The sequence below is a fragment of the Saccopteryx leptura genome, chromosome 5 (assembly GCF_036850995.1).
Source record: "Saccopteryx leptura isolate mSacLep1 chromosome 5, mSacLep1_pri_phased_curated, whole genome shotgun sequence".
Lineage (NCBI taxonomy): Eukaryota > Metazoa > Chordata > Mammalia > Chiroptera > Emballonuridae > Saccopteryx > Saccopteryx leptura.
The window spans coordinates 3,837,431-3,977,569 of record NC_089507.1 but is presented as its reverse complement, the minus strand read 5'-3'; the positions used below and the strand labels follow the sequence as shown (position 1 = coordinate 3,977,569).

At 58.9% G+C, this 140,139-nt stretch overlaps 2 protein-coding genes across 3 annotated transcripts; one reads left to right on the top strand and one right to left on the bottom strand.

Annotated features, from left to right (window-relative positions):
* Window positions 1–768: 768 nt before the first annotated feature.
* On the top strand, window positions 769–23,519 carry WFS1 (wolframin ER transmembrane glycoprotein). The gene is made up of 8 exons (XM_066384959.1): window positions 769–934; window positions 6,196–6,428; window positions 11,076–11,158; window positions 11,632–11,776; window positions 14,374–14,544; window positions 15,329–15,409; window positions 16,498–16,643; window positions 20,945–23,519. Exons 2-8 carry the CDS (start codon window positions 6,197–6,199, stop codon window positions 22,748–22,750), a joined length of 2,664 nt encoding a protein of 887 aa, XP_066241056.1. The 5' UTR covers window positions 769–934; window position 6,196; the 3' UTR covers window positions 22,751–23,519.
* Window positions 23,520–31,900: 8,381 nt separating this feature from the next.
* PPP2R2C (protein phosphatase 2 regulatory subunit Bgamma) lies at window positions 31,901–133,815 on the bottom strand. Of its 2 annotated transcripts, none has more exons than XM_066385542.1 (9): window positions 133,527–133,815; window positions 69,485–69,582; window positions 67,251–67,416; window positions 64,372–64,484; window positions 61,365–61,542; window positions 50,948–51,112; window positions 44,664–44,833; window positions 42,571–42,662; window positions 31,901–34,350 (listed from the first exon to the last, which is right to left on the bottom strand). In XM_066385542.1, exons 1-9 carry the CDS (start codon window positions 133,594–133,596, stop codon window positions 34,059–34,061), a joined length of 1,344 nt encoding a protein of 447 aa, XP_066241639.1. In that variant the 5' UTR covers window positions 133,597–133,815; the 3' UTR covers window positions 31,901–34,058. The 2 variants fall into 2 exon arrangements, with proteins under 2 accessions (XP_066241639.1, XP_066241640.1); XM_066385543.1 differs by lacking the exon at window positions 133,527–133,815 and adding an exon at window positions 133,450–133,522.
* Between the last annotated feature and the right edge of the window lie 6,324 nt (window positions 133,816–140,139).

Here is a 140,139-nt window from a genome sequence, read left to right as displayed (position 1 = left end):
CCATGGGCCAGAGCCTCACAGCCTCACAGTCCCAAGGGCCTCACGAATAGACCTTTGCCCTCATCTCCCAACCACACCTCTCAGACGCTGGACCGGACCAAAGATGACGGTTTGCAAACTCCCATGCTTTGCGTCACTCCCTGGGCTAAGGGTTATTCTTAAATGCATCCCACAATTACCTTGTGAGCAGCGTGCTACGTGCGTTTGATTTTGTGCGTTCAAAGCAACACTTGGCTACATGTACACATTTTAAATGGGCCACATTTTTCTGTCCCTGCAGCTCTCTCTGTCTCTAGCGGGGCTGGAATTAAGGCATCTGGCACATAGTAGGCGCTTAACCTGTTAAGATTGCAACAGCAAGCATAACGAATCTGAAGTTGGGGCCAGAGCGGTGGGTGAAAGGTGACACTAGTTTTGTCCAAGTGTCCAACCAACCACCTGTTACTGACGAGAGGCCAGAGGTCTCACTCATCAAGAGACGAGCCCCCTTGCGGGCGGGGCCGGGGCGGGGCGGGGCCGGGGCGGGGCGGGGCCGAGGCCCGAGTCCGCTCGGAAACTTCCGTTGTTGGACGCGTCCCCCGGAGCCCTCCTGCCAGGTTGCGCGGGGGACTAGTCGGGGGCAGCCAGGCCAGGCGCACCGTGATTGGTGAAGGTGCGCAGTGATTGGCAGGCGCGCCGGCCGCTCAGTGGGCCGAGCCAGCGTCGCATCCTCCCAGCCGCGTCAGGAGTGGAGCGAGGTCTGTGGCCCCGCCTTCGTCCCCGCCCCTCTCCGCGCACTGGGCTGCACTCACCAGCTCCCTTTGCAGTTGACGCCGCCCGCTTGTCCCGGCCACTTTCCTTCGGCCCCGCGAGTCCAGCTCTTCCCGAGTAACTTTGCGGTGAGCCCGGAAGCTCGAGGGCGTCGCGGCGCCGCGTGAGGCCCACTCGCGGGCCGGTGAGTACTTCGGGGCAGGGCATGGCGGCACGAGGGGCTGGATACTAACTCTGGAGCCCCCTGAGGCGCCGCCCGTCTCGGGCCTCAGTTTCCCCATTGAGCAGATGGGCGGCCGGTTCCAGCGTTCCCCCTTTCCCCTGCAAGTTCCCCAGAAATTGAAGGGCGGAATCCCGTCCGCTCCGCGACGCCACGGCGACCCCTACCCGGGTGGGGTCTCTCAAGGGGGGTGATCGCCCCCTGGGACCCCAGCGCCCCGGGAATTAAGGGGGCACCGCGCGCTCCGAGCGCTTCACACCCGCGAACCTCGCCGTGAAACTCCCTTGTGGGGGGAAAACAGGCCCGAAAGGCAGGTGGCCGGTGGCGCCGGGTCCCAGTGCGTGGCAAGGGGCGCCCAGCCCCCGCCGCACTGGTCCCGAGTTGCCCCGTCATGGCCCTTCCCCCGCAGCCGTCGTTGGGACTCAGGGCTGCCCTCAGTGCCTGCCTGCCAGGCCGCTGGAAGGCGCCTGGGCCCCCAAGTTGGGACTGGAGTAGGGGTGGGGGTACCGTGGAAACCGAGCCAGTACCACCGCCCCCACACACACCCCTGCCCCAGGGGGGACCAGCCTAAAAAGTGCTTGCAGCGCAGCTAGAATCTGTATGACACTTACTGTCCCTGGGACTCCTCCTGGGGAAGAGAGGGGGACAGTGGCAGCCCCTAGGCTCTGGCTGAGAGGAGCCAGGCACTCCGGAATGTTCATTTCTGTTTTGACAGATGGAAACTTTCTGAGGAATCTGACCCAGCCCTTGAGGGCTGGATGGAGCCATGTCCTTGTCTTATTTTTGGTTGTTGGTGTTAAGAAACTTTAAGGAGCTGACACTTGTATAATACTTAACCCCCCCCACGTTATCTTAGAGGTAGGAATGATAGGTCCATTCCACATGAAGCTGAGGCTGGCTGGGGTCTGGTGACCTGCCCGGGGCAAGCGCAGCCCGCTTCTTCGCACCTGGACAGTGACCCCTGGAGTTCGGCCCCGTGTAAAGGGCTTTCCTTTCTGCCGCGACCCATCCCCTCACGGAGCGCGGTGGGCACCCTCGGGGGCGGCTGCCCGAGCTCGCTGCAGCCCGGGTAAGGGAGCTGTCCCAGAAGCCACAGAGACCAGTGTGGCCCTCCTGTAATTCTCATGGGAGCCCCCAGGCGTCCGACCAGGGACGACCATAGCAGTCCCTTCGTCCTTCCCTTCCCTCAGCAGGCGGACCTTTGACTAGATACAGGAAAGGCTGTTGGGAGACCACCCACCTCACCTACCTTCTCAGGATGAAGAGCGTGTGGAGAGGCTCCCCATTCAGGTCTCCTCTGCCCTCCCAGGCCAGAGCTGGACACTCCTTCATAACTGGTCACAGAGGGGGACAGCTCAGCCCTGGCCCCCTGAAACACCTATGCAGCAGAGCAGAGACCAAGCCCTGGTCCATGATGGTGGTGCTATGAAGAATCGTAACAGAGATGGAACTTGGCTTTATATGGCTCCCTCGCCTCTCCCGAGACCTCACCTCAGAAAGTGCCACCACCACCGTGGTCCTTAGCCACAAACCTGCCACCCTCTGCTGCCCCACCCCTCACAGTCACTTGGTGACGCTCCTGTCTCTCCAGGCCCCAGAGCTTTGTTCAGATGCCTGCGCCATGCCAGGCCTTGCCACCTCTTCCTGGACAGCTGCCCGGCGGCCCCTTTCCTGGTCCCCATCAGGTCCCCACACAGCCCCAGTGGTCCTTTCATTGCCACTTCCTTACTCAGCACCGCCCTGCACTCCCTTCTGGCCCGAAGCCTGGTACTCACTCAGGCCCTCGGGACCGGCCCCTGCCACCCACTCAGCCTCTTCTCTCGTCCTTGTGGCCCTCCCCAGAGGTCACTTCTCAGCTGCCCACCCCTTTCTGGGTAGGCTGCTGGCTCACCGTCCCTCCTGCTGGCTCACTGTCCATCCTCTGCCTTTTCTCCTGGGCAGCCCCTGCTGGAATGCCTCCCACCTCCCCCCTCTCTCCCTCCTTTCCTTCCTCCCTCCCTCCAGCCTGACCTGGCCTGTGCCTGCTGTCCTGAAGGCGGGGACCAGCCTCTCTTCTGGGGTGCCTGCCCTGCCCCGTGAGCCCCCCTGTGAGGCCCCCTCTGGGCCTCCGCCCCACACTCCCACTCTGCAGTTGTCTCTAGGTGTCCTCCCGTCCAGACGGAGCTCTCGAAGGCCAGCCCCACAGCAGTCTCTGCGCAGGGGGCCCGAGAAGGGCCCGGCACAGGGTTGGGCAGGCGCACTCCAGGTGCCAGGTGTGCGGTGGGGGCTCGGCCGCTGGGAGACGCTGTGGCTGTCCCTGACCACTGCCCTGGACATTCCCAACTTGACTCCCTCTTTGTTCCTATGGACTTGGCACTTGGGTAGAGCCGGAATGTTCCTTGGTTTGGCCCTTAACACTCTGGCAAAAATAGGCCCCTGGGAGCCTCCAAGGGCCTGTGCCCTTGTCTTAAGGAGCAGCCTGTGCCAGGGGCTGGGCCGGAGCAGACATCCCAGGCCCTGAGAACCCCTGGGCCCCCTCCCTCAAGGTCCCTGTGACAGGTGTTTTAAAATAACATTCGTAATACAAAAACTAGGGAAATACATTTAGAAAAAGAATAAAGTAAAACCACCTGCCATCCCTTCACCCAGAGATGGTATTACCATTTTGGAGACGTTTTCTTCCCTCTTTTTCTGCATATAAACTTGGTTTCATCCTAAATTGACTTCAGCTAATATCTTGTGTTGCTTTAAATCCCACTTTACAGAGTTATACACACATTTTCCTCATCTTTAAAGGTCTCCTGCGAGGTCGTGGTTAACGCTGCACAGTGTAGCACCATGTGGAGGGCGTGGCACTCATCACCGCCCTCTGGAGGGTGCTGGGAGGACCAGTCCTGATGGACAGCAGGCAAGAAGGCTCTGCAAGGGCGCAGGCGTGGTCAGCCGCTGCGTGTGCATGTGGAGGAACACCCGGTCTGGGAGCCAGTGGACCAGGGAGAGAAGGTGTAGTGGGGGCCAGGTTGCAGAGGCCAGTGGGGACCAGGTCTTGACGGGACCCTTTTCCCAGAAATTCACAGAGGCTTTGTGGATCGGAGTTCCCATTCCCACACTGTGAGCTCTGCGACCTCGAGCAGGAATCTCGCCTTCCGGGATCCACGTTGGCTCCTCTGTGGAATGGGCGAGGGTTGAAGGAGAATCCGTTCTCCATCTGTAACACCCGGATGTTACTACCTAGGCCATGGGAGGAACCCCGAGAAAATCTTTAGGGAGCGCTGGGAACAGAGCACATTCCAGATGACGTGTTTGTCATCATTATTAAAAACAGAAATGCCCCGACATGTCAGCCTTTATTCAGGAGAGCTGCTCTCTGCCACTCCAGGAAGATGGCACTTGATTCTGGGGCAGCAGGAGCCACTGGAGATGGCCAGGGAGGACGTGGCCCCCATGGTTCATGTCCTGCCCTTATCGCTGTCTCAGCCGTGACCCGCCTGCGCTCGGCTGTGTGTGCCAAGTCCCCAGTGGCCCCCACCCACAGCCGGCAGCGTGCTCACTGTGCTCTGCACAGGCCACCGAAGGACTGTCTTGCAGAAGTTGCCTCTGGTTCCTGGAAGCCTGGAGTTTGGAACAGCCCTGAGCACTGCTTTGATCTCCAGGCCGGTTTGCATGCTGGACTGTGCTCTCACTTTGGCTCCCGGGGAAGTGTTAACGTAAGGGCTCAGTCGCTCTGAGGGAGGTGTGTCCAGATGGAAACACATAACATTCTCTGGTGGACACGGATCCGATCTTTGTTGGACCCCTGTGTAGCTGGGGTGAGGTGAACACGGTCTGTAGTGCCACAGAAACATGTCGGGCACCTACTCCATCAGGCTCAATGCGGGGAGCCAGGTGTTTGATGTCCAGGACCCTCACCCCTCTTGTGCACCTCACGGTCTGGCCTACTTTATCCTCACAGTGTCCCCAAGCATTGGGCTGTGGTCCCCGTTTACAGTTGAGGGGACTGAGGTGCAGAGAGGGCCGAGGCTTCTGGGGACAGGGCCAAGGTCAGGGAGCCCTGGCAGGGCAGGGCAGGGGCCCGATGTCCTCGTTGCCAGCCTCTGCCCAATCTGCACGTGGTAATCTCATCTCAGTGAGGAGGGTGGACAGGCCTTGAGTCGGGGAGGGGCGCGGCACCCGCGGCAGTCTGAGGAAAAGCCTCACGGGGTCCCCACGCCGCGTGCACGTGGTGCCAGCAGTCTCCGTGGGTTGTCCCCCGGAGCCCAGCCAGGGCCCCCGCTTGGCCCTCACTGCAGGGCCCGTGCCTCAGCCCCTCGACGAGCCAGCAGGGTTTGTGTCTGTGCTGCGGATGGCCCTCCGGGACCGCGGAAGCCCTCCCCTCGCCGTGGGCGCTCTGGTGCTTTCCAGTCGTCGGTTCTCGGACGCAACTCTGCTGTCCTCGTGTGCCTCTCGCAGCCGTTGAGGTCTGAGATTTCTGTCCTGTGGCTCCAGCCTGGAAAGCCGGGAGAGCTGCCTAAGTCCTGGTCCACCCTGCCGTCCTCTTCCCCTCAGCTCCTTCCGGGGCACCGAGGGCCAGTCCTCCGGGCCTCTCTCCGGCCCCTGGTGGCTGCGGGTCACTCCCGCGTTCCCTGGGTCACAGTTGCATCACTCCAGTCTCTGCCTCCGTCCTCCCTTCACGGGGTCCCCTCTCTGTCTCTGTTTCCCTCCTCTCCTTGCAAGGACACCAGCCACTGGGTCAGGGCTCACCCATACCCAGGATGCTCTCATCTGAAGATCATTCGTTACACCTGCAGAGACCCTCTTTGCCCAAATCAGGTCACCTTCACGATTTGGGGTGGGCACAGGTGGAGGCCGCCGTTAACCCAGCACAGCCAGGCCCTGCCCGGCACCCCGTGCGGAGCAGCTTGTTGACTCCTCGCTGCATCCAGTCATCGTTCCCGCTGCTCAGACGATGACAACGCGGCCGCGTGCCCCGTGCCCCTTGAGGGTGTCAGGGCCTGAGCTCCTGATGGCTGGGCCCGCTGGGCCGACGGCCTTGAGTGCGCTTCCTCCCTCGATTTCCTCGTCTGTAAGATGGGGATGGGCCTGTGGGGGCTGCTGTGAGGCCGGATGAGGTCCACCCTCATCCAGGATGCTGGGCAGCCCACCCTCTCTGCCTCTGCCGTCCCCTCCTACGAAAAACCAGAGGCCTGAGCCTGCCCAGCCCCACTGGCCCCGCTGTGCGTCTGACTCGCAGCTTTTCTCGCTGGCAGGATGGACTCGAGCGCCCCTCCTGGGAGCCCCTCCGGCTCACAGCCTCCGCCAGCCCCACAGTCCCAGGCCCGCTCGCGGCTCAATGGCACTTCCTCGGTGAAACAGGAGAAGAGTGGGGTGCCCCAAGCTCCTGGACCCCAAGTTGGACCTGGACCAGATGGGGGAGACGCAGCGGCCTCAGCAGTGCCCCAGGCCCCTTGCCCCAGGAGCCGAGAAAGAGTGGATGGAACAGGTAAGGGGACGGGGCCTGAGCGGCTGGACTGTCCTCAGCCCAGGCCAGGGCCGTTCCGTGGACGCAGGGTGAGCACCGAGCCCTCGCACAGGGTCAGGCTCCCCTCGCAGCCCCTCCCCAGGGGCTTCCCCACAGCTCAGGGCCCCGCCACTCCGTGAGTCCCGTCCGCCCTCCCCTGCGCACGTGCTCTGCTGTGACGTTCGCAGACTCGGGCCGCAGCAGACGTCAGACGTCAGGTGGCCTTGTTGCACTTGTAGTCAGAGGACTGCAGCTCCCCGCAGGCGCCACTCGGGCATGTGGGCAAGCACTCTGCTCGGTTCGGGAGCCCTGTGTGGGCACTCCCTCAGGGCCAGCGGCCACCCTGGCAGGTGCCAGGCCCAGGCCCAGGTCTCCGCTCCCTCTGACCACTGCCCGCCCAGGCTGGGCTGCCCAGGACTGTTTCCTCCACACAGACACACACACACACACACACACTGCATTCTTGGGCCTCTGGGGCTTCTGCACCCCCATGCCTTCCCAGAAGGTGCCTCCGGGCAGAAGTGCGTCCCCCGTGTGGTGCTCAGGTGGGACGGGACAGCTGGTCATGGTGCTGGCTGCCTTGCTGTCACTGGGTGGGGCGGGGTTTGGGGTTCAGTCCATCCTCTGTCCACCTGCTCTTCACTGAGCACAGCCCTGTGCTGGCCCCGAGTGGCCATGGGTGGCACCGGTGAGTCAGACCTGGCCCAAAGCGTTCAGAGCAGTGGTTCTCAACCTTTCTAATGCCGCGACCCCGCAATACAGTTCCTCATGTTGCGGTGACCCCAAACCAAAAAATAATTTTGGTGGCTACTTCATAACTGTAATTTTGCTACAGTTATGAATCGGAATGTAAATACCTGATATGCATTATGTATTTTCCAATGGCTTTAGGCGACCCTGCCGGGGTCACGACCCACAGGTTGAGAACCGCTGGTTCAGAGGCTCATGGGGAACAGGGAAGCATGGGCTGTGGAGCCCTGAGGTGGCCCTGGACCTGGGGCTGGGGGTGGAAGGCCTGCTGTCCCGGGGGAAAAAGACGCCTGAGCAGGCGTTAGCCTGGGGCGAGGGCACAGTGTGGCGAGCCCCAGGGGGAGAAACGGCCTCACCTGCGGTGGGGCTGGGTAGGGAGAGCCCCAGACCTCCTGGGTGATGCAGGGACGGGGACAGAGGCTCGGGGTGGTGCTGTGTGTCCGGCCTGAGACTGTCACACCAGGAGGGACAGGGACTCCTCCACCCGTCGAGGCCTCACTGTAAGTGTCAGGGATGCTGGCCGCAGTGGAGCCCCGGCCCCCGGTTGTGATGTTTGAGGGAAACAGCTGGTGTCAGCATTTCTCTTTCTGATCGTTTACCCAGTGCCTTTCGGCACATGGTCAGTCTATTCTCACAGCTGCCAACCCTGTGACGAAGGGACCCTGAGCTCCAGGGCAGCTGGGCGGGTCAGCACGAGCCTGTGCCCGGCTCTGCAGTGCTGCTCCGAGCGCCCCGTGGGTGGAGAAAGCCCCGTTCCTCCTCCTCCCGGGTTACCGCCCCCCCCCCCCAGCACAGAGACTGTCCCACACCCTCCCTGGGCCACACGGGAGCCTCTGCCATGCTGTCACCACCTCCACCTGCTGAAACCCAGCCTGACTCTCAAGGCTCTACCACCTCTTCTACTTTCTGACCTTGACCCGCAAGGAGGAATGCACATGCCACTGTCACCTGCACGTGTGCCCGTGTGCACCCTCGGTCACGGGGCTGGAATCTCCACAGCTCTCCTTGTCCTGTGTGTTGCAGTCTGACAGTCTCCACTCTGTTCCTTGTATTTGGGAGTAAGTGCTGCCTCCGACGGTTGATTTTGGCCTTAGTGGGTGGAGACCTGCTCTTTGTAGAACTCTCTGGGATTTGGTGCCAGATTAGTTCTCCTTGACCTTTTCCTAACTGAACTCCCAGAGCGCATGTCTGCACCTGGACTGTTTATGAGTGTTGTGGCCTGAGGGGTCCAGGAATGCCCAGAGACTGGCTAAAGGCTGCTGGTGCCTTTGAGGTCGTCCCCCAGCCTGTTTCTGCATCTGTGAAGTGGGTGCAGTCGTGCTGGCCACGAGGCGTCCAACGGGGACTGCACCAGGGCTAGGACCTTGTGGGGGTTTTGTTTGTTTTTTGTTTCTTTATTCATTTCAAAGAAGAGAGAAAGAGAGAGAGAAAGAAGGTGGGGAGGAGCAAGAAGCATCAACTCCCATATATGCCTTGACCAGGCAAGCCCAGGGTTTCAAACTGGCGACCTCAGCATTCCAGGTCAAGGCTTTATCCACTGCACCACCACAGGTCAGGCAGACCTTGTGCTTTGAGCGAACATTCCAAGGCCCTGGTTCATGCGGAATCGTGCTGAGTCCCCGCCCCTCGTCCCTGCAGGTCCTTCATGGTGACGCAGAGATGGGCTGTGCCTTGAGCTGCTTCATGAATGTCACCAAGCGTGGTCCTGGCCCCTGGTTCCTTCACTGAGGTCCCATTCAGACCTCTTTGGGGCTTCCCCTTGCACCCACTGAGTTTTATGACCCCTACTAAGCTCCCCTTTGGGACTGGCCGTGACATCAATTCAGGCCTGTGTGTGTGTGTGTGTGTGTGTGTGAGAGAGAGAGAGAGAGAGAGAGAGAGGGAGAGAGAGAGATTTCTTCTCTCCTCCGAAGGAGACTTATGCCACAAACTGTGTGTGTGTGAATAAATGTGTAGGGGGGGGATGCTTTATCTCCCCCCACCACCACCACAGGGTGGGACCCTGTGACGCCTGACTCTGGTCCCAGTTGAGATGAGGCTACGTTCCCCCCAGGTGGTCTGTGTGAGCTGAGGAAGCCCCAGGCCCGCACTGCCACCTGGCCACCCTCACGTCTCTCAGCCTCTGTGTTGTTGTTTTCCCCTAGAGAGGCCACTGCCCAAGGCGTTCGCCCCAGCTCAGCAAGGCCCCCACGATGAGCACCTGCTGTGGGTGCTGCTCTCCTCGGGACAGTGACCCCTCACAGCAGCAAGGAGTGGAGCCCTGCTAGTTTCCCCATCTAGAGAGAGGAAACTGAGGCAGAGGCTTGTCCAAGTGACCAGCTGCTGAGTGGAGGGCAGCCCGTCTCCTGCCCCACAGCAGCCCCTCCCGCGAAGCCTTGGAGGCCCCCAGGCTCTGGGTGCAGCAGCCGAGGCTCCCTGTTCGGCTTACGAAGGCCTAGCACCAGACTTAGGCTCTTCTGATCTTGTCTCCTTCAAAGATCTCCACGTTCCCCGCTCTTACCTCCAGTAGCCTGTGCCCGGAATCTCAGTCCCACACAGATTCGCCGGCCGCAGGGTATGGAGACCAGATCTGGACCTGGTTTCAAGCTGGCTGATGCAAACCAGCCCTGGAGAGGGAGTCAAGAATGTAGTTTCAGATAAGAAGAGTCAGGAAACAGATGTGGTTTCTGTTTGGTTCTCCCGGAGAGGAGGGGAAGGAGGGAGAGGAGGGGAGAAGGGCAGAGGGGAGGGGAGGGAGGAACAAGCCCTGGGCAGGGTGGCAGCCTTGGGGTCCCAGCCCCCCACGACTGGGCCTGCTGTCACTTTCTTAGTTGCTCCGCGTTGTCCCTGGTCACTGATGTGGACTCAGCGAGCCCCACCCTGCAGGCCTTGCACAGGTCAGAGATCATTGGTCTGAGAGTGGCTTTTCAGGTCAATTTTTATTAACTCATCTGTCCATCTAGCACAGGTGTAGGGAACATCAGCTAAGTACCGACAGGTCACGAGAGTAAATATTAACGACACTCCATGCTGAGCACCATATAGTCATTACCTTCATTGACTCACTTCTCCAACATTTTTCAGAGGAGAGAAGCAAGGGGAATGGGTTAAGGAATGACCCTGGGCCCCCAGCTGGTGACGGATGAAGTCGGGATTTGAACGCAGACCTAGTCTGTGCTTGCCGTGGGACCAGCTGCCAGGGACAGCCGTGACCGCAGAGGGAGCGCAGTGTGTGCCCATGCCCACGCCTCAGGCCACTTTCTCCGGGAGCCCTGTGTCCGGAGGCAGAGCGCCCCGTGCACGAGCCAGCAGAGATGGCTGGGGTTTGAGCCCGGGCTCGACCGCTGGTCCCCACTTTCTCCGGGAGCCCTGTGTCTGGAGGCAGAGCCCTGTGCACGAGCCAGCAGAGGTGGCTGGGGTTTGAGCCCGGGCTCAACTGCTGGCCCCCACAGTCTCTGGGGAGCCCTGTGTTTGGAGGCAGAGCCCTGTGCACAAGCCAGCAGAGATGGCTGGGGTTTGAGCCCGGGCTCGACCGCTGGCCCCCAGAGTCTCTGGCCAGGCTCTGGTGACGGGGAGGAGGCTCAGTCCTGCGCCCAGCTGCTCTGGTGCAGGGACATGGTGGCACTCAGGCCAGTGTCCCGGCTCTTTCCATGCGGGCCACCAGAGAGACTGAGCTGCTGCTGAGAGCTGCCCCCTCCCCACATGCTGGGGTGTCTGCTTCCCATGCTCCACGCTGGGAAGGCAGAGCTCGTGGGGTGTTCTCTCTGTCTTCTCTGCACGCCTGACCTGGATCAGCACGTGAGGTGCTGCTCCGGGTCTGAAGCCCATCCCTGCTGTCCTGTCCAGTCCTCTGACAAGCGACAGCGACCAGCTTTGTGACATCTTTTTCCTGTGTTAAAGGACCCGTGACGGGAGATGTGGAAACGCCCTTTGAAGAAGTCCTGGAGAAGGCCAAGGCTGGGGACCCCAGGGCACAGACAGAGGTGAGAGCGGTGGTGTCTGGTGGGTGGGCCTGGAGGAGGGCTCCGTGGCCCAGGGAGTCTGGTGCCTGAGGTTGGTGCCAGCGTGACGGCACCTCCGTGAGCCGAGCCCCTTCGTGGTGTTTCCTTTTTGCCCAGTCACCTTTCCTGCCTCCCCGCTCCTGGTCCTGCTCACACCTGGTCTTGGGCACCACCTCTTTCAAGATGCCCTGCCTGGCCTTGGTGCCCACCCGCATTCGCACTGGCTCTGTGGAGGGGCTGCCACACCCTCCTGTCTGAGGAGCGTGTGCCCCGAGGGTGCAACAGGCCTAGCCTGGTGTGGACACTAGTGGGACCCCATTCCTGCCACCTTTCTTCCTGGCCTGGAACTCGGAGAAGAAGAGGGTCCCGGAAGCCCGGCTGCGGGGATCAGGTCGGGGCCCCGCTTTGTGTGGAGGCCGCTGCGGAGCGCGGTTTGAACAGTGTCTTGCTCGCAGGTGGGGAAGCACTACCTGCAGCTGGCTGGCGCCGCAGACGAGGAGCTCAACAACTGCACGGCTGTGGACTGGCTGGTGCTGGCCGCCAAGCAGGGCCGGCGCGAGGCCGTCAAGCTCCTGCGCCGGTGCCTGGCGGACAGAAAAGGTGGGCGCAGGGCGGGGCGGGGCGGCGCCTGGCGGACAGAAAAGGTGGGCGCAGGGCGGGGCGGGGCGGCGCCTGGCGGACAGAAAAGGTGGGCGCAGGGCGGGGCGGGGCGGTGCCTGGCAGACAGAAAAGGTGGGCGCAGGGCGGGGCGGGGCGGTGCCTGGCGGACAGAAAAGGTGGGCGCAGGGCGGGGCGGTGCCTGGCGGACAGAAAAGGTGGGCGCAGGGCGGGGCGGGGCGGCGCCTGGCGGACAGAAAAGGTGGGCGCAGGGCGGGGCGGGGCGGCGCCTGGCGGACAGAAAAGGTGGGCGCAGGGCGGGGCGGGGCGGCGCCTGGCGGACAGAAAAGGTGGGCGCAGGGCGGGGCGGGGCGGCGCCTGGCGGACAGAAAAGGTGGGCGCAGGGCGGGGCGGGGCGGCGCCTGGCGGACAGAAAAGGTGGGCGCAGGGCGGGGCGGGGCGGTGCCTGGCGGACAGAAAAGGTGGGCGCAGGGCGGGGTGGTGCCTGGCAGACAGAAAAGGTGGCGCAGGGCGGGGCGGGGCAGCGCTGTGGATGTGTGCCGGCAGCTAAGTCACAGCTGAAGTAACACCAGGGCGGGTCTCGCTGAGAAGCACGTGTAGCTTCCATCCCGGCAGTGGCTCTGCCATTTAGACAGTGTTTTTGGAGCACAGGTGACGTGTACGTGTGACAGAGGATGCATTTTCACGTGTTAGCGTGTGTTGGCATCTACAAGTCGATCCCTGCGGGTTTCCGTCCAGACTGGGGCACAGACCCCACAGCCGGTGCGGTCAGCCGGAGAACGTGACAGCAAAGGCCTCCTCAGTCACGCTCGCTATCAGGACGGGGTCGGGCAGCGAGGTGTAGCCCAGCCGCGCGTGCTCACTGTCACGTCACCCTACCAGGGAGACAGCTGGGCCCTGTGTCAGGGACAGGCCCCTTCCTGAGCGTTCAGCACTCAGAGCAAGATAAGAGTCCATGTTATAACTGGTCTTTTTAGTGGCTTTCTTTTCCAATTATAGAAGTGTTTTATGCTTACCATAGAAACGTGGACTAGCCTGACCAGGCGGTGGTGCAGTGAATAGTGTTGGACTGGGATGCAGAGGACCCAGGTTAGAGACCCTGAGGTCGCCAGCTTGAGCGCGGACTCATCTGGTTTGAGCAAAGCTCACCAGCTTGGACCCAAGGTCACTGGCTCCAGCAAGGGGTCACTCAGTCCGCTGAAAGCCCACGGTCAAGGCACATATGAGAAAGCAATCAATGAACAACTAAGGTGTCACAACGAAAAACTGATGATTGATGCTTCTCATCTTTCTCCATTCCTGTCTGTCCCTATCTATCCCTCTCTCTGACTCTCTCTCTGTCTCTAAAAAAAAAAAAAAAAAGAAACTTGACTAGAGAGAAAACGTGAAGACACAAATCCCCCTAATTCTGAAGCCAGAGAGAGGTGCTCTGCAGTATTTGCACTGTTTCCTTTTGGTTTTGCATCATGTGTTTCCAGAGTTACATTTATTGTGTAGAATCTGTTCTCTTTGGAGATCAGACTGACGCCTTGGAACACATGGAGTTGGGGGTGTTCTGTTAGCCAGTTTCGCACCAACCTAGCATCCCGTTTCTGGAGCAGGCCAGAGCGGGTCCATGCGGCCCACCCGCTTCATCAGAGCCACAGTTCCCAGGGGCCGGGAGGGGCCACGTCAGGATGAGGACTGGAGGGAGTGAGGGGAGCAAGTCTGGAGGACAGCATGACGCACACAGCACCTGCCCACGTGGTCGCCCGGGGCCGCCCGCTGACGGGCCAGGCCGAGCCTCTGGCCTGCAGAGTGGGCACAGGCAGGGACTTAGGCCCAGTGTCTTTTCCAAAGGTGCTGGAAAGCCTCTCACATGGGTGCCTTCCCAGCCCCCTCAGGCAGAGCTGCCCAGGGCTTGGGGCAGCACTGAGGGTCCTGGGCGGCGGGACGAGGCCCCTGACCCGGGGCTCGGGGCAGCACTGGGGGCCCCGGGCGGCGGGACGAGGCCCTGACCCGGGGCTCGGGGCAGCACTGAGGGTCCCGGGCGGTGGGACGAGGACCCTGACCCGGGGCAGCACTGAGGGTCCCGGGCGGCGGGACGAGGCCCCTGACTCAGGGCTCGGGCCTCAGGGCTCGGGGCAGCACTGAGGGCCCCGGGCGGCGGGACGAGGCCCCTGACTCAGGGCTCGGGCCTCAGGGCTCGGGGCAGCACTGGGGGCCCCAGGCGGCGGGACGAGGCCCCTGACCCGGGGCTCGGGGCAGCACTGGGGGCCCCGGGCGGCGGGACGAGGACCCTGACCCGGGGCTCAGGGCAGCACTGAGGGTCCCGGGCGGTGGGACGAGGACCCTGACCCGGGGCAGCACTGAGGGTCCCGGGCGGCGGGACGAGGCCCCTGACTCAGGGCTCGGGCCTCAGGGCTCGGGGCAGCACTGGGGGCCCCGGGCGGTGGGACGAGGACCCTGACCCGGGGCAGCACTGAGGGTCCCGGGCGGCGGGACGAGGCCCCTGACTCAGGGCTCGGGCATCAGGGCTCGGGGCAGCACTGAGGGCCCCGGGCGGCAGGACGAGGACCCTGACACCCCCTGTCCCTCAGGCATCACCTCTGAGAACGAGCAGGAGGTGAAGCAGCTGTCCTCCGAGACCGACCTGGAGCGAGCCGTGCGCAAGGCAGCCCTGGTCATGTACTGGAAGCTCAACCCCAGGAAGAAGAAGCAGGTGGCCGTGTCCGAGCTGCTGGAGAACGTCGGCCAAGTCAACGAGCACGGTGCGCGGCCTCCCCGGGGGTGTCCTGGGCCATTCCGCCGGAACCCTGGGGGAGCCCTGCGGGGGATCTGGGGGCCTACCTCAGGGCCCCCAGGGACCTGCTGGTGGGGATATCATGGGTCTCCTAAGTCCCAGGGAGGGTCCTTCTGGGATATCCCTCTGTTCTTGGGGACCCCTTCCTGGAGCGTGGGTGGCACCCAAGAGGCATGCTTGATGTGACACAGGGAACCACCTGTGGAGCCCAGCCCCCCCGCTGGGTCAGAGCCTCTCCTCCTGTCACTGCCCACTGCCAGCTCCTGCCTGACCAGCCCTGGCAAGGACTACAGCAGGTGGCGCGGGGGAAGGACAGTGAATGTGCGCCCACGGAGCGTGGCCGGTGGGCGATGTTGATGAAGGGCAGGAGGCTTCCGTCCTGGCTGTGCTCACTCACTGAGCAGACTCGAGTGGAGTCCTCCTCCACTCGGGCTGGGCTCACGGGAAGGGCCTGGGCCCTGCCCTGGAGAGCTCATGTGTCCGGGGGAAATCACAGCAAGGACAAGGCCAGCAAAGGTGTCTGGGGACAAGACATGCTGGCCAGAGATCTGCTGGGTGCAGTGTGGCGACTCTGTCCACAAGGGGATGGCTGTGCCCAGCAGAGGCACTGAGTCAGCCCGGTAGGGGGGCCGAGAGTTGGCTGCCCAGATCCTATAGCCCCCAGAGCTCAGAGCCCCCAGGAGCACATGGCCAGTTTGTGGTGGAGGGTGAGCTGCAGAGCCTTGATGTTCGATCCGCTCTGTCCCCTGCAGATGGAGGGGCGCAGCCAGGCCCCGTCCCCAAGTCTCTGCAGAAGCAGAGGCGGGTGCTGGAGCGCCTGGTCAGCAGTGAATGTGAGTACAGCCGCCAGTCCTTCCGCGACAGCTCCCCGGCCGCGGTGCCGTCCCCTGTGCCCCACGTCCCCTGTGCCCCACGTCCCCTGTGCCCCACGTCCGCTGCGTCCTGTGGGGTTCAGGCTTCGGCCCCCTGGGGTCTCGAGGCATGATGAGCGTCAGTTCTCCGCACGGGGACCTGGGCCCCGCCCACTGGGAGTGCACACCTTAGCGGGAAGAAGACACGAGCAGAGAGCGGCCACATGACAGTCCCCGTGGGCTGTGGGCTATCCGGCCCTCCGAGCACGTCAGCCGGGGTGAGGCAGCAGCCAGCACATGAAGGGCAGAGTGTGAGGCTCCAGGTGGAGGGGACCGGGGGCCCCCAGGGGGCTGTGGATGGAAAGGAGTGTGGTGGGGAAGGGGATGGAGGGTTGGGGGCTCAGGACCCGGGCGCCTCTGGGACAGCCAATTAGAAACCACCGTCCGATCCTCCGTGAGCCACACCATGCGGTGCAGCTGCTCACGATGGCGATGGCTGTGTCTTCCCTCTCCGCCCTCCTGGCCCCCTCTGCTGGCCAGAGGAGTGCTCCACGTGGACACGGCTCTCAGCGAGCGTCCAGTCTCAGTGGGCGTGACTGCTGGACGGCAAGCCCAGGTGGGCACATGCCGTCTGTTCCCCCAGCCGAGCGCTCCCCAGTGTTCGGGAGAGTGTCTGGGGCGCGGGGCGCCTCAGTGGGTGTGGCCGAATGGCGGGTCGGGGGTGTCTGGGCAGTCGGCAGCTGTCACCAGCGCTGTGAGATGCTGGAGCTGAGGGAGAGCAGGTGGCAGAGAGTGCTGCGCTGGTGTGTGATCTGGGCTCATGGGCAGCAAGCAGACCCTGGGCACGAAGAGCCAAGGAGGAGGGATGGCACGTCGCCAGTGTGCAGGGGCGGGGCGGGGTGGGGCCGGCACCCAGCAGCCCATCTGCCTCTCCTCCTCAGTGGCCGGTCCTCACCCACCCGCCAGGTCAGAGCCCCACCTCAGCTTGGCCCCGGCCACTGTCCCTGCCTTGCCCGTGCACATGGGTGACACCATGGGTGGACCCCATGCTGTTCTCTCTTGCACTGTAGCCAAGAACTACATAGCGCTGGACGACTTCGTGGAGATCACCAAGAAGTACGCCAAGGGCATCATCCCCGCCAACCTGTTCCTGCAGGACGATGACGATGACGAGCTGGCCGGCAAGAGCCCCGAGGACCTGCCCCTGCGCCTGAAGGTGAGCGGGGAGGGCCCTGGAGGGCACCCGCCTGTGTCTTTCTCCAGGGGGCAGGGGCCGCATGCCGCAGTCCGACTGTGATTTAGACTTTGTCATTTTGAGAGATTGTTCGTTTACAGTGCAGCATGGAGGTTAGTTCCCAAAAATGCCTTCTCCCCAAACAAAGTGCCAGTTCTCAGGAGACCAGGAGGGCCCTGAGGGACGCCGGTGTGCCCAGCTCTGCGAGGGCTCGGGGAGAGAGGCTTGCTGGGGGGCTGGCACGGTGCCCGTGGGCCAGTCTGGAGAAAGGGAGCCCACCCTCGCCACCGCGGTTGACCCGACAAAGAAGGAGTGGGGAGCCCCCGTGCGCGGGAAGCCAGGAGTGTTGGCAGGCCCCTGGGGTGACAGCTTTTGTTTCCTTGGCGTTGTGGTTGAGGCTTGAGTCACAGACATACCCGGGGCTACACTGCCCTCACAGACTTACCCACAGCTCAGTTCACGGGCCGCGCTCCCGGGGCCCACGCCCCACTTTGCAGACGCCAGGTTTCCAGGAGTCTGCTGCCCAACCCAGAGGGTCCGTCAGCACAGGGGCCTCCGGGCAGACGAGTCGTCACAAAGCCCAGCGTAGTTCTCCAGAGTCCCTGCTTCTGCACATCTCCGCTGACCAGACTCATGTGGTAGAGGGGCTGAAGGAGTCTGGGTCAGGGCAGGTGACCGCCCAGCCCAGAAGGTGGGCATGGGGGGACAGGCAGCCAGCTGAAGTCCCCCGTGCTGGACACAGCTCAGCGTGAGCACAGCTGGGAGCCCAGAGGTGGCACTCGGGCCGGGCCGCCCTCCAGGTGGGAGGCAGATGCAGAGACAAGTGGTCAGGGTGCTGTGCGGCCCCGAGCAGCAGGCCTGGCAGCCACGCGCATGGCCCAGGGGCTGAGTGTAGTCCTCCCAGGACAGGTGGCACGTCCAAGGGGACGGTCCTGAGGTGCGGGGCCGGACGGTCGAGGAACGTGACCAAGGGAGGTCGTGATGTCTGTGGAGGTCGTGATGTCTGTGGGAGGTCGTGACGTCTGTGGGAGGTTGCGATGTCTGTGGAAGGTCGAGATGTCTGTGGGAGGTCCACGCAGAAGCAGGGATCTGGGTGTCCTCGTTCACATTGTCCCAGGATGAGCGCTTGCAATGCCTGACTTCAAAAGTGACCTGGCCGGGACAGTAAATCATGTCACCCTTCTGGTGGGCACTGAGCTCAGTGCTGTGAAATGTCTGAAAGTCTGTTTGGGAAAGAGAAATGTGAAGCGTTCCGACAAGAAATAAGTGAGGCTCTATTTATTGAAACTGTCAGGGCACTTGATTCCTTCACGAGTTTTCTCATTAAAAGTCTTTTGCAAAAGAGAGACCGTGAATCATAGCGGGCGCCTCCTGAAACCGAAAGCTGTTCCAGCTTTTAATAGCCTTTCAGGGAACAGGAGGGGACGCGTGTCTGGGGTCTTCTGCCCCCGAGTGAGCGATGACAGGCGCCTGTGTGAGCTAAAGTGACTCCCACAGAATGTTCCAGACTCCAGGCACTTCTCTTCTCCAGCCTGTCATGACAGATGAGACCCACTTGAAAATAAATGTAGTCATGTTTTAAAATCTGCACTGTTTTTACATTAAAATATTGCAATCCGGTTTGGAGTAACCTGCCTGGGCCTGGTGAGTTCAGGCGGGCTCTGCAGAGGGCCAGCTGCCCGGCTCTCACGGTCCGCGGCGCGGCTTCTGGGCTTCTCGTGGGGGGGGCTGGCTGCTGGTCTCAGGCCTGGCCGGAGCTCTCTCTGAGGCCCTTTTACAGAACTTGACTTCCTACTTTATTTTTAAAAAGTTCTTTCCTGGTCAAAGGAGAGCTTGTTTCCGATTGTTTGGGCTTTCTCTTTGGGAATGTCTCTCGTCTCACGGTTCGGTGGGGCTGCCAGGAATCGGGCGTGCTGGCAGGTCCCAGAGGCAGAGCCGGGTCCCCGCAGGGGAGAGCTCCCTGTCACAGCTGCCTGGGCACCGCAGTGTGCAGGCAGGGCCCGGCTACCATGGCGCCATCTGTTCCAGAAGTTTCATTGTCTTTTAAAAGTTCTCACAACCATGGGATCATGTGGCTTCATGGGCAAAACAAAAATAAAACACGCATGAATGGCTCTGCCGTGGCGATAGGATTTCAGATTAGCGGGAGGTACCAGCTACCTGGGGCCCCCATGCCGCCGGCTCAGTGCCGCCGGGGGGTTGGTCACAGAGGGTGATGGTGGGCAGCCGTCGTGCAGCCCCTCTGCCGGGGTCAGTGAGCGGCCACGGCCGACGCACACGGGCTCCTTCTGGAGCTGTTGGCTTTAGCCGCCGGCCGGGCTCTGGCATGAAGGGGCCCCCGGCCCCCCCAGAGGAGGCCTGCAGCGGGATTATGTTCACTGGTTTGTTTGCTCTCTGGCCAAGTCTGGAATCCCCACCGAGGCTTACTGCACGGTGCCCGGGGGCCTCAGAGCCGTCCCCCAGGTGGGCGTCTGCACCAGCTGCTGCCGCGGTTGCTGGCCTGGGGCGGGGCCGCCGTCTGCTGGGTCCATTGTTTGTTCACTGTGCTGCTTGTTATACAGCAGCGTGGGAGCGGGCTGTCACAGACACACGGAGGCGTTCAGCTCTTTGCGCACACGTGTGTGTAAGGAGTCCAGCTCTGTGCACACATGTATGTGAGTTCAGCTATTCCTTCACATTGTATGTGTAAGGAGTTCAGCTTCATGCACACGTGTGTGTAAGTTCAGCTCTTCGTGCACACGTGTAAGGAGTTCAGCTCTTTGTGCACGTGTGTGTAAGGAGTCCAGCTTCGTGCATACATGTGTGTAAGGAGTTCAGCTCTGTGCACACATGTAAGGAGTTCAGCTCTTTGTGCACGTGTGTGTAAGGAGTCCAGCTTCGTGCATACGTGTGTGTAAGGAGTTCAGCTCTGTGCACACGTGTGTGTATCCATCCACACTGTCTCCTTCGGGAGCCCACCCTCCGATCTGCGGCGAACTCACACCTGGTTGTTTCCAGGTGTCCTGGTCATCTTGAGATAATAGCCAACTCTCTTGGGCAGATGACAGCCACACCCTAGTGTTGTCACTCAGTCATGCTCAGCCAGGACCCCTCTGCCACCCTTCAGTGGAGCGGGCAGAGGATCCTGAGGGCTGCGTGGAGGTGGTGCAACCTCCCTCACCTGGGCAGTGATGGGGACCCATCAGGGGGCCCCTTCAGATGGGAGGTGGGCACGCGCCAGGCTTCGTCGCCCCTCCAGAGACCCTCGGACCTGGGCCCTCCTCCCCACGCACTGTGAGGATGGGCACCGTCCACGACTTTCTTGCCTCACCCCTCCAGTCTGTCTCCCATCTCCCCCGAGCTCTGGGAATTCTGCACAGGAAACCGGGGAGGTGTGGGGGTCCATCCTGGACGGCAGAACCGCCCCCACCTCTGTCCCGAGGCTGCTTCCCGACTCACCTCCCCCCGGCACTTCATCACCTTTTGCTGTGGTCACAGCCAGGGTCACCTCTGCCCTCTGCACTGGGTGCAGGCTGGGGACAGGACCGAGGCAGGGACGGGGCTGCACTTGAACGTGGTTGTGAGGGTTGTTCTGGTCTGTGTGGTGGGGTGTATAGGGGTGATGGGGGCAGGAGCTGGCTCTCAGCGTCTCCTGTCACCAGCACACATGTCTCACCTGGCCCCATTATAGTTGAACCCTCCCCACTCAGTAAAGGTGGCCACACCCCCACTCTGCACATTCACACAGAGCTCTTTTCTGGGGTCCCTGCTCCCCCAGCCACTCCTGGGACCATTCAGAGCCCAGTGTCGGTTCTGAGGACCAGTTCCTGTCCCCGTGAGTGGATGGGGAGCCGAGGTGGAAGAGCTGAAGTCCTTGCCGCTGGGGGGGGGGGGGCGGCCCAGGGCACTGCCGTCTGTACAGCACGGGCCCCCGGGGAGGGAAGGTTCCTCCAGGCCCCTGAGGTCTCACAGGGAGACCCGCACAGGTGAGTCTGGAAACCTGAGCAGAAGGTCAGGCTCAGGCATGGGGCGGGAGGGGAGTAGGGGGTGGCTCCAGGCGCCCCAGGGAGGGGCTGGGCCCGCAGGATTGGGTGGAGGGACCATGGAGCCCGGGAGGACACTCCCACATGGAGAGGGCATTGCAGGGGAAGGACCTTCTCTGACCCGGGCCCGCCGTGGGAAAGCAGCAGGGGTGGGTCGTTCACTGTGCCCAGAGCTGGGGTGGTGACTCCCAGGGAGTAATGAGGTGACAGCAAACGGGCTCCCGTCCTGGCCCCAACACCATCTTCACCCCCTTCCCGCAGATGGTCAAGTACCCGCTGCACGCCATCATAGAGATCAAGGAATACCTGATCGAGATGGCCTCCCGGGCGGGCATGCACTGGCTGTCCACCATCGTCCCCACCCACCACATCAACGCCCTCATCTTCTTCTTCATCATCAGCAACCTGACCGTCGAGTTCTTTGCCTTCTGCGTCCCCCTGGTGGTCTTCTACCTGTCCTTCGTCTCCATGGTGATCTGCACCCTCAAGGTGTTCCAGGACAGCAAGGCCTGGGAGAGCTTCCGCGCCCTCACCAGCCTGCTGCTGCGCTTCGAGCCCGACCTGGACGTGGAGCAGGCCGAGGGCAACTTCGGCTGGAACCACCTGGAGCCCTACGCCTACTTCCTGCTCTCCGTCGTCTTCGTCATCTTCTCCTTCCCCCTCGCCAGCAAGGACTGCATCCCCTGCTCGGAGCTGGCCCTGGTGGCCGTCTTCTTCACCGTCACCAGCTACCTGAGCCTGAGCACCTCGGCCGAGCCCTACACACGCAGGGCCCTGGTGACCGAGGTGGCCGCCGGCCTGCTCTCCCTGCTGCCCGCCCTGCCCTTCGACTGGCACTACCTGAAGCTCCTGGGCCAGACCTTCGTCACCGTGCCCGTGGGCCACTTCGTCGTGCTGAACGTCAGCGTGCCCTGCCTGCTCTACATCTACCTACTCTTCCTCTTCTTCCGCATGGCCCAGCTGCGCCACTTCAAGGGCACCTACTGCTACCTGGTCCCCTACCTGGTCTGCTTCATGTGGTGCGAGCTGTCCGTGGTCATCCTGCTCGAGTCCACCGGCCTGGGGCTGGTCCGCGCGTCCATCGGCTACTTCCTCTTCCTCTTCGCTCTCCCGATCCTGGTGGCCGGCCTGGCGCTCATGGGCGTGGTGCAGTTCGCCCGCTGGTTTGTGTCCCTGGAGCTCACCAAGATCGCGGTCACCGTGGTGGCCTGCAGCGTCCCCCTGCTGTTCCGCTGGTGGACCAAGGCCAACTTCTCGGTGGTGGAGATGGTCAAGTCCCTGACGCGCAGCTCCATCGTGAAGCTCATCCTGGTGTGGATCACGGCCATCGTGCTGTTCTGCTGGTTCTACGTGTACCGCTCGGAGGGCATGAAGGTGTACAACTCCACCCTGACCTGGCAGCAGTACGGCTTCCTGTGCGGGCCGCGGGCCTGGAAGGAGACCAACATGGCACGCACCCAGATCCTGTGCAGCCACCTGGAGGGCCACCGGGTCACGTGGACGGGCCGCTTCAAGTACGTGAGGGTGACGGACATCGACAACAGCGCCGAGTCGGCCATCAACATGCTCCCCTTCTTCATCGGCGACTGGATGCGCTGCCTGTACGGCGAGGCCTACCCGGCCTGCAGCCCCGGCCCCGCCTCCACGGCCGAGGAGGAGCTCTGCCGCCTCAAGCTGCTGGCCAAGCACCCCTGCCACATCAAGAAGTTCGACCGCTACAAGTTCGAGATCACGGTGGGCATGCCCTTCGGCGCCAACGGCCCCCGCGGCCCGGAGGAGGACGACGTCACCAAGGACATCGTGCTGCGGGCCAGCGGCGAGTTCAGGGGCGTGCTGCTCAGCCTGCGCCAGGGCAGCCTCATCGAGTTCAGCACCGTCCTGGAGGGCCGCCTGGGCAGCAAGTGGCCCGTCTTCGAGCTCAAGGCCATCAGCTGCCTCAACTGCATGGCCCAGCTGTCGCCTGCCCGGCGGCACGTGAAGATCGAGCAGGACTGGCGCAGCTCCGTGCACGGCGCCCTCAAGTTCGCCTTCGACTTCTTCTTCTCCCCCTTCCTGTCAGCCGTGTGAGGGCGCGGGCGCGGCCCGGCAGGGGAGGGCGGGGAGGGCGCCTCCCTGTCAGGACCCTCCTCCCGGGGTCCCCCCAGCCAGACGCGCAACACTAATGCTGAGCATGTGTGCATGTGTGCGCTCGCGTGTGCACCTGCAGGGACCTCTGCCTGTGCGGTCTGGGCCCCTCCGGGCATGGCTGACTGCATTAGCTCTGTCACCTGGAATGCCCAGTGTCACTGGAAATTGCATGCATGCACCATCTTGACCCACGGTCCCGACCTCTCAGAGTCAAGCTGGTGTGCCCGGCTGGGCAGGATCCCCGTCCCACATAGCACTGGCTGTGACATTCTCCCTCCCCACCCCTCCGAGCGCCCGGCCCCTCACGCACGTCTGTGTTGGATTTGGTGTTTGATTGTGCTGTGTAAACTCAGCCTAACCTCTTATTTATTTGGTTGCTGCTAAGCCGTGATGGCCGCTTGCTGGTCCTGCGGACTCTGTCTGCAGGATGCCTGAGCTGTCACATGGCCAGGGCCCCGCCTGACTCCTTCCAGACCGGAGGCCAGGAGAGGCGGCTCTCCTGGGCACAGCACGTCCATGCTGAGCTCTGAGTCCACAGCTCGCCTCTCGCTTCTCCTGTCCAGTGGGCAGCGGGTGACTCTGTGAGTCTCACGGGAACGAGAACCCGGGGCGCCCCTTCCGGCCCTTAGGAAAGCTTGCCCACGTTCCCTAACGGAGCTGAAAGGCGAGGCCCTGAAGCAGCTAAAATAAAGCCTGTGATGAAATCTACTGTCCTCTCCTTTCCCTTGTTTAAAGAAGTCCTTTGTGAGACCTGAAGACCAGCAGGGTCCACGCGTGCGCTGAACTCAGTGCAGGTGCAGTTTGCGTGACAAAGCACAGAACTGACATTCTCAGTAGTTGACGAGCCGCCTGCCACTGAGCGGCCCTGGCACCACCTCCAGGCCAGGGCCCCTGCGTCCCTGGCCGCAACCGCTCGGCTGTCCACTCAGCGTCTGAAGTGCATGTGGTCATGGTTATTTGTGAAACTCAAATCACGGGTGAAATAGCGCACACATTATTCGTGGTTTGGTAGCTGCCACCCACCCGGCAGCATGTTTGTGAAACCCTGTGCTGTGTTCAGTGCTGGTCAGCGTTCGCTCGTCCTGGTCAGCCTGCAGCCCTGCATGCCGAGGGTCAAAGGTCAGCCCATCCCCCTCTCCAATCCGGAAGATTTGAGGCCACGAAAGCCATCACAGTTCAGCTTTGCCCCCAGACTGGCAGTTTCTGAGCAAACACAGGGGACATCCAACCCTAACCCTGCATGAAGGAGGTACCATGGCAACCCTGCACCACAGAACCAGGGGAGAGAAAAACGGACTCCAATAGGAGCCACAGAGTCAGGACGGGACCGAGCTGCCTGTCTCCTGTCCCCTGGGCCACCACTCTGTACTTGGCAGGCATCCCAGCAGAGCTGCCTGCTCGGAGCAGGGGGTGGCTAGTCACTTGGGGATTGCCCCGATTAGGCTTTGGACCCTCACAAAACCTGGCATGACCAGGAGCCGTTCAGACTGGCCCCATCTGAAATGGGAAGTCTGAGCTCAATCATTGGTTTTCAAACAGCCTTTTTAAAAAAAACTCTAAAAGGTACAGGACTCCAGTCTAAAGTAAAAACAGTTCTCTTCAAGGTCAGGTGTAACACACGTGGCGGAGGAGAACAGAGTCCCGCGGCCCAGTCTGAATCCCCCTCGGCGTTCAGCTGGGTGACCTGGGGCCGGTCACGCCGGAGAACAGAGTCCTGCCCCAGTCTGAATCCCCCCTCGGCGTTCAGCTGGGTGACCTGGGGCCGGTCAGGGGCGGCAGGACCTGCCGCGCTGGTTCTTGTTAGGCTTAAGTGAGTTAATTTTCCTGCAGGGTGGTTAGAAAAGATAAATGCTCACTGAACACTTGTGAATTTTTTTAAAGAAGGGAGTGAAATATTCATGGAACTTCAGAACCAGACGAATTGTCCCTTCTGGCTTTGTAAAAACATACACTTTGTGAACATAGCCGTGTTTAGATTGGAGCCGATCAGAGGCTTAACCGAGGCGGAGGGCCTGGTGCCTGACGCTGCTCTGTCAGCAATGCCCCCCCACACACACACACACGTGCACCCCGGGAGGCACAGGCCTGCCTTTGTCCCTGCGTCCCGGGTTTAATTCCTCAGGGCTACACATCCAGAAAAGCTTGGCCAATACCTGTGACTTACCTTCTAAAACATCCTTTATTTAACTTAGCTAGTGAGCCTTGAGTGCACTGGCTGCGCCCTTGAACAAATACACTGCACTGTGAGGCTGAGCAGACGCAGTCACTCCCTAGTGAGAGTCCAGCCCAGGCCCCGCCCTCAGGAGAAGCAGCCAGGCCAGCCGCGAGAGGCCCAGGTCAGCCAGGAAGAGCCGTGGGAGCCCCGAGGGAGAGCCCAGCGTGGAAGACGTGTCGGGGCCTCTGGGAGCACGTGGAGTGTGCCCACTTTGAGAGCAAGGGGAGGAGCTGGATTTGGCGAGGCCGGCCGGAGCCTATCCAGCGCGGTCGGCATCACTGGGAGGTCTCAGGCACGGCCCAGGCGGCTGCTGGTTCCAGAGGCCAGAGCTAGAGGCCCGAGGCCAGGGTGGAAGTGAGCCCCTATCCCACACGCAGCTGGAGCCCCCTCGGCTCTGAAGGAGGGCCCGGGTACGGTCCAGAGGAGCTCTGTGAGGAAGCGGCTGGGGTACATTGTGGCTCAGTTTGGAGAAGAGACGGCGAAAGGCTGTCCCCCCCTCTCAGCAGACCTGGTCCTCTGGCTCTGGAGACCGGACCACTTCCAGGGAACCAACCATAAACTTCAGAACGCCCTGTGCCCTGGGGTCCCAAGGCGCCTTGTGCTCACTGTCCCCCTTTCCTGTTGATAAACGGGGTGCTGCCTGTGGCCCAGGCCCTGGTGCTGGGGGCTTGGAGGCATTGGCAGAGCCCAGACTATGGGACCAAAGGCTGCTGCTTTGGAATCAGACCCACCCTCTGCGAAGGGGAGGGACCTAGGTCTCTGAGCCCCGCTGTGCGTCCGCTCTTTACGTGAGGTCATTGGTCCTTACAGCTAGCTCCCGTCCCTGTCTCCCTTTACCCCCCGGCAACACTTTCCACGGGGATTCTTAGAGGTCCTATGACTTGCCCCAGTCACATGGCAGAACCGTGACACAGAGAGGGTGGGAACCCAAGCCTGCTCCTACAGGGCCACAAAGAAACCAGCATTTTCCTGGGCCTTAAATTCCCACTTCAGAGCACTGTCCATGGAGCAGGCCCCCAGACCAGCCGGGAAAGAACCATGCTGGCTGCAGGGTCACCAACAGCCAACAGCACGTCCGGGTGCCTCTCAGACTGGGCCGTCACCACCCCTGCCCCGGCTGTGGGAGCCCAGGGAGGGTCCACGGTGCGGTGGGGGCTCACAGGCCTTCCATGACGCAGTAGCATCGTTGGAGCTGCTCCCGAACACCCAGCTGGCTATTGCCATGGGGAGGGTTTGAGGCTAGACAGCAGTGCAGCTCGGGGAGACCCCCACCACGTCCAGCACCCAGGGGGGCTTCTCTCATGAAGTCTGCACCACCCCAGGGTGGTGACAAATGCTGTCGGAAAAACCACCCAGCCTCCTGTGCACATGCTTCTACAGACCAACTATTCGATGTTCATATATTCAAATGTCTGCTCCATCCCTCAGTTGCATTCCTCTATCCTGATCCCACATCCTGTAAATGCACAATCAAGTGGCAAATTTCTGCGGTTGCCTATTTCAAAATCGCCCACAGCCAGGATCTTGTCTTTCTCGCATCTGCCATCTGGTGACAGCCCTTTAACCATCCCAACTTCCGATCAGCACGCTTGGGTGTTGGAGTTAAATAAACTCCCTGTCGGCCTGTTATCGCCGAAAGCTTGTTCCTCTGACAAAGGCACGCCCAGAAGTGGGATCCTTAACCAAAGCCCCTCGCCTCCACACAGCCTCCCGAGGGGCCGTGGCCCCAGTGTGGGGTCCCACCAGGCAGAGTAACTGGCACCCACCGGTCCTGAGAGCCGCCCAGAGGTTTGCAGTTTGGGTTAAAGCCAGCTCCTGTCCTAGGAACCTGCTACTCCCGGGCAGTGTCTTAGATGCCCCTGTGGCCCCACCCGGGACCTGCCAACAGGGACCTTCACCCCAGCTGCCCCTCCCCCGAGCTTCCACTCCTCTCGGACCGGCCTGCTTGTTTTCACCAGCACTAGGCTGTTGGTCTTTGTCATAAGCACGTAGTCTATGGGGGAATCACCCTTAGGCGCTCATGCCCGAACCAGAAACAGACCAGATTACGCCCTAACATGTGTTGAGTGGGCACAGACCTCTCCCGTCACTGGAACTGCTGGGGGTGGGGGGCAAGTTGCAGAAACGACCCCGCCGACTGGCAGAAAAGTCCTATCAGAAGGGCAGAAACAAGGGCTTCCTGGGGCTGTTGGGCATCGCCCCGTGTATCTGTGTGACAGAGACAACTCTGCTCCACAAGTCCCTCGTATGGCGGGAGCCCTGAGCTGCAGCTGGACCTCTGGCCACCCAAGGGACCCCCTCCCCAGCCTCCCTGCCGGATGCCCAGTTTCCTCAGAAACTGCACAGTTACAGGGTCTCCGTCGCACGGGCCTCACACAGCCTCTCCTCCCGGCTCCTGCCAGTCAGGGCAGAGTGCTGGCCAGGCCGCGCTTGGACCACTCACTGACCCCATGGTGAGCAGGGCGGGGCCCTTAGACTGACACATCCACCCAGCCTGCCTACAGGCATGGCTGTAGGAAACCCAGATTCCGGCCAGCAGTGCCGGGGGCCTGGGGCAGTATGAGGACCCCAGACCGCCCTGGCTGGTGGCAGTGGTCTTGGTCAGCCTGCTGGCTCTGGCTCCAGCCACCACCACCACCCTGCCAGCTTCTCCCATCTCCTGCAGACTGCCCTCCTCAGAGAGGCCTCTTCATCCTCAGCGTGGACACAGACTGTCCCGGCTTCCCCAGCGACCGTGGGACCACGCGGCAGGGTGCCGCCAGACCTCACTGAACCTTCAGTGAGGTTAAAGGGAACAGCAGCGACGTCATTAACGGGCTGGGGGGAGCGGGGGGCGGCTTCGTGCTGACCCCTTATGCAAAGGTTTTCTTGTTTCACCCCACAGCCCCACGAGGTGGGTTCTGTCTGTCTCCACACATGATAGCTGAGAAGACGGAGGCCCAGCCAGGGGAGGTCGTGTCCTCCAGATGCACAGCTCCCATCCAAGCCGGGATCTGCGTCGGGGCCGCTGGGCTGCAGCGTCCCTGCTGAGACACCCAGCCTCAGTGCCGCTCACATAGCAGGCACTCAGGAAACACTTGTGGGGTGAATACTGAGTGACGCGCTGATTTGCAGAGCTCAATGCTGCTCTTTCCAAGGCAAAGTTAGCTCTCGTTTGGCACATTCATAAGTGACACAGTCACCTGCACCTCTGGCGGGCTTCACCAAGGTGTCACGTGCGCAACTCACTTCTCCAAACATCCACACACGTCTGTCGTGCGTGGTCGACACCTTTGGCGTAATTTGAATAATGGGTTCCGTTCCATTTTCGTTTTCACTTTGGCAGATGCTCCAGCCCCTCCCTGCAAGTCATCCTGTCACCTGACTGAGTGGGCCCCAGTCTAACAGTATCCAGGTGGAGATAATGGGGCTTTGTTTTTCAAAAAAAGGACAGAGCTGTTTGAAATGAATCACTCACAATTAAGGCAATTATTTTGAGCTCTAAAAGCTTCTGGGTTGCTAGGAAACCACCCCAGGGACGCTGGTGAGCCTTTGTTCAAGTTTTCATCAGGTGGTTGAGCTCCTGCAGGCCCTGGCCCAGTGGGGGGGGGAGGACGGGGTGGGGGCAGGCTCTAGGTCAGCAGTGCGAGGGGGGGGGGGGCACAGACTTAGTTCCAGGACCAGCAGGAGCGGTGGCCACAGATATCCATCAGAACTCACCCCAGGGACCTGAGGGATTCAGGTGGCACAGTCCAGGACCCCCTTTGCGGCCACGCTGCCTGGGGTCTGATCCTGCCCAGGACCCACAGGTTTGCAGCCTTGGCCAAGCCACCCCCCTCTTTGTGCCTCAGTTTCCTTATCTGTAAAACGAGGGAGATCACACCCTCTTTTAGGGTGCCTACGCAGAGGAACGGGGTGATGCACACGGGCCTCTCAGCACAGTGCCAGGCGCGGGCACAGCGTGTCCGCAGTTACCACCCTGACATGGAGTGTGGAGGGAAGGAATGCCCTGGCTCGCTGGGCCAGTGACCAAATGGCCCCCAGGCCAGGCCGAGGCTCCCGGAGGGAGCCCAGCGGGTGTGAGGACCTCAGAGCTCTCCGGGCTAGGACAGACGGGATGACAATGACATCTCACCTGAGCGGACGACAGTCTGTATCTGGGAGAGGCCCGGGGAGGAGGGGAGCGGAGTGGGAGCACTGCTTCCTGCGGCCCCTCGCACACCCCCTCTGTGCACCCCCGCAAACACCCCCTCTATGCACCCCCGCAAACACCCCCTCTATGCACCCCCGCAAACACCCCCTCTGTGCACCCCCGCAAACACCCCGTCTATGCACCCCCGCAAACACCCCGTCTATGCACCCCCGCAAACACCCCGTCTATGCACCCCCGCAAACACCCCCTCTATGCACCCCCGCAAACACCCCCTCTGTGCACCCCCGCAAACACCCCCTCTATGCACCCCCGCAAACACCCCCTCTATGCACCCCCGCAGCTCCGAGCCCAGGGCCGTCCACGTGCACAGACCCAGGCGGAACCAGCCTGGCCGCCCACACGTCCCTGGCCTTCTAGGAACCCCCGGCACCCTACGGTGCCACCATCTGGCTGCAAACCCCTTCATATTGCCGGGAGCTCCCTAGCCGGGTCCCAGCCTGCCACCCTCAAGATTACGGGCGTCCCCAAACTACGGCCCGCCCGCAGGCTGCAAGTGGCCCCCTGAGGCCATTTATCCGGCCCCCCCCCCCGCCGCACTTCCGGAAGGGGCACCTCTTTCATTGGTGGTCAGTGAGAGGAGCACTGTATGTGGTGGCCCTCCAACGGTCTGAGGGACAGTGAACTGGCCCCCAGTGTAAAAAGTTTGGGGACCCCCGCAGGACAGCGTGGAGTCCAATCCCACTTCTGCTGCCCACTCAGGCATGGGGGGGTAGCTTAGGGAAGCACGCGCACCCATCTGCGGGTCCTCAGCTGTGAGCGCTGCGGGGACCCGTGGAACGGGGCGGCCGGGGACTCAGAACAACAGCGCCAGAGTGTGCTTCATCTCAGCGAACACAACACACTGACTCAGTCTGTGGGTCAGCAGCCCGGCGGGGGTCTCCCGGGGCCGGAATCAAGGTGTGGGCAGGGCTGGTTCTTTTCTAACCCCTGAGGAGGCCAGGCCCCTGACCCCTCCCTCCACTTTCAAGTCCAGCGATGGCCGGCGGGGTCCTCATGTCTCACCTCCCTGGCCCTTTTCCCACTGGGGCAGCTCCCTCTGAGCACGGCCAGCAGGAGCGTCCCGCTCTCAGGGACGCATGTGGCAGGCGGGTCCCACCTGGACACCTCAGGCTACTCTCCCCAGCTCAAGGTCCATGACCTGAGTCACCCCCCGGAAGGGACAGCATGAAGCCGAAGTGAGATGACACAGGCCACGCCCCCCGCACGGGGAACCATGGGTCCAGTCAAGTATTTTTTATCTCATTATTCATCCCAGCTGAGGAGTGGCCTTACCTCTATCTTGCAGGTGCAGTTCAGAGAGGTTAGCCACATGTCCAAGATCACACAGCCAGGAAGTGGCTCTTCTCCAACTTGATGCTCTGTCCCGAGGGCTGTGTGGCTGATGGAGAACTTAGCTGGTGAAAGTCCGGCTCGCACACCCACCAGAACGGCCCCTGCCTTCCTCCTGCTGGGCCTGGCGTGTAAAACACCCCCTTGAACGTGGAGAGGCTAAGAGACTAGGCCGAGGCTCCCGGAGGAGGGGGTGGGTGGGGGACATGCAGGGAAACTCACGGGTGCACACTGCTTCCCCACACGCCCTCCTGCTTGTCTCAGCCATCAGAGTAGGCGGGGCGGGCCTCTGGCTTGCAGAACTAATCCGGATTCCCCGTGGCCTCTGTCCTCTCGGCTCCCTTTCCCTGGGACACTGAGACTGGTGTGTGATAGTCCTTCTAGGGGAGGTCTGGGTTAGGGGTCAGCCGGCCCACGCTCAAAACCCCGCACCAACACGTGCTAGCTGTGTTGTCTCTAGCTAATTCCTTAACCTCTCTGACCCTGGGTCTCCTCATCTGTACCGTATTGGACGTGAGGGGGTCTAAAACGCTCGTGGGAGCATGGGAGAATATTTGGAAATCATAATGGTTTATGCTCATCAGCTTCAACACAAACCACCTATGTTGAGGGCTACGTGCCAGGCACTGTGCTCTGTAGGCCTGAGCCCACGCAATCTCATTGCTCCCAAAACGATGAGGTCGGTATCATTTTTCGCTCCGTTTCCTCGGTGACCAAGTCAGAGGTCATAAAGATTAAAAAGCTGCATTAGGAGCCGGAGGCAGCAAAGCCTCGAGGTGAAGCAGGTTTCCGGCACCCGTGAGTACCCCCATCCGCCCGATCGCCCCCAGACGGGACCCAGCGCCCCACTCGGGGCGGGCCTCATGAAAAACAAACACTGTGCTGAGCCTCCTTTTCGATGTCACCTTTGTTATTTTATTGGAAAAAGCTGGTATTCACATATTTATAATTTTATTCAACAAGTTGGGTAATTTGTGAGACACCAAAGGAAACAAATGCACCTATGAGTAACAGAGTTCAAAAGGGTCAGGTCTGCCTGCCCCCCCCCCACCACCACCACAGGCTCCACGCCACCACCAGCGGAGACCTCGCTCGGGGACAACCGAAATAAAAGAGACACCCCAACCACGTCACAACCACTACGGGAACGCCTGCCCAGTCCAAGAAGAGCAGTCTGAACAGAGCCAGGAAGCCACGTCCGCGACCCTGTTCCCAAGGGTCCTCCCGCGGTCTCCGGCGCCGCCCCCCGCCCCCCTCCACCGCCTGTTCTCAACACACATTTTGTGATTTCACGGTTTACTTCAGACATTCTCTCCCAGGGATCCAAAGATAGGCTTTTCTTATAAAAAAAAAATCATTTTCTTTTTTCTTTCTTCTTTTTGGTGTGGTGTCCAAAGTTTAAAAGAGAAGGGAGGAACCAGGCACTGTAGTAAGACCCCCTTTTGAAGACGCCGTTAAGCTCTGTACTCGGTGGATCAGAGAGTGTTCAACCTGTGACCTGACAAGACACCCCCAGCTGCCGATGCGAGCTTCCTCTCTGCATCTGACTCACAAGAGGGGACACGGATTGTGCCAGGTATCCCAGGAACTGCGTAAGCATAAGGCCCTCAGAGCTGGATTTTGGCTTCAACAAGATTTCTATACAGTTGTACCACATTCTTGAACCTCTTTACAAAAAAAAACAACCCAAAAAACCAGAGAGGAGGGAGGAAGCAATCCGATCCTGTGACTGTTAACCTTAAAACTAGGATATATACATATAATACTGTCCAGGTGACCTGGATTTTACAGTGATATAGAAAAACATTCTTCATTCATGTTGATTTGAAGGAAAGAAAAAAAGAAAAATCAATGGACCCATTTCCTTGCGTAGACATCATATGGCTGGAAGTGAGTGCACATGCGTTTTGTGCTTTGACACACACAAAGGTATACCGTCACTGAGAAAAATCTCAGCTGGGTCTGTTTCCTGGGTCAGGTTACAGCTTGTGTAAAAAAAAAAAAAAAGGTTGGGTTGGGGGCGGGGCTGTGCAGGCTGCTTTGGGAATCAAAAACTCACAGCCCACTGTGGTCCCGCTGCCCTTCCTGGGTGGTCGGCAGGAGCCGGCCTTGACCTCTGTGGCCCTGGGGGGAGGTGTCCCGAGACTGTGTGGTCATTAAAGAAAAGGTCCTACAGTGTCATGACATGCAGTTCTCTTTTGGAGGCGGTCCAGTGCATCTGAAAAGGTGGCGGGGTGGGTGCGGCATGGGGGGAGGGGGACGGCGTGGAGGGCTCAGCTGCCCAAGCCGCCCCACAGCGCCAGGAACCACCGGGGTCTTCTCCACTCTCCAGCCTGCACCTTGGTTCTCCCAGGACCTCTGCTGTCGTCCCCCTCTGCTCTGTTCTGCTTCGCAGACAGAGGAAGAGAACCTTCCAGGCTAGACTGTGGTTTAGGAGAGCGCCCGTGCGAATACCTGGACGGGGTTCCTGACACCACCCCTTGATTGGTGCTCGCCTAGGACAGGCGGTAGATCCTGCCAGGGCCTCGGTTTCTTCAAGTGTACAAGGGGGTGTGTGATAAATTGTTCATCTTTTCATCGGGCACAGAGCCAGACACCCAGTGAGCAGTTTGGTGTGTGTGGATGGTCGGGTCATGATGAGGACCCGGGAAGGTCATGGACAGAGCCAGGGTCAGTTCCCACGGGGTGCCCAATGACTGCTGCAGAAGAAAGGGTATATAGTGATTAAATGAATGCTCCAGAAGGACCCAGGGCCATGCCTGGTCCACAGCCGACGCTGCAGCAAAGGCTGGTTAAATCAGGTGAGAATAACAGGCACGCGGGTGGGAAGATTTCACTCCCCACCCCCTCCCCTCGGAGCCCTAACAGACCTGGGATTCTGAAAGACACGGAAAGAACCTAAAAGACAGCTGGCACCCCCAAAGTCTCCGCAGGAGCTCACGATCCCAAACGCAAACGTGAGCCCCTCCACTCCGAGTCCGACTCCGGACGTGGGAACCACCCCCTTTCTGACCAGAGGACCCCTGGCTGGCTTGCCTGAGCCTCACGCTCTGTCCCCGGAGCCTCGATGGGGGCAGGGGTGTGTGTGTGGGGGGAGGGGCACCGATGCGCGTGAGAGTCACAGCCCCCATCGGCTCCCGCTTCCTCAGAAAACAACCGTCGGAGAAATGAACCCGGGGATGTAAAAACCCTAACAAACGCGGTCACACCGCGCGCGGGTCAAGTGCCGGCAGCAAAGAACCCTGAACTCCAAGGCCGATCATCACGTCCGCGTTACGATCCGAGGCTGTGAATCCTTTGTTTTCCTCCTTCTGAACAACTGCCCAGCAAAGGCGGGCTGGCCTCGGGAAGCCTGGGGAGGGACTGGGCCGAAGTGACCAGCTCTCCCGCCATGCCACTTCCTCTCCTGGAGGGGCTGTCGGACTGGACCAGACCGGACTGGACCGACCGGCGTGCGGGACACAGCCGCGGGAGGCGGCCCCCCGCAGGAGGCGGCTCCGCGCATGCGCCCTCTAGTGCATCTCGGAGTTGACCTTGTCCTGGAAGATGTAGAGGTTGTTGGTGGCGGCGATGGCGATGATGTTCTCGGCCGGGTGCCAGGCCGTGTGCAGGATCTTCTTGGTGAAGTCCAAGCTGTCCACGCTGATGTCGTCGCGCCGGCGTTTGCCGCCCACGCACACGCGCCGCGGCTTGAGCACCGCCCGGGGCTTGCTGCTCTCCCTGGAGGCCTCCAGGGTCACGTCCCGCTTGGTGTTGCGGTCGAACATGCGGAAGAAGTTGTTGTAGGCCCCGGTCATGATGACGCTGTCAGAGGAGGAGAGGGGTCAGGCGTGAGCGAAGGAAACCGGCCGCCCCTTCCCTGGACGTAAACCCTGGGGACCCTGCAAGCCATCGCTCCCTGCAAAGGCAGGAGAGGCGGGCCAGGCCTGTCTCGGTGACACCTGCCCTTGGGGTTCAGCTGCCATTGCCACACAGACGTCAAGGCCAGGAGCTAAGACCCCGTTGGTGCTCTGCCTCAAACACCATAAAGACATTCTCCCAGACTTCCCCCTGGGGTCGGGGAGCGAGAGCCGTAGGTGCAGGAGACCCGGCCACAACAGAGGGCAGCAAAGGGAGGAAGGCAGGAGATGCCGGCTATGAACTCCTACTGTGTCAGCCAGCCCCGCCCTTTCCGGCAGGACCCTGGGCCCACTGTGCTCCGAGCCCCTGAGGGAACAGATGAATGCTCTCTGCACACCACTAGTGAGCAGATGCAGACCTGCCTGCCCTTCCCGGCAGGACCCTGGGCCCACTGTGCTCCGAGCCCCTGAGGGAACAGATGAATGCTCTCTGCACCCCACTAGTGACCAGATGCAGACCTGCGGCAGGACCCTGGGCCCACTGTGCTCCGAGCCCCTCAGGGAACAGATGAATGCTCCCTGCACACCACCAGTGAGCAGATGCAGACCTGCTGCCCTGCCACGGAGAAGTCTCTGTCTGTCACCGCTGTTTGTCACTGTGAAACCAAGGGGACGTTCCTCTCTCCTTTCTCACCAACCTGTCAACCCCTCCGTGTGCTGGTCCTTCCCAGGAAGAACTTCCCCTCGGCCTGGGGCCTGGCACACTGGAGTCTAGCATCCCCTTTTTGGTTCCCAACCACGAGTGGCTTTGGGGCTCCGCTGCCCAGCCGGGCGGTGCCTGGAGACAGCCATGCGCTGACAAGGCTGGGCCCGGCCAGAGCCCACCACCCGCCATGTCCGTGTTTGTGGTCACTCCCCCCAGGCTGGGCTCGGCCAGAGCCCACTACCCGCCATGTCCGTGTTTGTGGTCACTCCCCCCAGGCTGGGCTCGGCCAGAGCCCACCACCCGCCGAGTCAGTGTTTGTGGTCACTCCCCCTGACACCCAAACTGTTTTCTCTGAGCTCATGTTCAGAGCTCGGTGGGTGGGCGTTTGGGGGCAATGGGGCTAAAACCCCTCCGCAAACTGGCCCTTCTGTGTGTGTTCTGGGGTTTCCGGGGGGACCCAGACGGGGCTCACCTGGGCAGCCATCCCTCTGAGCAAGGACAGACCCCGTGGTGAGTGGAGGGCCTCTCTGAAGCTATCTGGGGAGCGATGGGGGTGGCCCACGCCTGGGGAGGTGGCCAAACAGTTCTGCCTTTTTAAAAGACCTGTCATCCCCAGAGATGAAGGGAGGGTGGGTGGAGAATTCTTATGTATTTTCTGGCTCTATTCTTTTCTGTTCTAAACTTCTGCCTCTAAAACCTTAATTCGTGTGAATAGAAGGGTTTGGCATTGAGACAATTAAATGACGTGTGTGGAGGCACAAGGAGGCAGGTGGGAGTGTGTGTGGGCGTGAGGAGCCCACCCTGGCTGCTCAGGTGTGGGGAGAGCGCCCGCCACCTCCCACCAGACTCAAGAAGCCCCTCTTCTCTCTGTAGGAGTCAGCTCACCCTGGAGAAGGCTGGGCTGGCTCTAATGTCCCCTCAGCCAGGACCCAGGAGACCTCACTGCACTGTGACGACCCCCCTTCCCCCCGCAGTGTGGTAGCAGGCAGTCGCTGAGCCTGAAAAAGCCCCACAACCAGACAAGGTCTGGCGACTTAGTCATTGTAAGAGGCATGAGGGCCAGCAGCCGCCCTTCAGCGTCCAGGTGCCTGGCCATATTAGCCAACAGGAGGCCACCCAGTGTGTGAGCCTCGGCCAGGTCATCACCGGGAGTGCCCTCGACCTTAACTGGGGGCTCAGAACAGAGACCAGGGTAGAAGGAGGAAATGGAAGGAAAGCCCAACCCAGAGCTGTTCTCCTAGAAGACAGACACGCCCGGCAATGGGCCCCACTGAGAGCCCACTCGAGACCTGGGGACGTCGGTCCTGCCGGCTTCCGTGGCCCAGCCTTTATAAGGGCCACGCTAGGGGACACAGCTGGGGGCCAGGTGAAGTCGGCATTGCAGCCAAGGCTGGGGGAGCAAGAGAGGCTACTCTGCCCCCAGTCCCAGAGTGGCCCAAGGCCGGGGAGCCGGGGGGGGGGGGGACGGGACAGTTGAGTTAATCCTGGCAGTAACGAGTGGACACTCAGGGGCGACTGTGGCCTGTCCATTGACACAGTGATCCCTATGCAGCCATATCTCCCTGGAGGTGACAACTTCCCCAGGGGTAAGAGAATAGTGTGCGAAGGGTGTGGAGCAGGTGGTGTAGGGTGTGTGTGTGTGAGTGTGTGACACTGAGCGAGAGAGAGAGAGAGAGAGAGAGCAGGAGCATGAACTCCGACCTCCCGATGCAGGGCAGCAGCCCCGTCAGGCCTGTGGTCCTGACAGGCGTCCGCGGTGCCAGGCCCTGTGTCGGGCTGGGTGACAGGGTGCTCCCCCCACACCTGCCAGGACCCCGCCCGCCGGAAATTAAACCCAGGCGGTCGGTGCTGACGAGCAGATGTCTGCAGGCCAAGCTTTCTCAGAGGTGCTTCCTGCCCCTCCCTCCTGCCCCTCCCTCCTGACCGCCGCTGTGCCGGCCTTGGGACACTGGGGTGACACAGCAAGGGCAAGTGGTCTCTGCTTTACTCAGGGGGAGTCGGGACGCCCACCCCTCTCTCACCCGACCTCCCTGCAACCTCCACCTCTCTGGGCTGCACAAGGAGGCAGTCCGCCCCAGAGCCTGCGGAGCCGAGGGGTCACCCGGAGGCCTCAGACCCACCAGGAGAGCCCAAAGGCCCCCACAGCAGCCCTGCCCGGAGTGGACTCCGGGGCCAGGTGCAGCTGTAGTTCTCAAACCGGTCCCTGGGCTGGGGTCGGGGCCAGAGTGTCTGCCGTGGAGCTCAGACAGAGGTCAGGAGCGGGGCGGGGCTGCCCCAGATACCAGACTCGCTGCACACAAGACGGAAGCCTTTCTCTCCGCCCGAGTTACTGGGCCTAAGAGGCAAAGGCACGGCCCAGGCTCGGGCAGGGTGGGCAGGCGCTGGGCTCCGACCAGCCCGCCTGGGTCCAGTTCTCAGCTCTGCCCCTAACTTGCTTCTTAACCCCCCAGGCAGGCTTTCCCGTCTATAAACAGCGGAGGCCGAGGGCCCCGGCCCCCGGTGAGTGGACGCAGGAAGGCACTTGGAGCAATGCTGGGCTCTATAGAACCCCCTCCTAAATGCCAACAGGTACTTCTAATCACTGCGGCCTGAAGCCGGTGCTTCCTGAAGCGTCCCGGGGTGGGACGCTGCCTGCCCCAGGCGCTGGGGGCCCAGCGCACCCCTCCTCCATAAAGCCAGCCCTCCTGTGTTCTTCGGGGAGCAGGTCACTGAAACGCAGTGGGTGCTTCCACGCGGGACCCACTCTTCTCCTGACATTAAGGGGAAGGGAGAGTCAGATCATTCAATCCTGGTTCCATTAAGGCAGGGGTCTTAAACTCGCGGCCCGCAGACTAATCCACGAAGTTCAAAATATTTTAGATAAAATTAAGTAAGCCTAGGAGCCTACTTGTATTTTTCATTTCTCTAGCATCCTAGCTAGATATTAGCTTAGTTAACAGCAGTTGTGATGCGAACTACAGTTTCTGGTCGTTTTGTGACACTGAGTAAACTGCATGTACGATTGTGCTTGTTGTACTGATTTTTTTTTGTTTTCAACTGCAGTGAGAAAAGTGTTGCGTAACAGTTGCCTTTTGTAGACCTAGTGCGGCCCGCAGAACGGCTGTGATCTTGCTCTGCGGCCCACATGCTGAGTTGAGATTGAGACCCCTGCATTAAGGGACAGACCCAGCTGTCTCTCCAGGGAAGAAGGAGCCTCCGCCCCACCTGCAGGGAAATGGGTCTCTAGCTGGGAACACCAGGCCGCTGCACGTGCAAACCACGGCAGGCCAGGACAGACTGGCCCATTGCTCACATTCTTACATGTTTTCTCACATTCCAGAAGGTTCTCTCAGCAGGGCCAAGGGCAGCCCCGCGCTGGCCTGCATCTTGGCAAGTCGTGTCCCCTCTGCTGGCCTCGTTTTCCTCCTCTGCCTGTGGGGTCGTGACTCTGGCTGCTCTTGCTCCCCACCCCCAGACCTCCTCTTTCCATTGGGGGAGGCTCCTACCCCCACCCCCGTGGTTTTGGAGGGTCTGTCTGTCAATCACAGCGCTGCACCCGCCCCTGCTGGCCTCCTCTGCCTGTGGGGTGGTGACTCTGGCTGCTCTTGCTCCCCACCCCCAGACCTCCTCTTTCCACTGGGGGAGGCTCCTGCCCCCACCCCGGTGGTTCTGGAGGGTCTGTCAATCACAGCGCTGCACCCGCCCCTGCTGGCCTCCTCTGCCTGTGGGGTGGTGACTCTGGCTGCTCTTGCTCCCCACCCCCAGACCTCCTCTTTCCATTGGGGGAGGCTCCTACCCCCACCCCCGTGGTTTTGGAGGGTCTGTCTGTCAATCACAGCGCTGCACCCGCCCCTGCTGGCCTCCTCTGCCTGTGGGGTCGTGACTCTGGCTGCTCTTGCTCCCCACCCCCAGACCTCCTCTTTCCACTGGGGGAGGCTCCTGCCCCCACCCCGGTGGTTCTGGAGGGTCTGTCAATCACAGCGCTGCACCCGCCCCCTGCTGGCCATCTGTGGCACGTTATAATTATGTCCATGCTGAGTGGCTCAGAAAGTGACCATGTGACCCAAGCAAAGCCAATCTGATATTTCCATGAGAATTTTCTGTAGGCCCTGCAGGGGTTGGGAAGACAAGGAAAGGGGGGCTATGTGGGGGTCATCAACCCCAGCAGCAAGGGGGAGATGCCTACAGTAGGAGGGGAGGAGGCTAGGGTGTAAGGAGGACAGACACAGAGGAGACGGCCTCAGAGATACAGCAAGCAGCTGGGGTAGCCTTGCCCGGCGCTGCCCAGGACAAGCTGAGGCTCGTCTGACTGCTGAAGTCAGAAGATGCTTTGCTGACACAAATCCCTTCCTCCCAGAGCAGTACAGGGAGAGGAGGTGGCGTGTGAGGTGGTGCTTGGAGGCTCAGTGGGTAACCAGGAGGCTACAAGATAGACAACAGACCCGTGTGTACAAATCACTGGCCCATCCTCTGCCGTGGCCTTGCCAGGGGCTTCCCACACGAGGTCTCAGCCTCAAAGCAGTCCTGGGAGGTCACGGTTTATTAAAACCACATTCTAGGCCCTGGCCCATTGGCTCAGTGGTAGAGCATCAGCCTGGCGTGTGGAAGTCCCGGGTTCGATTCCCGGCCAGGGCACACAGGAGAAGTGCCCATCTGCTTCTCTACCCTTCCCCCTCTCCTTTCTCTCTCTCTCTCTCTTCCCCTCCCGCAGCCAAGGCTCCATTGGAGCAAAGTTGCCCTGGGCACTGAGGATGGCTCCATGGCCTCTGCCTCAGGCACTAGAATGGCTCTGGTTGCAACAGAGCAATGCCCCAGATGGGCAGAGCATTGCCTCCTGCGGGCATGCTGGGTGGATCCCGGTCGGGGCATATGCAGGAGTCTGTCTCTCTGCCTCCCTGCTTCTCACTTCAGAAAAATACAAAAACAAAAATAAAAGAACCACATTCCAGGTGACGAGACTCAGGAGGTTCAGGGGCTCCCACATGGTTGGAGAATGGTGGAGTCTGACTCAAACCTTTCCTCTACACCTGGCTGCCCACCTGAGTCTTGCGGAGGTGGGTCAGGGGCCGCTATGAGGGTTAGCAGACATCCGGCAGCTCTGTGAGGCCCTCTGTACACTGGGGAACTAAGCATCCCTTTAGCACGAGGACAGCACACACTGAGCCCCTGGGTTTCGGGTTTGCTTGGTCTGCAAGGGTGGGGCCCTGGAGGACATCGTTTACGTCCCCTTAGCCTCTGAGCTCCTGGCAGGCAGGGACCAGGGCGTATTTATTTCAAGATCCCCGCCCACAGGGCACGCCGGGCTCGGAGGAGAGCTCGGGATCAAGTTAAGGAGGTGGCACAAGCCTGTGCCTTCCAGAATGCCAGCAGCTTTGGGGGACACACCCGAGGCCCCGAGTGAGGCTGAGCCACATGCCCATCTCCGGGGCACCCCAACCAGTCGGGAGGCCAACAGGGGCAAGGAGAGAATGTGATGGAGGCCGAGACACGAAGGGAAGACCCAGGACCCAGGAGGCTCAGGGGCAAGTTGGAGAGGGTCCTGAAGCCTTCCTGGAGGAGGTGACAGCAGGAGCGAGCCAGGCGTGGGCAGGGTTCCAGGGCAGGAGCAGAGTGGGTTATGGAGGGGACACAGTAGTGGGGGTGGCGGGGACCACCAGGCTGGGGATGGCTGGAGTGTGTAAAGTGCACAGCGGGAGCGGTGAGTGTGTGAGGCGCACGACAGGAACTGGTGAGTGTGTGAGGCGCACAGCAGGAGGTGGTGAGTGTGTGAGGCGCACGGCAGGAGGTGGTGAGTGTGTGAGGCGCACGGCAGGAGGTGGTGAGTGTACAAGGCACACGGCAGGAGGTGGTGAGTGTGTGAGGCGCACGGCAGGAGGTGGTGAGTGTACAAGGTGCACGGCAGGAGGTGGTGAGTGTGTGAGGCGCACGGCAGGAGGTGGTGAGTGTACAAAGCGCATGGCAGGAGGTGGTGAGTGTGTAAAGTGCACAGCAGGAAGTGAGCACCAGTCAGCAAGGAGGAGCTGGGCGGCTGCTGCCACAGGGAGCCAGGCATCACCTGTTCACGTGCGCCCCCTTGTGGCAATAAGAAGGGCAGGCAGTTGTCACCCCTGTGGGGCCCCCAACACACCCATGCAAACACACTGAGTTGGATTTACCTTTCGCCAGCATTAAGAATAGAACCCCCACCCCACGACCCACTGGCAGTGTTTTTAGGGAACCCCCTATGTATTAGGGCCGAATGCTCAGGGTAGCTGAGGAGCCGTCCTCTCTGGGGTCAGCCTGGGTGCAGGTGCCGCAGTGAGTGCCATGGGGCCCCTCAGCCCATTCTCAGGCTGGCGTCTCCAGCCTGGCTTCCTAAGCGTCCTTAGTGGACCCCTGTGGCCACCAGGCTGGTCCTTCTGACAGAGCACAGCCCTGCTCGGGGACCCCCGTGGGCCCCAGGATGCCAGCAGCAGCTGGGCTGTCGGAGTCCCCCCCTCCTGAACACACAGCTTTACTCCACTTGGGCCCCTCTGCTCCCCGGTGTCCTCCTCGTCCTCATCCATGGCTTCCAGGCCTCTCTCCCCAGAGGCCTACCCTTACCGTCCCAGCGCGCCTGTGGCCAAAGCCACCGAGGGTCACAGCACAGCAGCCCCCACACGACCACAGTACTTCTGGCCCTGCTCAGACTTGGGGAGAGCCCAGCCTGCTCCCGGCCACCCGTGCATGCCCGATGGGGTCCACGTGGCGGGACACACGCCCTGGACGGCACATGGGTGAAGGCTGCCGGCTCTCACTGCACCCCTTCCTTCCCACTACACTGGGCAGGACTGCAGGGAAGGGACACCAGACGGGCTCTGATTGTGCAAATGTGGTGGGTGACATGGTCACACCGGCCAGTGTGGCTCTTATCCCTGCCCTGTCAGGTCCCCTGGGCCCCTGTGCTGGCCTCCCCTGTCTGCGCCCACCTGGGCTGAGAGCCAGGTGATGTGGAAACTGGAACTCACCAGACTCAGGGTCACATCCCAGGTGGTGGGGCCGTGAGAGGACCTGGGGACCCTGCCCGCCCAGAAGGCGCAGGAGCTGGGACATGCTCCCCCAGCCCCCGCAGGCCCCGAGTGGGGGCGCCACTAGGAAGAGGCAGCTGCAGCACCAATGGCGAGGGGAGGGGTGGGAAGATTTTAGTGACGAAAGCCCTCCGTCCCACAGCACCGGGGACACCTCTCACCCTGACTACCTGGGGGTGGGGCCACGTGGTTAGGGACCTGAAATGGACTCAATGTGTTCGCCCCACCACTCAGGAGAACATGAGCTCATAACAGGTGTGCTTAAGGGGCGCCCCCTCAGAAGGTGGCATTTTGTTTTCTGCCCTCGGACTGAGAGCTCAGAGTTTGTGTCCCCTACAAGAAAGGCTGGCCTCTTTCCAATGCCCTGAGTCACCGAGGCTTCTTAACAGAGGATCCCCATGACTCACTGGCCCAGGTCCCCGGGGGCCCCGCTGGGCCCAGGGGCTGAGGTTACCTGTCGCTCCCGTTCCAGGCGCATTCAAACTTGTCGAAGATGCAGTCGTTCTCGTACAGGGAACAGAGCTTGCTCCGCAGGTAGTCGTGCACCTGGCGCGAGAAGGGGGCCAGGTGAGCCGGAAGGGCACCCGACAGTCCTGGCCTCCTCCGTGGGGGAAGATCTCACTGGGCAGTGAGGGACTGTGCCCTCTGGGTCTGGGGGCACTCCTGAGTCAGCCCTGCTCATCAGGAAGGGCCCACATCCTGGCACTTGGCCAACCCCTGAGCTGTGACCAGAGGGGAGATGGTCACAGTGACAAAGGGGAACAAATCCCGGCTCTACTATAGAAGTGCATTCCTCGTGGGCTGTTCTGGGGACCAACTGTAGGACACTGCTTGGTATGGGTCATCCCTCTGAGGATACTGGTCATGTGAGCACGGTGGTGACCATCACAGAGGAAAGGGAAAGGTGAACCGCCCCGCTCCGAACACCGTCCCCAGCTCACTGCTCTCCCTGCATCTGCCGACACCCCAGCCCCCACCCTGTCCGTCTCCTCAGGCAGCCAGAGAGCTCCCTTTAAAACTAAGCTGGGTCATTCACATCTCTGCTCAAAACCCTCTGTTGCCCACAAGTTCCCCTGGGCTCTGCCCCATCACCTCTCTGACCTCAGGCTCTTCTTCGCTCCCCTTTGCTCACGCTGTTCCAGCCAGCTCCTCAACAATCCTTAACCACTGTGTCCCTGCCTCAGGGCCTTTGCACTTGCTGTTCCCTCCTCCAGGAGCACTCCCCACCCACCCCCCATCCCAGACTGCTCATGCCCTTACTTCTCTTAGTCTTTAGCACCCAGTAAAACACACATGGCTAACAGAGAAGTTGTCACAAGGAGCTGTGATGGTCCTTCCATGAATCCATCCAAGAAAGGAGTAGAAACTGAGAGAAGGGATAATGGACTAGAACCATACCAGATGTCCTGTGGGCACAAGGCTTCTAAGAGCACCCCGTCCTCTCCTCTCAACTCTGTGTCCCTTCCCAGTGGGGCACCTTCTGCCCCCCAGGACACTCCCCCCCCCACCAGGACTTGCCAGGGAGGGAAGACAGGGGAGGGAGGTGCTGGGCTCCAATGTGGGCTCTGAATCTGCCACTGCCCAGCTCTGAGGCAGCTCCCAGATATCCTAACCCCTCAGAACCTCAGGTTCCCCGTCTGCAACCCCTTCCCAGGGACACGAAGGAATAGAGGTGACAGATGTCGAGTGTGTGGAACCCCATGTGCACCTTGGTGATACCAAGAGGGTTTGGCTGGGGCTTCTCAGGGTAGGGTTTTATCCTATTCACATCTGCATAACCAAGTCCTACTCATCCTACAAGATCCAGCACAAATGTCGCCTCCTCCAGGAAGCCTCCGTGATCTCCCCAGCTAAAGACATAACTGGAAACAGCTTTCAAGCTTAGAGCAGTCTGCCTCATATTTCTTTCAAGTCCCCGTGTTATTTTCACATCCCCTGAATTTTGTTTTCTACTCTGACATGTCTGGGTGAACCATAACAGAGAAATAATAAGTAATAAAGACTCTCCGGGAAGGTGTCCCACGCCTCATCCTCCAGCCTGGCTGAAAAGGCCTGTGCCGGGACTCTGAACTGTCACATGCTCCCATTTCACCCCTGCATGCAGCCGAGGACACACGCTCCCTGCAGAGGGCACAGCCTGCCGGCTCAACAGCAGGACAGCAGACACTGGCTCTCTCGGGGAGGAGTGCCATCGTCTGCACCCTAATCGTCTGCACCCTCAAACGGGGCACAGGCTGACGCTCCCCTTTGTTGCCCTGGGCTCCCGACAGGGGGCCAGCCACAGCCCTGCCTCCCGGCGGGGGCCAGCAGCACAGGACACACAGCTCCCTGCAGGGCGAGGCTGAGCGGCCCTCCGGCCCTCGGTCTAGCTACATCTGCTCCACTTCCCGAGTCTCAGTGTCTTTGTCTATGAAAGGGACGTACATAACATACAAAAACCCCGCCGGGAGCCGGAAAGCCCCACCGTGGAGCTCTCAGCACAGGGAGGGACGGCCGAGGGTCTCCCACTGGCAGAGGGGCTCCAAGGTCGTCCACCCCGCAGCCCACCTGGTAGGTTTCGATGGGCCTGGCCTCCATGTTCAGATCCCAGACCTTGACCGTGAGATAGTCCCGGGTGAGCATGTACCGGCCGCTGTGGCTGAACTTCACGTCGGACACGGAGGAGATGATTTCCGAGAAGAAGGAGCGGTTACTGGGGTCCTCCGGCTCCTCAAAGACTGCAGGGACACACACACAAAAAGACGGGTCACCCGCTGCTCCTGCCCACGACTCGGTTTCCACCCAGTGTGCATGCTGTATGGCCTTTCAGTCACTCAGCACACCTGTGACCAGACACCTGGCAGGCATCAGCCCAGCCCCGATCCGGCAAAGAAGGAAGAACCAGCGATGTTTACTGAGCATTGACTGAGCCAGAATCTGGGCAGAGCCCTCACTCTGCATTACTACAGGTAATCCCCAATAATTTTTTTTAAAAAGTGTTTTTCTTCCCATTTTACAGCCCAGGAAACGGAGGCATGGGTAGCTAGAAAACCTTGCCCGAGGTCTCAGAGCTGGAGTCAGATTTTGAACAGAGCTGCGGGGATCGCTGCGCTCTACTGCCTCCTAGTGGTGATACGGAACACCAGCCCAGTGAGGTGTCCGACATCCTTCCGTGTGCCGGACCACATTCTGGACAAGGCTGGGCACGGCCTGGGGCTCTGTGTGGTTGCCGGGGGGTTGTAGCAAAATCAAATCTCAATGCTCCAGCTGGAGCTAAAGTCCCATTTGTTACCCTCCACCTCCCTTCTATTATTTCAGCCCAGCTGCTCTGCACAGGAAGTTGCTTACCTGGCCCCTGAAGATGACAGCATTCTGTCCCTACTGGATGATCCCAGTCTGGGACACAGAGGACAGCAGCCTCTCCCCACTGCTTCCCATGCAGCAGGACAAACTCTTCTAAAGTTCATGTCCACTGCTGGCTGTCCCACCAGTTTGCTCACCAGCGCCCTCACTGGCCAGTCAGATAGCACAGTGGTGAGGCTGGAGCAGGGGAGGAACCAGGGTCCCTGCTGGCCAGGCACTGGCTCCTTAGGAGCTGGCCATGGACGGGCCCAGGATCAGGGTGCGGGCCAGTAGCACTGACCAGCTAGCCCAGAAGGGCTTACACATTCGACCACCTGTCCTGCTGTCCTCATGGAAACCAGCGGAGTGGCTCTCCGCCTGCTGGGCTGTCTGAGCCTCGAGGCTGCATCAGGGAGCAGAGAGCTGACCACCCCTCCCCGGAGGAGAGCTGACCACATCTCCCCGGAGGAGAGCTGACCACCCCTCCCCGGAGGAGAGCTGACCACCCCTCCCCGGAGGCTCACAGGAGTCTCTCCCTCCCTCCTGTCCCCACCCCGCCAGTGACAAGGTCCTGTGTCCCACTTCTCAGGACTTCCCCAGCCCTGTAACCCGCATCTGGGTTCCCGTTCTCCCTGCTGTCCCGAGTAGGTGCTATTCCCACCGTTCCCGCCTTGCTCAGAAATGCAACTCTGCCTACCTCCCCACTGCAGGCAGCTGGGAACACTTCACGCTGATCAGATGCTCTCTTGTAACCCTTCCTTCCTTCCCTCCCTCCGTCCCTCCCTCCCTCCCTCCCTTCCTTCCTCCCTCCCTTCCTCCCTCCCTTCCTCCCTTCCTTCCTTCCTTCCTCCCTCCCTTCCTTCCTTTCTTCCTCCCTCCCTCCCTCCCTCCCTCCTTCCTCCCTCCCTCCCTTCCTTCCCTCCCTCCCTCCCTCCCTCCCTCCGTCACCCAGTCTACATGCAGTGCCCTGCAACAGAGCCTCTGTGGGAGATGACATGTGAGCAGAGGTCTGAGTGAAGTGAGGGAGAGGAACGGCACGTGCAAAGGCCCTGAGACAAAGACGAGCTGAAGGCCCTGTAGACGGAGAAAGGAGTGAGCAAGGCCCTGTAAGCCCAGTGACTCCTCACTCAGCAGCAGGAGGGACCCTGTTAAAACCCAGCCAGGCCACTCCTGCCCACACACCCCTCTGGCTCCCTTCCCTTCCGGGTCAACCCAAAGTTCTTGTGGTCAACGCACCCTCTCCATGCACCCCTCCTCGAGCCACATGCCTCTCTGACCTCACCACCCGCCTCTCCCCGCTTTGCTCCTGCCACACAGGGCCCCAGGGTCCAGCCACAGAGCCTTTGCACTGGCCGTCCCCTCTGCGGGGAGACTTCACCCTGGCTCTGCCCCCAGATATCTGGAGCCTCCCCTGCAGAGGACGGATGGCTGGGTCTGGTCTTTCTAACCCCGATCCATGAGCAGGGGTGAGTCCTATGAGTACCCCACTGAGCCCCTGTAAAGGAACCTGCCTCACCCACACTCCCCACCAGTCCTTAGTTCTCGAGGCCTCTGTGAAGATGAAGTGGGAAAGAGCACAGGTTGATAGGCATGAGGCTGTCAAAGCTCCTATCCTGGTTCTACATAGCTGTGTGACCTTAGGGAAATGTCTTAACCTCTCTGTGCCTCCATGTGGTAAAAACAGTGGCCCCTCGAGATGTCCACATCTTAATCCCTGGGACCTGGCACATGGCGTCTCTGCCCGTGTGACTGAGGACCCTGAGCGGTGGGCGGCTGTCCGGTTCTCTGACGGCCCTGGGAGGTTCTCCGGAGAGGGGAACAGGGCGGCCGCGGCCGAGGGGCAGCGGGAGAAGAGGTGGGGGCAGAAGCCGAGGCGGGAGCGCTGGACTCTGATGATGGGGACGGACAGCAGGCGGAGCTGATGCTGTCCAGAAGGAGCACAGCCCCGCCGACACCTGGACCTTAGACCTTGGAGCTCCGGAGTTGTGACTGGATGCATCTATGTTATTTCAAGCCACCACGTGTGTGGCGATTTGTAACAGTGGCCACGGGAGACGAACACGCTCGGTCTCCCATCTGTAAAATGAGTCACAGGATCCTTCTGTCACCGGGCAGCTCTGAGATGGACGCTCACAGGATCTGGTGAGGTGGACGCTCACCACGGGTCCTGGTGTGCACAAGCACTCAACGAACATCAGCTGCGGTTACTCCTGCCCCCAGCACAGGGGCCGCACGGAGCGGGGTCCTGCAGGGGTGGGGGGTGCGGCGGTCATCACCTCCTATTCTAAGACGCCCCTGGGCTCTCGCACGGCCCTCCCTTTTGGCAGACTCGGTGCTGTTAAAAGCAGAAATAACTGTCTATTTTGAGGACTCATGTACAGTCGTTTCCATGGTGACGCTGTCATCATGACTAGCAGACAAAAGACCTCGATTTCTTACAGCTTTGGAGAAAGACAGGAAGCCATGGGCCGGGCAGCAGCAGCCGGGGCACCCCAGCTCTGCCCTTGAAGGAGGCCTGGGGAGGCCGCTGTTCTTCTCTGAGCCCCGGTCTCCTCATCCATCCGGCGGCAGGCACGCGCGCCCACGTGTGACCCGGGACGCAGGGCACATACACCGCTGTCTCGCCTACTGGGAAAGGGGTGCTGTGAGCATCCGCTTCGGGGTCCCTCTCAGCCTGTCCCCGTCCCCGAGTGCTGAGCAGGGAGTCAGGCGCGGGGGGGGGGGGGTAGATGGACAGAAGCGAGACATCAAGGAAGAGTTGTAACCGCCTCATCTCTCTAAACAAACCGAGCTCAAATAACAACCGTGCGGGTCCCGATTATTCAGAACGCCACGGCCACCTGCTGCAGGGCCGCGGCTGCCTGCCGAATTCCTCACGAGAGCCAAGGACGGACCTGGACCCGGCACAATGGACAGGGGCGCCCTGCTCCGCACGGACGGACGGACGGACGGACGGACGCTGCCGGGCGGGGAAAGGGGGAGCGCCGCCCTGTCGCTGGCGTTTAAAGGGGCCGTTTCGGCACAGGGTATCGAGTTTGAGAAGGAAAAAAAAAATCGAGAAAACTTTAAAAGACAAAATTCACTCCCCCAGACAGCCCGGATTCGCCAACAATAAAAGGTGTGCTCCTGAGTTTTACCGAGACTTCAAGGTATTGCACTCGCTGTTTCAGGAAAGAGAGAGAAAAAGAGGCCCGGCGCGTTTAACAAGAAGTACGCTAATCTTTTTTTTTTTTTTTAATTTAGACAGTTAACTTTAACAGGGGGGCATTTGGACCTTGAGAACATGATACGGAGTGAAATAAGTGAATCAGGGAAAGCTAAGAACTGGATGATTTCACACATAGGTGGGACAGAGAACCGAGACTTATGGAGTAGATGAATCTGAATCAACTTGGGCTAAGAGAATGTGGGGAAAAGACAAGGACCAAGTTCACCGGTGAACATTTATGCACAAACTTCTCAGCAAGAGCCCCGGTGCCGGAATCACCAGGCACAGCAAAAGCCCACGGTGGCCAGAAGCCACAATGTCCCTCCCCTCATACCCTGGCCCTGCTCAAGCCTTCTGGAACCTCATGGTGCCCCATGAGTCCAACACGGCCCTAAGGTTAACGTTCCCGGCAGCCCGGGGCTGGGGGTGGGGGTGGGGTGGGAATACTGTGGAGCTGAGCTAGCTAAAACGAGGTGACGGTTCTTGCTCTTGACTCTGGGCTGGTGCACACGCAGCCCGTACACCGCCAGGCCTGTCACAGTCGCGTGCCGGAAATCTAGGCAGGTGCACCTGACTGGAAAACAAACAGGTGACACTGCCCTGGTGGGCGGTTGCTCTGCTTGTCCAGGCCCCCTGGGGAACCGGGGGACGAAGTTACAAAGGCCCCGGGGGCTGAGACTCCCACCTCCAGGCTGCGGCAGAGCATCACTCAAACACCGCGGGTCCACAGCAGCGCCCTCCCCGCACACACGTGGCCCCTGACTCGGGGCTCAGACCCGCAGCTGAAGAACACACTGCCCAGACACGTGCGGAGAAGAAAGCAGCAAGGACCTCCAGAGCCCGCGACTCGGGGGCGGCCTCCTCGGCGTTTCTTTCTGACGTTTTCCCCGTTCCCATATTTTTAGTCACGTTGTCATTGCTGTGCTGTGAACTTTTTAGATGTAATCACTTTCCAGGTATTTAAAACAAACCTTCCAAATCAATACCCGAAACGACTGAACAATATTCCATTATCCAGACGTCGTTGTTGTTTGCTCTGGCGCACAGTCAGGATGTATCTGAACTTTGGTCCCTAGAAACATGATGTCTCCATCCTTCCTCCCACGGGCCTCCCAGAGGGTCAGGGTTAGACCCGGGAGCAGAGAGAGACCCAGACGCCTCTCTTCCCCAACCTTCTTCCGTGCCAGTCCAACCCAGAATTAAACACGCCCAAACCCCAGGGCCCCTGGGGCCTGCACTGCAGGGGTGGTCGGGGGAACGCCCGTGGAGGGCCATCTGTGTCCTCATCACAGGACCTGCGCAGATGCGATGGCACAGGGCAAAGGGGGAGCCACGTTGACAGTCAGCTGACCGTGACACAGCGGGTTTTCCTGGGTTGTCCAGGAGCCCCCGTGTCATCACAAGGGTCCTTAGAAGCAGAATGGGCGGCAGGAGAGTCCATGGGTGTCATGCAGTGTAAGAAAGTCCTGACCAGCCATGCCTGGCTTTGAAGATGGGGAAGGGGCTCTGAGCCAAGAAATGCAGGCGACTCCCTACGAGCTGGACACAGGTGAGGACAGGGCTTCATTCTCCCCAGAATTTCCGGAAGAGAGCCAGCCCTGCCGGCACCTTGCTTGATGTCTGGTGAGACCACGTCGGAATTCCGGACGGCGGAACTGTAGGAGAATAAACCCGCGGCGTTTTAAGCCACTGAGTGTGTGGTCGCCGGTCACCGGTCACAGCAGTGCTGGCATGCTGACACAGCCCTGGGTTGTGGGTGTGGGGCTGGCCATGTGCACACTCACACTTCCCGTCCGTCCACACAGAGGTAACTCCCACGCCGGGTCTCCAGCCCGACCTCGCCCCCGACTCCGGGTCTCCGCCTGCCTTTCGACACCCCTCCTTGGAGCCCAAGACAAAGGATCTCGTGCTTACTGTGTCCAAAACAAGCCTGTCCGTCCCTGTCCCCTCTCCCCTCTGCCTGCCTGTCCCAGAAGAGCACCCCACCTTTATTCACCGCACAACACAAAGCAAACCGTGGAGTCACCTTGGTCCACATCCCACTTGGCAAAGCCACCGGCTCAGCCTTCAAAGAACACCCAGAATGGGACCTGTCTCCCCAGTTCTGCGTCCCACCACCCTGGGGTCCACCGTGCCTCCTCCAGTGAACCCCTGCAGGGCCTCCTCCCCCACCCCTGCTCCACGCTGACCCCTCTGCATCCCTTTCAAACCCGGTGACGACCACACACCCTTGCTCTCTCCCCCTCCCCCCCCGCACCAGCCTCTCCCCCCATTTAGGACGAAGCCGGGCGCGGCCACTTACGTTTGGAGTGCTTGTCGCACAGGGCGGCCGCCCGCATGTCGCAGAGGCGCAGGGAGCCCTTGCTGCTGCTGTAGACGAACAGGTTGCAGTGGTGCGGGTGGAACTCGGACGCGGTGATCACCTCCGTGAGGTCCTCCATGTTGGCCGGCTTGATGTCCACGATGTCTGGCCCGGTTAAGGAAGGACGCCCTGGCTGCTCTGCCTGCCTGAGCTCGGAGGCCCTCGGGGGTCCCCAGCCCCTCTCCCTGACATGCCCGTCTACCCTGTGTCTAAGCTGCCTCTCCAGTCCCCAGACCTCTGGACAACCCCCCCCCCTAGAGCCCCCAAGCTGCAGACCTGTGTGCCCAACTGCCCATTGGCCTCCTCTTCCAGGACTCGTCCACTGGCCCCAAAAGGCTGGACTTGCCACCTCCCTCCTGACCTGTGCCCCCCCCCCCAGCCAGTGCCCCTCAGCTGCCCAGCCCACATGGCAGGGCCACGCCCGGCCCGCCCACCTCCCCTCTCGGCAGCCAAGCAGAAGGCGAGCAGCGCTGATGGAGCGCGCCTACTGCGCACTGGGCCCTGCTGGCGGGCAGCGTCCGTTCCCCGTCGCTCTGAGCCGTGTCTGGGCTGCGAGTGCGGGCACCTGCTGTCACCCCGCCCGCCCCACCCAGCACCCACTCCCCTCCTCTGCCCACAGGCGAGACTCTGCTACGGGGAGAACATCCTCTCTGGTTGGCAGCTGTGATGTTTGCCTCCCATCCTCCCACTCACAACCGGCAGAGGGGTGAGGGACCCAGGCCCGGGGACACTGGGAAGGCTGGGGTGCCACTCGTCCTCTGCCGAGCGTGGTGGGTGGGGTAGGGTGGAGAGGCTTCCTTCCATCTGATGCCAGGACAGGGGAACCCCGGAGCCGGCGGGCGGGGTCGAGACCACTGACGATGAAGTGCAGAGCAAGGTGTGGCCACCCCCTCCCTCTGAATCCTGGGTCAGGCTGCACCTGAAGCCGTGCCCCCTGGGCTGTTCAATCACGGGAGCCCTTAAATCCATTTCCAGCTTAGGGTCGAGAATTTTGCCGCTTGCAAAAGGAAGCATATCTGACTGACGCCGTGGAGGGCCAGAGAGGGTACGTGACTTGTGCAGGGGGACCTGTCCACCCCTGGATGGCTACAACAGCCGATCAGAACCTCCCGGTGTCACCTCTTCACCTGCCTTTCTGGCTTCGGATCCGACCAGTCGATTGGCCGTACAGGCACTCTTCCTTCTGACAGGGACGCCCCTGGTCTCTGGCTTTCCCGCCCCCGCCTGGGGCTCCGCACAGCGGGCTGGGCACAGCCTGTCCCCTCTGAATGAAGCGCCCCCTCCTCCCCTCTGCGGGTGCCCACGGGCCCAGCAGTCAGGGTCTGGAGTCCGAATCCCAGCTGAGCCCGCCCCTGGCTGTGTGATCACGGGTGAGCTCCCTGGTTCTCCCTGCCTCAGTTTCCTCATCTAACCTCGGCTTTGCTGTGAAGTTGAGAGGAGGCCCGGCCCTGGTGATGTCAGCTGCCGTTGTTACCACACTGACACATCCTCTCCTGTCAGCCCCTTCTCCTCGGAACCCCAGCGGCTCTCTTTCCCAAGAGAAAGAGGCGTTTTCTGTCAACTTCTGCCAACACGGGAGTTGATAAAACATCAGAGAAGATGCTGAATCAGTGCGACCGCGGGCGCCGAGGAGGGTCCCTCTGCTCGCGCTCTGTGATCTGGCCTGCTAGGAGCACACCACTGACCGGAAACTTAGAACCCCATAACAACACAAAGGGAGGCCCAGGGCCCACATCACCGGCGCCTGAAATGGTTTCCCCGGAAACGGCGGTTTTCTGGTACCGTACGGAACAGAGGAGACATCACGGGAACATGAGACTGAAGGGTGAGTAAGAAAAAGAGCCAGTGCTAACTCTGTGATGCTGTTGCCACTGACAGCCCGGGCCCAAGGCTCCTGGGGCCCACACATCGGGGACCCTCTCTTGCTGTCTCAGAATAAACTCTGGATACAGTGGGTGCCAGGGAAAAACAGACGTGGAACACACGGCCTGCGGTTCCCCGTGACCCTGGCGGAGGGAGGTCAAACCACAGCCCCGGTCAGTGTGTGTCTCTGACTCCCAGGGTCCAGGGCCACGCCCGGTCCCCCTGGCACAGCACGGCATCCTTCAGGGCGTGGCCCCACCTAACCGGTCCATGTCACCTGGTCCCTGGACGGCCTCTCCAAGACCTCTCTGGCTCAGCTCACCAAGGATCTGCCCGGGCCGGTTGCCTAGCTCCTCCCTGGGGCCTCGGGGGGTGAAAGGAATTAGTTATTGAGTGGGGGCTGTCCCTGTTGAGTCCCCTTAGTCATATCACAAAGCAGGGGCCCTGAAGACAGACTCCTGACAGGGGAGGCAGGTGCGGAAGAAACCTCTGCACGTAGCCCGACAACTACGCCCCAAACGGACACCGCACACACTCGTCCTGGACTCACACCCGGGTGGCCGCATGCTTCTGAGCAGTGAGACACTTGGTCCAGCAGTGACCACGAGCAGTGGCTTTGACTTTGGCAGTGACCACTGCTGGGTTGGAAGCCAGGGGCTTTGGCCTGGGCCTCTGGTCTTAGCTTTCTCTGGAATGGTCAGTGCTACATGCAGAAGTCACTTCCATTCTGCAAGCCCCAGTTTTTGCCCAGTTGCAAAATGAGGGGGTCGGGCATGACCCCGCAGTGCCCTTTCATTTCGAGGACTAGCCCCCTGGTGGTCTCTCCTCATTTCACCACCAGCTGCACAGACCCACCTGTAGACGGAGCTTTACAAGGTTGATGACAGGACTGACTCCCACGAGAACGAGAGCGATCGGACTCAATCACGGGCCCCTCCCCTGGGGGGGGGCCTTACTTTTCCATCTAATTGTACTCCAACCGCCGGATGGGCTTTTGTGAAACTTCCGATCGCACTTGGGCAGCTAGGAGTGATTTGCCCTACAAAGAGCGTCCGGCACACACAGGTAGGTGGACAGAGGGCGGGTCACACAGCAGGTGAAGAGGAGAGGAGAACCCACTCCAGCCCACGCCCCTCCACTGAGCACAAGCTGCCTTTTCTCGGGTGCAATGGTTTAAGTGGTACCCCCAAAATACATGCCCGCCTCCTAACCCCCCCAGAGATGACGAATGAGACTTTATTTAGTAAAAGGACCTTTGCTAATGTAATCAAGGTAAGGACCTCAAGATGAGATCAGCCTGGATATTTGATGGGGTCTAAGTCCGGTGACAACTGTCCTTATTATAAGGCACTCCCAGAAGACATATGACAACAGAGGCAGAGACTGGGGTGACACAGCCACAAGGAACGCCTGGGCCCCCAGGAGCTGGAAGCGACAGGGAGGGTCCCCCCACCCAGAGCCTCCGGAGGGAGCACGGCCCTGCCCCCACCTTCTTTCAAACTTCTGGCCTCCGGAACGGGGAGAGAGCACACTTCTGTTGTTTTAAGCCCCCTGATTTATAGAAGCTTGTTATGGTGGCCATGGGAAACTCAGACCCCCCCCCACCCGGTTGCTTCTGGGAGCTGGGGAGTCACGGCGTGTTGCTTCTGGGAGCTGGGGAGTCACGGCGTGGGCAAAATGCTAATAGCGTGGACACCCTGCTCGACATCCCTCCTAGACTGCTTCTTCACTTCACTTCTGTTTTAGGACCCCCCCCCACCCCCACCCCCAGTCCTGAGACACCAAGCAAGCCAGGGACCAGGGTATCTCCCTGATCCTTCTTGCCCTTCCTTCCCTCGCCACATCCAACAGCCTCCAAGTCCTGGGGCTCCTCCGCCTAAGATCCCGGCCCCTCACCCCAAACCTCAGTAAAGTAGGGGTTGAGTTCCCACCACCCCGCTCGGTGCTTCCTCTCTGTCCACAGAAGAACTCAAACACCCCACTGGGCCCACAAGACCCATCACGACCACCTGATCACGGCTCAGGCCGCACACCCTGGAGACTCAGAAAAGCTCGGAAACAGGGGTTTGTCCCGCCCCAGAGAGAAGCCTGCGACTCCTCCCGCCAAGGACACGGGGACGGAACGGAACGGAATCCAGGCGGGCCTTCTGCCGAGTCATCAGGTTTGCAGAGATTTTTATAGAAGCTCCTCCATCTCCCACGGCCAAGGGCATCCTGACGTCCCCAAGCCAGCCGGGGGTCACAGCAGCACCGCAGGCCGTCACCGGCCCCCAGTCCCAGAGCTGCATGGATCCCGCTTGGAGGGCCCGTGAAATGTCAGCGGGGAGGTCACTGGGCTTCCCGTGGCTCTCAGGCCACGGAGCTGCCCCTCTGAGAGCCCCGGGTCCCCCCCCCCCCTGTACGGAGCACAGGTACAAACGGCCATCACTCGTCCACTGGGCAAATTCTACTGCCCACGAAGTGAGTAGAGCCAAGAAATGAGTCAGCATGGTTGGTTTGTTCTGCAAGGAGCTCAGGTGGACACTGAGTATGGGGGGGGCAGCCTACAAACACCAAGAAGCACACAGACAGTCACCAACGTCCTGACGGGCTTTCGGGGGGCCGCCTCATCAGATGACTGCCGACACAGCAACTAGCTGATCCTGGAAAGACAATCAGACCGCCGAGAGCTGGTGAGGGCAGTGCCCCGGCAGGAAGGGATCCCCCCTCCGACCCCCGACCCCAGGAGGGGCTTGCCCAGGGCTGCACGGGGAGGCGGCAGAGCAGGGACAGAGTCCTGGCTCCCAAACCTCCAGCCCGTGCTCCTCCCTCAGCCCCTCTGTCAGCACCCCCAAGGGCACTGCTGCTGGGCTCCTCCTCCGCAAGGTAGATGCTGAGAGCGGGCGGAGCTCAACAATGAGCAGGAGGTGGCCTTGGCCTCCATCGATTTCACTGAGCAACGCCTGCTTCATCCAGATGTCTCAGCAGGAGCATGCTCTCAGGATGGGAGAGGCCGTTACCATGGTGACAGAGCTGTTGGGGAGTGAGGATGGAGGCGGCTCTGCTCAGGGCCCCGAGGGGCCTCCCACACAGGCCCCCAGGGGCGCTGGTGTGCGGATGCCTTGGAAGGCCACCCACTCACTGGGGCACAGCCGGCAAAGTGGCTTTTTTTTCTAGCAGATTTTCTCCCAGCGATGACCCGGCTACAAGCGTGAGCTGTAAGGACTCAGGCCAAAACCACGCCAGCTCATAAGGGGGGCCCCCCGGCAACCCGGGCCTCCGTGTTCGCTTCACAGGTCGCCATGGCAAAGTGCCACGGCTGAGGGGGCCTTACACAAGAGGGAGTTACTGTCCCACAGTTCCGGATGCCAGAAGCCCAAGAGCAAGGTGTCGGCAGTGTCGGGCTCTTCGACGCCCCTCTCCTGGGCTTTGCACACGGCCACCTTGCTGTGTCCCCACATGCTTGTTCCGCTGCGTGCACGTCCCCGGTGTTTCTGTGTCCAAATCTCTTCATACGGCTTTCACGGGAAGTGTCACAATTCAGCCCAAAGCCAGCCCCCTCCCCTCCTCTGCTCAGAACCTCGACAGTGATGGTGCAATGCGCTCAGAGAGAGGAGCCCGTTCTGCTGGGGGCAGGCAGGGCCACGGGCAAGGGGCCTTTCCGCAGAACTGCTCACTGCACAAACCCACAGAAGCCCCTGCGTGTTTTCTCTGTGCGGTGAGCTGGTCCGCACATCCCGACCACAGGCCAGGTTATCTGATTCCCAGAAGCTCAGACAGGAACGAAAGCATCGCATTCTGAGTCACCGGGACTTGAAAGCTCCACCCCACCCTGTAACAGCCACGTGATCTCAGAAACCGTCACAGCCTCTCTGTGCCTTGCTTTTCTCATCTGTAGAATGGGTGGATAGTACGTGCTTTGCAGGGCTGTAATAAGGATTGAGTGAGATGACATCTGTCAAAGACCCTGCCACATGGTTAGCACTTTTAGCAATAATGAGGTTAGTTAAATCAGAATGAGAGTCTTTCTCTTACTCCTAAAAAAAAACATGAAATGAAGCAGGTTGCAAAAGGTGCCAGGCTTGTCGCTGTGAGGGTCTGAGCTGAGTTGCACGCCTGGGTTTCTAAGAGCTGGGAGGGGACACCTGAGGTGGAACAGAGCTGGGACTCACCCCCAAATGGTGGCCTTCCCCTGACTCCAAGAAGGGGCTCACTAGACCCCAGTCTGACTTCCTAGGGCTTCTAGCCCAGTAGTGACACCAGATAGCAGCCCGACGGATGGTGCTGTAGGAGGGACATTCAGGTGCACGCGATGAGATTTATAACAAGGCCCTGAGGTGTTGTTCTGCAGAGTCTGAGGCAAAGGCATTAAGCCAATCCTGAGAGAGCAGGAGTTCCCTGGGTGGAGGGCTGGAGTGGGCGGGGGGTGGGGCGGTACTCCACGTGAGGCGGAGGTGTAAGGCTCAGGAGCTGCGAGAGGCAGGCATCCGGAGTCCTGGCTGGGGCAGAGGAAAGGGGGCGGGGCTGCAGCCCGTGCTCACCGGGTTTTAATCAGGAGCATGTCACAGAAATGCCACAGGGACCGTCGGGAAGGGACAGGAAGCACCACAGCATGGCACGTCCCCACCTTTAAGAGGAAATGTCAGAAACATCCAACAGCCAGAGCTCACGCACCCAGCCACCTGTGCTACCAAATAATCGCGTCCGTCCTGGAACGAGAGGCCGCGAGTGGGACTCTAGGCCATGCCACTTCCCAGCTGGGGGACGCTGGGTGGATTTCCTAACCTTTCTGTGGCCTCGGTTCCTGCTGTAAAAGGGCATGTTAATAACGCCTACTCCACAGTGTTGCCGAGAGGACTGAGCGTGTTCGAGGTGCTTAGAACACCGTCAGGCACAGAGTAACTGCTCCGTAAGAGGTGCCCGTAGTGTGGGCGGTGGTGAGGGTGGTGACTGCGCGGTACTGGCCGCCAATGAGGTCAGCACCAAGGACAGCGCACAGGAGCGCGCATGCGTGGTAGAGGCTGACCCACAGGCCTTGCTGAGGCCCCAAAGCAGAGGTGTGCTGGTCACGGTTTAACAACAGGGTTTCCTAGTGGACACGGACTTGGGGCATTTCTGAACAGACACACCCCGTTTCCTTCTCTGTCCTGTGCTACTGTGGGAGCTCGTAAGGTGCTGGCGGTGGTCAATGGGCCAGTGTGGGGCGTGGGTCTACCGCACATCAGGCCCTGTACTCACCAGTGTTTCACCCTCCCAGCCCCGGGGCCAGAGGCATACCCCACGGAATGGACGAGAACGGACAGGCTTAGGAAGGCTGAGTGGCGGGCAGGGTAGCTCACGAGTGAGTGACAGAAGCGGGTTGGCCCCCAGGCTGCAGGTTTTTCAGCCAGAAGAGAGCCTGGCAGGTGGAAGGGCCGTGGTCAGTCCCCTCCATTGTCCCCTGCAGGCATGGGGGAAAGCCCAGCCTTCCAGCTGCTGTGCACTGAAGAGGCTTGGAGCCTCCGTCCTCACTGCCGCCCACCACCCCGCCTAGCTCCGGGACCTGCTCCGCCCACGGGAATGAAACATTCATTCCAGACGGAGGGTTGGTGCATCACCAGCTTCCACCGTGAGAAATCGCTGGGGGGGGGGGTAGGAAAACCAACGGAACCGCCTCTGCAGGCTCTCCGGCGCTAAAAATGAAGCCGAAGTCCCTCGGCTGAGGTCCCTGTGCACCTTTAACATGCATCAGACTCGAGAAAAATCACCCAGCGCTGCCCAACATTCTCACACTGTTAGTATTGAAGGACACGAGAGGCTGTTGAAGGAAATGTGGAGATGGCATCGGGGTAAAAACAAAACAAAACAAAAAATCAGAGACGATGCAGGAATTTTGAGAAGCGGCCTTAAATATCCGAGGGGCTGTTTAGAGGGAACACGGAGCCAGCCACCGGCTGGAGCCCAATCGTGACTGCTTTCTTTCACCCTTACAAGTGTCCTCACAGGAAGGAATCCGGCCCAGTCTACCTCTGGGAAGCTAAGCGGTGAATCTGAGCCCCGGGGTCCCCGACCCCAGCACCCAGACAGCTTCTCTGCAGTGTCTGGGATCCGAGCACGCTGGAGCCCAGACCCCCAGGACGGGGTCTGCATCCTAAAACCAGATGGACAGTGTGAGCCTCCTCTCTCCGAGTCACCACCTGCCACCACCCCTAGGTACCTACTATGCGCTGGGCCCTGCGTGTATGAGGATACAGAGAAGGCGCCGGCTGGATTCCTAATCTGGAGGGTTTCGCCAGAAAATGGGGGAGGTGGCCATATTAACAGCTGAGGAAAGCCCAGTGTGACAGGGAGTGCGAATCCCGAGGGGCGCTGACCAGCCTGGGAGGGGCGCAGCGTGGACGCAGCACAGATGACTGAGTGACGGGAGTACACAGGGGCCCTCCTGGCTACGAGAGGGAGAAGGATGATCAGAGAAAGACCGGCTGAAAGCCGGGCACCAGCCCCAGCCCTGGAGCGAGAAGGGAAGCCTGGCGGCCTGAGGGTGTGGGTGAGCCCGGGGTAATAGCACCCTGGGGGGGCGGGCAGGGCCAGTCACCACGCCGCAGGACACTGTTGAGGGTTTCAGACTTTGTCCGGAGGTTGAGGAGAAGCAGCGGAGAGCGTTAAGCAGGGGACTGCTGTGGTCATCAGGGCATCAGGACAAGTCAAGACACCAGAGAGGCAGAGTTAAAGGCATGGAACCCTCAGGTCCCACGTCCCCTGGGAGGTACTTGCTCAAAGGGCGTCTCGCACGCAGAGAAATTCGCCAGCTCAGTGCCGGTCAGAGCTTGCTGGCCTCCTCCCAGCCTGGAAGTGACACACCTTTCCTCACCACTGGGCCCGGCCGCTCTCTCAGACCCATCATCACACCTGCACCTCAGTCCTGGCACCTTCCCTGCCAGCGGAGGCTGGGCTCCATGGGACAGGTGTCAAGTTTCCCTGCGGTCTGACACTCTGGTGGCCAAGCAGCAGCAGGCCACGCGGAAGGCCACCTGTGGCGTGATTCCCAGATGAACTGGTCTAATCAGGGGCCGGCACAGACCCTGGAGCCTCCGCTCGTCCCTCCCATCTGCCCACCTGGCACTCAGGTCTGACAGGCCGGGGCCGCCGGGAGCCCCACTCTGCAACCTTTCAGCAGAGCGGTACACACCCCTCCATCTCAGAGGGCCAGGACGGTTTTATAGTCGGTCAACTAACGATTCATTTTCACAGACTTAGAAGCTGCATGGAGTCAGGATCTGCAATCAGGAAAGGACCCCAGCCTCCCACAGAGACCCCCCCAATCCACTACACTCCCTTCCTGTCACTAGCCCTCACTCCTCATGTGGCTTAGACCCTAGGGTCAGTCATGACGTCCACTCCCATGGACACACCACGAGCCCCATGTTTGTTTCCTCACTTGGCAACACCTCCACCCTGGCTCGCTCCTCACCCACCCCACACCCATGGCCTCAGCTCAGAGTGGCCCGAGAAAAATGCACGCCAACATGCTCGTGGGTCCGCTCGTTCCCACAGGGCTGACTACCTGCTCACGTGCTGGACATCGTACTTCTCTATTATACTAATGGCTTATGGTCTGTATGCTCCCGGAGGGCAGGGGCCTTTATCTAAATCAAGCATCGGGGACAGGGCCTCCTTCCTGTACATCTGGGCGGCATCCTTCAAATCAGCAGTCTTGGTATGAAAGCTGAGATTGCAGACTCGGGGGCCAGAGGTGTGACACTTGCCAGCAGTGAGCTCGAGCCAGTTAACTTGGGCTCTCTGGGACTCAGTTTCCTCATCTGTAAAGGAGGGCCATGATAGCATCTACATCACAGGGCTGCCGTGAGGATGGAACGAGTTCATATGAACGCACGTTAGTGTTAGACAAGAGCCTCCCTGTAGTTATTATTATTAATTGCTGCCAGTCTTCAGACTAGTGACCGCATAGGAACCTGCCTGCTCTGTCTGCAGCAGCCCCCACTGGGCCAAGCCTCTGCCTTCCCCAGGCCCAAACTCGTGTAGAAATGGTTCATTCCCCACCACCAGAAAGTGGGAGGAGACAGAGTCAGTTCTGCTGCGCCTAGCTGGTCCAGACCCACTAAGCAGACCCCTCTGACTCCATCCGGCTGGGCTCTGACACCCCAGTGGTCACTCTGAGCGTCCAGAGGAGCCTTTGGCCGACAGTCTCAGGTGGATCAGCCATCCCTCCTCCCGGAGGGCTGACCCCAGGACCCTTATCTCCGCCTTTGTCCCTGGTGAGGTTGCACAATGCTGGGGGTCGCAGCCAGCCTGGAGAAGGCAAGGGGCCCAATGGAACCCTCACAGCGGGGGTTTGGACTGTTCACAAATAAACTCAGCGTGAGCTCATGTCCGGGCCTCATTCACACACTGTGGACTCACCAAAGAAGGTGAATGAAGCAGAAGTCCCCCAACCAGCTTGCTTACAAGCTGGCCAAGCACCCCGACCCGGACGTCACCAGGGGAGAGGCTGGCAGGCTGCCGCGGGAAAGGATACTGAAGCTCCTGTCGGTGATGGCCAGGTGCCAGAGGTTGATGCGCAGGTCGTCCGCCGACATGTACGTCTCGCAGTCGCTGTTGACGGAGATGGAGTTGATGTGGTAGGTGTGGCCATTGGCGAAGACCCTCCGCGGGCTCACCTCCACCATCAGGTCCATGGGCTTCAGCACGGGCACCTACAAAGGAGGAGGGGAAGTCAGAGCAGGGCGCTCTGTCGGGGCAGGCCACGTGGGCCAGGCAGCCATGGCAGGACCACATGGCCAATGTCCACCACGGCCAGCCCAGCAGGAAAACCTATCTCCTTCGCTGGCTTCCTAGGACTGGTCCTGAGCCCACCATGTGACTTTGAATAAGTGACTGAACCCCTCTGCACCCTAATTTCCCCATCTCTAAAATGGAACAGGAAGATACCATGGTATAGTCAGCTGACTCTCCACCAAACATTTGCGTCCCTTCCACAAGGAAGCAAAAAGTGGCTGCCCAGACAAGGACTACATTTCCCAGCTGCCCTTGCAGCTGTATGGCCACATGACTGATTCTGACCAATGGAACGTGAGTACAGTGATGCTTGGCACTATGGGGTAAGGTGATTAAGAGGCAGATGTGCCTTTTCTACCCTTTTTCCCCTTGCACTGGAGGAAGGTGAGGACCCAAGTAAGGACTCAATGCCCAGGAAATGGAGGCTAGCATTGCCATCCTCACATCACCGGTGACTGGATGCTAAGATGAACCTCGGGGTCAGGGAATCACAGAGCCTCGCCCCTTTTCCAGGTAGAAAGGTGCGGGACCTGAGGCCTGACTGACAGCTCCAAGTCCCGCCCTGCCCCTTACTAGTGATACCATCACTGGGACATTACATCTTCCGGCCTCGGTTTGCTTTTCTATAAAAGGGGGTGATGCTGGAGCTGTTCAGAGCTAAAGCACAGTGAGTTCTCAGTCCCTGCTCACTGCCTTCCTGGCTGAGAGGCTGGGTGAGGGAAGACCCCCGTGTTTCCCCTTTCTTCTCCTGCAGCCTCAGTTAAGGGCCATCTTGGGATGTGTGTGACACACAAGAAAGAAAGTCTCAGATGCTGGGCGGGAAATAAACAGATTCCCATGGGCCACTGGCTCTGCTGCAACTACCAGGCCCATCGAGAGGTGAAAATTGCATCTTCCCTCCCCTGCACACCCCCCACCCCATCCGCAACCCTCCCAGACTTTCCTGGGCTTGGCAGTGGGGGCAGGGCAACCTCACTCCCGTTACTCAGCGTCGAAGCTAACTGGCTTCCCTGCTTTCTCAGAACTTATTTGTGCAATTTGCTCGTCACTTAAGAGGCCAACCTGTTTAAACGTTTACCCCTCCTTCCAGGAACAACATGGATGATCAGTTCATGTTTATGACATTTCACTGGACGCTCCGTATGAGCACCTGCTAAGTCGTTTCAGAAAAAGCAAGTCATCGTCTCCGTTTTGCTGGTGAGGACACGGAGGCACGGGGCAGGCGAATGAACACCCACGGCCACCTGGCGGGCAGCGCGGGGAGCCGGGAGCAGTTTGTCTGTGAGCCTAGGAGAGGCGCTAACACCATGGAGCCCGGGCAGCGCCGCCTGCTCGGAGCAGCCCACGCTCTCAGCTAAGGAACAAACCAAGGGAGATGGCGTTCCACGTGGCGGGAACTGGCCCTTTCAAATCAGCTAGCAATGTGGGAACTGGGGCTGGAGAGAGCAGTCACTTCCCAGCCTTCACCCCCGCTCACTCGTGGCACTCACAGGCCACCTCCTCGCGGAGCCAGGCCTGTCCCAGGCACTGGGCCACCAAGAAGACTTAGATCCCATCCTGCCCTCGGGCTGCCTCTCGGTGCCTAGAGCAGGGCCTGGCACATAGTAGGTGCTCAGTAAGTGTGTGTGCTGAATGAACGAATCCAAATGAGCTGTGCACCAGCACCACCTTCAGCAAACACGTCCGAAGCGCCCGCCGTGCTCCAGGCACGGTTCTGGAAGCCAGGGGCAGCAGAGGAGGCAACCTGGCTGTGCTTCCTGTCCCGCTACAGAAGGAGAGAGACTGACATTTACAGATCCCTCCCAGCAGGGCACCACTAACCACCCTGTGGCTCTCCCTTGAGGCAGGGACCCCAGGCCCACGTCACAGAGGAGATGGGATGCCGATTCTGGACCCGACTTCCCTGGGTTTGGATCTCAGCCCTCATTGGTCCCCTCCTCTGTGAGACGGGGGTGATAATCCCACTTCTCAGGCTTTTGGGGAGGGTTCAATGAGTTATTGCAGCCAGAGTGCTTGGAAGTCACACGCTGGCCGGAGTGTTCATCCCTGTTCCTGAAGAAGAATCGGAGGCTGGTGCAGGCTGAGCGCCCAGCCGAGGGTCCCCCTGCCACCAAGTGGCCGAGGCAGGATTGGAACCCCGGTCCTGTGGCTACAGAACTCTGTCTTCCATGTCTCACCGTTAGAAGAGAGAAGGGTCCCTTTGCCTTTTAATCATGGCAAGGACTATAGTCCGCTTTGGCACAGCTCTAGTGGCTTCATTCCCGGCTTTTTATAAAATCAAAGGCAGTATCTTTTAAGCTGAGTCATCTTCGTAAAGGCGGCAATAGTCGTCGCCCCAGGCTTCCCTCTGCCCCTCGGCTCAGCGGGCAGGTTCTCCTCTGGCTGCGCCACTCACTCAGCTGGGTGGCTCTGGGTGAGTCCCTGCCTCTCTCTGGGCCTCAGTTTCCCTCTTTCTGCAACGCGGGGTCACGGTACTTGCTCTCCACCCTCCGTCGCAGCTGAAAGGCTCTTCTTGGATTTGCAGCACCTCGCCGCATCCTCACAAGACCTCCTGGAGAAGACGGTCATCTCTGCTGGGCTGGTGAGGAAACTGAGGCACGGAGCAGGGAGATGCCCACAGCCAGGATCGGAACCTACTGTGACTCGAATCTCAAGGGCCCTTCCGGGTCCTAAAATCCTCGTCGTTTAATAAAAGAAACATAAAGGTGCTCCCCACGTGCCAGAACCTTCCACATTCGACATCTCACCTGGAGTGACGTCACCGTGGACAGGTCCTTCAGTTTCCCTTCTTCATCTTTTAGGTTATAGCCCTCGGGCCTCTTATCTCGTTCGGTGATCTTCCATAATTTGATAGTTTTATCTTTAAAAACAGAAGAAAGTGAAATAAGAGCCACACATGATTAACACAGAGGATGGACTGCCCCCCCACCCGGTCTATTAGATACGGATGCATCCAACCCAGAAATTGCTCAACCGTCATCCTGGGCTTGGACGCGTTAAGTTCTTTCTAATTTTCTCCTACGTAAACTGATGCAACGAACATCCTTGTCTCTGGGGCATCTGGCTTCCTTCTCCAGCTTCTCACAATTGATCCTAACGGTGACATTAAGGGTAGTTATCTGTCTCCAAACTGACTTCCAGAAAAGACTGGACGAATGTCGCTTCCTAGGTGTCTAAGCCCTTGGCTGACAGACAGCAGAAGGTAACCTCTTCTCTTTTCTGAGCAGCATCCTGCCACCCAGAATGCACCTCTCCAGCTGCCTGGCTCCTGTGGAATCCCGCCAACCACATCAAAAGAAGAATCTTTAGTAGCTCCCATGGGTTAATTTTATGTGGCAACTTGGCTAAGCCATGGGTACCCAGATTTCTGGTCAGATGTGTGTGAATGTGGCTATGAAGCTATTTTTTGGATGAGATGAACATTGAATCCATAGCGTTAAGGAGATAACCCTCCATAATTCGGATGGGCTTCTAATCAGTTGAAGTCCTTAAGGAAAAACAGACTGAGGTCCCCCGAGGAAGAGGAAGTCTGCCCACAGAGGCCTGTCCCCCGAGCTGCGACATCAGATCTTCCCTGGGTCTCCTGCCTGCCCTGCAGATTTTGGGCTTATCAAACCTCTAAAACCGCATGGGCCAAGTCCTTAACATAAACCACGCTCTAAACATATTTATCTACAAACACACACACACACTCACTCTCTTTCTCTCTCTCTCTCTCTCTCTCATCCTGTTGGTTCTGTTTCTCCCAAGAACCCTGACTGCTACAGATGACCATGTTCAACTAAACTCTTGATAGGTGTCCAAGGTCAAGCCCTCAGGAAAGGGAGGAGCTGGGATTTAAACCTAGGATGGGGAGCTTTGAGGGTGGGGTCTAAGGGGGCCCCTGAAGCTGACCCTTCAGGGTTCCAGAGAGGTGGGAGAATGACATGTCCTTCTTCAGTGATTTTTTTTTTTTTAAGCAGCACATATATGAGGCTCAGAAGATGCCAGCTCTGCTCTAAGACTGTTATGACATTATTTCATGTCATTGTCCCAGGAACCCCATAAGGTTTGGAAGAGGAAGTGGCCAGGCCAGGGTGTGGACCACAGTGGGGGCTCCTTGGAAAGGACCTCTCACGGTCTCTGCCCCAGAGTAGGGGGTGGGGGGCGCAGGCTCTGAGATGGGTTTGCTGAGCATGAGACGGTGCCTTGCACCCGCTAGGGGACACGGGTCCTGTCCTGGCGCACAAGCACACAGAGTGGGCCGGGCGGGGTCAGGAGGGACAGCCGGCTCCACTGGGAAACTGGTGAAGGTTCAGTGGGAGGTGAGGTTGGTCGGGGGGGCCTTCTGTGGCACACGGGGGGGGGGGAATGAGGTTGAATCTGACCCATTTCAGAGACGCCTCAAAGAGTCCGGACTCCCTGGGGAAGGCAGGCAACATCACAGGCTCCTAAGGTCCCTGTGGGCTGGCCCTGGGGTGCTGGTCCCAGGATCCTGGGCTCCCATCACCTCACTTCACCTTCGCCATGACCCAGAGGGAGCTGAGTCCACCCCACTGCACAGATACGGAAACTGAGGCTCAGGGCACTTCCCCAAGGTCACAGGGCTGGGACAGAGTCCAGGCCTGGCCTCCACCCCCAGGTCCCTCTGATGATGGGATCGAGAAGACGGGAGTGAGCAGAAGGCAGAGAACGTGGGAGGCACAGCTGCTGGCCCCAGGCAAGATGGCCCGGGGTCACGACCTCCGGGAGGCCCACGGGAAGCAGGCGTCCAGCAGGGAGCCCTCTTAGGGTCCTGAATGGCAAAGGGCCCAGAGCGCCTGTCACACCACCTCGGAACGACCTCTTCCCTGGGTGGCCTGGGGTCCTGGGGGCTCAGATGAAGAGTTAGGTTCACTTTGGGTGTCCCCTGACCTGGCCTCCTTCACTGAGAACGTCAACCCTCCACCCCAGAGGAAAGCGTTCACTACGATGTTCATGGCGCTGCTAGGCGTGATCGTGGAAATAGCCCGTGTCCAACGGGCAAAGGCAGGACATGCCAGGGCAGTCACCGGGTGGATTTACATGCTGCTCGAGCGCTGTTTTCCAGGAGTTCCGAAGACTAGAAGAACGCTCGCAATGTAAATGAGCTGAAAACTAGCATGTGATGACAAACTGCTATATCACATGCCCACACGGCACACACACTCCCATGCCTGCACACACACGTGCCCGAGCATCCACACTCAGGCACACCCATGCATGCATGCTCAGGCACACACACGCCTACACCTGCACACACACATGCTCAGACACATGTTCACACTGCACGCACACAGGCTCAGACACGCACACGCCTATACCTGTACACAGACATGCTCAGACACATGTTCACACTGCACGCACACAGGCTCAGACACGCACACGCCTACACCTGTACACACACATGCTCAGACACATGTTCACACTGCATGCACACAGGCTCAGGCACGCACACACACATGCCTGCATGCCCATGCTCAAACTCACACATGCTCAGGCACACACATTCTTGGACACACATAAGTTCAGATACATACTCAGACACATGTTCACACCTGCACATACACGTGCTCGGGCACACACACACACGTGCACTCGCACTCGCACACACAGCACGCCGCCTCACCGTTGGTGGACAGGAGGGAGTGGGCGGCGTTCTGCTGTGGGAGCCATTTGATCTTGTTGATTTTCTCCTCTATCTCCAAGCTCTTGAGATAGTCGAACTCAGGCTCGTGGCTCTGGAAGGTGCTGTAGACGTCATACTCGCCCTGGCTGTGAGGCGCGTTTTTACTCTGCAGGGAAACCCAGACGGGGCCCTGAGCTCCAGGGCCCGGGCCGGGGCGCGTCAAACCCGCAGAGGGCCTGACAGCCATAGTCACCGGGCCTCCAGCAGTGCCCCTGGATACAGCCAAGGGTCGCAGGAAACCCTATGTTTTAAATCGCCTTGTTGTGCGGCTATGGCCAAGCCCCAGTCCTCTTTGGCCCAATAAGAAGGACAACAGTGACCACGCCAGCTCACGTTTACTGAGCAGCTACTATGTGCCGGACACCAAACTAAGTGCCTCTCACGCCTCATCTCCTCTGTCCTCGAGGCCCCTCTGTGTTGGGTACCATGACACTCCCCGTTTTACAGGTGGAGCAAGGTGGGGGTCAGGGGTGACCGGACCTGCCAAGGCCACGTGTCCACTAAGCGTAACTCCCTCTGCTGGGGTCTGTCTGACGTAGAGGCTGAGGCTCTTGAGGAACGAATGCATGTTGGAGCCAGTTTCCCGGGGACATGGTGGGGGTTGGGGGGAGGACAGAATATTCCTAACGTCAGACCTGAGATAGTGGGCAGGTGGGTCCCATCCCGGCGTGGGCAGCGGAGCTCCTTACAATAAGGACCCTCCTGGTGGACCCCCCAAAAGAGTGAGGTGGTGAGTCCATCGCGGGCACCAGGGCCCACCCACTTCCCCAGTCGACGATTCGAGTTTCCACGCCAACGTGAAACTGCAACCGGAAACATAACCGCCTGGGAGCACATCCAGGACAGGCCACCAGGCACGGGTTCACGTTCTCTGTTAGTGTCTCAGAAGTATCGTCTGTTCGTATTTCTATGCCCCTCTTGCTCCTACTGGAAAGCTTTAACGTCCTTCAATACTTCTGCCTCTAAGTCCCTTCGACTCCCACAAGCACTGGCTGTGACAAAGGTCAGCGGGGCCAGAATGAAGAAAAACAATGAAGGAGAAAAATTCACGACCGAGGATCTTGCATCTCCGAGTTGGATTTGTTTCTGCAGTCTGGCAGAACAGAAGGCTCGGCTCTGTAATCCCTGGGAGTGGAGGGAGGTATGCGGGTCCTTCGCAGGCAATCAGCCCGCTCCAGCCACAGGACCGCGTCGGGCCAACCGATTCCGGCTGTCCGCTCTCCTCCAGCTGGGTGTCCTCGCTAAGCCGCTTCGAACCCCCTGAGCTACAGTCTCCCCGCCTGTAAAGTGGGGAGAACAGTGCTGCTCCCCCCCCCCGGGCCACCCCGAGGAGGTGCCGGGAGTACACACGGGTGAAGTTAGACCCCTGGGGACGCTGCTTAGGGACCGAGTGCACCGCCTCTCTCTCCTCCCCGCCCCTCCCCTCTCTCTCCCTCTCCTCCACCTCCTTAGTGAGCGTCTAATCCCAGCACGCATTGGATGCCTCCGACACCCCTCTCAGTCCACACGCAGTCTTGGTTTTGGCTCACTGGCTGGGGTGACTCCGCCAACTGTCCTCTGTGAAATGGGGTGTCGGCCCCCACCCTCTGAGGTGAGCAACGAGAGTAAATGAGAAAAGTGTGTAGAGAATGCAGCAAGGTGTTTGGACGGAATCCGTGCTCAAGACATGGGAGTCTTTCTATCACGAGGTTCTTCCAGTGGTTCGGAAGTGGCACCCCTGGCCCGTCTCACCCAAATCCTACCGAACCACAGCGGTCACTGGGACAAGGGCCCAGGGCCGAGCAAAACTTCCACCCCAGCTCGAGGGCCGGCCCTGCAGCTGCACAAGACCCTTCCTGTCCCCCTCAGTGGTGGCCGGCCGGGACAGCGCCAGTTCATCCAGCCACAGAGCAGTTTAATTCGAGGCTCACCGGGGGCAGCAGCTGGCTCTGCTTGTCCTGACTCTCCGGGGTCCCAGACACAGTGAGCAATCAACATACACCTGCTGAGTGGACCCAGTGGACTCGCGGCCCCAGACCTGCCAGGTCCCATCCCTGCGCCCCAACACACCCTTTCCATCCAGCCCTGGGGTCCTGCTTGGAAGGCAGGTGAGTTTCCCCAGGGGCGCCATCCTGGTAGAATGCAGGGTGGCACCCTTCAGGACAAAGCCCCCCACCCACCAGGCCCCACCGTACCTCCGGTTCCCGCTGGAAGATGACAACCCGGCCACCCTTGTCGCCTGTGGCCAGCAGCTCTCCGGTGTGGTTGAACTCGACGGTAGAGATGATGTCAGCTGGGGGAGGGGGAGTGAGACAGGAAGGCCTGGTTCATTGGGACCCCAGCACTGTGTAGTTCAACAGAACTGGGCCCACCTCACCCTGCCCCGCCCCCAGCAGAGGCTCCGTACCCCTAAGCAGGGCCACCATCAGGCAGCAGGAGCCCAAGGCGTGGGGAGCACTGACGAGGTGCCACCTGCCCCTCCCCCTCCCTGGGGGCTGCAGGACAGAGGCCTGTTCTTGGGAGAGCTTCCCTCGGTCACCTTCCTGCCTGTGCCCTTCCCCCTTCCAGAAGCGGTGTGAGAGTGTCCTCCTGAGCCAACCAGGTGACTGGGAACGCAAAGCTGACACTCACTAGCCCAGCTCCGGGGGACACTTCAACCAGCTATACCCCTGGGCTCCCCAGGGATGGGTCATCTGTGATCCTCACACCCCTGGTTGGGACCCTGCCGGCACTAGAATCTCTAATCTGACATTAACACAGTGATCCATAAGAAATGATGACATCGGATCATTTACAATAACATGGATGGACCTTGATAACATTTTACGGAGTGAAATAAGTAAATCAGAAAAAACTAAGAACTATATAAATCCATAGAAAGATGGGACATAAAAATGAGACTCAGAGACATGGACAAGAATGTGATGGTAACGGAGTGGGGGTGGTGGCGAGGAAGGAGAGAGAGGGGATGGGGGAGGGGAGGGGCACAAAGAAAACCAGATAGAAGGTGACGGAAGACAATTTGACTTTGGGTGAAGGGTATGCAACATAATCAAATGTCAAAATAATTTGGAGATGTTTTCTCTGAACATATGTACCCTGATTTATCAATGTCACTGCATTAAAATTAATAAAAATAAGATTTTAAAAAAGTGATCCACTTTCAAACAAACCTGCGGATCTGACCATGGCTCCTGGCGGACCCTGGTGGGGCACTTAGCCGGACTCACCCCCTCCTCTATGGCAGCCCCCCCCCCAGGTGACGGCAGCTCTGTCCCTCTGCTGGCTCGGGCCCCAGGCCTGGGGTCACCCTGACACTCCCCTCTGCCTCACCCTACTGGCTCAGTCTTCAGTATGTATCTATCCGTACTGAGTCCAACCCCTTCCCTGCCTCTCCCCAGACGGATGGCTGCAGCAGGCTCTCCTCTCTTCCTCCCTGCCCGGGGCGGCAGGCTGGCCTCAGCCCCAGGGGGAGGGCAGTGAGAGGGAGCCCACACCACAGCCTCCATGGCTCCCTGTCCTGTCTCAGAGATGTCTACAGCCACTGATGACCCACGATCCCTGGCGGCAGACCACATCAGGAGCCCAAACCTTCCCGCCTCTCCTGCACCTGCACGTGGACCCTAGCATGGCTGACCACCCCGTGCCGGCTAAACTACCCCCCCCCCCAGCCCCGACTCTGGACTGGGCGCTGTGATTTGCTTGGGCCTGCGGTGCACCAGCAGACAAGCCACCAGCCTGGGCCTCTGCCACCACCAGAAGGACCTACCCAGACTAGCCCATCAGTAGGGGGTGGGGAAGGAGGATGTCCGTGGAACAGGCCCCCCAGCCAAGCCGGCCCAAGGCAGGGCGCCGGGGGCCCAGACTAGCCTAGACCAGCAGAACCAGCGAGGAGTGATGACAAGTTTTCAGTGCTGAATGCCAGGGAGTTCCTGGGTTTTATCTCAGTGAAAGGTAACTGACACCCTCTCTCCCGGCCCCACGCCCCCCACGCCCCGCTCCCGACAGCTCCACTCCGACTCCGGGCTCCTGGCTTTTTCTCAAAAGCACTGGCTGCCTTTTGCCTCCAGAGCCTTCCTCTCCGCCCCAAGTGCTTTCCCCACTTTTATTCAATCAACGCACTTCTCTTTCCCAGTCAGCACCTGTCAGAGGCAGCCCCCGGCCCCCGCGGGCCTCCCAAGCCACAGGTACATGCCGGCTTTGGCGGGAAAGAACAGAGGAGAAAGAGGGTGTTTCGGAAGCAGGTGACAGGCTGGGCGCATTCGTGGATCCAGAGAAAAGCACATTTCATTAGATTTAAAAAGACAAGACAAGGAGAGCACCTCTCAGGGAAATGCCCCCTGAGTGGGGACCTGGGAAGAGGGTCAGGACCCTGGCTGCCTAACGCTGCCTTCCATGGGGCGGCCTGCCCCGGCCCCAGGACATGGGACACGGGACACAGGAGAGCCACATGCCAGAGCCACGCCCGCCAGTGCTGGCGTTCCCAGACGTGGACATGACATGGGTCTTGCTATCTCTACAAGCACCCCCTAAGGGGGAAAGAGCAGAAGATAACATTGTATATAAAATGTTCCTAATTATATAGACCAGTGATCACAGTCATGTTTAATAGCAAACAAAACCAAGCAGAGCTGGGAAAAGCCGCAAGAGAATTTTCCATCATGTTAGCAGAGGTTGGCTTCTGGGCGACGAAAATAAAAACATTTTTCCTTCTCTTTCTACTTTTTCTGCGCTTGCTAGGTTTTCTGTACTGAATGTAGATTCTAATAGCTCCACGGGGGCCTAGAATGAATATGCCAAAAATGGATGTATTTAATATATATGGTTTGATGAGGTTAGACATATGCATAATTTATATTATTTTTATGGAGGGAAATAACAATGCTATTAAATTAAAATAGCAGTTGTAACCATTGGTACCCAGAGCCAACGTGGTCCATAAATGCTGGGCGGTTACCACAGTAACCGGCACTTAACGATGGCGGGCAATTGACAAATTATATGTCAGGTTCATAGTCACTGCCTCCTCCGACCCTTCCAGCCCCTGAAGGAGGGGTGGCTAGGATTTCTACTGGCAGCTGAGAAGACCGAGCCTCCTGCCTGGCAACACCCCCCCTGAGTGGTTCGTGGACCAGCCAGAAGCCGTGGGTTGGGTCTGGGCTCCAGTGCCTCCACGGCTGTGTGGCCGTGGGCTGGTCACTGAACCGCTCGGAGGCTCAGTTTTGTCATCTGCAGCATGGGTACAGCTGCATCTGCCCCGGATGAGAAGCTCCAACGAGGCGATGGAGGAAAGAGGGTTTGGGAGGAAGGACCACGACCCCGAGGGAGGACCAACCACCAACACTGACTGCACAGAAAGCGAAAGCTCCTTCTCCTCTTGGCTTCTGGCCTCCGCAGAATTCGCGGTGACCAGCTGAGACGTGTGCGCCGTGGGCCCGTGGCTCAGCCCAACCCGTGCAGCTCTGCGTTCCTGACCACCAGCCCCTCCACTGCCGTCCTGCAAACACTTACAGAACTACTGCCGGACCTCAGGCCGGGGCCCTGCTTCCTCAGGCCCTGGGCTGGTGGGTGCTTAACTTGATTGTTACAGCAGGTGTCATCTAAGGGAAAATCCCAAGGAAGCCCATGCCGTCCTTACATAGTGAGTCCTCTCTCCTCTGCTGCAGCTCTGGGTGTCCCCCAAATGGCGAGGCGGAGTGGGAAGAGGCGGGTCGGGCCACCAGACAAGGAGGCACCGGTCAACCCCCTGGGACTGGGCACAGCAAACCCTATCAGTGAGGACACCAGGTTAGGGAGCCGGAGAGCCACACTGCCGATCAGCGTAGGCTCAAGAAGAAATGAGAAGTGCTGTCCCAAGCCACCAGCCCAGAGACTGGCCCACAACAGAAGCGAGAGCCAGGAGTGGAGTGAATGAATCCAGTGGGATGGAAAGTCAAAGATGGTGGTGTGGGCTGAACTATACCCCCCAACATCTGTGTATGCTGAAGTCCCAACCCCTGGCACCTGTGACTCTGACCTGTTCGGAAACAGGATCTTTGCAGGGGATCAAGCTAAGATGTAGTCATATTGGACAACAGTGGGCGCCTCTCCCAGGACTGGGGGCCTGATAAGAAGGCCGTGTGAAGACACAGGGACACAGACATGGGGGAAGGGCCACGTGACAACAGAGGCAGAGATTGGAGTGAGCGGTGCGCCTAGCAGCCAAGGAGAGCCAGGGCTTGCTGGCCACACCGGAAGCTGGAAGAGACCTGGAACAGCCTCCTCCCTGGAGCCCTCAGAGAACGCAGGGCCCCGCTGACCCCAGACTCCTGGCTTCCAGGAACTTTGAGCCAGTAAGTCTCTCTGGTTCCAAGTCACCGCGTTTATGGGAATTTGTCAGGCCTCCCCAACCAGCACAAGAGAAGGACAGCTGTGACAAGAGGCCATGCAGGCGCCAGCCCCGGGGGACACGGCTGCATCCCCAGCTGCGGCTGCCGCTGGTGCAGGTCAGCCCCAGGGGAGGAGGGTCAGCCCTTGGGCCTCAGAGACGCCCACTGTGCTGTCGTCAGGAGGGACGTATTCCAGTCCCAGCCCTGGTTCCTATGAGCCGTGTGACCTCACCCACATCACTCACCCTCTCTGAGCCCTGACTGTCGCGTTAGTAGAATGGGACCTGTCATCCCTGGTTGGCCACCGCCCTCCTAGGGTTTATGGGAAATTCAAACGCTCTGTGGACTGGGAAGTTCCCTGGAAACTCTGGCAGAGGCCTGCAAACAGGAGGGGAATTTAAATGCTCCTCAGAGGGCTCCCCTGCCCTGTTGGTCCATCACCGTCCGTCATCCTAAGTGCCACCGACACCATATAATGCACCGTCAGACGTCGGAGCTCACGGCAGAGAGGGGGCCCTCGGAAAGCCCGGCGCGACCGTGCTGGTGGGACCGTTGTAAATAATTAATATTGTCAGGCGCATCAGGGCTGATGAGGAAGGCAGGGGGAGAGGGGAGAGGAAAGAGGGGACAGCCTTCTGCTGAATGAAAGCTTGGTGACAGGCAGGAGGCACAGCAAGCCGGGCAGCAGCTGGGACAGGACTCGGGGAGCAGGTCCATGGGCATCTCTCTCTCTCTGGCTCCAGTGCCGGGCAGGACACTGGGGAAGGAGACGAGGGAGGCTGGCCCCCAAGGGTTCTCCGAGTCCGGGAGACAGGTTTCAGAGGGGAGAGCTGGCTGGGGAAGGGACGAGTTCAGGGTGGGGAGGCAGGTGGGGAGGGGTGGAATCCTAGAGGGCTTCCTGGAGACAGCGACGCACGCGTGGGGTCTTGAGGAGCAGGGAAGGGTGGCCCCAGACAGTGGCTCCCTGTGCCCACACCCCCTAGGAGGTGACTATGCAGCCCCTCTCATCCAGAGGCAGACCCACTGCCCCGCCCCCCATGACTCTGGGACGTGCTCTGGTCAGCGGACTGTGGCGGAAGTGAGAGGGTGTTTGTCCCAAGCCTAGGCCGTAGAGGTCTGAGCTCTGCTCTAGAAGGGTCCATGCTCTCTGCTGGACCCTTGTTCCGCATGGGACCAACCCCGGCTGGCCCGCTGGATGGTGAGAGACCACATGGAGCAGAGAGAAGCCTCAGCAGCCGAGGTATATCCCAGGCTGGTCTGCTGCCAGCCGAGCCCCCAAAAGAGGACAGAGCCCAGCAAGACCCGTGGAGACACCTTCCTGACCCACTACCACCTCATGTGCACAACTGAGCGTGGCCGGTACCTGAGAAAGCACCCGTGGAGCCCACGGACTCGGGATCTAAAGTACGTGAGTGTCGCCTGAACCCTCCGAGCTCTGGGGTGGCCGGCTGGGACGGAAGGGGACGCAGGGCACAGCCGTTCCTCAGCACCTAGAACGCCAGGCTCGGTGGGCTCCTCCCCCAGGTGAGAGGCGGTGGGCTCCTCCCCCAGGTGGGCTCCTCCCCCAGGTGGGCTCCTCCCCCAGGTAGGCTCCTCCCCCAGGTGAGAGGTGGTGGGCTCCTCCCCCAGGTGGGCTCCTCCCCCAGGTGAGAGGTGGTGGGCTCCTCCTCCAGGTGGGCTCCTCCCCCAGGTGAGAGGCGGTGGGCTACTCCCCCAGGTGGGCTCCTCCCCCAGGTAGGCTCCTCCCCCAGGTGAGAGGCGGTGGGCTACTCCCCCAGGTGGGCTCCTCCCCCAGGTGAGAGGTGGTGGGCTCCTCCCCCAGGTGGGCTCCTCCCCCAGGTGAGAGGCGGTGGGCTACTCCCCCAGGTGGGCTCCTCCCCCAGGTGGGCTCCTCCCCCAGGTGAGAGGCGGTGGGCTCCTCCCCCAGGTGGGCTCCTCCCCCAGGTGAGAGGCGGTGGGCTCCTCCCCCAGGTGGGCTCCTCCCCCAGGTGAGAGGCGGTGGGCTCCTCCCCCAGGTGGGCTCCTCCCCCAGGTGAGAGGCGGTGGGCTCCTCCCCCAGGTGGGCTCCTCCCCCAGGTGAGAGGCGGTGGGCTCCTCCCCCAGGTGGGCTCCTCCCCCAGGTGAGAGGCGAGGGAGGCATTTAAAAAGAAAGACGGTCCAGTCAGAGAGAACCTCTAAGCCGCAGCCCAGTTCTGCAGTCGGGCACGCACTCCCCTCCCCCAACACACACAAGGTGCCTGTCCACACTGCGCTGACCACAGTGCTGCCCTTCACGGGTCACTCAGACAGAGCGGATCACTCTCCAGGTCTCAGCTCAAGTGTCGCTCCTGGGAGGTGGGGGGCGCCTCCAAGTCCTCCAAGCCAACATCGAGCTCCTTTGTGTGTACGACAGTGTCTCATGCCAGGCCTGTGGCAGCACTGTGCACGGGGACAGAGAGGCCCCGAGAGCCGCAGACTCCGGCTCAGGGCCCAGCGTCGCCGCCGTGCGCAGCTCGTGTGGCCTGGAGCCAAGTCCCATCTCCCCGAGAAACAATTTCCTCACCCGTTAAAATAGGGACGATCTCTCTGGACTCACGCGGGGCCGTGGTGGGGATAGGGTTCATGTGCGGGGCAGGAAGCTAACATGGGGCTCCTCGGACCCCAGCTTCAGCAGAGGCACCGAAGGTGGGCGTCAGGACTGCTGGGGGAGCGAGTCCTGAGAACCGGGTCCGTGCATGGCCCTGGGAATGTGCGTCAGGACGTCGTGACGCCTCGGACCAGAACAGGGAATAGCAGTAACAGTCAGCGCCCTGGGGGGCGCCCTGTACTCTGGGTACAATGTCTATCTCTGTCAGTGGCTTTTAGTGTATTCGCTGTGTTATGCAACCATCCCCGATACCTAATTCTACACATTCCCATCACCCCGCAGAGAAGCTTGCACCCCACTGTCACTCTCCACCCCTTCCCAGCCCTGCGGATCTGCCCCTTCCGGACTTTCTCATAAAATGAAATCGTGCAATCTGTGGCTTTGTTCACGCAGCAAGCACCGTGTTTTCTCAGTTCACCCGGGTTGCAGCCACTGTCGGTGTGTCAGTCCTGTTCAGAGCTGCAGGGCACTCCCCCTGGGCCCACGAGGGTTTTAATGCCAGGCCCAACCCCCTTCCAGCAGAAGCCCAGTCCCCAGAAGAGGACCTGCAGGGGGCGGGGGGTACCTAAGAATGGCCCTGGAGCTCTGACCATGGCTGGCCCACCTCTGCCAGCGGAGGGCAGAGCAGGAGGCAGAGCAAGTGGGGTGCAGCACTGCCCCTCGGTGGGTGCCCCACAAAGGCTGGGGTACATGGAGGCTGGGGCCGCGGCTGCCAGCTCCTCCGGGCCAGACCAGACGGCCCCCGCTGAGTCGCTGCTGGCCCGGCCGGCCGGCCAGCGCAGAGGCAGATGGGCTTGGGGACAGGGGACTGAGCGGCTGTGGATGTGCCTGCGGTCAGCGGGGTGCGGTCAGGCTGCTGGCTCTGGTTCCAGGCCAGGTCAGATTGTGCTCGCAGCAGGCGTGATGCCCCAGATCCGACTCCAGCCCAGCCCTCCAGGCGCCACCCCTCAATCGGACCCCTGTGGGCCCTCACGGAGGTCAGGTGGCCTGTGGCCAGCCGCTACAGGTCAAAGTGAAGGGGACCGAGAAACGCCTGTTCCCCTCTTGTTTTCTTGAGCACAAGCTCCTGCGAGCCCCCGAGCACAGTCACCTGAGCTTCTCTCCCGTAGACGAAGACTCCCCAGGTCCCGCCCAGACCCACTGGATCAGAATCGCAGGAGCCTGGAATCCGCATATGAGGTGACGAGGTCTCCCGTGGTGCGCTGATGGGGTGGGACTCGGAGGTCCCCGCCTTAATGGCCGCCTGATTCCCAGCAAGTCACAGACACTCTCTGAGCCTGTTTCCCGATCTCTAAAATGGGCACAGCACTGCCATTTCAGGTTTGTGAGGCTTTCATGAGGCAACAAACAGCAAAGTGCCCGGCCATGGACAGCTGCTCAAAACCTGCTAGCCGCGTTTGGGACCGCATGGCTGTTAGGATGCACGCAGACCCAACCCCGAACTTCCCATCTGCATATTGAAAGGAAGTCGGGGAGGGCAAGAGTTCACCGATGAGACTGGGACAGAGAGGGTCTGAGACATGGTGAAGTTGCCACAGGGTCCTGACTTTGAATCCCACCCTCTCCTGGCTGTCCCTTCACCCCGCCGAGGAGCCTCAGTTTCCCCGTTTGTGTAATGGTGACGATGAGAGCTGCCATGCTGCTGGGTTCTGCACACGGCACCAGGCTGCCCTGGGCCAAGAGGAGGAGCCCGCCGCGGGGAGGAGAGGGGAGGCCTGGTGCCCGTCCAGACTGACCGCCTGTGTCAGGCAGCTGGCCTGGCCGGCTGCCGTCCTCCCCGTGCCTGGCTCCCGCAGGCCACGTCCTCTGCTCCGGCTGCAGCCAGTGCTCCAGACCCCAGCCGGCAGGCGGGCAAGCAGGGCTCAATGGCCTGAGGACAGGACGCCTTTCGGGCCTCATCACATCAGTGTGTCCATCCGACCCGTTGCCAAGCGGGCGTCTGTTCTCGGGGCAGGGGAGCCGGGGCTCAGGCACCGCGCGGGGGGCTGAGGTCATGGTTGGCAAGGCTGGCCGAGCCCGCCACCAGCCTCTCCCGCTCTGCCTGGGCCAGGCCACGGCCGCTTCTCTCCTAGAAGTCTGGCTGCCTCCTCTTTGGGTCTCCTGCCCTCGCCTGGCCCAGTCCACCCAGAGACCAGAGGCCTTACTGAGACGGAAACCTCAGTCCATCATGGTCCCCCCCGAAGCCTCCCGTGGCTCCCTGCTGCCCTCGCTGCCAGTACAGCCCCCCTTTAGCCAGCTCAGACTTTGCCCCCCAGATGGGGCCAGCAAATATCTACTGAGCACATACTAAGCGCCGGAGCCCGCCCTAGGCAACCAGGATGCAGAGGCGGCCAACGGGCAGTGTGCAGCCTGCCCGGGCCAGCACGCTCCGCACGCAGTGCATTGCCAGGCTCCTCCCTCCACCCTTCCTCGAGGAAAGGTCCCGGGTCTCAGCCTCTGGGTGATGGTCTGGTAGAGGAGGACAGCCATGCCTGTTAAGGGGTGACATGGGATGCAGGCATTGCCCAGGACACCCCCACAAGAGGGGCCAGAACAGCAGGGACAGTCCTGTCACCATCAGGGCTACGACTAGGTGGGCCAAGGATGAGGTGTGGCCTCGCCGGCAGATGGGCAGGGTCCCTCCAGCTCTGCACGGGCCGTGGACCGTCTGCAGCTCGACCTCTGGAGGCCCAGTACCCTCATCTGTGAGTTCCCTCATGACAGTGACTATGCAGGGGGACACTGCAGGCAAAGGCTTAACCCCGTTCAGATGTTGTGCTCACCACAGGACCCACTTCATGGGTGGGAGCTCCTTGGGCCACTAGGTTTCTGCCTTGCTTCCTGGTGGCAACAAATCCCAGCTGCCCTGGGTTCTCCTATCTGGGGCTCCAGGCTGCCTGGGTCCCTGGAATCCCAGCCAGTGAACAAGGAGCAGCTTGGGGGGGTGTTCCCTTCCAGGTCACCCTGGCCGCCCTGGTGGGATCTGGGTCCTGGGGAGGGGGTGAAGGGATGCTTCACACTCGACGAGAACCCACCACAGCTGGGCACCGGCTAGGAGCTTCACCCACGGGCCGCTTAACCCTCCCAGCAGCCCTAGGAGAGTGAGGCGATGTGCCATGTCCACGTAGGGAAACCGAGGCTCCAAGGATGGACCCTGTCCTTGTGCTGGGAGCAGGCAGCTTCCACGCCGGTTGGAGCCCGGGGCCTGTGCTCCTGACACCGTGGAGTGCAGCGGCGGGGCCCCCCCAGGTCCCCACTGCGAGATGGCCACGCACCCCCATGGACAGTCCCCGCACGCCTCCTGCCTGGCGCCCTGCACCCCGACCACAGCAGCCCCCCTCCTGCCCAGGACCTCTGCTCCCACACGAAGATGAGCAGACCGACCGAGGCGTCCTCAGGCAGGGCCAGTGGGCCAGCAGGCATGGTACCCTCCCTGCCCCGGCTGCTGTGGGTTCTCCGGCTCCTTTCCCGGGTTTTTTCCTGGAGACACAAACTTCCGGCCCAAGTGCGTTATTCAACAAGCGCTGAGCGGACGATGTCTGTCGGGCGGGGTCAGCATGGTGACCACTTCACATCTATGACCTCATTTACTGGTTGTGATGGCCTCCTAGGGGGGTAGGGAGGCATTACTCCACTGCCCTTCTAGAAGATCTGATCAGGGCAAAGACTTTCTCTCCACCTCCTGGACTCAGTCGATGGTGAGCGTAGAGCCCCACAAATGGATGCTGGGGCCAGAGCTCAAGGCGCTTCTGCAAACCTTCCGGAGCAGCCTTCAGGCTGCCTGCCTCGCCTCCGTGTTTCTCTTCCACATGTCTGCACGTGCCTCCCTGTGAGGCGCCGGGCACACCAGCTGTGCTGACGGTCTCCGCGATCTAGGACCAGAGATCCTAGACAGTTTACAGACAAAGAAGACGCAGTTCTTCCACCTTCCGGAGACCCAGGGTAAGGCCAGAGCGAGGAGCAGCAGCTTGAAGCTCAGCAGAACACAGAGCCCTAAACTGTGGCACATCCTGGTCCAAGCTCCCTGGTGAGCTGGGCTCGAGGGCTCCCCTCTGCTCTGCAAGGACCCGGGGGCCTGACAGCCGAGTGGCTCCATGGGCCACACCCCCAGAGTGGTGATCTGATGATGATGATGATGATGATGATGATGATGGCGGCGGTGGCGGCACATACGTACCTACTATATACCAGAACGGTACTACGTGCCTTCACACGTCAGGCGGTACCGTGGAATAGTCAACAGCACCAATATTTCAGCCAGAGGACGCTGGCTCAAGTACTGGCTCTGCCACTCAACAGCTGTGTGACTTTGGGCCAGTAACTCAACCTCTCTGTCCCTTGGCATCCTCATCTGTACGTGGAGTTGGATGCGCAGTATCACGTGCCTCACTGCTGAGAGGATGCACGGTAACGCGTGGGCCATGCTTAGAGCACCACCCGGGGCGTGGCCGTTGCTGCCCTTCTCATCTTGGGTCCACCTGCACCTGGGAGGGAGGGTTACGGGCTCCACTCACAGATGAGAAAACCCATGTGGGACGGCTGAAGCGCCCTGTGCAAGGGCCTGGGGCAGGTACTGGGCTTTGCCCCATGCCTGCCTGGCATCAAGCCCCCTATGCCGTTCACTTCAGCTGCAGCTCTCCACACAAGCTGTCCCCGCTTCCCCAAATCTAGAAGAAACCCCTCTTTGCTATTTTAGACCCAAGGTGAAAAGTCCAACGAGCTAGTCGGTGGAGAGCTCGGCTCTGACATCTCCCAGTTCCATATCCTCCTCCAACCCTCCCTCCCTTCCTTCTCTCCTTTCCTTTCCTCCTTTCCTTCCTCCCTCCTACTCTTTCATATACGACATGTGCTGTGCCTCCGCATGAGGCCAGGAGTGAATCAGACGTGGAGATCCCTGCCCCTAGGAGGTCCCAGTCTTGAAGGGGGAGTCAGGGATGCACCCAAGCACCACATGGTGTGGCCAGTGAAGGGGACATGGTGACTGTGAGGGCCCAGCTGGGAGATCAGGGGTGGCTTCCTGGAGGAGGAAGCGGCACAGAAGCTGAGTCGTAAAAGGTCAGCATGAGCAATAACACTGCCGGTGGGGAGGCGATCCAGGTGGGAAGGGGCATGCATGCGGTGGGCTGGAGCACCTGGTCCGGGGATGATGGCAGCGGAAGCCAGGGGAAGCAGATGGGGGCCTCAAACGCCTCCCCTTTGGGGGGCTCTGAACCACTCCCCTGAGAAAGACCCACCCGGTGAAGGAAATAACCTGTGCTCCCTTGCTCTCTTAACGAACTCACGGCTTCTAGGACCCGCTGGTAAACCGGGAGGCAGAGGAGCTGTGAGACCAGAGGAACCACTCTGGGCTAATTAGAACTGCAGCGCAGTTAGAGAACTTCAATTACCGCTCTCGGCAGGAAGGTGGCCCACATCTGGGGCCCGAGTAGGTCCACCAGGATGTCGCTCAACATGCAAGGCATTAAAAAGGGGCGGGGCCCAGAGCAGCCCTGCGTGGCCTAAAGGGGTGGATTGTTCCTCTGCGGGGTCAGAGCCTCGGAGACTGAAACTCAGAGGAGCCCGAGACAGGAGCTGGTTTGAAGATGAGGATGATCAGGACGATTCCCCTCCTCTTCCTGCGCTCTCCCGCCAACCCACAGTTTGATTTGATTAAAAAATATATAACAGAAACAAAATTGCACTTGAATCACAACTCTGTTTCCAACCGTGTTTAGTTTATGAGAAACGGGAACCCAGGTGAGGCTGCGGAGGTTGCCTGGCATCCTGGAAGCCATCGCTGTCCTCAATCAGGGCTGACGCCCTCTCTCCGAGCTCGGACTCTGCCCCTCTGCGTGAATGTTTAGTCTCCGGGATTCAACATCTGAGGGGCTCTCATCTGAGGGGCTACCCCTCTGCCCCCACCAGTGTCGCCAGAAAAGGCACAGCAGAGCGGGAGTTGGGGGCCCAGCTCGCTCCCAGGTCGCCACCACCTCGCTGTCCGACGTTGGCTCTGGCACTTGGCCTCTCAGGGTCTCAGTTCAGTCGTCCAAAAAGGGGGCAGAGGTGACTGGATCAGGAAATCAGAAATTCTGCAACTCCACAATTTCCCGACGTACCTACGGACGAGAGTTGCCTTGTGGAAGGCAGGAAGCAACCATTCCTTAGTGAGGCATATCCCAAATATGATATGGGCCATACTTATTCTATATAAAAAAAAAAAATGTGTTTCTTGAAATCAAATGTAATTTGGGCAAACTGTCTTTTTTTGTGGTTCGCTGAATCTGGCGACCCTATCAGGGAACAACCTATTCCTAAACAGACTAAGCAGTAATTCCAGCAGGGTAGGGGAAGAGAGGGGATAGGCGGCAGAGAGAGGGGTGCAGGGGAGGCCTCCCATCAGAACCTCTCTGACCAGTCCCCTCTGTCTGAGAACCAGTGAGCCAGGGAAAAGCAGACCTCACGATTTCCCAGCAGCACCTGCAGCGCTTGGGACACCGCGACTGTTGTATTCATCTCCTCATGTCACAGGTGAGGAAACCAAGCAAGAAGGGTTAAAGGAATTCCCCAGGTCACGGAGCTCCCGAGAAGAGCCGGGTCAGGGCGACCTCACAACTCTTCCTAACTCTCCCGCCTCTCTGTGTCCAGCACAGTACTGGACGCTGGCTCTTAGCAGACACTCCACAGTGGTTTGCTGAACAAATGAATGAATAAACTAACTAATGCACCAATGAATGGGTGAATAAAAAGAAAAGAAGAAAGGAATGGGGCGAGGAAGGAATGAATGAATGCCACAGGGAGGATAAGCCTTCTCTTCCAACTCAGAGGCAAAAGGAAAATCCCCAGTTCAATGACGGGAAGGGATCCCTAAGGGTAACCCCACGAGGGCAGTAAGGCAAACACTTTCATTACTGTTTATGGCTTCCTGGGCTCATTAGCAAATCCCCAGGCTTGGGGGGGGGGCAGTGTGACAGGGGAGGGGCTGGACTTGCTCTGGGACACACAGGAAGGTCCAGGTCTGGGAAGCAGTGGCCTTGAATCCAGATGTTGACATGACAACATCAGGAAAACCTCATTTGCAAACCCAAATTAGTGCCATCCTGATGATCATATAAAAGAAGGATGGGTAATAAAAGTGAGCTGTGAACAAGCATGGTCACGGTAATGGCCTCACCGAGGAGCCCGGAGAACTCATGAAGGAAGGTTTCTGTCATCGCAACCCAGGTGGTGACTTACGGATGCGGCTCAGTTCTTTGCTTTGTATCCTGGTAGGAGTCTCTGTTTCCCTTAGTTTATCTATCATCATCCTCATTAGTAACATAGAGGCCCATGATAGGTATATAAATACAAAATCATGACCGTTACAACATGATGATGAACTTTAGCGTTTACCAGTGCCGTGCTGAGCCTGGCCCTTTTCCGAACGCATTATATGTGTTACCATATTTATTTTTGAACCATTTAAGACGTTCTTGCCTGTTCTGTCATCTTTCGATTTGCTTCCCTGAGAGCATCTGAGATGCTTGTTTATCAAGTTTGCCCGCATCTGGTCCTGGCCAAAGTGATTTCAACCCCAGCCGACTTGGGCCAGCATTGCCCTTTACACTGAGAAATGATGTTGACTATTAGTTTGCCGCTCATAACCCATTAGTATTGTATGCATTTCAGGTATGTGTACTTGAGAAAAATAAAACCATCTCACCCTCCTCATATCTTCATTCTTACTGTCAAAATACTAATGTTTCACTGTGGTGGGCTGGATGGTGGCCCATCAAAAGTTGTGTCCAGGCCCTGGCCGGTTGGCTCAGCGGTAGAGCATCGACCTGGCGTGCGGGGGACCCGGGTTCGATTCCTGGCCAGGGCACATAGGAGAAGCGCCCATTTGCTTCTCCACCCCCCCTCCTTCCTCTCTGTCTCTCTCTTCCCCTCCCGCAGCCAAGGCTCCATTGGAGCAAAGATGGAAAGATGGCCCGGGCGCTGGGGATGGCTCCTTGGCCTCTGCCCCAGGCGCTAGAGTGGCTCTGGTCGTGGCAGAGCGACGCCCCGGAGGGGCAGAGCATCGCCCCCTGGTGCGCAGAGCTTCGCCCCTGGTGGGCGTGCCGGGTGGATCCCGGTCGGGCGCATGCAGGAGTCTGTCTGTCTCTCCCCGTTTCCAGCTTCAGAAAAATACAAAAAAAAAAAAGTTGTGTCCACACCCTACTCCCCAGAACCTGAAAATGGTGTGTTATTGGTAAAGAGGGTCTTTGCATTTGTAATCAAGTCAAGGATCTCTAGATGAAATCACCCCTGACTATCTGAGTAGACCCTAAATCCAATGACAAGTGTCCTTCGAACGGACACCCAGAGGAGAGACACAATGAGGAGGAGGCAACATGACAAGGAAAGGCAGAAACTGGAGTGATGTGGCTGTGAGCCAAGGAGTGTGGGTAGCCTTGTGAAGCTGGAAGAAGCAGGGACGGATTCCTCCCGGAGGAGGGGGGCTGCAGAGGGAATGTCGCTCTCCCTCACCGGGATTTCAGACTTCCAGCCCGCAGAACTGCAAAAAATAAAAATAAACTTGTGTTGTTTGAAGCCACTGAATTTGAGGCAATACATATGGCAGCCCCAGAAGACAAGTACCCTCGCTAGTCAGAAATGTGCACTGATGGTGGTCTGCCTACCTCAAGGGCCCAGCAAAAACAGGAAACAGGGTCAGGACCAATAGACTTAATCTCCCGAAACGCCGGTAGGTTTTATGAGCATTTACTGGGGGGAAACGCAACATTCTGGAGTCGGGTACTCTTCGACGATAAACCAAAAAGTCCTTCAACTACTTTAAACTCTTCAAAAGTGGGTAGAAATACATTCAAAAGGACATAGAGCAAAGTCACCCTTCAGAACCGGGCTGCCCAGTACCAGCCACACGTGGCACAGCACCCTTGAATGGGGCTTGTCCGAACTGAGAGGTGGTGTAAGCATAAAATACATACCAGGTGTTAAAGATCTGGTGTGAAAAACAGAATGTGAACTATCACACTAATGATTTCAATATTGATTATACTTTGATCATACTTTGGATATATAAATTAATTCTCAAAGCTAACTGCACCAATTTCTTCCTACTTGCTCAACGTGGCTACTAGAAAACTTAAAATTACACATGTGGCTCCCATGACATTGCTATAACTCAGCACTGATTTAGAGAATGCTGAAAATTTGATGATTATTGGGAATTCAAGAATTGTGTGTGCCATTTGGCTGCTTAAAATATTTTATATGGCACCCGAGAACCCCAAAAGGATGCAAACACACCCAGAAGGGATCAAATGTTAATTAAATAAACTGATAAACTAATAGCAGATATGATTTATTGCCCGGGACCAGCTACATCAGGGTTCTGTACCACATGACCACACTTCCACACTGTCCTCAGCTGATTGGATCAAGCGGCAGACAATCCCCTGTCAAGGCAGCCAATCATCAGGCTGGCCAGAGAGCTGAGCCAATCATGCTTCTCCCCCAGGGATCTGGGGTGGGAATATGGGAGTAGTTCAGAAAGTGTACGGATTCCTAGAGGTTTTGAAACAGGCAAGCTGAGGTCCAGAAACATGGTAATTACAGGGGTGCTTGTTAAGAATTCAGATTCTTTGGCCCTATCGCCTGGAAGGCTGAGTGGGGCCTGAGAATCTGTGTTTTATTTTTATTTATTTTTTTAAGTAAGAAACAGGGAGGAAGAGAGACAGACTCCCTCATGCACCCTACTGGGATCCACTCCACTAGCCCCCTACTGGGCGATGTTCTGCCCATCTGGGGCCTCCGTTGGTCTGCAACTGAGCTATTTTAGCACCTGAGGCCTCAGTGCCCAGGGCTAACTTGCTTGAACCATTCAAGTCATGGCTGAGGGAAAGGAAGAGAGAGAGAGAGAGAGAGAGAAAGGAGAGGGGAAGGGGTGGAGAAGCAGATGGTCACTCCTCCTATGTTCCCTGACCAGGAATCAAACCTGAAACTTCCATATAGCAGCTGACACCCTACTGCTGAGCCAACTGGCCAGGGATGGGAATCTGTGTTTTAAACAAGCCTGAGTGTGTTGGCTACAGGATGTCTGTGGGTCACACTATGAGAGACCCCAAGGGCAGCTGCAGGGCAGCGGCTGGTGGGTAGAGGGGAGGCTGGAGCTTGGGGAGCGGAGCAGGGGTGGCTGCCCTGGCTCAAGCTCAGGTGGCAGGAGCCAGCCAGGGACATCACTGTCTCAGGGAGAGGATCACAGGTCACCCTCACCACAAAGCCCCCCATTCAGTGTGGCCTCAGTGTGGCCTCCTGGAGAATTGGCCAGTGGGTGGCAGGCACTCCCCACTAGCCTGGAGCAGGCGGACCCTGCACACCCTTCATTTGGCATCTGTCTGATGAAAACTCCATTTTCACCTCCACCTGAAGCCCTCTCTGGTTTCAGAGTTTAAGGAAATCTCTCAAGAAGCTGTTTACAGCAAAGAGCCAGCCTGGTGTCACCATCTAACCCTGACATGTGTCTCTCCCTCGGATGCCCTTAATTATATAAACAGAGGGTGCAGCTCCGCACCCAAGCAAGCTGGCAAGAGGTGGGCACACCTGCTGAGAACTGGGCTTCTGAGACTCAGGGCCACTTTCCAGGGGGCCCAAAGGCAGAAGCCCACCTGGCAGCATCCCCAGCCTAATGAAGCTGCACGGAAACTGTAATTATACCAGCTCAGGAGCCCGGGCTGGGTGCTGGGAGCAGCCCGGGTGTGCTTGTTCCCGCAAGGCCTAATGAAGCATCCCATGTTCCACAGCCATGTGATTTAATTAACCCTCCGCTCCGGGTGTGCCCCAGTCACCCCTGTCGAAGGAGGGGACCCCGGCCCGACTTGGGGAGCAGCAGGAGTGTGTACTGGGAGAGGGGAGATCGTGCACCAGCTAGTGAGGTGGCAGGAAGGAGTATGACGTGTGAAGGAAGGGGCCATTGAGGGGAGCATTCTGGCTAGTTCACAGACAGGGCCTAATTGAACGTAAGGTAGCGTGGCGTATGGAGAGTCAGACAGATAGGGTGACACCTGGCTCTGCCACTTACCACCTGAGGGGCTCTGTTTAGTCACCCTTTTTCAGACACCCTTACATGGGGTTCAAGTCTTTCCCATACACCTCACTGGATTCTCACACAACCCTGTGGAGTTGGGACTGCTGTTACCCCCATTATAACGATGAGGAGACTAAAGATCAGAGAGGGCAAGTAAAGCGTCCACAGTCACACAGCCAGGAAGTGGTGAGGAGACCAGACCACTTGTGCTCCTCACCAGCAGGCCCATGATGCCCACCTAGCAGTGCTGGTGTGACTATTAGCATGGATGGCATGATGCTTGGCGCAGGACCTGGCGCAGCAAGGAGGAGCCTGAAGCAGGTCCTCTCTCCCGGCCCCTTTCAACCTTCCTCCGTCCTTCCTCCTAATGCACCCCCGCCCCCCACAAATGATGTGCCTCCCTAAACCAGCCGCACTCTTTTGAGTCTCCACATCTGTGTCCCTGCTCCTCCTGGGCCTTTTCTAACAGCCCTCCCTCCTGGAGCCTCCACCACTCACCTCGGCTACGTGATCTTAAAGATTTCCCGCCGCTTCCCCAAAGAATAAGCACAGTGAACACTCGCGCGTGCGCACGCACACACACACACACACACACACACCGGTGGAAGCTGAACCCCCTCCCCGTTTCTTCATCTCCTTGGGGTCAAAGCCAGGGCCTTCAGACGTGAGGACGTGCCCGCTTCTACGGCTGATGAAGGCCCAAGGTGACTCCGGCAAAACACACCTCAGCCCATCATTAAGTTTGCCGGGGGTGGGGGTGCTGCTGGGAGGCCACGGATACCGGCCTCGGCCTGGTCATCAGGGTCAGAACCTGACGTCACTGGGTGAGAACACCCGGCGGTGGCCGTCTCGGCCCAAGCCAGGACATGCGCCTCGCTTCCTGTGATAACGGCAAAAGCAGACTCGGGCCTCCGCCGCCAGCTGGTGCACGACCTGCACTTTCCGACTTAGACGCCCCCAACCATCCTCTCGCTGGCAGGTGGGCAAACGGAGGCCCCGAGAGGCAGAGTGACTGGCTTGAGATGACAGCCAGCTGATCTCAAGTGACGGAGCTGCCTGCCCACCCAGGACCGGCCAGCTCCCAGTGCACCCCCTGAAGGCCCTGCTCACGCCTTCCTGGTCCTCCTTCCAGCCCTGCGCACGACTGGCTCACACGCCCTCACCGGAGCCCGAGTCTTCTCACAGCTCCGCAGTCAATGCCACGCTGCCCGCCTGTGGCCAGTAACACAGCAGCGGGAACCGATCTATAGAATTTAAGCTCTGGACTACATAAATTCTGTGTGTGTGCACGTGTGTGTGCATGGAGTGTGTGTTTTCACAGATAGATACATGTTCAAAGAAACCAAATACTGCCAGTGTTTCTGCTCCTGGCTGGAGCTAGCTGGTCTGAGCGAGTCAGTGGCAGCCGGAGGCAGGGCAAGTCGGGTTTGTTCAGAAGCGCTCCGCCTCATCCTCGCCCACGTGGGCGACCTGAGCCTGGTGCGCAGATGCTCTGTCCACATGCAAGGCGGGGATGCGGGTGGAAATGAACAGGAGCCCTCCCTCCCACAGGCACCTCCGTTCCCCACTGCGCTGAGGGCAGTCGGACAGACAGCAGGAGGCCGGTGGGGGGTGGGCACCAGGCAGAGGCTGCAGCCCCTCTTGTCCTCAAGGGCGGCATTGACATTACCCATCACTCAGGAAGCGCACTTCACAGTCGACACTGAGCGCCAGCATCTGACTCTCGTTTTACCACATCAAAGAGCCCCGCAAGACGGGCAGGGGCTCCTCCTATTGTATCAGTGGGGAAACCGAGGCTCAGAGAAGCAAAGGGGAAAGGAAAGGAAGCTTTGGTGAATGCCTAACGTTTTCACAAGGCCCTGAGCTGGGTGTTTCCTGACGTGAGGCTCCCCGGTGTGGAGGAAGGGTCGGGGAACAGAGAGCCCAGTAGAAAGCGCTACGCCTCCGCTCTTTGGCTGTGCAACCTCAGGACAGTCGCCTAACCCCTCTGAGCCTCAGGGGCCTCATTTGAAAGCCCAGATGAAAACACCTCCCTCCCAGGGCTGTCTGTCAGTGCTCAGGACACAGCCTTAGCTTCCTTCACTGGTCCGTTCCCCTTGACGCTGAGCCAGGGGGTCGGGCTCCCGGTTGTGGCAGGAAGCATCTCACTCACACTCACAAGGACGGGACAGGGTGGCCACTGCAATAGATGCAGGCATCTTGGGGACAGGGCCATGGAATGCCAGAAGAGTGGACCAAGAGCGCTGTCCTCTCACAGAGCTGGTGGGTCACGCTCCCTTTGTCCTCACGGTCAGACACCTGCCGCATCCCCCTCCCCCGGAGGTGAGCGTCCGGGGCCCCTGCCAGCGGGCTCCAACCCACCACCGCCAGCCAGTCTGCCATTACCGCCCGCATGGGGGCTCAGAACCCTCCAGAACGGCCCACGACGCATCTCAAGGTCAGACTTCCAGCTGTTTAAACCCATTTGCATTTGGCAGACACACAGCATCTTATTTTAAAGGCAAATGTGTGCCTGCTCTACTGTGTCTGCTTAGGAAAAATAATGCAGCTCAATAATGCGTGCCCAAGCTGAGGCTGGAGCGTGCCGGGCCCCGGTGACAGCGACACTCCACTCGGGGAGCGTCTCCATGCCCTCCATCCCGAGCAGAGGCTGGGCAGCAGCCGAGGGCTTTGAAGAGCTGCTGACGCCCAGAAGGGCACCTGAAGGTCACCCAGTCTAACCCTCTCTGGTGTCCTCTCTCTATGCCCCTCCCCCCAGGAGATCTCCAGCCAAGACTCTCCTCTCCTACCTCCCGTGACGGGGAACTCACTACCTCCTTGGACAACCCATTCCACTTCGAGGTAGCCGTGGTGGGGAGAAGCACGGCCCCGGTCTTCCCCCTGCTGGCTTCCCCTGTGGCCCAGGTCTGCCAGCTGGACTCACACGAAGCGTCCAGCTCCTGACCCCACAGGACAGCGACGAGGACCGGCATGTCCCGTAGAGTCTTTCTACTCGGGCTTCTCACCAGCCGCGTGCCTCGAACTGAGCCCACCGTCTTCCCAAACAGACTCTGCCCTCCACCTCCTCCGCCCGTCAACCCAGCCTTAGAGCTGGAGTCAGCTCAACGGGGGCCCCCTCCCACCTCCTTCGCCACAGGACGCTGACCAGGACACTGCCGCTAGTAGGCTGCCTGTGTGTCCAGCCCTGGGCTGGGTGCTTTCCATGCACACAACAGACCACCCAGCCGGGATTTGCTCCCATTTCACAGAAGAGAACACTGAGGTTCAGAGAGGTCATACGACCTGACAAAGCCACACAGCTGCCAAGAATAGGAGCTGGGATTCAGAGCCAGGTCTACCCCACAAACACGCCTCAGCCAATCCAGCCACAAGGCCTGTCCGTTCTGACACCGGGACGTCCCTTGTCATGATCCTGAGACCCCGCAGCCTGTGCCCAGCTCTGCACCCAGCGGTACGGCCTCCAGTCCCGCCAAGCCCACCCTGCTCCAGCCTGAGCTCTGCCGATCAGCAGACTGGCCACTGCTCCAGGGTGAGGCGGGGGAGCTGGCTGAGCCCCAACACCGACACCCCATCCAGGCCTTCCTGCTCCCCCGCCCCCTCCTCTGCCCCGGTCACATCGGCCCGCTGGCCACGCCTGGGCTGCCAACATGCCTTCCAGCTGCACAGAGGCCAAGTGGCAGAGCCGAACCCTGAATCCAGATCCTTCCGTTTCTGAAGCTTCTGTGCTCCTACCCCTGGACCACTCTGTCACCACCCCCAAGACGGCCGAAGCCATTTGTCAGGAAAGGGGAACTGGAGGAGACACTTCTCCCAGAGTCCCACTGTCCCTCCACGGGGACGCTCTCCCCTGGGGACGCTCCCCTCCTTGAGGGGGTGGGGGGTGACTCACCCGGTGCCTCTGGAAGGAGGGCCGGGCCGCAGAAACCAGCCCCCGCTCCCGGGAGCTCAGCGCCCTGGAGAGCCCGCTCTGCTCCACCCGGCACCCCTGCCTGGGTCCGGGGGTGGGCGGGCGTGCTGGACAAGTTCTGGCCTCGCTCTGAGAGCAGCCCCTTTGGCCGATACACCTAGGCCAGGTCCTCCCGTGTCCACAACGTGGAGCCAGCACAATCTGCCTTCGGCTCCTGTCACGTGGGGGTCAGCCCGAGCCTAGGGTGCCCTGGAAGGACATTACAAAGGGATGTGGAGGGGAGGGAGGGAGCGGAGAGGGCCCGTGGGGGGTGATGGTGGCCATAATGCTTTTGAGCAAACAGGAAGGAGAACAAGAAGAGTCTGGAGACAGCGGCTCCATGGACTAGACTTCCCCAGGCTGCTCCTCGGAGCCACATTAATGAAGGGCGTGGCCCTTGCCCCCATTCCACTGCCCTTCGGCCTCGTGACTCTTATGAGAAACCCTCCTCTCCGCGCTCCTGGCCTCTCCTCTCTGTGACCTTGGTTTGCCCTCTGGATGTCACCCTTCCTCCTCCCTGCACGATGCTGAGGAGACCTCCAGGCTGCGAGGCCCCAGGGGCAACTGACTGGGAACGTTTCCAGGGCCCAGCCCGCCAGGCTCCCTGTGCACGAGGCTCTGCTTCTGGGTAAACACATTCTCCTGCAGACACTCTGGGGGAGGGGCGCCCCAGGGACCCCAGTCCACGGCCCTGGCCTTGCACAACGATTCAAAGATGCCACCTCGCCGAGGGCAGTCGAAGAGGCCTTCCTGGGGAAGGGCCTCCTTAAGGCCGGAGAGCCTGAGTAAGGATGGGGTCTGAGCAGTGGTCCGCCTGCCCCGGAAGCGCGAGGCGGGGCTCAGGGTGAGGCGCGGAGGAGTCACCGGCCTCCAGGGGCAGCGAGCCTGGCACAGTGGCGTCCTTCAATCCAGCTCCCTGAAATGACGGAGGTTTCCCTGAGCTCTGGCCAGTGTGACCTGACCGTCCACAGCTGGGGCCAGGCCTTGAGTGAGCAGTGACTCGGAGGGGGAGGAGCAGGCAGGAGGACCAGCTGGGTTTCGGTTCTGCCCTTTGCCTGGCCTTCTAGCCTCAGGTAAAGCCTGTTTCCTTATACTATATGTGAATTGGGGTGACCATAGCAACCCTTGGACATTGCCAGGACGGGAAGGACCCACGGGGCAGGAGACAGGAACCCACCCTGGAGGGAGAGAGGGCGCGACACACACACCGGAGCCTGAACAGCAAAGCCTGCGCCCACCTCGCCCACGCCCACGCTCAGGAGGCGCGCAGGGAGGGCATGCCGTGCCCTCCTGGGGGGAGGCCGGTCGGCAAGGCTGAGACGCTCCCCCGGGGCCGCACAAGCTGCCAGGAAGCAAGGCCGGAATTCAAACCCAGGCCGGCCGGACGGCCAACTCCATGTTCCCAGCACCAGTTCGAGCTGCTCTCAGAGGTCGTTTCCATTTTTCTCAGTCCTGCATCTCCGGGGCTGAGCCAGGTCCACACCTCTGCTCCGCTGGGGCTGGTGGTGCTCAAACCGAGCCCCGGCCTGGACACCGGTCAGACACATGGCAGCCTGGCTGACTCCCCTGTTATCACTGTGCAGGATGACTCAGCAGAGCACTCGCCCCCCCCCCCCAAGGGACAAGGACACCATGGGAGTCACTGTGACAACAGAGGGAACACAGAAGCGTACTCAACCCAGAGAGGGCTTCCAGAAAGGCTCCTTCATTCTTCAAACAAATCTCCCCTGGGCCCCCACCATGAGCCAGGCCCTGTGCCCCGCACTGGGGGGGAACGTATGGACAGGCTGGTCATGAAGACAGGGAGGCCCATGCCGACCTAGCACTGTCCCTGTGGCCTTCACTCAGGAAAACCAGGCACACTCCCTCTGACAGGTGAGAAAACCATCACCTGGGGGCCCCAACCCGCTTCCCCGCCAGCAGCCTGTGGCCCCACGGCAAGATCCACGGCCATTTGGCCTGATGCGTGTGGTTGGGGCTCCCTACAGACAGAATCAAAGCCTCGAGGCAAACTGCAGCCCGTGGGCCAAATCCAGTCCAAGATCAAGAACATTTTCCGCCTTTTTAAAGGGCTTTGAGACAATGATCATGCCCCTGTCTTCACAACAAAGCAAAGAGAAACACGCAGCAGCCCCCCTGAGCATGTCGTGCCAAGTCTAAAACGTTCCCTCTGGTTGTTTACGGAAAACGGGTCGCTGCTCCAGCCCAACACCTCGCTCTGCAAGGACGAGAATTGGAGTCAGAAAGGGGCTGGGCTGCGTCCTTCCGGGCCTTTGTCTCCTTTCCCACCACAAATGCACAGGCTCATAACTGCAAAAATGAATTCTCGGTTCTGGAGGCCAGAAGTCCAAAGTCAAGGTGTTGGCAGGTGGTTCCCTCTGGGGGGGAGAATCCATTCCAAGCCTCTCTCCCACCGTCTCACCCCTTTCTCCCCGCAACCCCGGCCACTCCTCGGTTTGTAGACTTGTCACTCTGGTCTCTCTGCCTCAGTCCTCATGTGGCCTTCACCCTGTGTGCCTCTGTGTGTCCACCTTCTCCTGATAACGGCACCGATTGGATTCAGGGCCCACCCAATCCAGTATGCCCTCATCTTAAGTAATTACATTTGCAAAAGGCCCTGTTTTCAATAAGGTCATTTCTGGAGATTCTGGGTGGACATGAATCTGGGGGACACTGTTCAACCCACTGCTGTCTGAAGCCCACAGTTTTTTCCACCCGTGAATGCTGCCACCCCCCGTCTGGAGCACTGCCTTATCAGGGGTGTGGACACTTCTCTTTCTCTCTCGCACGCACACACACACATTCTACTCCGCGTGACAGGTGGGCACGACTTCCCAAGGACAGGCTGTGCAACCACACGCAGGCTGGCACGCAGCCATGACAAATGGCTTGTGTCTTGCCAAGGCCCACTGCCAAGGTCTCTCCTTCCACAAGAACGAACCACCAGTGATAAAGGTGAGAAAAAGAGCATTTGCTGTGCGTGAATCAAGAGCATCTCCCATCAGCCCAGTGGGATTTGCAGCTGCCCCCTGGCCTGGTCTCAAGGACCCATGTGATTTTTCTGCAAAGTGTCCGCCACAGCCCTGCCTATGAGCCCCAGGGGTGAACCCCCACCCACTGCTTCCCTACCTCCACTTCTCACCACCCCCTGCTTAGGTGCAGAGAGGGAACTGTGGGTGGCTGAGCACCTATGCCGCCCAGGGAAAGAGTCACCCATGACTTGGTCACTGTGCTCCTCAGCCTACCAGAGGGCACCCGATGAAAGCGATGGGTTCTGGGGCCCCGTGGATGGTGTTCACAGAGTATAAACGGAAACTAACTCCCGAGAAGAGGTGGCCGGTAAACAAACATGAGAGGGCGTGGCCACCCAGTGCAGCACCAGGCTCTTAATGGCGGCGGAGGCACAGATGCGAGTCCACTGTGGAAAGATGGTCGCGAGATCCCTGGCCAGGCCTGTGCTTGTGCACGCGGGTGCGCAGTGTGTGCTGAACGTTCCTGATGAGACTTCTAGGTCAGGATGTCACCATCTGTTTACCAAACCTTCTCTTCCTCCAGCCCACCAGCCGGTCCCGAGGCTGCCCGCAGGGGGACCGTGGGTTCTGTTGGTGGGCTCCAAGAGGGCTGTGTGGCCGGGGCGCGTGGGGCGGGGCCCGGAAATGGGTGGAGGGTGGCCCTGGTGGAGGGATCACTGGGACAAAGACCACAGACGCACAACCCTGGGTTGGCACCTCATGACACAGCTCTCCAGTCTGACCTCCTCCTTGTTGGCCTTCATCCTGAGCACAATGGGGGGCACACAGAGGTGGGCTTCTGCTGTCCCTTTGGCTCGTCTGTCCACACCTCTTTCCTATTGGGTTCAATCCCCACTGTGTGTGTGGTCCACAGGCATGAAGGGGCCTGCACCCCCCTATCCATAATCTGTCACGTGACCTGGGCTCCACCAATCACTGAGCTCCCCAGCTGGCACATGACCTCTGTGGGCCAATCAGATTCTTCCCCTGGACTTAGGGAGGAATGCAGCCAAAAGAGAATTGGACTTGAGTCCACTGTGGCCCCAGGGGCCCCGGACCCTCCCCACCGTGGGGTTAGGCAGCTGGTCTGCGGTGCTGAGAGACAGTCGTCTGCTCCCTGCATCCAGCTTCCTGGGCTGCCATTTAAAAATCTGGTCTGCAGCTCCTGCAGAACCTGCAAGCCCCAGCTGGAGCCAGGGCCAGGTCCCATTCCTGGAGATTCAGAGCAACCCGACTGGCACCCAGGTGTGTAGCAAGTGTCCGTGGATCACCGCGACAAACAGCCCTGATGTTCAGTGCCACCTGCTTCGAGCCAGGATCCCCGCCGGCTGCAGACCATGAACGCAAAGCCGCAGACCTGGCTGGCCCGGTTCATAGGCAGATGGACCCTGAACCTCACACCAGAGGGGCAGGTGGCCGCCCACCCTACCCAGGGGCTCCCCCACACCTGCTGAGACCCCCAATGATGAGAAATTATAATTCCTGATCCCACCCACTCAGGGGTATCGTGGGCATTAAATGAAATCGGGGAGGGGGTGTAAAAAGGTTTGGTAGCCCTGGCCGGTTGGCTCAGTGGTAGAGCGTCGGCCTGGCGTGCAGGAGTCCCGGGTTCGATTCCCGGCCAGGGCACATAGGAGAAGCGCCCATCTGCTTCTCCACCCCACCCCCTCTCCTTCCTCTCTGTCTCTCTCTTCCCCTCCCACAGCCAAGGCTCCATTGGAGCAAAAGATGGCCCAGGCGCTGGGGATGGCTCCTTGGCCTCTGCCCCAGGCGCTAGAGTGGCTTTGGTCGCGATGGAGCGACGCCCCGGATGGGCAGAGCATCGCCCCCTGGTGGGTGTGCCGGGTGGATCCCGGTCGGGCACATGCGGGAGTCTGTCTGACTGCCTCCCCGTTTCCAGCTTCAGAAAAATACAAAAAAAAAAAAGGCTTGGTAAACAGGTAGATACACACAGTCTATTAAAGGACCATCACGTCCTTTTGCCACCTGACCTCCAAGGCCTCCCAGGTGCTGAGAAGAATGCTAGGTGCTGAGTCAACCTGCGGGACAGAAGGACCCCCTGTAATGTTTCAGAATCAGCTCCCACTGTACACACTGAGTGGTGCCCCTGAGACGCCGCAGCCCGATGGGAAGTGGGTGGAATGTTCCTGTCCTCACGTTTCCCAGACACTCAGCAACACTGCCGGAGCACAAGGCTGTCGGGGAACTCGAGACACAGGCCTGGAGGCTGATGGGTTCCTGCACACTCCCGTCCCTGTGACTTCCCAGCTGGCCTATGGCCGGACACTGAGACTTCAACAGCCAGGCTGAGCCTAGAGACCATGTCCACCCACCTGGCTGTGCTTTGACCCAAAGGATACTTTCAAACGTCTCGGTGAACATTTCAAAATGAAAGATTCGAAGTACAAATTTGCATTTCTGATTCCTTTACAGAAACCGTAAGAGTTGGCTGCGCTAAAGTCCCGTCAAGCTATGCCGGCCAGCACGCCCCAGTCCCCACCGCTCCCTGACACCTGGATGGAACGTCACTTCGCCACTGTTGGCGTCACACCGCGCTGTGTCTTCCTGAGACATCCGGTACTCCACTCACTGACAGGACCCGCCTGGCTTCTTCAGGCATCCAACTTTATGGCCACCAAAGTGAAGGGCAGTCACTTTTTCCACTTCCTCTGGATAAACAGCCTGGTAAAGTGCTAGGCATGGCTGACAGGACCTACAGGTGGAATAGTCCAGGAGTAAATCACATCCCGGCTAAGCCATCCCTCTCTCCTGCTTGCAACAGGGCAACAGACACAAAGGGCTGAAGAGGCCTCTGGTGGCCACCTGGCACTGGCATAGCCCCTTCTTCCCAAGTTGGGGAACTGAAGCCCAGAGAGGAGTATGACGAGACCAGAGCCAGAGGAAGCTGGGCACAGAAGCTCTCACCAACCGGCCCCACATCCAGGACACTGTCGCTTATAAATCCACTGGCGCCCAGGTCTTCAAAACTGAACTCAAATCTAAGCAGAATCTAAGAGGGAGAGCAGAAGGAGCCGTGTCTCTCACCATCTGTCTTCTGTGTTTACTGAGATGTACTTGTAAAAACTCGTAAATGTGCCCAGGAGCTCAGCGCCTGGAGCAAAGCACAGCAGCCCATGCTGTGTGTGTGTGTTTGACCCTCCCTCAACTTCCTGCAGAGGTGACAGGCGGTGCCACCCAAGCGGTGCGAGAACACCTTCACCGCACACTGCCGCCACCACCTCCCATGCCACCCAAGCTGTGTGAGAACACCTTCACCACATACTGCCACCACCACCTCCCATGCCACCCAAGCTGTGTGAGAACACCTTCACCGCACACTGCCGCCACCACCTCCCATGCCACCCAAGCGGTGTGAGAACACCTTCACCGCACACTGCCACCACCACCTCCCATGCCACCCAAGCTGTGTGAGAACACCTTCACCACATACTGCCACCACCACCTCCCATGCCACCCAAGCTGTGTGAGAACACCTTCACCGCACACTGCCGCCACCTCCCATGCCACCCAAGTGGTGTGAGAACACCTTCACCGCACACTGCCACCACCACCTCCCATGCCACCCAAGCTGTGTGAGAACACCTTCACCGCACACTGCCACCACCACCTCCCATGCCACCACCTCCCATGCCACCCAAGCGGTGCGAGAACACCTTCACCGCACACTGCCACCACCACCTCCCATGCCACCACCTCCCATGCCACCCAAGCGGTGCGAGAACACCTTCATCGCACACTGCCACCACCTCCCATCTGCTCTCTTTCATATCTTTTCTCACCTGACCCCTCACAACAACCGTGTGCAGATGAACTGCCTTCCTTTCTGCGTGGGCAAACTGCTGTCTCCCGTCTCTGTAAGTTTCCTCGCTGTGACAGAACTATGGGCCCTTGCAAGAAAGATGATAGAACCTGACCAGGCGCTGATGCAGTGGATAAAGCATTGGCCTGGGTAGATGAGGATCCAGGTTCGAAATCCTGAGGCCACTTGCTGGAATGCAGGTTCACCAGCTTGAGTGCGGGGTCGCTGGCTTGAGCATATGATCATAGACATGACCCCATGGTCGCTAGCTTGAGCCCAGAGGTTGCTGGCTTGAAGCCCAAGGTCACTGGCTTGAGCCCAAGGTCACTGGTTTGAGCAAGAGGTCACTCGCTCTGCTGCAGCCTCCCCCCACCCCCGGTCAAGGCACATGTGAGAAAGCAATCAATGAACAACTAAGGTGCCACAACGAAGAACTGATGCTTCTCATCTCTTTCCCTTCCTGTCTTTCTCTCTCTAAAAAAAAAAAAAAAGAAAGGAAATATTTTATTGGCTAGTCTTTCTTCTTTCAATCTTCTGGCTCGAGCCCCACACAGCACTGCTGTTGGCTTCGCTGCAGTTTTCTGGAAGGCAGATCAGAGCGCGCTTCACGGGTCTGTGCCAGAGTCTCCAGAAACCTCGCCTTCCTGTCCTTGGTCATCCCCGGCAGCTGGAGATTAGTCCCCAGTCACAGCCCTGGGACGGCAGCATCGCGCCCGCGTTTAACAACGCTGCTGGCTCTGTGCAGTTATCACCTCTGCTTTTGCGAAGTAAATCAGGTCCCACGTGCGACCTGAGAGTCGGGCTGGTTCAGACCTGACTTGTCGCGGTTTGTTCGTGTTTTGTGCCAGCCAGGGACGCAGTGATCACAGCAAGCCGCCAAGGACGACGACGGCCCAGGGAGCCCAGCCCAGGGCCCTCTCTCCTCCCGGCTCAGGGAAGCAGCTGCTGGGCGAGGCTCCCCCCTGCTCTTGGGACTTGCCTCCATCTGCACTTTGCACCCTCCCTGACCGCCCTGTCCATCAAACAACCTTCACCTTTTCTTTTCTAAAATACAATTGTATAATTTCTGGAATATTTATATTAGAAATGTAACATTAAAAAAAGAATGATCCTGGCTGGTTGGTTCAGTGGTAGAGCATTGGCCCAGTGTGTGGATGTCCTGGGTTCAATTCCCAGTCAGGGCACACAGAAGAAAGAATCATATGCTTTTCCTCTCTCTTTCTCCCTCTCTCTCTCTCTCTCTCTCTCTCCCCCACACACACACCCTCCCAAAGCCATCAGCCCTGGGTGCTAAGGATGGCTTTGTGGAGCTTCTGCCTCAAGTGCTAAAAACAGCTAGGTTGTGAGCATGGCCCCTGTGGGCAGAGCACTGGTTCCAGACGGGAGTTGCTGGGTGGATCCCGGGCAGGGGGCCTGCGGAAGTCTGTCTCTCTATCTCCCCTCCTCTCACTTGGAAAAGAAGAAAAAAAAACATGCTAAATTTTCATAGGGTTGTTACCATTTTTGTTAGTGTTTTTTTTTGTTTTGTTTTTTGTTTTTTGTTTTTTGTTTTTTTTTACAGGGACAGAGAGAGAGTCAGAGAGAGGGATAGACAGGGACAGACAGACAGGAACGGAGAGAGATGAGAAGCATCAATCATCAGTTTTTCATTGCGACACCTTAGTTGTTCATTGATTGCTTTCTCATATGTGCCTTGACCGTGGGGCTACAGCAGACCGAGTAACCCCTTGCTTGAGCCAGCGACCTTGGGTCCAAGCTGGTGAGCTTTTTGCTCAAGCCAGATGAGCCTGCGCTCAAGCTGGCGACGTTGGGGTCTTGAACCTGGGTCCTCGGCATCCCAGTCTGACGCTCCATCAAACAACCTGCGCCACCACCTGGTCAGGCGTTAGTGTTTTGATTAGATGCTGCATTGGCTTCCAGTGGTCTGCCCAGCCCTGGTCTGTCCATCAGCCCAGATGTCATTCGCGTGCCATGTGGCAGATTAAGACATTTCTCAGGAGTGCACATACCTCCTTCACGCTGAAACACCTGTGCTTTATCTTTACAGTTACTCGGGGTGGGGTCGGGGAAGCTGATTTGCTGGTTTTCCATGCATGGCAGAGAGCCAATTTTTAAATAAAAATATCAAGTGAATAATAATACAAGGATATACAGGTGGTCCCTGACCCATGATACTTTAAGGGGTAGAAACTGGACATCGTGGGATCCCTGAACAAACACAGCAGGTGACAAGACTGACCAAGGAACCTCGGAACTCACAGGAGGACGGACAACGTCGGGACAAACGCCCCTTTCTCACCGAAGCCTGGAACAGCTCCAGGGAGGTGGCGAGAACTCAGGCGGTGATGTTTGTTACTATTGTTGCCACCCGAGTTCTGGAAAAGGCAACGCACAGAAATAAACAGGATGTCTCCTCTGCAGAAACGGGCGTAGGAGCACGGAGCAACGGCGAAGGCAGTTCAAATGAATCCGCTTTCCATTAACCCCACTTAAGTGCTGGTTTGCTGGGATCAGCAGAAATGACTAATTACTCTAGTCTGAAGCCCCCCAAGATAAAGAATTAGATTTATTACAAATGCAAGCATGTGCGCGCTTGTAGAAATGACTTGTCCCGCTGTCTGTGACGCACCCTGATTTATGGCGCCGCGTTCATTCGCACAGGGCTGCTTTTCCAGCTTCTAATGCTCGAAATAAGACCTAGATTAAAAGGAAAATTAGAAACCTCACTTTAGCATGGCTCAAAATAACTCATTTCCATCCGAAGAGCAGAGGTGAGAAGTATTTTTCCTCTCATTTTTTTTTTTTTTCTAAATTAGGAAGACGTAACCTGGGTTCATGGAGGCTTCTGGTCATAACGTCTCACTGCCAATCCCTGGGACCAGCCCCTCCTCTCCCGGGAACGTCTGAAAGTCTTCCCCACCTCTAGGCTTCCCTTCCTGTTCACTCTCCCCTCCAGGTCGGAAAGACCTTCCTACATTAGAAACCTGACTCAGCCTTGGCTGGTTTGCCCAGTGGTAGAGCATCAGCCTGGCATGTGGATCTCCTGGATTCAATTCCCAGTCAGGGCACACAGGAGAAGGGACTATCCGCTTCTCCACCCCTCTCCCTCCTCTCTCTATTTCTCTCTTTTCTCTCCTCCCGCAGCCATGACTCTACTGGTTTGAGCACATCGGCCCCAGGCACTGAGGATGGCTCTGTGGCACCTCTGCCTCAGGCACTAAAAACAGCTCGGTTGCCGAGCGTGGCACCAGATGGGCAGAGCATCGGCCCCAGACGGGGGTTGCTGGGTGGATCCTGGTTGGGGTGCATGTGGGAGTCTGTCTCTCTATCCCCCCTCCTCGCATTTGGAAAAGAAGAAAAAAAAAAAAAGAAAAAGAAACCTGACTCCATCACACTCCAGCTTACAGACCTCCGCTGGACGACGGCAGCTCCCCGGTGGAGCCCCAGGGCTGGCACACTCCTCAGAGCCCTCACTAGCTGAAGCTACACTTCTGCCTGAGCTGGGCCAGCTTGCGCCTAAACCGTGCTTGCTGTGTGCACAGTGTGCTGGTTCAGTCACGTAAGGCCAGCGCCTCCACCCAGCCTGCCATGGCTTCCACGCCACTGCCTAGGAAACCCTCGCTAATCCCGTAAGACCGGCTCGTGGAACATCACCCGTCCCTTCCCCGTCCCCCCCATCATGACACAGAAGTCACACAGCCCCTTCTTTCCTAGAACTTGTCCAAACGACACTACAGTTTTCTCTCTGGTAACTGTCTCTCTTTCCACAGCCTCCTCCCCAGAGCGTGACCAAGGGACGCCCTAGCCACCTCTAGGTCCCCAGGACGATCCCGGGGTCCACAAACCACTGGGAAGCAAACCATGCTGGACGGGTGGATGGAAGGAGCAGTGAGCACGTGCTCCATGGATTCATTAGCTGGGAAGTCCTAGAAGAGGACATCTACCTTTTTTTTAGAGCTTTGTGCCTGGACAATCAGTCCCACATCCTGGCGAGCTCAAGCCGGAATCCCAATCCTATGACCAGGAAGAGCAGAAGCAGGGAACCCGCAGTCTTGTCAGATCCTGTCCCTCTGGGCCCAGGGTTTGCAAGGCGTGGGTGAGAACACCAGGCACCAACTCCCTAAGGGAGGCCAGGCCCCAGGCCCCAGGCCTAGACCAGAGAATGAGCTGGTGGCTTCCAGGAGTGGGGAAAACAGGCTGGACCTGAAATGCCAGGTCTTGAAACCCCGTTGGGGTCCCTGGGGCCCAGCCAACGGGGAGACACAAAGGAGCCTGCTGCCCGGCGCTCCTCCTGGCGCTGTCCGCGGTGCTGACTCCCAGCCTCGGGTTCCTCCTGCGGCCTAAGCAGCCCCCTCCCGCCTGGCACGGTCTCAGAGCCTCCTGGCAAAGCTGACAGCCACCGCCCGGGTCCTGTCTCATCGTATTTCCCCTGAATTTCCTTTTGAATGGGCTCTGGGCCTCTTCGCCGCCCTATACTAGGTTGGGTCTGGAAGTGAACCCAGACGCAAGGATTTGTGGGGAAGCATTCCCAGGAAAACCCGGGAAGGTGTGGGGACTGGGACAGGATGGAAAAAAAGCCAAGAGGGGAGTGAGACCAGAGGAAGTCCCAAGGACGGTCACTGTGGCTCAATTCTGTGGCTCAATTCTGTGGGGAGCTCTGGGGACGGTGCTGGTCACCCCTTAGGGTGTCCTGATCAGGATCGAAGGGGCAGGTGTATGGACACCACCACCCGTGTCAGCTGTTGGGTGAGAGCTGCCTGCCCCTCAGAGGACAGATTCCAGGGACTTCCAGCTCCCTGGGCACGGGCAAAGGGACAGCCCACAGCCTGTGGGAGACCCAGGTTCAGACTCCTGCAGAAGAAAGCCCTCTGGGCTCCTCATGCATACGACCAGCACAGGGGTCTGAGCGGACACGGGCAGACCCGACAACATCGGCCACCTCCCGTCTCCTCGCCTACAAGCCCCTCCCCACCCGGTTCTGCTCACTGCTGGGCGCAACGCCCTTCCTGGCCCGGCCCCACCAGCAGCGGCAGGGAAGACCCGGCCCCCTCACCTGCCACCACCACCCCCCGACTCCCGGATAACCCTCCCGGGCTGCCCGCCGGGCTCACGTTTCAGGGTTACCTTCTGCTCTGTGTCACCCGCTCAGCACAGAGTCCCTGCCCCTGGCTCGTGCTTAGACCTCGTTCCTCAGCCCAGGCCTCCGCTCCCCCGTCACCACCCCAGAGAGGAGGGAAGGGACCTCTGTGGTGAACTGGGCACATACTAAAGAGGTGGTACTGAGGAAAGTGAGGGGAGTGGGCCACCACACCCACACGAGAGGTGGCTCCACCGTGCATCTCTGAGTGAGGACGGAGCCCCCGAGCCCCGGCATCCTGGTCTGTAACTCAGGGTCACGGACCCTCTGCTGGAGTTACGACCATCAGCATGAAACGCCTGGTGCCTGCAGCCCTCGGCCCCACCCAGCCTTCCTCCTCCGCCCTGTTCCCTCCGTGCACGTCTCACAGGCCGTGGCAGAAGCCACCTGACACCTGGCCACGGCTGAGCACATGGCCCATCTGAGAGCCAAACACTGACCATGGGTGGCAGCGGCGGCCAGTTGGCGAAGGTGACCACCTCATTCTCACATTCATCCTGTTTCATGAGCTGCTGACCTCGGCTGTCACATTCTGATTGGACTCAGAAGGCTGTGACATGTGGCATCCTGGTAGGCAACTGAAACTGCCAGCGGCTTGGGCGGGCCTGGGGTGAGGAGGCCACCAGACACCGTCTAAGGTGCCATCTCCCGCACTTGTCCCCAGCATCTGACCTGCCCTGCCCAGCCACCTACCCCCACCAGCAGCAGGCCCACGCTCCCCTCCTGCCCCACCTGCCCCCACCAGCAGCAGGCCCTGCTCCCCTCCTGCCCCACCTGCCCCCACCAGCAGCAGGCCCTGCTCCCCTACTGTCCCACCTGCCCCCACCAGCAGCAGGCCCACACTCCCCTACTGTCCCACCTGCCCCCACCAGCAGCAGGCCCACACTCCCCTCCTGCCCCTCCTGCCCCCACCAGCAGCAGGCCCTGCTCCCCTGCGCGCCTGGGGCTGCAGATGACTCTCCTGTCTAGGTGGGGAGCATCAGCTCCTGCCTGGTCTTGGCAGGAAAGTGAGCGAGTGGGCAGAGTTCTGGGCTCGGGACCAATCTACTTAGATACCCTGGAACCCACATGGGGAAGCAAAAACCGCCCTCGGCCACCTGCCTCAGCCCCTGAGGCCACCAGCCGTGACGCTTCACTGACCGTTCAGTTCAGTTTCGTTCAGGCAGCATCAGACCCACGGGGCACCATGAACAGCATGGCTCCGCTGGGTTGGGAGGGGACACGGTGAGGGTGACAATGACCACGGGGACACTCTGAGCCGCCAAGACAATCTGAGAGCCTGCTGTGTCCCAGGCCCTCCTCAGTGTTTTATTTATTTATTTATTTTAATTTTTATTTGTTAATTTTAGAGAAGAGAGAGAGAGATAGAGAGAAAGGGGGAGGAGCAGGAAGCATCAACTCCCATATGTGCCTTGACCAGGCAGGCCCAGGGTTTTGAACCAGCAACCTCAGCATTCCAGGTCGACGCTTTATCCACTGCGCCACCACAGGTCAGGCCCCTCCTCAGTGTTTTATACAAACTACCTCACTTAAGCCTCCAACAACCCTAGGGCATGAGTACACCCTCTTATCATCCCCATTTTTCAGATAAAGAAACCAACACAGCACAGAGAGGTTAAGCAACTCCTCCCAGGCCACACAGCTAGTCAGAGGAGTGGACATTTGAACGCACGTGGTCTGACTCCAGAATCTGAGCTCCGACTGCTCCCCCAGATTGGAGCAGCTGTTGTCTGTGAGGCTGGGCCCAGCGCTCTCTAAAGTGAGCTCCGGGTCCCCAGAATTTCCCCAGGGAGGCACCTGGATTCCTCCTATCACAGCCGAAGACCAAGGCTCAGAGATTTTGCGTGACTTGCCCAGGGCCACAGAGAGGACTTGACCTTGAGTCTGCTGGGCTCCAAAGGCCCTGTCCTGAATCACGGTGCTTGGCCACCTCCCTGCTTGGCCGCCTCTTTTCACCACCCATTCCCACACCGTGGGGAACCCTGCTTTCCACCAGAGACCTCCTGGAGAACAAAGCCCTAAACCGGTGCCATGTCTGTAAACTTCCAGAAGAGAAGAGGCCCCTCCCTCTCTCCTCCTCCGCCTACTGGCCTTGCTCTCGCGAGGATCCCAGCCAGCCCACCTGATAGCCACCTGGCGGGACTAATTCTGCAGATGCTCCAGCCTGGTCACCCTTAACAGGCTCAGGGTCAGCTCTCAAAACTGAATCTAGCTTGGCCATCTTCCACTGAATTTATTAGAAAGCTTTTTATAAGCGCAGGGTATCTTATGACACAGAGACCGAACCTTCACCCCTGGCTGTCCCACACTGCTCCGGGAAGCAGCCCCCACCGGTGTGCACTGGCCAGAGGGCGCCCCAGGGTCTGGAGGCCGCCGGTCACTGGGAGAGGAGTCAGCCCACTCCCACAGGGGTCACCCCTCCTTGTGGTCATTTCTCGTAAGTCACTGCCACGACGTTCAGCTGGCATGGCTACAAACCTCAGAACGCAGAGGACAGAACGTGAGCTAGGAAATCAGGAAGGCCTGGGTTCAAAATAATCCCACCTGCCACTTCGTGGCTGTGTGACTTTCCCCGGCAACTTAACCACTCTGAGCCCCACGTTACTGGTCTGTATCATCATGATAGCAATGCCCGGCCTGTAGGGCTGTAAGGGGCTCTAGGAGATGATGAGGCTCGGGAAACGCAATCCCTCCGCATTCCACTCCCCACCCCCCAGGAGTCCTCGCAGACCATCTGGCCCAAGGGCTGCAGACAGATGGCTCCCGGGCACATCTTGCCTGGCCGCCTCGCTCGGCCCACACAGGTGTGCAGGCGGCGGGGCGAGGCCGGTGTCGGGCTGGCCCGGTACAACAGCAGCACAAGCCACTGTCCCCGGTCACGGTCTCCACTGCCTGCAGGCAAAGGCCTGTGACTGAGCTTGGAACACCACTCAGGTTCAAACACCTGGTCAGGACAGAGTTGACCGATTAGATAAAGCACAGCCTAGAACCAAATAATGGACAACGGTGGGCGGCATACCAAGTTCCTGCCAAGTGCTCAAGGCAGACTAGAGGCGGTCTCCCGGGAACGGACACCAGACTGTGACGTGAAACACAGGCCCCGCTACCTGTCCCAGGGGTCTGCGTGGGAGGGGGCCCGGGAGGGCGTGGGGGAGGGCGGAGGAGGAGGTCCTCGCCGTGACATCCATTCTCACACCCACTTGCCTCCTCAGTCCTCCCAACATCTCCAAAGCCTAGCCCTTACTCCCCGAATCTACGGATGAGAAGACGGAGCCTTAAAGGTCACATGACCAGCCCAGGTCCCTGGGGAACAAGCAGGGAAGCCAGGATGGCTGGAAATTCCAAATGCATTTGCCACTCCTGGGGGTCCTCCTTGCAGCAAGTTTCCCCGTGGTCTCTCAGCGCAAACGCCCCCTTCTCTCCGCTCTCCTCCCCTCCCCGCCCCGCTGCTCCCCGCCCGCCCGGCGACTGCATTTCAGAGGCGGCAAGGGGGCGGACTCCGTTCCTGAACTTCCTTGAACACAAGGACGCTGCATATGGAAGGAGAATCGTGGCACAGAAGCGCGAAACGTCTCCACGTTTCCGAGTGACGACTCGCAGAACAGATGGTTTGCACTCAGCGCTTTTGGCTGTGACATGGTAACAATCCCGAGTAGCTCAGAGACCTGCCCGGGGCCCAGAGGAGCAGGGTACAGGGTCACGTCTGGGCAGCACCGTCCCCATCCATGGCCCGGTGGCATCGCAAATCTCTCCCTCAGCCTTTTCGGGGTGACTCCTGGTCATCTCCGTGCAGCAGCGAAGAACATTCCAGATCCTGGTGGTCACTGCCCAGGTTCATCGTGACATGCTGGACTCGTGCATGTGTGTGTGTGTGTGTCAGCGACCGCGCATTTAATCACACCGACTGGCACCGACTGGCGGGGATTTAATTAACAACATTTACAAAAAGGACAGGCTGTCAAAGGCAGCTCAGCCCGTTTCACCAAATATCCTCTAAGAACAAGAGACAGCGACCGTCACCTCACACAAAGGCACCCACCACTTCCTGAGCCGACTGGTGAGGCTGCAAAGTTAAAAGGGTTCTGGAAACAACGGCGTTTCAAACGTGTACCTTTCACCAACCCAAGCGGCTCACGAGCCCATTCTAAGCGCCGAGGCCCCTGCTTGTTCCAAACATCCTCGTGTCGACGTGATATTCTGAGGGAGGCCGGGCACCCCCCCCCCACCGTCTGCCCGCCTCCCGGGTGTCCCGGAACTGAGACAGGAGTAGATCTGTCACTCGAGTGGCCATGTGGCCTTAAGCCCCCACCGGAGGGGCCTGCACTGGACACTCTCCAAGGGTGCTGCCACGTCCTGGCTGAGGGGTTCTGGCACATTACCTGACCTCTCTGTGCCTCACCTGTAAGAAGCCAGTGACAATGGTAACTGCCCTATAGGGCCATGTGGAAGATTAAGGTCCCACAGGACCTTAATAGAATAGTACTTGACCCACAGGAAGTGCCCAGGAAATGTCAGTTATATTATCCAGAGACAAGAACATGGCATCTTCAGCCTCCCCTGGCAGAAGGACTGGTTCCCCTCCCCCACCTCTACAGAGCACAGCGTGACTTGGAAGAGGGAGGGACTTCAATTCTCTAGCCCACCTACCCGTTAAGACTCATTTTTCGGCCAGGCTGGTCTTAGCACATCCCTGCCCCCAGGCCTGCCGGCCAGGCCACCAGGAGACACCTGTCTGGACTGCTGTAGCAGGAGTCAGATCTGGGCTTGAGTCCCAGCCCCGTCTCTTCCCAGGTGCAGGCAAAGGACACGCTGCCTCCCTAAGCCTCGGTTTCCTCATCTGTAACACGGAAATTAACATCACCCGCCATAGGGGACAGGGGTAAGGACCCATGAAAACCACACACGGTGAGCCACCGCTGTGAGTCTCACCATCTTGAGGACACCATGGCAGGTGTCCAAGACCCCGAGGAGTTCCCGGGGGGTCTCCCCGCCCCTCGGAGCCCGTCATCCATCTGCCAGGTGGCTATGGAGATATTGCTGACACCTGCCTACAGTCCCCTTTGTCACTATCGGCCACCAGCCTCCGGGAGGGCAGGCACCTATGTTCCCACTGATCAGATGAGAAGGGCGAGGTTCAGAGAGATTAGAGTCCCTATCTCTCACTGAGCACAAGGCTCTGCTCGTGAGGACTCAGGTCTGTTGGACAAGGAGTGAGTGGATAAATGGAGGGGGCCACAGGAGGAAAGGAAGGGGTGCAGGGATGGCTAACAGAGCCCAGAGGACCGGCTGAGAGAGCGTGGGGAGGCTGCACTGGCCGCCACCCCGACCTGCCGGAGAGAGGAGAGCTTCCGGCGGGAGGCGGGCTGGAGGTCCCTGGGGGCCAGCCTGGGTCTCCTATGAAGAAGGTTTGGCCACTCAGATGGGCACTGCCAGTGGTAGGTGGGGTCACCCTCCATGACCAAAGGGAGCAGGAGGGGCACTGGCTTCTCCTGGGCCGAGACTCCCAGTCGGAGACCCACGAGGTACAGAGAAGGTCCCAGCAGAGGACCACACACCCTTCAGTCGGGCACAGGCAGCCACGGCAACTCATGTTACACCGCGCTGAGAGCGGCCTCCCGCTCCCCGTTTCCATGGGGATCCCCTTGAAATAACCCCGTCGGCAAGCCGCCATTCTTCCCGCAGAAGAAGAGCTCAGGATGGCGGGAGGCAGGCACTCGCCCACACCCCGGATGCCACGGAAATGGCTGAGCCCAGAGCCTGGCCCGTGCCGCCCCGTCACCCCCTTCGCACCCCCACCAGACAGGACCAGGGCCCGGGTGCAGCAGGACCACTCACCCCCCAGAGACGGACCAGGGCCCGGGTGCAGCAGGACCACTCAGTCCCCCAGAGACGGACCAGGGCCCGGGTGCAGCAGGACCACTCAGTCCCCCAGAGACAGGACCAGGGTCCGGGTGCAGCACGACCACTCACCCCCCAGAGACAGGACCAGGGCCCGGGTGCAGCAGGACCACTCAGTCCCCCAGAGATGGACCAGGGCCTGGGTGCAGCAGGAACACTCAGTCCCCCAGAGACGGACCAGGGCCCGGGTACAGCAGGACCACTCACTCCCCCAGAGACAGGACCAGGGCCCGGGTGCAGCAGGACCACTCACTCCCCCAGAGACGGACCAGGGCCCGGGTGCAGCAGGACCACTCACTCCCCCAGAGACAGACCAGGGCCCGGGTGCAGCAGGACCACTCAGTCCCCCACCAGACAGGACCAGGGCCCAGGTGCAGCAGGACCACTCACTCCCCCAGAGACAGGACCAGGGCCCGGGTGCAGCAGGACCACTCAGTCCCCCAGAGACGGACCAGGGCCTGGGTGCAGCAGGAACACTCAGTCCCCCAGAGACGGACCAGGGCCCGGGTACAGCAGGACCACTCACTCCCCCAGAGACAGGACCAGGGCCCGGGTGCAGCAGGACCACTCACTCCCCCAGAGACGGACCAGGGCCCGGGTGCAGCAGGACCACTCACTCCCCCAGAGACAGACCAGGGCCCGGGTGCAGCAGGACCACTCAGTCCCCCACCAGACAGGACCAGGGCCCAGGTGCAGCAGGACCACTCACTCCCCCAGAGACAGGACCAGGGCCCGGGTGCAGCAGGACCACTCAGTCCCCCACCAGACAGGACCAGGGCCCGGGTGCAGCAGGACCACTCACTCCCCCAGAGACAGGACCAGGGCCCGGGTGCAGCAGGACCACTCAGTCCCCCACCAGACAGGACCAGGGCCCGGGTGCAGCAGGACCACTCACTCCCCCAGAGACAGGACCAGGGCCCGGGTGCAGCAGGACCACTCACTCCCCCAGAGACAGGACCAGGGCCCGGGTGCAGCAGGACCACTCAGTCCCGCAGAGACAGGACCAGGGCCCGGGTGCAGCAGGACCACTCACTCCCCCAGAGACAGGACCAGGGCCCGGGTGCTACAGGACCACTCACTCCCCCAGAGACGGACCAGGGCCCGGGTGCAGCAGGACCACTCACTCCCCCAGAGACGGACCAGGGCCCAGGTGCAGCAGGACCACTCACTCCCCCAGAGACGGACCAGGGCCCGGGTGCTACAGGACCACTCACTCCCCCAGAGACGGACCAGGGCCCGGGTGCAGCAGGACCACTCAGTCCCCCACCAGACAGGACCAGGGCCCGGGTGCAGCAGGACCACTCACTCCCCCAGAGACGGACCAGGGCCCGGGTGCAGCAGGACCACTCACTCCCCCAGAGACTGAAAGATGCGGAAGAAATTGGCCATCGCATCTAACAGCGGCTGCCTCCCTCTGAGAGGCTCCCTGATGGCCTAGCTTTCCAGGGGCACGCCAGGGGTCCCCCCCCCAGGGCCTGTCATCACAGCAGCGTGACCTGGACAAGCCCCTGGACTTGCAGCCATTCCCGGAGGGATCGAAAGTGCCCGCACTCCCCGAAGCCCCTCACCGCCCGCCCCTGCCCTGCTGCGGGAGGCGTCTGCCTAATAATCATAAAATGCCATAGAAAAGCGCTCCGCTTCACACAGCACAGACTTGGTGAGCCCCTCCCGGGGGCAGGGAGGGGGAGGCCCCCGTGCATTTGTGACCAGGACCCTCACACGCAGTCAGCAAGTGAGAAGAGCACGGCCCAGCGGGTCTCCAGGGACCACCGGCTAGTGAGAAGGGTGATCACCACGTTTACTGGGCACTTTCTCTGCGGGAGACACGTCCCAGCCCTTCCCACCCATTCCCCACCCCCCCCAGTCACAGTTCCCACAGGACAGTCACCCTCTGGGCTGAGAGGAGCACTGGGGCCCCAAGAGGGCCCCAGGGGAGGGCGGCCTGCCTGGACCCGGGCCTCCAACCCCTCCACCCCACCCACCCAGCTCCACGCCATGGCTCGCTGAAGGCTCAGGCTGGGGTCCCAGCTGGACCGTCAGGGCAAGGCCCACTGAGCCTGTGCTCCGTGTCACTGTCCCTCCCACGAGGCTCTGGGCTCGTTCCTCCTCCGGCCACCCCAGGCCAGCAGGGGCTGTGGAAGCCGACCGGCCCTCCCCACGGCCTGCAGCCGGGAACTCTTGGAGCAGGGCCAAGGACGGGGACGGCCACTTCCAAGCCCCTGTCATCTGTGCCTGGCTGTCCCCCTCACCCCGGACCAGCAAAGGAACCACAAGCCAGTGGTTAGGACCCCACGGGGACATGCTGCCTGCACCAGGTTAACTGAGGTCCTTGTTAACCCAGGGAGGGGCCAGTCCTGACCTCAGCAGGTGGCAGAAATGTCCCTAGTGACAGCATTCCCAGCAGAGAGCACCCACAGCGCGCCCCGCCCCCTGCCAAAGACTTCACACTCGGCCTTAGTCACCAACCAGCCAACCCCCACCCCTCAAGGGATGTCCCTGCAGGGTCCTGGCAGGGCCTGGCGTGCTCCACTCCGCACCTTCCCACCTGGCAGCCGGGGGCCGGGGAGGAGGGGCTGAGAATAGTTCTCAAATAAAAAGGCTCTTCCAGGGTGGGAAGCCCTGAAGCCCAGTGCTGGTGAGGGCTGGGGGACCGGGCACCACAAAGTCGGCCACGTTAATCACAGTAAACACCCACGCACCCTGTGGCCCTCCAATTCCCACCCCGGGAATTCACCCTCACGTATCTGCTGTGCTGTTAATTTGTAGCAACGCAGGAAACGGGGTGGGGGGGGGGGGCGGGACATACACGAAACCGGAACCGCCTCCCGTCTGTCACAGGTGAGTTTCATCAGCCGTGCTCGCCCCCGCGCTGAGCTCGCGCGGGCGACTGCGGAAGACGAGCTCCACGGCACGGCTCCTCCGTGTTCTCCGTGTCCTCCGTGGGCCCTCCCGTGTGAGCGCGCGGCTTGAGTGTTCAGTAATAAAGCGAGTTTAATGTTCGATGATGGTAAGAGCAACTGACTATAAGACTCCACTGGATACGCAGTGGAGAGAAATGGAAAATACAATGAATTAGGCAGACAGGAGGCACGAGGACTCCGCAGCCCCCAGCTCCCCAGCCGTGGGACCCTCCGATGCTCCCTGTGGGGAGGTCCACGGCCCCAGGCCCTCGCACACGGCAGGGTGTGCGCACAAAGCAGGAGGGCAGGGCGTTCAGCAGGGAAGCAGATCTCTCAGTGCCCGGGTGCCCAGCCACCTAGGCTCCCTCCGGCCCTGCCTGTGGGTTCCAGAACACGGGCTCCAACCCCCTTACCCTCCCCGCCCCCCTCTCCCACCCAAGAGCCTGTGCTGAGCCGCAGGAATCTGCTCTTCTTTCTCCGGAAGCCGAATGCTGGGGGCTCTGATTTCCAGAGAAAGAGACAGTCCTGGGCGCAGGAACAGGGCTTCCAGGGGGCCGCGAGGACTGGGAGGCCGAGCATCCCGGTCCTCTAGCAGCGGCAGGGGCTGCGGAGAGAGCTACAGCAGCCCCGTTTCTGAGGGACCCCCTTCCTTCTCTGCCAGGAACTGCCCATCCTACTCAGCGCTGGGGGTGGAGTCTCCCAGCAGCAAAATTAGCTCTGGGGACACCCGGGGCGGTGGAAATAGCACTTGCTTTGGAGTCGGGCAGAGCTGGGCAGAACCTTAATTATGCCACCTTGCCGGCTGTGCAACCACGGGCAAGGAGCCTGACCTCTCTGAGCCTCAGTTTTCTCGTCCACTGCAGGCAGGGCTGGGGGGTGGGGAGTGGTGGAGATGAGGCCCAGGGTGCCTCTGGCCAGCACCCCGCACCTGTGTGACGGCACCTGTTCCACAAGCACTGGCTTCCCCCTGGCCTGCCACCAACACCCCGCCCCTTCCCAACTCAAACGCAGGGTCTGTCGTACTGGGCGAATGGCTCCCCCGTTCCTCCTCTGGGTCAGAGGAAAACCAAGCAATGGCTCAGGCGCCCTCCAGAGCTGGCCAAGTGCTCCAAGAGAAACGCCGGACGGTCGCACCACGGGTCAGCACAGGGGATTCCGGCCCTTCGGGCCTGCAGGATGCACACAGCGTCCGAGCCAGTAATGCAAGAGGGCAGGTTGGGAGCTGGCCAATGAGCCCAGGCCCCACCCCGGGCACGGTGCCCGCCCCGCAGCTCTGGGGGTGTAAGGAGGTCGCCGCAGACCTGAGCACAGGCTGGATCAAATCCCAGCCCATCCAGTTCAAGCTGGGAAGCCCCCGCCTCCCTCTCCTTGTCTGTCTGTCTGTCAGCTGGAGACAACGGTCTGCACACCACAGGGCGTCCCGAGCGTCGGCTGGGCCAGCTTCCGGCTGCACCTCCACACTGCCTGGCTCCGGAAGCCTCTCCCCACACTCCTGCTTCTCCTTAGATCCCAGAGCTCCCTCAGGGCCCCGTGTCTCCTGTATCCCAACACGCAGCAGGTTCTTCCGGGAAGCCCTCCTTGACTGCCCACCTCCTCTAGCCCAGCGCCTAGACTCCTCCCCACCACTGCCCCAGCAATGGCCCCTGATCCGTCTGTTCTTTTCCGGGACTCCTGTGGCACGGACCTCATCAGTCGTGTCCACAGCGTCCCAGGGTCACACAGCCAGTCACGAGCACCGCCTGGGCCTGCACAGCGGTCTGCAGGCCCCTGCATCACCTGTCACCCCCCAGCATGGCTCCCGATGAGGAGACAGCTACAGCGACCCCAACCCCCAAGTTGTCAGCCACTGCCCCAGTTTATCAGCTGCCACCCCCTTGTCCCCATATGGACATGCACCTGTACCCAAACGAGTGTCCCAATTCAGGGTTTTGAAAATCAGGTCATCTGCAGGGACGGTGCCATCAAAATGGTGTGTCTGGGGTCACAGGGTTGACCCCCAGGGCTCCCAGCTCCACCCTAACCAATCCCAAGGCCGGGACTCCGGGAGTCGCCATCGCTGAGTCTTTGTCATGAAGCTCGCGTGGGTCCTTGGGACCCAGCTGGACATCCCAGCCCAGGGGTCTCCTGAGGATAATTCACCCTCTGGCCCCGCCCAGATCAGGGCCCCCCTGGAAACACCGCAGGAGACCTCGGGGCTGTACTAGCCACAAGCCACACACACCCGCCTCCCCAAGGCACCCAGGCTGCCCTCCATGGTTACAGGGCGGGGTTGGGACTCAGGTGGGTCAGAGGGGAGGGTCAAGGCGTCAGAGTCACCCTGCCCTACCTTTTCCTGGGACGTTAACTAGCCTGGACGGGGCCGAGTGTGGCTTCCTCGTCCACGGTCCCACTGTCAGCAGAGAGACGAGCATCGGCTGGGACCTTCCTGAATGTCAGGGGCACCTGACACGTGACCTCAATCTGCCCTTGAAGAGACCCAAAGGGACATTCCTCTGGCCCCGAGTTAGAGATACAGAGGCTTCGAGAGGTCAATGCACACAGGGCAGTGGACGCAGAGAAAGGCGAGCCCCAGGGTACCCGGGTCCCTCTCAGTGCCCTCCCCCACTGCAGGTGTGAAAGCGCCAGGGACAAAGCAGGGGGGAGGGGCCCCCAAAGAGGACGGAGCGGAGTTCAAAGTCATCGGGGGAGCCCGCAGCATCTGGAACCAGCCCCGGCGCACCCCCGGCTCCGCCTCCTCCTGGCTCGGGGACGGGAGGTCGTAGCTTCTGGGAGCCTCAGTTTTCTCATCTGTAGAATGGGGAGAAGCCCCCGCACCTCGAGGACTGTTTACAATGCAGTGAGATGAGGTGCTGCAAGAACGAGGACACAACGGTTGGCAGGGTGGGCGGGGACCTCTGCCCACACCTCCTCCCTGGCTGGGGGGCGGGCGGCCCTTGGGAAGCCGGCCACTGGGCAGGGTGGGCGCCATGTCGTTCAGGCAAAGGCTGCAGCCCGCCGGCGCAGGGCGGGGTCTTTCCGCCCCTTCTCCCTCTTGCAAAACACCAAGACCACTCCTGTGACTAAGCTTTCTCCCAAGGGGGCCTCGTCTTTCAAAAGTATAACTTCCGTCCCAACATGGAGGTTACACTTCATGAACTATGCCAGACACCAAGGACAAACGGCGCACGGTCGCCCGTGAATGAGGTCCCTGGGAGAGGCAACTCACGGAGCCCGAAGGCAGCTCAGAGGTCAGTTACCGGGAGCGAGGGGAGGGTCCCCGTTTAATGGATACAGAGCTCCTGTCTGGAGCAATAAGAGTTTCGAAACGGCACAGCGGTGGCGGCTGTACACATTCTGAATGTAATCAGTGCCGCTTAAACATGGTTAAAATGGCAAATTTCGTGTTATGTCTATTTTACCACAATTTTTAGAAAATTAATTATGTGATATATCAAAAAACCACCGAGGTATGCACTTGAAATGGGTGAATTGCATGGTATGTAACTTATATCTCAGTAAAGTTGTTTCAAAAAAACAAAAAAAAAACTTAAGAGGTATGAGTCCCTGTCACCCCGGGGCCTCTGTCTGGCCAGGGTTTGGTAAATCAGGCTGAGCCAATCCACCTCGGCTGCACCCAGGGCACGCGCCCATTGTGACCTGTATCCAGGTGGGCGGTCCTTCCTCTAGCTCTGCATTGAGCCCCGCCCCTGTCTCCAGAAGAGAAGGACCTGAAGGTCGCTGCCTGGGACCAGCAGCGAAGATTCTAAGATGACTCTAAGGCTCGCCTCTCATTCCGACCGAGGTCAGAAGATCTTCCTGGGGGGAGCGGGGAGGGTAGGTGGGAGACAGACAAGCCCCAGATAGCCCTAGCTTCTCCCCAACTCTCTGAGACCGGCAGGTTCCTCTGCCCCATGAGCTCCCGGCTCCGGCTCTGTGGAGTGGGGACGATGGCAGCGTCTGCCTCAGGGACAATGCCCAGACACTTCCCACCTCCACAGAGCAGGGACTTGTGCATTCTCACTAAAAAACAGGGCGGCTTCCTTTCCTTCTGTCCAATTCCCTCAGTGAAAGGGCCCCCTCTTCCAGTGGGTGGGGGCCGTGTTCGCCAAAGGGTCATAATGGTTTCCAAAAAACCGCTCCCGCAGGGCTGAGCATACAAGATGCTCCAGGAGGTCGGCGTGGCCTCAGAGGCAAACTATGCTGAGTCCGCGAGGCAGAAAAGCCGGCCAGCTCGCCTGTGTCCCTACTGCAGCCCTCCACCCACCGAAGGGGCCCTGGCAAGACAGAAAGCCCCACCCTGGGCCACCATCCCCGATGTGGGCACCTCAGAGCATCACTGCAAGGAAGGAGTCAGGGGCCACAGACTGGCTGCCCCCGAACTGCCCCCTGTTGCATGAATAACTCCCGCATGGCACACACGCAGGGAGGCAGGTCTGCAGGGAATCGACTCCATCCCTAAGGAAAGATTTTCCTCACCTCCTGTTTTCTGTATATTTTCCTAGCTTTATTGAGATGTAACTGACATGTAACATTGTATACGTTTAAGGTATCCAACGGTGTTGATTAGATACACATCCATAGTGCAAGAGACCACCTGCAGTGTTAGCTAACACCTCCATGGGCTTACTCATTGCCACTTCTTTTTTGTAACGAGGCTATTTAAGACCTATTCTCTTAGCAATTTCCAAGTCCCGCAGTACAACGTCACACACTGTAATCACCACGCGGCACATCGGATCCTCAGACCCGCTGACAGTCCCAGGGGAAATCAGCTTCCAAGTCGTCCTCACCACTCAGGGAACATGTGACCGAAACCATCGTGGACCCTCTGACCATCCCGCCCACCAGCTTACCAGGGAGAAGAGCAAGACTTGTCCAGCCACGTCCTGCCCGAGTTCTTGACCCACAGAACCCAGAGGACACCATGAAATGGTTCTTGTCTTAAGTCACTAAGATTTAGAGTGGCTTGGTATGCAGTCAGAGTAACAGTTTACACTCCCGGGGTGACTTTGGGCATGCGATCCCCCACCTCTCTGAGGCTCCGTTTCCTGACACGTGGAAGGGGTGATCCCCACTGCCTCCCGGGGCAGGTGTGACGTTCCAACGAGATCATGGACATCGTGTCGTGACGCAGCGGCAGCCAAGGAAGGGCGGCTTCCCTTCTCATCACCATCACCGCTATTATTTTACCGTGAGGACAAGTCAGGCAGATGTCTCGGAGGCACAGCCAAAGCGTCACCACCCATCAGACACACATCAAGAGACGATGAACACAGCCATACGCCACCATGGGCTGGAGCTGAAATCAATCTCTCTTTTTTTTCTTTTTCTTTTTTTAAAGCCAGAGAGACAGAGACTGATGGGTTTGCTGTAATCTACAGATTCCTCCTGGCCTCATGATATACGTGGACTTCCTCTTTTATAGATCACCCAAACTAAAATTTTTGGTGATTTTTATTTTCTGTTCCACAGACATGATATTTGAATCTTTACTCAAGCCCTGAAGAACACTCCTACCCTTTCAGCAAGAAATCGTATTCCCAGAGAGCCTGAGTCAGGAATAACCAGAAATACAGGGACAGGGAGTTTCACGAGAAGGCTCATCACAGCTGAAAACACCCCAGAGTCGAGACATCGATGTCCAAGGCTAAGGAGGTGTGTGCGCCCTTGGCCCCCTGTTGCCTGCACCTACCGGCCTTTGACACACTCTTGTGTTGACCGAACACCACGAAAGGAGTTCAGCCTTCCTTCCGCCACCACACCCTGTGGCCTCCACCATCCCTGGACAACCTCCCCTTCCACAACCTTCACGCCCACTACCCATCTGCTGCCCGCACTGCGTGCCTCCCTGGGGTCTTTCATGCCTGCCCTAGAAGTGCTCTCACCCCCTCCACCTCCGCTCCAAACCCCTGACAACAGACATCTGCCCGCCCTCAGCTCCCCCCCCTTCCCTGCCCGGCTTGCCAAGGTCCCTTCTCCTCCAGCAGCCTGTTTTGCCAGTTCATCCACAGTGCCTGCCTAAGAGCTCCAAGACCCGCAAGTTCCCGCCCCAGCACCCCGTGCCGCTGCCCACACACCCCTGCTGCCTGGCCTGCCTTCTCCCCCAGCTCCCGCCTGCCCTGCTGGCCTGGCCGCTCCCTGCTCGGGACTCCGCGTCTCTGCCCATCTGCTCCCCTGACGAGGTCCCACTGCCTCCCAGTTCCCATCACACTGGGTTAGGATCACCTGCTTGCGTCTCCCTGGTTCCAGAGTTCTATTCCCACCCCACCCCCGCCTCCTGCACCCCTATCCCCCACCCCACCCCCCCACACACACAGGCCGCAGGCCATCAACCCCGGTCTAATGCATGAATCCGTACACAGCTTTTGAATCAATAATGACATCTCCGCACTGGACCATTATGCAGCCATTAAAATTGGTTTACTCAGAGTGTGTGATAACGTGGCGGTGAAATGTTTCCAGCATGTTAAATATCTGAAAGAGGACCAAACTGGATTTCCACGGCAATCCACAAGGGCGGTGGCAAGAAGGAGCTAGGACAAGATTGAAACAAAGTTCCGGGTGCACAGTGACATCAGGGGGCTGTTCCCACCCCTCCCTCCTCTATTCTACTGCGGCATTTTCAGACGTTCCTGTAATGAGATAAAATAAAAAGAGAAATAAAATCAGGATCTTCTCACAAGGAGCCTCTGAACATACACACGACTGAGCTCCCGGGGTCTGACACCACGGGCCAGGTGATGATGATGATGATGGATTGTGTTTTCACGGCTTCAGTAAAGAGCCGTACTGCTTCTCGGGGCCATCGACGAGTTCAGGGTTGCTTTCGTGGCCTTTCCCACGGAAGCCGGGGCGGGAACTCCCAGCCGGTGTGTGCAGGCCCGACTCCTTCAGCCAGTTCACTCCCTGATGGACTGTTCCCGGACCAGACAGGCCGGCTGGGGTCTGCACGGCGGGCAGAGCGGAGGGCTGGCAGGTGTCCTCCCTCGGTCATCCACAGGCCGGCTGGGGTCTCCACGGCAGGCAGAGCAGAGGGCTGGCAGGTGTCTCCCTCGGACATCCACAGGCCAGCTGGGGTCTGCACGGCGGGCAGAGCGGAGGGCTGGCAGGTGTCCTCCCTCGGTCATCCACAGGCCAGCTGGGGTCTGCACGGCGGGCAGAGCAGAGGGCTGGCAGGTGTCTCCCTCGGTCATCCACAGGCCGGCTGGGGTCTACACAGTGAGCAGAGCGGAGGGCTGGCAGGTGTCCTCCCTCGGTCATCCACAGGCCGGCTGGGGTCTGCACGGCGGGCAGAGCGGAGGGCTGGCAGGTGTCCTCCCTCGGTCATCCACAGGCCGGCTGGGGTCTGCACGGCGGGCAGAGCGGAGGGCTGGCAGGTGTCCTCCCTCGGACATCCACAGGCCGGCTGGGGTCTACATGGTGAGCAGAGCGGAGGGCTGGCAGGTGTCTCCCTCAGACATCCACAGGCTACCCAACCCGATCTCCGCAGTGAGGGGTTTGAGTTATTGAGCATTTTTGAGCCGTCGCCTTTAATAAGGAGAATATTGACTGCCACCCTCTAGCCAGGGTTTAAAACATCACCATGACCTTGACCTGTGGAGGACGGACCACACGGTGTGGACACCGCCCACTGGAATGAGTGCGGGGAGTTCTCTTGCTTCGGCGCAGGCGTGTGGGGATCCTAAAAAATGACCGTGGTCGCCGAAACCATCCCAAGCGACCTTCCTAGACAGTATGGGCATTCTGAATGTTCTGGGACCTTTCAATTTTCTTTTCAAGACATTAAAAATGCCCTTACTGGTTATAAACGTACTAGGGAACACAGAAATAGTAAGACCAATATTTATTTAGTACACAGTGACTCAGAACATTAGTAAGGGGACCAATCGTCCTCCTTCAGGGAGGACAGTCCTTCTTTTGTAAGTTCTGTCCTCCTTCAAAAAGTGTCCTCCTCCATGTCCTCCTTTTTGATATCGGAAGACTCATCTGTAAATGTCCGTATTCGATCAATGTAGAGTCGATCCATTGCGTGGGGTGTGACATATTTGCATCTAAACGAGTACTTTTTTCTTACGATTATTATTAAAAATTAATAGGCATGTAAGCATAATTACAATATAAAATATTACAAGTGTTTGTATTATGCATTTATCATATTATAGTGTATTATCGTTGCAATGAATAAAATGTTTCTCTTATTGACGATATTGTTTTCTTCCATTTATTTTTGTCCTCCTTTTCATTGTAAAAATGTTGGTCACCTTAACATTAGACATATCGAGAATGCCAGTCTTTATTTCTTCCTTTAAAATACATCGAGAGCAGTGTGGACAGCGCCGGCTTCTCCTGCTCGTCATGAAAGTCAGGACGCAGGCGAACCTCTGGTTCCCGCCTCAGAGGGTTGTCCTTTCAAGTCAAGATCAGTTCCAAGATTGTATCCACCGTGCTTTCAACACCCTGAAGTGTCTTCAAGAGAGATCCTTGCTGTGAAGTGTGTTTTTCCCCAGTGTCATTTCCTCGGGCACCGTCACTGTCTCCGTTATGCCCCCGGGGCCACATTCACATGTCCTCTGGCTTCGTCAGAGTCCCGAAGAGCAGCCACCTCACTCCAGGCTCTGTGATGTCCGCCCCCCGTCATTCCATTCAGATCTCTCTTCCAGCGTCATTGCTTTCCGTTCCTTGCTGAACGTCTCCGTTGTGGGCCAGTCCCTCCTTGGGTTTTCCATTTTTGTAACACGCCGCACGGTTTATCGCAGGAAGGTAAGGAGGCAACATTGTTGCACGCTTTGCTGTCCACACGTGAACAGAAGCGCAGTGACCCTCCGGCCGCAGATGTGGAAAGAAGTGACGGGGTTGTGAATCACGGGGCGATCTTTCACTCCCTCGGGGATCTGTGGACAGAAGGACTAGGGGCGAAGTCTGTCCCAGTGCAATAACTCCTTACCCGGGCAGCTGCAAGCAGACGGTGTGGGTGTGGAGCTGGCCTTATCTCACTGAGCCGTGGTAAGTGACACCGGCACCTACTGGATCTGTGCAAAGAGAAGGCTGTTTCTATTCCGGGGCTCTGGCCAGGGAAGATGTGGCATTTGGTTTAAAAAAAAAAAAAAGAATCTGGACTGGTCTGAGGTCAGATGAGAGGGTGTGCCATTTGTCCACGCACTTGGTCATTCAAACACACAGCCCAGCGCCGGGCAGGGACCAGGGGCTGAGTGGTGTACAGCAGGAGCAGCCGTGCCCAAGATGTGTACCCACTGACGCTGCATGGGACAGGGCTCCGGGCCTCTGTCCCGGAACAGCCTGCGCTCCAGGCCTGTCTCATGACCTGAGCTGGGTCACCCCTCCTGGCTGGGACTGGGCTCTTTAGCTCCAAGCAACGGCTAACACAGGCCCATGTAAGCAAGAAGGAAGTTACTGGAAGGCTCTGACGGAGTCACACAAGCAAGGAGAGCACCCCAGAGCCAGACAGGGGCCTCAGACAGAGCAGCACCTGGACAGGACTGGGGATTCTATTTCAGGAAGCCACGATTATTTCATTCATCTGTTCTAACAAGTCACCCCAAGATTCAGTGGCTTAAAGCAAACCATTTCTTTTGCTCATGAGCCTGCCGTCTTAGTGGGTGTCGGTGGGGACAGCATGAACCGGCTGCACAGACACCAGGGGACCCTCAGCTGGTGAGCGGTGAGGACAGGTCCTGGAAGGAGAGAGGGGCATGTCCCCATCAGCCTTCCAGACCCACCAGGCGACTGGGATCAGGATGTGGGTTAGGGACAATGTGGGTGGGGAGGGAGCAAGAGATTGTAATTCTTACCAAACAGGAGTGACTGCCTTCGGCAGCTTGAGGTCTGAAATGGGATGGATGGGTCTCAATCAGAAAGGACCAGAGAGACAGAACAGCCAACTACCAGTGCAGAACTTTGGGTCAAACCAGCCAACTAGAAGAAGACACTGCTGAGACACCTGGAGACGTAGCTAAGATGGGCCAGAATGCAGATGGGAAGGAACAAGCCCTCGTGCTGCCAGGCGGGACAGTGGTATCCGTGGGAAACGCCCCTCCCCTTCAGGGGTGCGCTGCAGGCGGGATGTCCCGGGTCCGCATTCAAATCCCTCAGCCCAAAGGACGGACGGGCACTTCATGAAGAAAGTAGAGCCAAACCTTGAGAGCGGTTCAAGCAAGGGGGTGGGCGAGGCACAAGCCCACAGATTGTGTCCTCAACTTTTGTACCCCTTTGAAAGTCTTCATAATAAGATGTTTTTGAAATTAGAAAAAATCCAAGGGCTGACAGGGACCAGGAAAGTAGCTCCCTTTTATAGACATGGATGCACAATGTGCACATTGTTTCACTTGGTAAAAAAAAAACTCAGGTTCATTTATCTAAAGAAAACAAAACACTAATTCAGAAAGATATATGCGCCCCTATATTCACTGCCTCGTTATTTACAATGGCCGAGATATGGAAGCCACCTAGGTGTTCAATAGATGAATGGATAAAGAAGTGTGTGTGTGGAAGGGCCATGAAAAAGAACTAAATCTTGCTGTTTGTGACAATATGCATAGACCTAGAGGCTCCTGCGCTAAGTCAGAGAAAGACACACACTGTATCATTTCGCTTGTCTGTGCAATCTAAAAAAGGAAAAGACCGAAACAAATGAACCAACAGAACAAACAGAGTCATAGATACAGAAAAACTGATAGTTTCTAGAGGGTTGAACGGCTAGGAGACAAAAAGGTAGTTGTAACATAAGTCACCGGGATAAAATGTAGCGCATAGCGAATGAAGTCCATAACATCCCAATAACTTTGCAGGGCAACGGAGAGCGGACATTTTGTACATTTTGTACGGTGTATAATATAAATGTGAAGTCTCATGTTGTACACCTGAAACTAATATAATGTATGTCAACTATACTTTAATTTAAAAAGAGCTTTACATTCCAGAATGACAATTAGGCGTGGAAAAAATAAATGAATAAAAAGCCCAGGTGGCTGTCGGTCCTGTCTCGGGGTTGCGCAGGAGGGCCCTGGTTCAGAGGCTGCAGAACCCGCAATATCTCACAGCTGCCCCAGGACCCAGCCCCAGGCCACAGGGCTGCAGCCTCTGCAGAGCAGGGGAAGCAGGAGGCCAGGCCTACCCAGAGGAGGCGCTGAACCCTGCAGTTGGAGATCCCATCCCTGCTTGGGGCAACCGGGACCTCTGAGCCGCCTTTGTTCTGCCTCCATGGACCATTCAGCCCCGGGTTCTGGAGGACAATGGTCCCCGCTGTGCAAGAAGGCAGGGTCCATCCTGGGCAGCACAGTGGGGACCAGGTGGGCCCTGTTCCCCAGGCAGGCAGACAGGCAAGTGCCTCCTGGGCTCAGTGGGAGGAGCCTGGACTCTGCTAGGGGACAAGGACATGTCACTTTGCACAGGCTGGTCGCTCCTGCCTGAAATATTCTAGACTGCTGTGTCCCTTAGACGTTGGTGAACCTGGGGCCTCGGGACTCAGCTCTCCCTTCCTTCCTCTCACCCCACCCTCACTCCCGCTGCGGAGCACACAGTGGGCACTCCAGAAGCAGTTGTTGAATGAATGAGCGACGACGGCAACGACCCTGCTACTCAACACTACACAGCCAGTACCTAACGTCCCCCCTGGCAAATGCAGGGGCAGGGGGAGGGGGCGGCACTAAATGTCTATTGAACAGAAGTGAAGAGAATGTTCAACCTCATTGGTATTCAGACAGGAATTAAAACAAATATCTTCCATCCATGATATTTGCAAAGGTCAAACAAATTAGAATACCTAATGCTGAGCAGCACATGATAAATAAAATAAGAGAAACTTTCTGGAGAGTAATTTGGCAACACGTGTCAGGAAAATTAAAGATGGCTCACAGTTTTTACACAAAATGGTATGGACAGGACTCTCTCTTTAAAAAAATGATTCCAGCTAGACCAGGCAGTGGCACAGTGGATAGAGCGTCAGACTGGGATGTGGAGGACCCAGGTTCGAGACCCTGAGGGTGCCAGCCTGAGTGCAGGCTCATCTGGTTTGAGCAAGGCTCACCAGCTTGAGCCCAAGGTCGCTGGCTCAAGCAAGGGGTTACTCAGTCTGCTGTAGCCCCCTGGTCAAGGCACATATGAGAAATCAATCAATGAACAACTAAGGAGCGACAATGAAGAATTGATGGGCTGTGCTCTTCCTGTGATAGATGTGTCTCATCTCTCTCCCTTTCTGTCTGTCCCTATCTATCCCTCTCTCTGACTTTCTCTGTCTCTGCCACACACACAAAAAAGAAAAGAAAATGATTCCAGCCCTGGCCAGTTGGCTCAGTGGTAGAGTGTTGGCCTAGTGTGTGGAAGTCCCAGGTTCAATTCCCAGCCAGGGCACACAGGAGAAGCGCCCATCTGCTTCTCCACCCTCTCCTTTCTCTCTGTCTCTCTCTTCCCCTCCCACAGCCAAGGCTCCATTGGAGCAAAGTTGGCCCAGGCGCTGAGGATGGCTCCATGCCTCACCCCCACCCACACCCTCACCTCTGGCACTAGAATGGCTCTGGTTGCAATGGAGCAATGCCCCAGATGGGCAGAGCATAGCACCCTGGTGGGCATGCTGGGTGGATCCCGGTCGGGGGCATAAGGAAGTCTGTCCATCTGCCTCCCCACTTCTAACTTCAGAGAAATACAAAAAAGAAAAAAAAAAGATTCCTAGATCTGGGGGACGGGTGGGAGTAGGGAGTCTTCATACACAAGTAGTGTTCACTCACTCAGTGTTGGTTATAAAAGAAAAGATTTAAAAAGAAAAAAAAAGCAACCTAATTACCCAACAATCGGGGATGATTAAGTAAATGAAGGCACATCTATCACAGGAAGAGCACAGCCTGTAATGGACGCTCCTCCTGCTAGGACTTGAGAGCACAGAAATCTGCTTTATTAAGGGTGAACTTGGAGGGGAGGGGGGATGAGCTGGGGACTCCTACTCCACTGCCCCTCCCCTCGGGCCCCTGGGGAGAGACCGGTACAAAGGCTGGACTCTAACATGGGAGAACTCAGAGCCCCTTCTTAGAAGAGTGGCCAGGTAAGGCACCTCCTCCATGAATACTGTAACCCCGCCCAATAGGGAAAAGTTGCCCAATGGATGACAGGCTCTTACCATTTCCACCAATCACAAAAGCCAAGGGGGTGGGAGGCAGGCCAAGGATTACACCTTCCCAAGAGGTCCCCCCCTTCCCCCTACAGCACACTAGGGACATCTGCTATAAAATTTGTGGGGCCCAGCACAAAAGGAACATGCAGAGCCCCTCATTCAAAAAGCAGGGGGTACTAAAACAGCCTGACCAGGCAGTGGCACAGTGGACAGAGCGTTGGACTGGGACACAGAGGACCCAGGTTCGAAACCCTGAGGTTGCTGGCTTGATCATGGGCTCATTGGCTTGAGCACAAGGTCGCTGGCTTGAGCGTGGGCTCATCTGGTTTGAGCAAGGCTCACCAGGTTGAGCCCAAGGTCACTGGCTTGAGCAAGGGGTCACTCGGTCTGCTGTAGCCTCCCAGTCATCAATGAACAACTCAGGTGCCGCAACAAAGAACTGATGCTTCTCGTCTCTCTCCCTTCCTGTCTGTCTGTCCCTATCCATCCCTCTCTCTGCCTTTCTATCTCATTTATTATCATGACTTGTCACGGTGTTATTTACTTGCTATTTATTACCAATTGAAATAAAGGGAGAAAAGTAAAAATCACTGGCATGAATTTTATCGCTCATCATTCTGTGGCGCGATTCCAGGTTTAAATGGACATATAAGAGCCCTGAGCTGGCTGGCGTGCAGGCTCGCTGAGATACCGGGTTTGCATCTGGGAACCCGCACGTGCGTGGGCGCTTTGATCTCCCAGAGCGGTGGTAACGACGCTCAAAACCAGCGCGTCTGTTTTTATTCCATTTACTTTGAGGCTCACGCATTCTACACCCACTTCGACCCCGGCTTGGGGATGGATAAGGGCAGAGAGGAAGAGGAACCGTGGTGGCCCTGTCTCCCACGGGCGGCGGCGGCATTTTCAGCATCAGTGATCAGCTGACACAGGGGAGTACCATGAGCAAGAAAGGCTGTGATCGGGTTCCTTGCTCCTTGGTGCTTTTTAGAATGTCACTGCCTCCTCTCTGCATTCAAAATGCGTTCTGGTTCCCAGAGAAAGCGTGGCCTGTCTGGGCTGTCAGCGCCCCTGCTCACGCCATCAGGGGCATGCTGCATTCTGACCGCCCCGCTGTGCGTGGGAGCGCAGCCGCACTCCCGAGTGAACGCCAGGGGAGTGTGCCGTGGGAGCTGCGCGAGGAACAGCGGGAACGCTCGCTGCACGTGCACCCGCTCCACCGTCCCATCAGACATCACTTACAAAACAGGGACTCGGAGATAAAATTACTCAAAACTTCAAGACGGTAACAGCAGAGCATCTGGCCAAGCACGGGGTCCTTCTGAGTGTGGGGTCCTACAGGACTGCATGAGGGGCGGGGAGTGTGAAGCCAGCCCTGTATGTAGCAAAGCACTGGAAAATCCTTACAACCTCACGCCTCATTAGAAAAGTAGCCTTCAAAGTGGTTTCCATCGGGAGAGTACAGCTTTTATAAAAGCGGAATGGACATTTTACAAAAGACTGGAAGGAACTAAGTGGGAACAGAGTATCTTTGTGCAGGACTGCAGGCTGCTCCTTCCTGTTGGTCTGCGTTGTTACTCTGTCACCCTGTCTCTGAAGCCCCTGACTTTTCCAGACAGTTCCCAGTTCTAAGACTTCAAACACCTTTTACAGAAACATCCCTTTAGCTCTGGGGACTCTCAAGATAAAAACCAAACACCGAAGCACGTATAAACAACCAGGAGATGATGTGGAAACACTTACTAGAATTCGATTTCCATCTTGCAGAAAGAAAATGAGAAAACCCCTACTCCGTGACGGCACCAACCTTTAAGTTAGGGCTAATTAACAGTAAGTGAGCCTGTGGCTTAGTGAGGGAGGTGCGACAGCAGTAACCCCTTCGCAAGGGGACACCTTTCACATCTCTAGGTCTTTGCTCCTTACAGCCTTGTGACAACCCAGGGCTCTGTGTAGGGGAGCAGTGTAGGGAAACTGAGGCTCAGAGAGGAAATGCGCTTTGGCGGAGAGCACCCAAAGGTGTCCTATCGCCACCCCTGTCCTCCCCACCCCCCCACCCTTAAAATGGAGACAACACGGGTCTGTAAAACCCCGGGGAAGCTTACCCAAGTGACACTCCTGATTGGAGGCAAAAGGAGCAGAGATCTGAGCAGTGAACATCCTGACTTTCCAAAGTCAAAGGTTGGTTCTCCCCACGCTCCCTCTGGGCTGGCTTTAGGGCCACTGTCACAGGCAATGCCCCCTCTTAGCCCTGGTGTCCCTGTTGAGTAGGAATGGACTTGGGTGGCCAGTCTGTCAACAGCTCTGAGGCCCCGTCTGACTCTGACCCCTGAAGCGCAAACATCATTGTGAGTGGTGGACAATATTTATGAAATACGGACGGTGCCTCAGGCCCCGGGCTAGGCACATTCCCATACACCGAGCCATTGAGTGCCATGAGTTCGCCGAGAGCATTGCTTTCGCCAAGCAGGGCGGGGAGTTCGTGGAGAGGAGGGTACCACATCCAACAACTGGGCGTCCCTCGCTTCACATGATCTAGGCGACAATCCACAGAAGAAACGAAGTCTCAGAGAGACCGACAGGCCTGCCCGGGTTAGGGACCGGAGCCAGACCCACTGAACGTGGGTCTCCCGACTCCAGATCTTGGGTCTCTCATTTGGTTGGAAACACGGGCTCAGTGGTCCTACCAGGAAGGGGCACCGGAACTGGAAACTTTGATTTGAATCCAGTTAAAGAGCTCCAACACAATTCCTACGACAGAAAGCAAAGCAATCAAAACCCTTCTGGGGCCTGACCTGTGGTGGCGCAGTGGATAAAGCGACAACCTGGAAACGCTGAGGTTGCTGGTTCAAAACCCTGGGCTTGCCTGGTCAAGGCACATATGGGAGTTGATGCTTCCTGCTCCTCCCCCCTTCTCTCTCTCTCTCTCCCCTCTCTATAATGAATAAAGTCTTTAAAAAAAAAAAATTAAAAAAAAAAAAAAACCCTTCTGGGATGTCTGTCTCTCGAATTCCGGTGGCAAGTGACAAGGCAGCTTCCCGGGTTTCCGGAAGACCAGTTAACAGCGGTCAGCGTAGGGTGCCGCTGGCTGCAAGTAACAGAGACTAGGCCTAAAGTCTGAAATGCACCAGCTCCTGGAACAGAAGTGAGTGGCCACCGGGCCTGGTTCATCCAGAGAATCACAGATGTCACTGGCATCCCCAGTTCTCACTCCCTCTCTGCCCTGCCGTCAACAGTGTTGTTGGCTTAAGACTTTCTGCCTTCCTGGTCTCCAGGAGGCTGGTGGCAACAATGGACACTTCCAAGTTCCACCACAGGACGGGGACTGGCTTCCTGCAGCTCTCTCTACTGTCCACCTGCCCTCCAGGACGGCTGCCTTGTCTAACCTGGAACCAGTCAGCACAAGGGAGATGGGGGCACCCTCGGACCACACTGGCCCAGGCCATGGCCACAGGTCTCTTGCTGGGAACCACCCATGTTCTCAGAGGGGTGAGGACACTAACTGTTCAGAAGAGCAGCCACAATACAGACCACAGGGGTACAAATTTGGCTGAATGCTGGGTCTTCCACAAAAAGCACACTCACACACACACAGGGTGGACTGGGTTTGGGCAGAACACTGGCGTTATCCAGGGCATGGGTTCAAAACGTGAAGATAGCTTCACGGGGTAGCAATGGCCCAAAGGCTGAATGGAGAGAAGCCAGTGCCCCTTCCTGACCTCATCTATTCCTGAGCAAGTCACTTCCCTCCTCTGAGCTCTCCCTTCCTGCCCTCTACATAAAACCAGGATCACTCTGCAGAGATAAACTGATTACTCTGAAGCCATGTGGCACACACAAGGATGCCAAGGACACGAGGTTAGAGAAACAGAGAGATGTTTCTTTCCATGGATGAAAGAGGCATGGGCCAGCCCTGGCCTACTGCTCAGGGGTAGAGCATTGATCTGGTATGTGGATGTCCCAGGTTCGATTCCCAGTCTGAGCACACAGGAGAAGCGCCCACCTGCTTCTCCACCCCTCCCCCTCTCGCTTCTCTATTTCTCTCTCTCTCTTCCCCTCCTGCAGCCATGGCTCAATTGGAGTGAGTTGGCCCTGAGTGCTGAGGATGTCTTCATGGCCTCTGCCTCAGACATTAAAAAGAGCTTGGTTGCAGAACAACAGAGCAACACCCCTGATAGGAAGAGCATTGCCCCCTAGTGGGCTTGCCAGGTGGATCCCAGTCTGGGCACATGTGGGAGTCTGTCTCTGCCTCCCTTTCTCTCACTGAAAAGAGGAAAAAAAGAAAAAGAGAAAGTGAGAGGCATGTGCCTATAACAGAGTTTGCAAGCAGAGATGCTGGAGGGAGGGACAGCTGTGGACCCAGCAGAAAGGTATGCCCCCAAAGTGCAGTACCCATCAGGCATCTGGAAGTGACTGTGGCTTCCCAAAGAGACCAGCCACCAATGGCCACCTCCCCTGGCTGTTAGCTCCCATGTCTGGTCCACCACTGCCTGCCCGCAGCCAGACCCAGAGGAGGCAGTGCTGGGTAAATGCGGCCATGTGGAGGATGGAGCTATGCTGTCAATCCAGTCCAGCCCAAAAACGCCTACTGAACACACCCTACAGTTGAGCCTGGGGCTGCAGCCAGAGAGCAGAGCCAGGGAGAGAGTCTTTCCTGGGGCCACATCTGGCTCTTGATAAAATTCTAAAGAGACTTCCTGGCATTCTCTTACCTTTAGGACCCCTGTAGGGCCCAGGTCCCTGCATTGCCCTAACAGCCTCAACTGCAACAACCCTCTCTCCCACACCCACCCAACCTTGAAAAGTTCTCTGTGCCCCAAGGTGACCTGCACCTATGCCCAACCCTCAGCCCCCAATCAGCTGAGCTAAGCCAAGAATTAGGGAAACAAAAAACTGCTCTGTTTCACACTAAATTGTGAATGACTAACAAAACCTAAGTGCTTTCCCCAGGTACTTGAGATCTGGAGAACAAGAGACTCAGAAACATAAGCAGGACTCCCACTGGTGAAGATGGCATTTAACTTGAGATGCAAAGGATAAGAAGCAATCAGCCATGAGAAGCGTAGCTGTTCGCGTAGAGGACACAGCCAGTGCAAATGCCCAGAAAAAAGAAAAATGGCCCGCTTGAGCGACAGGAAGCGAGTCGGAGCCACTGGGGTGCACTGAAGGAGTGTTTGTGAACCAAGTGACCAGGTAGAACAGGCATCTGTACACCTGGGTCTTTTCAAACTCCCAGCATCCACTATTTGCTCATGAAGCTCTTACAAGAACAAGACTTCGCCCTGGCCGGTTGGCTCAGTGGTAGAGCGTCGGCCTGGCGTGCAGAAGTCCCGGGTTCGATTCCCAGCCAGGGCACACAGGAGAAGCGCCCATCTGCTTCTCCACCCCTCCCCCTCTCCTTCCTCTCTGTCTCTCTCTTTCCCTCCCGCAGCCAAAGCTCCATTGGAGCAAAAGATGGCCCAGGCGCTGGGGATGGCTCCTTGGCCTCTGCCCCAGGCACTAGAGTGGCTCTGGTCGCAACAGAGCGACGCCCGGGAGGGGCAGAGCATCGCCCCCTGGTGGGCAGAGTGTCGCCCCCTGGTGGGCGTGCCGGGTGGATCCCGGTCAGGCGCATGCGGGAGTCTGTCTGACTGTCTCTCCCCGTTTCCAGCTTCAGAAAAATACAAAAAAAAAAAAAAAAAAGAACAAGACTTCTACATTTTAATGGCACTGTTTATTAAATGCTTCTAACAGACCGATGCTGGGTTGAGTGCTTTCTGTATTAGCATAATCGCTGATTGTCCCAACAACCCGGTAAATCCTTAGTATTTCTCCCTTTACAAAGGAAGACAGCGCAGTTCAGAAAGAGTTAGTAACTTGTCCGAGGTTGTGCAGCATGGGAGGAATCAGAAGCAGGGAGTTGAACACCAGCCACTCTGACATCCAAGTCTGTGACCACGCTGTGCTCTGAGCACAAAACGCAAGCAAGATGCAATGGTGGGAACACCAGCGTTCTTGCAGGGAGGCCGGAAATCTCACTGAATTCTAATTCTAATTCTAATAATTATTGCTACTGCTTCCTCTGCTAGACCCTGTCCCCTGCTCCCCACCCCCGGAGGGCAGGAGCTCCTGCTTTTGCCCCTCTCTGCCTCCCTAGCACCTGAGCCCTATGCCCTACAAGCAACTGGAACTCAGTCTGGGGTGCGGACAAAGGCCGAGACTCGGTTTCTTCATCTATAACACGGGGATGAGAGGAATATGTGGATGGTGTGGGAGGCCCCAGAGCATCACGGGAACTCAACATACTCTAGCTGCCAGCTAACAATCTCTAATTCCCAGGTGACTCCTCCACCTACTATCTCTCCTGACCCTCCCAGAAACCCCAAGTCCTGTAGGCAGAATGACATTGGTCACGCCCATTTTACATATAGGGAAACTGACAGGGTGAGAGGAGCCTCTGCAACATCACAGGACTTCCTTCTCGAACACGGGCTGCCAAGGGGCAGGATCTCCGTTCAGTCGCCAGGGCTAAAACAGGGACTGGCACGCAGTAGGTGCTCGGTGACTGCTGCTCATGAATGGACAGGAGCTCAGAACCATCACTCCTTCAACTCTGCGCTTGCCCTGCCTACGAGCTGGTGCCTGTGTGAAAGAGGGGGGCAGACAGGCTGGAGAAGGAGTTCAGGTTTGCAAATGTCCCCTATGGGTCAGGCGGGGTGCTTTTTACTCTTCTTAATCACTAAGCTGTGTGCGCCATCCCATCATCCTTCACGTGGAGATGGGAAAACGGAGGCTTCCTCCAGAAAGCGAGGCCAGAGTGACCTGCCAAGATCCCCTCACTTGGCCAGAGCCAGACCACTGGGGCACCTGCCAGCAACCCAGAGGCCTTCCACCCTCTGCCACTCAGCAGGCTGGGAGCAGACAGAACACCCGGACACACATACGCTGATCTCTCCACAGCTTCACCAAGACAAGCACAAAGGGCTGCTTTTAGCTCCCTGGGCCCCAGAAAGCCCTCGCCGGGGCAGAGCCCCGCACCCAGCCCTGGGCAGCCCAGCCCTCTACACACACACACACACACACACACACACACACACACTCACACCCATCGGCAAACCATGACTCAGCGGTTCTCTGGCAGGGAGCGGGCGTGCTACCCACAGCATCCCCCGGCCCAGGTTACACACCCAGCCTCTGCTCCCGGGGTCAGCACGCCCTAGGAGCCCGCCCTGCCCTGCGTGGGCCCAGCACACCCCCGGCCTCCGCAGGGTTCTGCTACCAGTTCGGCTCCATTTCCGGGGGAGCCAGGCAGCAACGCGGCGGCCACCACCCGGAGTCGAGTCACCGTCGCTGCTCCGGAGCCCACATGGGTTCCCCGACACGGGCACCCAGGCGCACCAGCCCCGCGGCACGCCGTGACCAGGGTCCCTCCCCCTGGGGCACCCATCAGGGACTTCTTGCTAAAAACCCACAAACACTTCTGCACGTAGCCCAGCAGCCCTTAGGAGAGATGCAGATAGTCCCTAAACCCAGGAGCGTCTCCGGCACGCGTCCCCACCGCGGCAAGGTGACACCTCGCGCTAGCTCTCCCCATCTTGAATCCCGCTTCACTCCTCAGGTCCCCGGGTGCATCCCGGGAGCTGTCCCACCACCGTTCCCTGGGCAAGGTGGAGGTGGCGCTGGGGGGACCCTAGGAAGTTACTGGCCTATGAGAGGCGTTGACCTTCCAAATTCCACCAGCCTCCGGGCGGGGCTGGGCTTGGGCTTGTAGGGCCATTTTAGGGGATTTCAAATGCAGGGCCCCTTTGGGGTGGCATGTCCCACTTTTTTTTTTTCAAATTCTGACAGTTTGGGGCCAGCTGCTTCTGTCTCAGTATAACTCACCAGGAATAAAAGACCAACCCCAAACCAGCCGCCTTCTCCCACCCACTAAGGGCCCTGCCTCTGGAGGCACAGGGAGGGGCGGAGGACAGCGAGCCGCTCCCGGGAATCTGCCAGTGGGTGTTTTTTTTTTTCTGGGTCCCTTGTCGTCTCCAGGGAGTGGGCAGCCTAGAAAATTCTGCGGGCTTTGGGCAGGGCTGAAATGGCAAATCCAGGCTTCTAAACCATTAAATTTCCCCAGGATTTCACCACCTTAGCTGCAGGAATGGCCTTTTTAAAAATGATAGCCAAGGCCGATCCAGGATGCCACCAGGCCTGGGGGTGGAAAGCCGCCTGCCCGAGGGCGGCGCTGAGGAGGGCGCTGCCCTGTCGAGCGGCTGGGCAGCGGCGGCCGGTGCCATGGGGCTCCCTCCCTCCGGGACCCGGGGTGGGGTGGGGTAGGGCGGGGGGGACACGACACACAGCGCGCGGTCCAAACCTTCGGAGGGCATTCGGTGCGACGGCATCCCCACGCCGCGGCCGGCCGGAGGGGGCCTCAGACAACACGTACGTTACCTTCAGTCACATAGCTGTGGTCCCGCAGGAAGCTGTGGTTAATTTTCCGCGTGTCCGTGTCCTCGCCCATTGAAGGCCGTGCCCGGTGCCCTGGGCATGCCCTGCCGCCGCACACCGTTGCAATCCGCAGAGGTCGCGCCGGGCGCGCGGGCCATGCCGCCGCAGCCTAGCAGGGGTGCGGGCCGCCGGGGCCCCGGGGGGCGGACATAGCGGCCGGGGGCGGCCGGGGACAGGCGAGGGCGGGCGCCGCGGTCAGGCGAGCGCGCGGCGGGCGGGCGGCGGCCGCGGGTGGGGGGCGGGCCGGGGCCCGGGTGCGCATCCCGGCCGGTGCGCGCTGCGTCCGTGCGCCCGGCGGCGGCGGCCTGCTGCCGGGGCGCCTGGCTGCGGCGGCGGCGGCGGCGGCAGGGGACGCGCGCGGCGCTGCGCCGACCGAGCCGGGGCCGAGCCGGGCTGCGCGGGCTGGGGCCGCTGCTGCTGCCGCTGTCGCAGGCCCCTCCCTCGCGCCGCCCGCTCCTCCGCCCCCGCGGCCCGCCGCCCGCCGAGCGCCGGCCGCCCAGCACCCTGCAGGTGGAGCCGCGCCCCGGCAGAGACGACACCTCGGCGCTCCGGCCCTCACGGGCGGTGGGCACCCTTGGTGTCCGGGTGCGCCTGCGGGGGAGGAAGAAAGGAGATGGCCAGCTTGGGGAGGTGGCGCTGGTCAGCTGCGCTTTGAGGGGGCACCTTGAGTGCCCAGGTGCTGCAATTATGAAAGAGATGACCAATTGGAGGGGGATTAGAAGAGGGGAGGGCAGGTGGGTAGCTTGCCGAGGGCAGCGATCAGAAAAACAGGGAGAGGGAGGAGGAGTACAGGGTCCCCTTCATTGGTACACGAGGTGGATAGGACACGTTCTGAGGGCCCCCTGGAGGGTGGGAGACATACTGGGGGAAGAGGAGCGGGGAGGGTCAACACTCTACAAAGTAAAGCTCTGGATGAGATGGCTGGGGGTAGTTGGCCTCCTCCAGGCAGTGCTCCGTGATCTCTCCTCATGCTTACCTTTCTACTTATTGGTGAGACAAAGTGTTGAGACAACCCTGGTTGCACTCCAAAATCTGGCTGTAAAAGTGGGAATTCCTCCTTCCCACCCTTCTCCCCACCAAACCCAGGCCTTCTTCCAGGCAGGGACCTCCCTGCCTGCCTTCCTTTGTCACCAGTGTAACCTGAATCGCATGGTACACGGTGCCTGGCACAGAACAGACCCTCAGAAATATTTGTCCTCTTTCATAGACCTCCACGTTGACCCTTACCTGGTGAATTGAGTCCCCTGCATGGAGCACAGGCCCGAGTGGGGGCTTCAGAGGTGTTGAGGAGGGAATGGGTCAACCCACGCAGTCTTTTTCTGGGTGCTTAACATACCCTCTTTGGAAAGGGAGGGGAGGAAAGGTGCCCACTGCCTTGGACAGGTAACTGAGGGGGTGAGATGTTAGCGAGGTTGGAGCCCCAGGTGGGAGGTGGAGCCCATCTCCCCAGCACCACGATCCTGTGCTGCTCTTTGCTCCTCTCACCTGGTGTTTTGGGGACTCCAGGTAGCTCCCCAAACTGCAGTGGGGGCAGGAGAGTCCAGAAAGGGCTGGGCCAGGCAGGCTGGGGTTACGGGGGGTGGGGGGTCGGAAAGGTGGGTGCTACTGCCTGAGGTTTCTTGCTGGGGAGCGGGAGGGACTTTTCACGGCTAGGTTCGGTCTTCGTTCACCAGAAGAGCCCTGAATGGAGCTATGAGGAGGTGAAGTGCCCCCCATACCGCCCCCCTCAGCACCCTGCAGGGCGGAACAGGAAGGGCCAGCGCCAGCCCTGCCCTTACCCGGCGCCAGCCCTGCTTCACCCTCAGCCTTCCCCGCAATGTACGACCTCCTAGCACGGGCGTGCAGACTCAGGGCGAGCAACAGGTCAACACAGGGCCGCCGGGAGGGAAGGAGGCTGCCTCCACATCTTCTCTCACCCTCACCTGGTCTGCTCGATGTCCCGCACCTCACATCCTGAACCAACAGCCCTCTCTGTTCCCTCCTCACCCCCTCAGCCCACGAGAGTGAACTGACTTCAGCTTCAGACCCCCAGACATTGTAGGTTGAAGTCCAGACGCCAAGAGAGCCGGGCCAGCACAGCCTCGCCTGTGACGTGCCATCTCGCGGGCCCGGCTGCCTCACGTGAGCACAGCAGCTGCCTCACAGGGTCAGTGGGGGCAGTCCAGGCCTCGCAGGAGCCTTTCCTCGGTGCCCCGGAATGCTCGCGTTATCACCAAGCTGGGCCTCACCCTAATTCCGGTCCTTTACCCCTCCTCTCTGATCTTGGGGAGACCCCCCTCACCCCATGTTCTCCATCTGTCCACCATCCCATCTTCTAGGACACCCTGGACCACAGAGAAAGAGGCCTGTCCTGGCCCAACGCAGCAGTCCATTCCCTTCCTCAGCTCTGAGCCAGGCCGGAGACCCTGGAGGCGGGGGTCTCCAGCCTCGCCGGGCTCCAAGGCTGAGTGAGGGGCAGCGCCCCTCCCCACCCACCCCGTGCAGCCTCGTCCGGCTCCCTGGGGGCTCGTGCACACTGTCGCCTCCACTCCTCTGACGTGCCACGACGCCCTCCCTTGGGCTCCTGCCCCCCTCCCCATCTCGTGCCATCCGTTGCTTCCTCTCCTCTGCGCCCGTCCCTGCTCCCGGGCACGAGTGAGCTCCCGGTCCTGCCCGTCTGTCCTCCACCCTCGGCCTGTCTCTGTGTGGACTCCTCCCCGTTCTGTCACTCATTCATGACGAAGGTCTGTCGAGCGTCTCCTCTGCGCAGACACCTTCCCAGCACCGGAGCAGAGAGCAGAGCAGAACAGACAGAAGTCCCCCGCTCCTGTGGGTTTGACCTCCCCGTGGGGCGAGATCAACAAGACAAGGTGAACGTGTGACCTGTGGGTCATGATGAGCAGGGGTGGAGGTGCATGGTGAGGGGCGGTCTGTGCATCAAGGGTGAGCAGAGAGGACCTCTCTGATAAGGGGACACTTGTCAGCATCTCTCTGGGTCCCCCCCATGGCAAAGCCTACTTGGGTCTTTTCCACGTTAAGAGAAAGTCCTGATTCCACGTCCCCGTCCAGCTGCCAGCATACTGCTCGCCTCCCCTTCAAGACCGGAGTGGGAAAAGATCACGTCTACAGTCGCCCTCTCCTCTTGCTCACCCCCCTCACTCGATGCTGAGCCCCCACCAGCCTGGCTTCTTACCACCACCCCCTCCCACCTCCCAAAAGACACTCTGGTCCCTCCGGCGTTGGTAATGACTTTCCTGCGCCTGACTGTGGGCAAGTGGCTGGCCTCCCCCCTTCGCTGAGGTTGCAGCAGCTGCCACCCTGGGGGCACCCCGCCGCTCCTTCCCTTCACGTGCATGACGCCACCTTCCCCTGGGCCTCAGCTGTTTTGTAAGTCGTGCTTCTTCTTTTTGTGGTCCCTGAAATGCTGTGTCTCAGAAGGCTTCCATTTGCCCCAACCTTGTTTAAATGAGCATATCATACGTGTGCAGAGGAGTACACGAAAGTTAGATGCTCGACTCGTCACAGAGCAGGCACTGTGTCACCACAACCACAGCAGGAAAGGAGGACACTGCCAGCCTCCAGGGCCGCCCTCGTGACCCGCCCCGTCCACACCAACCGTGACCTCGCCGACTTCTAACACTGACGTTGCTCCTGGGGGCTTTCTGGAAATAGCACCATAGACCAGGGGTCAGGAACCTTTTTGGCTGAGAGAGCCATGAACGCCACATATTTTAAAATGTAATTCCGTGAGAGCCATACAATGACCCGTACACTTTACGCATTATCCAATAAAAATTTGGTGTTGTCCCGGAGGACAGCTGTGATTGGCTCCAGCCACCCGCAACCATGAACATGAGCGGTAGGAAATGAATGGATTGTAATGCATGAGAATGTTTTATATTTTTAACGTTATTTTTTTTTTTATTAAAGATTTGTCTGCGCCTGACCTGTGGTGGCACAGTGGATAAAGCGTCAACCTGGAATGTTGAGGTCGCCGGTTCGAAACCCTGGGCTTGCCTGGTCAAGGCACATATGGGAGTTGATGCTTCCAGCTCCTCCCCCCTTCTCTCTCTCTCTCTCTCTCTCCCTCTCTCTCTCCTCTCTAAAATGAATAAATAAATAAATAAAAATTAAGATTTGTCTGCGAGCCAGATGCAGCCATCCAAAGAGCCACATCTGGCTCACGAGCCGTAGGTTCCTGGCCCCTGCCATAGACTATGCGTGGTGTTGTATCTGGTTTCTTAGGTTCCGCATTAGTTTCTGAAGTTCTCTCATTATTTTACATAGTTAGTTACAGTTTGTTCATTTTTTTTTTTTTTTTTTTTTTTTCTGAAGCTGGAAACAGGGAGAGACAGTCAGACAGACTCCCACATGCGCCCGACCGGGATCCACCCGGCACGCCCACCATGGGGCGACGCTCTGCCCACCAGGGGGCGATGCTCTGCCCATCCTGGGCGTCGCCATGTTGCGACCAGAGCCACTCTAGCGCCTGAGGCAGAGGCCACAGAGCCATCCCCAGCGCCCGGGCCATCTTTGCTCCAATGGAGCCTTGGCTGCGGGAGGGGTAGAGAGAGACAGAGAGGAAAGAGCGGCAGAGGGGCGGAGAAGCAAATGGGCGCTTCTCCTGTGTGCCCTGGCCGGGAATCGAACCCGGGTCCTCCGCACGCTAGGCCGACGCTCTACCGCTGAGCCAACTGGCCAGGGCCTTTGTTCATTTTTTATTGCTGTATAATATTCCATTGTAGGAATACGTTGCCTGTGTGCGGGCATTTAGCTGGTTTTCAAGTCCGGAGGCGATTATGAACAAAGCCACAGGTCAGCAAACACATGGACAGACTTCCCTTGGGTGTGGGTAGGTACGCACCAGGGGATGGCCTCGTGATGGGTCTGTGTATGTGGAGCTTAGCAACTGATGTCGACGAGTTTCCCAAAGTGGTAACAGAACAGAGTCCCTGTTGCTCCACGACTTCCTCAGACCAGGTGTTGTGGTGGATGTTAGCGATCGCAGCCATTCACCACGCCCACCGCTGCGCCTGGCACCCCTCCCCCTCACCACGCACGAGGAACTGCGGTCATCGCCGCCCTCACCCTCAACCCTTCAGAGCCTGTCCATCTTCCAGCCGTATGCACGGCTCTCAGACTCTCCCGTGCCCTACCGCCCGGGGGCATCCGGACTCGCCCCTCCCCCACGTGGACTGCCGCTGACCCTGCTCCTGCTTCGCGTGGGTCAGGGCTCCCAGCCACCACATGCTAAAGTCTAGAGGTCCTCACACGATGTCGCAGCCCGCATCTCTAGCCCGTTCCCTGGGTGCACCATCGGTTCTTCCCTGGAGCATTTGCGATTTCCTGAGCTAGGCAGGCCCCTCAAGACCCTGTGCGCTTGTACACACTCGTCCCCCTGCCCATGGTGCTGTTTTCACGTCCCATCTCTCTCTCTTTGGGATCGGCCCAACGTCATGACGAGCGGTGACTCCAGCAGCAGCTACCGCCCATTGACTGGCTGGCCACAGGGACTTCCTAGTGCTGACCCCCCACATGGCGTGCCTCCTGTTGAGTCCTTCTGCAGGTCTGCACTTCCTGTCCTGTTTAAAAGTAGGTGTAGTCATGTGACTTGCTGTGGGTAGTGAAATGTAAGGAAGTGACTATTGTCCTTATGAGTTGGAGCTTTGAGAGCCTACGTGTGGTTTGCCAGAGTCTTTTTTATTTTTATTTTTTCAGGGTCTTAAAAAAGTACCTATCAAGATAGAGCCTCTATCAGCCACGGTCCCTGAAGGACTACAAAGAGCAGGGACCCATACACAATGTGTAGCGTGAGAAACCAACATGTGATGTGTTTGGTCGCCAAGATGTGTGGCTTGTTTGTTACTGCAGCATAACATCCCCTATTCTGACCACTACATCCCCATCTGCCAGGTGGTGGCTATGCACTCCACATAGGTTATCTTGATCTGTCCTCAAAACATGAAGATGCTGTCTCAGTCAGAAGGGCCAGGGTTATGTTACAACAATGGCTGACCCTTCAAAGTCAGGGGCTAACAGAGTCTGTATCTCACTCGTGTTGTGTGCCCATCTGCAGCTCTGATCCTCGTCATCTTGACTCTCAGGGACCAGGCTGAGCGCAGCCCCAAATTTGGACATTGCTGGGCTGATGGCAGAGGCAAAAGAGAGAGACAGAGCCCACGAGCTCACTCTTACAGCTTCCTTGCTCCAAGTGAGTCACAACTACTGCTCATGAGTTCAACAGGGCAGAGAGGGACATGAGAGGTCATGTGGCCGCATGACCTCAGTGGAGCATATGAGCACAGTCCTCCCCAGGGAGAGGCAGCAAATATTTCACACAATAATGCAACCCACTGTAGTACTCATTTCATAAATGAAAAAAAAAAAAAAAAAAAAAGAATAGACACCCATCCACTTTTCCCAAGTTGTCAGCTAGTAAGTGGCAAAGCTGAGATTCACCCAGGTCTGTGTGAACCCAAAGCTCACACAGTCCTCCACACTAGCTGGTCCTGATGTAGCTACTCCTCTGCCACCTTTCCCCTCTATGGCCACCTGGGTCCCAAGGTAGAGCTTCAAG

What these genes read in the sequence shown, in the direction of transcription:
- PPP2R2C (XM_066385542.1), bottom strand. Translation starts at nt 133,596, where the DNA reads ATGGGCGAGGACACGGACACGCGGAAAATTAACCACAGCTTCCTGCGG. An exon ending in CATCACCGACAGGAGCTTCA is followed by an intron (nt 51,113 to 61,364) that starts GTATCCTTTCCC and finishes TAACCGGGCCAG; the next exon opens with ACATCGTGGACATCAAGCCG. An exon ending in GGCCCATCGAAACCTACCAG is followed by an intron (nt 42,663 to 44,663) that starts GTGGGCTGCGGG and finishes TTCTCGCGCCAG; the next exon opens with GTGCACGACTACCTGCGGAG.
- WFS1 (XM_066384959.1), top strand. Translation starts at nt 6,197, where the DNA reads ATGGACTCGAGCGCCCCTCCTGGGAGCCCCTCCGGCTCACAGCCTCCG. An exon ending in CGGCCAAGTCAACGAGCACG is followed by an intron (nt 14,545 to 15,328) that starts GTGCGCGGCCTC and finishes TGTCCCCTGCAG; the next exon opens with ATGGAGGGGCGCAGCCAGGC. An exon ending in GCGCCTGGTCAGCAGTGAAT is followed by an intron (nt 15,410 to 16,497) that starts GTGAGTACAGCC and finishes CTTGCACTGTAG; the next exon opens with CCAAGAACTACATAGCGCTG.